This window comes from Cornus florida, unplaced genomic scaffold, assembly GCF_030987335.1.
Source record: "Cornus florida cultivar Cherokee Brave unplaced genomic scaffold, ASM3098733v1 CherokeeBrave_3.0.0_Hap2_Chr10, whole genome shotgun sequence".
NCBI lineage: Eukaryota > Viridiplantae > Streptophyta > Magnoliopsida > Cornales > Cornaceae > Cornus > Cornus florida.
The window spans coordinates 68,354,761-68,498,939 of record NW_026775580.1 but is presented as its reverse complement, the minus strand read 5'-3'; the positions used below and the strand labels follow the sequence as shown (position 1 = coordinate 68,498,939).

The 144,179-nt window shown below is 35.4% G+C and overlaps 4 protein-coding genes, 1 non-coding gene and 1 pseudogene across 9 annotated transcripts; 3 read left to right on the top strand and 3 right to left on the bottom strand.

Moving 5' to 3' along the window:
* Window positions 1-52,750: 52,750 nt before the first annotated feature.
* On the bottom strand, window positions 52,751-52,838 carry LOC132280672 (small nucleolar RNA SNOR75). The gene has a single exon (XR_009471674.1). It is a non-coding gene; the product is annotated as a small nucleolar RNA SNOR75 (small nucleolar RNA).
* A 206-nt stretch (window positions 52,839-53,044) lies between these two features.
* On the top strand, window positions 53,045-64,161 carry LOC132276693 (octanoyltransferase LIP2p, chloroplastic-like). 5 transcript variants are annotated; one of them, XR_009470914.1, is made up of 7 exons: window positions 53,062-53,416; window positions 53,491-53,755; window positions 54,237-54,304; window positions 54,422-54,510; window positions 55,574-56,727; window positions 56,802-56,902; window positions 62,133-64,161. XR_009470914.1 is itself a non-coding variant. In XM_059778259.1 (6 exons), the coding sequence occupies exons 1-5, from the start codon at window positions 53,268-53,270 to the stop codon at window positions 56,888-56,890; spliced, it is 660 nt and encodes a 219-aa protein (XP_059634242.1). In that variant the 5' UTR covers window positions 53,045-53,267; the 3' UTR covers window positions 56,891-56,902; window positions 62,133-64,161. The 5 variants fall into 5 exon arrangements, 3 of the variants coding, with proteins under 3 accessions (XP_059634242.1, XP_059634244.1, XP_059634243.1); XM_059778259.1 differs by lacking the exon at window positions 55,574-56,727 and having other exon boundaries at window positions 53,045-53,416; XR_009470915.1 differs by lacking the exon at window positions 54,237-54,304 and having other exon boundaries at window positions 53,070-53,416; window positions 54,360-54,510.
* A 2,591-nt stretch (window positions 64,162-66,752) lies between these two features.
* Window positions 66,753-67,475, top strand: LOC132277790 (uncharacterized). Its single transcript, XM_059779636.1, has 2 exons — window positions 66,753-66,990; window positions 67,108-67,475. Exons 1-2 carry the CDS (start codon window positions 66,753-66,755, stop codon window positions 67,473-67,475), a joined length of 606 nt encoding a protein of 201 aa, XP_059635619.1.
* A 5,314-nt stretch (window positions 67,476-72,789) lies between these two features.
* Window positions 72,790-88,003, bottom strand: LOC132279072 (uncharacterized; annotated as a pseudogene).
* A 1,585-nt stretch (window positions 88,004-89,588) lies between these two features.
* Window positions 89,589-97,331, bottom strand: LOC132278654 (sialyltransferase-like protein 1). Its single transcript, XM_059780498.1, has 11 exons — window positions 97,146-97,331; window positions 96,826-96,902; window positions 94,101-94,187; window positions 93,933-94,010; window positions 93,765-93,856; window positions 93,428-93,629; window positions 92,994-93,084; window positions 92,159-92,217; window positions 90,831-90,979; window positions 90,611-90,692; window positions 89,589-90,486 (listed from the first exon to the last, which is right to left on the bottom strand). Exons 1-11 carry the CDS (start codon window positions 97,258-97,260, stop codon window positions 90,094-90,096), a joined length of 1,425 nt encoding a protein of 474 aa, XP_059636481.1. The 5' UTR covers window positions 97,261-97,331; the 3' UTR covers window positions 89,589-90,093.
* Window positions 97,332-141,048: 43,717 nt separating this feature from the next.
* LOC132277788 (uncharacterized) lies at window positions 141,049-142,379 on the top strand. Its single transcript, XM_059779635.1, has 2 exons — window positions 141,049-141,087; window positions 141,498-142,379. The coding sequence occupies exons 1-2, from the start codon at window positions 141,049-141,051 to the stop codon at window positions 142,377-142,379; spliced, it is 921 nt and encodes a 306-aa protein (XP_059635618.1).
* The last annotated feature ends 1,800 nt before the right edge of the window (window positions 142,380-144,179 follow it).

Here is a 144,179-nt window from a genome sequence, read left to right as displayed (position 1 = left end):
ATGCCTCCACAAACCCACCATCCAACACCATGCAACACTACCATCTTTCGGTTTCCACCCACAACCTCCATGCATGCATGCAAGCCCCATGCATGCATGCAACCTCAAACTTCCTTCACCAACTCTCTATCTCTCCACCACACAACCAAACCCAACCCTCTCCACCAACTCACTGCTGAGTGCTCGAGCACTCTCAAGCACCCCCACCTTCAAGCCCACAATGCATGAATCACCATGCATCCAACCGAGCCTCACCCATCAACCAAACCCCCTCTCATGCATGCATCCTCCCAACACCCTCCCAACCTCATCACCTTCCCTCTCTCTCTCTCAGCAACTCCCATGCATGAACCCAAAACCAACCAACCTCCACATTTTCTCTCTCTTCAACAACCCACTTCCTCACTCATGCATGCCCATCAACTTCCACCACCTCAACCCACAAACTAACCTCTCAGCAACCCCTCATCATCCTCAACCATGCTTGCCCTCCACGGCCATCTTCCCAACACAATCCCAACCATTCACATCAACACCATGCAACCACCATGCATGCCACCATCTTGCTCTCGGCATCTCCAACACAACACCATCCCCAACCCCTCCTCAACCATGCATGCACCCAAACACACCGCAGCCAACCATACCTCTCACAACCCTATCCAACCATCTTCCCTCATCTCCACCATCCAACACCACCTTGCATGCACCTCATCCACACCAACCCAAACCAAACCATCTCTGCCGGTTTCTAGAGCACTCGAAGCCAAGCTTCGAGTGCTCGCCATTGCCCAAGCTCTCTCACCCAAGCCAACCGAGCCCACTGCCCCATTCTAAAGCACTTGAAGTCCAACTTCGAGTGCTCGAACCAAGCTTACCCCCCCTCCTCTTTTAAAAAACCAACTCTCCCCAACCACAACCAACCTCTCGGCACCCAACCTTCCCTTATCTATCACAAATCACCCCCATCACTTCACATCTCATCTTCCCAACATCCCACCACCCTTCACACTCAACCAACTCCACACCATCATCCTCACCATCCCAACCTCACCCCCTCATGCACACCATCACCTCTCTCATTCACCAATCAACCCTCACCCCAACCCAACCACCTCTCGGCCTTCCTCTTCCATCACCATGCAACCAACTTTCTCTCTCTACCCCAACCAACCAACCTCACCTTCCTCTTCACCTCTAGGCAAATTTAACCCATCCCCACCACTTAATCCGACTGCCATAGGGCCTGTGGATCTCCATTGTTAGGTGAGTTTCTTCCTTTTCTTCCTCTTTCACATTTTTGGTATAAATGGAGGATGGGCTTGCATGTAATGGAGATTTGTGATTGTTTGGGAGTAGTTATTGCAGTTGCAGGGCCAAAAATTTTTGGGTTTCATCATCCATCCCACTCATTTTCACCTTCTCCTTTTTGTGGTGCACGCCAGGTGTTCGCTGAAAGTCCTCAACCAAGTCCACCTCTTTAAATGTCTCGTGCCGATCCTTCTCGCCCTCCTAGACCCTCTGCAGGTGCCGTGCTGTCAATCGTGAGCGACCACGTGATCCTTGGGATCGCAAATAACTCAACTACGAGCTTTCTTTTCCGCTCATGGATGCCTTTGACATTCTACCCAGTACTTCGTGGGCTGTAGCCGAATTGACTAACCGCGTCTGCAACACATTTGCGCGCCCCTTGCCAGGGTTGCCTACCCTGGTGTAGTGTGCCTCTTCTACCAGAATCTCCAATGCCATAAAGAGCCACCCATTTCTCTCACTACATCCATTGATGGCACCACCTATGCTTTCACTATGACTGACATCATTCAGGTTTCTGGTTGCCCCATTGAGTGCCCCGATGACATTGTCAATCGTGAGAATCTCCCTTTATATGAGGAGCCGGATACATTAACTGTGGAGCAGATTGTCGCTGCCATTTGCAATATTGACGATCCTAATAGGCCCCGGTCTTTTATCCGCAAAACCAATCTTCCGGAATGCCTCTGGTTCATTGACACTGTTTTCAAGCACAATGTCTGCCCTTTGGTGCATAGCACCGAGCGTAGGGGCCTCCTTTTGCAAGCCTTATATGCCATGGACCAAGGCCAATGGTTCTCCATCCCGGAGCTCATTTAGACCACATTTATGAAGTTTTGGCATGACGCTCATAATGCACGGGTTCCGCGAGTTAAAAATCGGAAATTGCCTTTGCCGTTTTTCATCACTCGGCTCCTTCAGCACAAGGGTTTCATTGTTCCTCCCCATGAACCAAAAGGCGAAAAGATTAAAAATTTTACCAAGCGCCGGTGGATCAATGTTCTTAGCCATTCTAGTACCCCTCAGCCTGCTGCCCCCCTGTTCATCCAAGCTCCACCTCCCCCTCCTTCTGAGGATGCTTCCACAGCAGCAGCCGCTGCAAGGGTAGAGCCTCCGGTCGACTCTCAGCAGGACAAGGCTTTCATCTGGGCTAGCATTGCCGGTATTCATGAGCGGATGGATCGTTTTGAGAATTCTTTGTCCGCGTACACTCAGACTATGTGTGAGACTTCTTCACGTGCCGAAGAAGATCGTCGTCTTGCTGCTGAAGACCGCCGTGCTGCAGCTGAGAAACGTCGTTTGGCTTCCGCCGAACGGCGTAAGACTCAATCTCTCCTCCATTCCATCCTCGCCTATTTACCCTCTGGCCCGTAGCTTGTTGCGAGTGTTGGACCTTATCTTTTTGTTTCATATGTAAATATTTCTCTTGTATCTTTTGTTTTCCTTTTGAACTTTGAGAATTTGCTATGTATAGGTTGCTCTAGTAGACATGATCTATGTACAGCTCTTTTGTAATTATGTAAAAATTCCTTTTGAATGCCAATTCTCTCTTTTCTGTTAACTTTTTGTTCATTATTATTATTATTTTTTTGTATTTATGCTTGTGCTTTTAATGCTTTTTGTAGTTGTCTCTCTCTGTTTTTCATGATGCTCTCCAGGTTGCGCAGTCCAATTCAAGTTTGGGGGTTCTTCTCACCCTGCCGTTTCCTCCCCCTGGGTATTTTTGTTCCTTTTTATTTTTCTGTCATTTTTTGTCGTTAACTTACATCCATGTCCCACATTGAGGACACTGTGTCGTTCAAGTTTGGGGGTGCATCAAAGCATTCTTGGCATAGTTTTGGTATCATATTTTTGTAAAGCAATGATAGTATAGCTTGAAACTTGTCGGAGACAAAGCATATGTTTAATACCTTGTGTATAGAAGCAATTGAGAAATTTTTGAAAATAAAGAAATTTGAATTTGAAGTGATCCTGCAAATACAATGTAGTCTGTATAATTGCCTCAATTAGATTCTTGCTGGATTTACACTCTTATAAGCTTCACAATGCACAGATGCACATTGGAAACTTAACTGTGAGGCATGCAACTTGACTGACCTTGACCTAGTTAATCTGATTTGATGAACCTGATAGATGAATATCTTTGGCATGATATTTTAAGTTGAAAAAAAATAATAATAAATAAAATAAAATGAAATAAAGATGAGAAAGAAAGAAAATAATGACCAGTTGAAGTTCGTAGCCTTTCCAACTCGAACTATTAAGCCCTATGGAGTGTCTCTACACTTAACACCCTAAAGCCGTCTGGTTTAGGAGTTGTTGGACTAACGCTTGCTACATGGGTTGGTTAGAAAGCTTAAAGGACTTAAACATTGCACAGTCATTCAAAAAAAATGTGTATAATAAACATGGTTTGTTGGAATTTGTAGCCTTTCCAACTTAAGCTATTAAGCCCTATTAGTGTCTTTACACTTAGCACCCTAAAGCCGTCTGGTTTGGGAGTTGTTGGCCTAACGCTCGCTACATGGGTTGGTTAGAAAGCTTAAAGGATTTCAACACTGCATAACCATTTTATGTTTCACTTTTGAGTTATAATAAATTCTTAACAGGCAACAAAAGTTGTCTTGAAAATAAAATCATGCCTTAAGGACTTCATGTAAAGGGGAATTCATTGATTTGAAAACTTGTGCCTTGGAATTGGAAAAGAAAGTAAAAGCCGCATGTTGAGAATTCAATTCACTTTCACTGGAGTTTGAGTTATTTCCATTTAAGAGATGACAATTGAGTTATTTATATGGACTATGATGTTGATGCATGCATGTTGAAATGGTTTTTGCCAATTTTTGTATCAATGCCTCATATATGCAAGGTAGTCTTCCCAATGATCTCGTCTCCAGCTCTTTTTCTGTTTCAAGTTGTACTTGAGCTATGTTTATTTTTATTTTTTCCATGGTTGATATTTTTGTTATAGCATTCCCATGTTTTTCATTCCATTGAGCTTTGCATTTTGGTTTTGCTAAGGGACTAGCAAAATGTAAGTTTGGGGGTGTGATAAGCGCCGAATACTGTATATTCAAGCGCCCTAAATTACATTAACAAAGTCCATTAATTGATTATTTTATGTAGATTATCTCCATTTGCATGTTTTTGTACATTTTCAGGTTAAATTGCAAAAAGGAAGCAAAAATGATGCCTTGTGGAATTTTGAACAAAAAGGGTGCCAATTCTGAATTTCTGGCAGCAATAGAACCTGACTTTTGTCACCATTTTCGACCTAGGAAACTCAAGAACTGGACTTCCATCATAACATGAAAGATTTAGATCTCTGAATCAGCTTTCCAAATCTTCAAGCAGTTTGTCATTCGGAGTTTGGAGCAGAAAGTTATGATCTTCTTAACAAAGGTGCGCAGAACTGCCTGGCAGCACTGAAGTACTGCCTTTCTCCCCATTTTCGACCAACCAGACTTCAGAATTGGGTCTTCATCAAAACATGAAGTTTTTAAAACACTGAATCAGCTCTCCAAATCTTCAAACAGATCGTCATTCATAGTTCAGAGCACAAAGTTATTACCATTTTACCAAAGTAGGTCAGTGCTGAGCAAGAAGAGCATGTTGCACATTACACTAATTTAGAGTGCTTGAGACCACCCTTCGAGTGCTCGAACTTCTGGCAGATTGCACTCAGAAATGGCTCAATTTCAGCCACTTGCACATTGGTTTCCTCAATGCCATCTTCCTTCTTTATGAAGTGGTTGGAGGTGTTCCTTGGAGGAGAGAGAGCCTTGACTTGAGCTTGATAAGAGAGAGGGAGGACCACACAAGATCATTATCCTATATTCTAGCAAGATAGAGGAGAGAGAAGAGGGCAAAGAGGGGAGTTCTTCAAGCAAAGGAAGGAGCACGAAAATGGAGTCTTGGATGGAGCTTCTTCCCTCTTCTAGCTTAGCAATGGGTAACTAACTCTTTCTCTAGGGAGGTGATGAAGTCCCTCCCTTGTAAGCATGTCCTAGGATAGTCTATTTTGGGGATTTTCCATGTATATTTTATGGTCTTTTCATAACCAAGAGCACCTCATTTGTTGTAATGAATGTTGATACATGTATGGATGATTTCTTTAAGTTGATTATCTTGTTTTAGATGATGTCTTAGAGTAATCATATTGCTTGAGTTTTCATGGTGAGAGTGGAAGCAAGGTTATGAAATGGTTTCATGGCATGTTGATAGGTGACTTTGATTGACCATTGCTTAGGAAATCCTTTGATGGTGTATGCTTAATCTCTAACTCCATGTACTTTATCATTTTGTCAAGAACTTGATAGTCTCTCATTTAAATAAATGTGTATAAGCTACACCTTAGTTAGGTAGTCTAAGCATGTTTATCTTTTGATGGATTATACTTGTTTGAGACCTAATGTACCTTTTGATTACTTATATGGCAACCATGTGTTACTATGTAAGTCTTGACCATCATACATTGTTTTTCCCCTAATTTAGGTCTAATCTAGCATATGTATATGGATGGAGGCGGATTCACTTCCCTAGTCTCCTCTTCTTAATCTTTTCATCCTAAATTCCTTGTAAATTAGTGTTTTATGCACTTTGAATTCCTAATTTAAGTGACAACAAACAAAACCTCTATGAACACCCCTTCATCATCCTAAGAATGACTCTAGACACTTAGGTTGCCTTAGACTAGTGCAGTCCCAGTGGTTCGACTTACCCGACCAATAGCCCTATTTTACAATGATTCGTGCTATTGCGAAGGTTGATGTTAATTGACCAACCGATCTGTAGTGCAACTGCTGTGGTGCCTGTCCCTGAGTCTGCGGCGGTGCCGGTAAAGCCAGATGTGTCTGTCCCTGAATCCGTGGAACCTGTGGAGCTGGTAGAGGTATTGGTGCCCTCTGCCCCTGCTGCACATACTATCCCTGTCCTTGCCCTTGTCCCTGACCTGCCTTAGGACATTGTCCGGAGGTATAACCATACTCTCCATAAGTGTAGCAACTTCCCTGAAAAGTACCAAATGGCCTCCTCTGCCGGTTAGCCGATGGCTGACCCTGTTCTGCCTGTGGTCCCCCATTCTGCTGCCTCTGAATAGGCATCCCATTCCTATGAGTATCTGGACCACCCTTGTGCTTCTTCCAAGGTTGTTGTCCCTGGAACTCGCCCTTGTCATCCTGCCGATGTCCATTGTCATTCCCTTTTCCAACTGGCTGATTAGCAGAGTCTTTATCTCCCCGCTTCTCACCACGAGTCTATCTGAAATCCACGGTCAACTGATACTGCTGCAAAGCGGCGTCCACCACCTGAGCATAGGTAGTGTAGGCTGGACTTCCTATGATAGCTCGCTTAATGGACCACATCAGTCCCTTGACAAAACTATTTCATTTCTTTTCCTCTGTATCCACCTCCTCCGGTGCAAAGAGTGATAAATGCGTGAACTGCTGCTCATACTCTGCCATTGTCATATTCCCCTGTTCCAAATTGAGAAATTCGGTCTTCATAGCCACCCTAACTGCATATGGAAAATATTTCTCATCAAATCGAGTACTGAATTGCTCATAAGTCAAAGTCATCCTCTCCTCTGGGGTGGTAACTGACTCCCACCATTGCAGTGCATCCCCAACTAACTTGAAGGTAGCAAACATCTGCTTCTGAACCTCCGTGCACTGAACCAAACGAAGATGACGCTCAATGTCCTGTTTCCACTGATGAGCTGCCTTCGCATCGGTGGATCCCGAAAACACCAGTGGACTCCCTTTTGTAAAGGAACTCTTAGCCCTTTCCCAAGTATTAATCGGAACCACTGGTGCCGGTACAGGTGCCGACTGTACCTGAGGCTGATCCCGAAGTGCAGCTGTTACCCCAGCTTCTATAGCCCGAGCAACAAGGTCATTGAGGTGAGGAGGAATCTCTAGATCCTTGCCCAGATCTGGAGTCTGCTGAACCTCCTCCCGCTCCTCCTGAAACTCAGGCAACTGCTGTTCCTTCTCCATCTGCTGACGCCGTAGGAGATGCTGTTGCCTACGTGCTGCTCTCCTTTCCTTTCGAGTTCCTTGTACAGTCTGTCCTCTGTTATCCATCTGTTCACACAGAAAGATAGACATCAGTACAAGTCACTAGGACCGAAAAGAATATAACGAATCCTAACCAAAAATTCTAATCAAGAGAAAACGCTACGCGGAAGACTTAATACGAAACCCCTAGAGACACTTGAACCTGGAGTGCTCTGATACCAACTGTGATACCCCTCGATTCTAGAGCCACGGGAGATCAAGTCCGAGCACAGAACCAAGGAGTACCAAACAATTAAAGTATTTTAAACGAACACAGATTACAAAAATGATTTAAGAAATAAAAGAATAAGCGGAAAGAAACTATAAAAGAAATCCTTAATATAAAAACCTTAAAATATTAATAATTTAAAATCTTACAATCCAAAATCTCCAATCTTTTAACAACTCGGGAATCCATCTCTAGTGGACCCCTAATATAAAAATCCCAAACTGAATCAAAGTAAAACTGAAGATAAAATCCAAGTCGAACATCTGGAAAGAGATCCTACATCGTCGGAAGAATGAGTGACCATCTCTGCTCAGCATGAACAAGCTCAAGCATGGAACTGACGTACACCTGAAAAATAGGAGTGGGTCAGGCCCACGAACAAGTTCTATTCTACTGCAATCCAAGCAGAGACTCGATACGCATGTACATACTAAATAGTTCAACAATAGCTAATAGTCCATACATAAATATATATCCACACTACGGGACTCTCGCTAGACTATGAAGAGGGTCTCAACCTGAATATAAGGCATCACACAAATCGCACCTGAGTGGGTATGAGTACCTAAACCTAAACAGGGTATACCTCAATCCCCACAGTCAGCTACACATCTAACTGCATATATGCATCCTAACCGTTGACTCTGAGACTCAAGCTCATGTCACGGTACCATAAAAATATATTTAAACTCCAATTCCATCCATCCACAAGAAATCCATTAAGTCGTTCGGCGTAGTCAACCGCACCAACTTACATACATATAAGGAGGATTTATTTAATAACCCGTACCCTCATTCCAAATAGGTAGGACTTAGCAACTTATGCTGTCCAAACCTAGTATGTCACCGTCCCATACCGGTACATACAATCCAATCCATCCAACAGTTGATACCAAACATAAACAATGCACATAGCAACTGAGCCGTAATAAGCATAAATAGAGATATAGACTAACATGTTTACTCCAGTAATTGATAACCCAAAATCATAAGACATATCAATTAATACCATGACGAATATAAAATAAATATATAGGTTATCATATTCATCCCATATCTCCATTATAAATTATCATATTTCTGAGCATGCAGCTAATTCATCATTCTCGTCCACGAATCCATGACAAGTACAATAAACTTAACTATATTAATTATCATGCTTGTCACTATTAATAGCATCATAATAATCCATTTTCCATCCACAGAGAAAATGGAATATTTAAACAGGAAGTACAAAGAGAATTCACCAAATTCATACATCTCTGTAAGACACACAGAAATACTTCCACAGACTTTTAACATTTAATGCTCTGAGTTCAATTCTGTATTATTCTGTTATTGGAGACTTTAATCCTACTCTAAACCATTGCTAAATCATCCATTACAATCATAATTCTACTTAGAAAAAACTTAGAAAATCAACCCCCAAGAAGCCACTTCACTGAAAACTGAAGACACCACAAACAGAACGTAGTAAAAACTGGAAAATAAAAGTAGAGCCGGCTCCCCAAATATTGGAGCCGCCTCCAATAGCCTTGGAGCCGGATCCAATTGCCTAGGAGCCGCCTCCACCTCAAGGAGAGCCGGCTCCAATCAAGGGAGAGCCGGCTCTCCCCCTCCTCTGCCTAGTGTTCTCTTTTCCGGCTACGTTTAACCCTTCTACAGATCACCGTTTTGATTTCCAGAAATTTCTAAGTAATTCCCAATAAATTCTAATGTTGGTTTAAGCCTTGATTATACTTACTAATATGGATTTAACCAAGCACAATGCAAGATCAGTTCCAAGCTTTAACAGTTTATCAAACCAAACCTAGGACTAACAGTTTGCGTCCTAGTAACAGATAGCCTATCTATTTTTGTTTTAGAATCATATAATAAACCTGGAACCAATTTAATATGCAAAGAACACGAGTATAAGGGAGAGAGTAAGGTTAGAACTTGCCTTTGAGATCTTTGTTCAAAATCTCTACGCCGTCTCTAAAGCTTTCCGACGATTCCCACTGCAAAAGTACTCTGTTGCTTCTCTATCTCTAAAGACGTGAATAGGGTTTTGTTTGTTTTCTAAAACCCTATACAGACATCTCACATATATTTATAGGGTTTTACTAGACCCTAGATTAATTCCAACCCTCCTAAAAACCCTCACCGACCCAAAGAAACCTAATAAAACCTTACGTCGGCAACAACTGACTTTTAAAACAAAACCCTATTTAAAAATACAATTAAATTAAAATAATTACCACTTAAATTAAATTAATCAAACCATTTTATTAAATTAGGTTAAATCAATTAAACAGTTAAATTAAATCAAGTAAAGCATTTAATCCTAATTAAAAAAAATAACTAAATGCAATCAAGACACAACCATGAAAACAATTAAACTAAAACAAGGTATAAACATAAAACCCAATAAACTCATTATGAAATTTAAATAAATTTTCAATTAAAACAAACCAATTCATACTTAAATAAATAAAAATATAATTTAAACAATAAAATAAATTCCAAACCTATCCTTTTTAAATTAGGGGTATTACATGAACCACTATTAAAGGTTACATATATTGTAACCATAATTTAAACAATAAAATAAATTCCAAACCTATCCTTTTTAAATTAGGGGTATTACATGAACCACTATTAAAGGTTACATATATATGGTATCTGAACCATAATTAATATTGGAGACAAATATTGCATTTCTTGTTCTTATGATTATTTGGATTCGTATTTTGTAAATAAAAAATTTGGTTCCTTTTAATTTAATTCTGAACCTTAATTAATGTTGGAAATAAATATTGCATTTATCATTGTACTAATTCTTTAGGATTGTTTTTTGAAGAAAAATTTTCAGTCCGTTTTAAGGTAGGAAACAAATATTGCATAATTATTGTTCTTATGATTAATTGGGTTCATATTTAATATTGCATATTGTAAAATTTTCGAACTATAATTAATGTTGGAAACAAATATTGCATTTACTGTTCTTATGATTAATTGGGTTCATATTTTGAAAAATAATTCTTAACCTTTTTTTATGACACGTGAACCTTAATTAATGTTAGAGAGGATTTATAATTTTAAGTATCAGTATATAGTTGATAATTAATAAATGGATGAGAAATTGTTCAAATTTAACTGCTAATACATACTATAAAAGAGTTGGGATGTACTTTGTTATACAGAATGGACCATATGTTTTTGTTTGATATTTTTGTAATGGTAATTGAGAATTATGAGTGGTCGTAATAATTAGTAGTAACTTAACATAGTTTTAATATTTAAGAAAATACTAGCCCACTACAAGAAATTTGGTTTTTAGTGACAGTCAAATCTGTCCCTAAAAGCCCTAAGACCGTCCCTAATGATCGAATTTGACCGTCCCTAATAGTTGCGTCACAAAAAAATTTTAGAGACGGTAAAAATTGTCCGTCCCTAAAAAAATCAACCTTTAGGGACGGACTTACTGTCCTAAACAGGACCATCCCCCCTTTGATTTATTAGGGATGGATTTACCGTCCCAAAAAAAACCGTCCCCCCTTAAATTTATTTACGGTATTTATTGTCCTTAATAGGTGATATATTAGAGACGGCTTTGTTGTCCGTTTCTAATACAATACTTATTAGGCACAATTTGTAGTGTCCCTAATATGATCTTTTTAATTGTTATTATTAAATTTGTGACAGTTATAAACTGTCCCTAATACTTGATTATTAATTTATTAATTTATTTATTATTATTATTTTTTTTTTTTTGCTCTGCTGGATTTGTGTTCTAGGAAAACTATTAAATCACATCCACCTTATATATCAAAACATCATAACTAAAAAGTACGTACATCTACAATATCATTCTAGAAAGAAAAAAAAGAAAAAGATTATCACCACAATATGGTGCCAACAAACGAGCTCTTAATCTCATGATACTACAAATTCTCCAGTTTTGTAAACAAGACCTAAAAGTATCTACTATCTGCTTTAACATCAAATGGTTCCAAACATCCTCAAAAAGTATCTACTAGTTGTTGCTGCTCAAGTAGCTTCTGAATTGTATCCAACTTCTCCTCCAAATTTTTAACTTTCTCCATAAGTTGTGCAATTTTTTTCTTCAACATTTTTCGACTTCTCTTTTATTTCATCTTGAAATTAAGATTAATATAGTGTTAACATCAGTAGCTGAATAAAAAATTGACTATAAACTAAGTCAAGATGAATTTTTTTTTTACTGGACATCTTATTTGACAATCCAAAAGTAAATAGTTTGTCCATTATTTAATATTCTATAAAAATGGTGTTAAATAATATATGTTCTAATGAGTCAAATCCATAGAAAGAAGTAAAACTTAGAACATCAGAGAAAGAGTTGCAACCAAAAAAACAGCCTCATGAACAACAAATCTAAGAACTCAGAAAAACTAGAATCTGGAAAAGGGAGCAGGCAAAGGAAAAGCAAAGGATCAGACTTCCCAGGTGGAAAGGAATTGATGTGAGTTTGGGGTATTAGTATATACTCCATTCACAACAAAGAACATTATGTCTAAATTAAAAATAAAACAAAAAATTAGTACAAATTTTAAACTAATCTTCTTTTAATTCCAATTTTAAATCACCGATTTTGCATCAACAATGATCACAATGAACCAATAGAAGAATTGTAACTAACCAACATTATTTCTCTGCAGTCTCTCCCTTCAAGAATCATTTATTTTTCATGTGCAAATTAAAATAAAAATTATGTGATATGTGTGTCAGTGTGTGTGATCAATGTAGAGCCTAAATTCACTCTTTCTCTCAGTGGTAGTTTCAGCCAAGTCTCTAGCTACCACCTCTGAAGTGATGAGAAGAAGAGCAGCAAATGCAAGACCAAGCAAATGAAATGACTTGGAAGCCATTTTCATATACTTTTTCAAACTGAAGAAGGATGAGAAAGCTAGTCAGTTACTCGTCTCTATTTATAGGCTAGCTGAAAGAGTGAGAGAGACTGTGAAAAGCCATTAAAGGGTTTAATATATAATATATATTTATCTAGGTCATTGTATAGTTGGGTGTTGAAGGGTTAGCTTTTAATTCATAAAAGTCAAATCTTATCTTATTAATTAAATTCAATCAACGTGACAAAGAATTTGTATTAGACCACAAGCGTGCTCACACCTTCATCTATTCGATTGTGTATTATCACAAAATAGCAGTGAATGAAACCAGGTCCACTTGATCTAGTAGTTAGCCATTTGAGAGAGAAAAATAAGGCTTCTTCTCAATCTGAAGAGGAAAATTAACGGATGGGTCATTTTGGCATTTATTAAAATGCAAGTTAGTGAATATGAATTATAAATTGAAAGACATATCAGCAACTCAATATATATTAGGGACATTAAAAATATGGTATATGTTAGGCTGGCTCAACATATAACTCAATGTAGGCAATTCTAACCTTGCTTAACTTCTTATTACACCTACAAATTAAAGTTTTCCATTGATAAATTGTTAGATGAAATTAAGTTCAATAAATGTGGTCTATCATCTTAAACCCCTACCTACTTTAGTGGAACAATCCCAATCTTATTTGATTTCATGGCATGGCATGGGATGGCATGACATTAAGCTCAATAATTTGAAGAAGCAACTCCTTACTTAATTGTGCTCAATTTACTACAACCTATAAATGAATTTGGGGATTCATGTAACTAAATATTTGCAAACTGATATATTTCCCTACTCAAGGAAAAAATTTTAAAAAATCTATCAAGAGTGTTTTCTATGTTTGACACATATTCCGTGCATGTAGTTGGAGGTAATCAAACTGTTTTTTTTTTTTTTTTTTTTTGGAGTATTTTATAAATTGTTTCAATTCAATGATATTAATAAATGGAGAGCACATGAAAAAATTCGCTTCTTAATAGTATTACTTGTATCTTATTATGTAATTTTCAAATTTAGCTTCACATTTGTTTAGAATTTGGATTCAAAATACATGATTCCAAATAATTGATGTTCAAGTGACGGAGGATGATGACCCTTAGTAGATTGTGTGGATTGGTTCAAAATCTTATTCCCTTTTCGGCTAAAAGATGAAGGATAAAAAGAGTAAGTGGGAAGACTTGAAACACACTATAAGAAATAAATCATTATCAGTATTATTATTAGTAATTTTTTTGATTTTTCTTCTCACTCTACTACTCATGTCTATATACATATAGACCAATATTGGTAGGTAGACATGATATTTTTGTCAATGAAATAAAAGACAGGCTGGACCAACAAATAAACTGTACCCATTTTAATCCATATTAACAACTTTAATATTAACAACTTCATTATTATACCAATATGCTAGTTTTAACTAAATTTGACAAAACTTCTGACTTCTCTACCATAGGACTTGTAGAGTGATGAAAACAAATCAACGGTTCACCTTTCTCTTCAAAACCATCCACATCCACAAATCAATTCTACTGATATGTTTTCCCTCCTCTCTTTTTGCTCTTAATTATCCAAACAGATTGTATTATATAAAAATAAAAAATAAAAAAATTACTTACTTACGAAGGAAGAAAAAATTGTACAAATTAATTAACCTAAAGCGAATACTAACAAGTGTTGCATTCTATAACATGTTGGTTACTTTTCAAATTGTGAAGAAAAAGAAAATACTTAACAAGTGTTGCATTCTATAATATGTTGGTTACCATGTAGTACAAAATTTTGAGCTAGTACAAAACTTACAAATCCATTGTGTCATACAAGTAGCGTTATGCTTGCTAAATATTGTAATAGTCATGTGATATTGGGTTGTATTTGGCCTGATTATGAAACAAAATGGGTTGCTCAGAGAACCTAATCCATTTTTTAAAATGAATTTGTTAATAAACAAATATAGAACCACACAAGTATTTAGTTATTTTTATATGGATTGCATAAACTTTTACCACAATTGCAACTCATACAGATGGTCTACGGTTGCATTTGTCGAGTAGCAAAAAACAGTTCATTGAAAGCAAAAACTGGTCACTTGTTACCTGTAGGCAATGCATCTCAATGACAAAGTTCAACAGGACCACTCTGACCGGAAATAATATGAGCAACCAAAGGAACCAACACTCTGTGACTAACCAGGATAAACATTTATTAGGCAAATCAGAGATCTTAAAAAGGGCACCAATACACCAAATGCACATAAAACAGATGACTTGTGGTAAAATATGAACAATTATGATAGGATTTTTAAATTTTTATTTTTCCTGAAAGGTTATGATAGAAAATTTTCAACAAAGAGGTGCAAATTGCAAATTGATGACCAGAAACTCAGTTTCAATTGTGTGTGTGTGTGTGTGTATATATATATATTTCTGGTCTATACTTGCATTCCTGTCTATTGTCATGTTAGTTCAAATGACAAATTAAGCATTTGAACTTGAGCATACAATGTAGAAAATTGAAATCAGATTGAAAAATAGAGAGAGACACCAAAAAATATATAAAATTCCAGTAATGATGATCATATAATGGGTAGAAAAATGAAGCAAATGCCAACAAACCCAGATTGGAGAGAGCGATATAAAATGGGCAAAAATCAAAATTTCATGAGATCAAATCATATTTTTCGACGAATCAAAGATTTAAAAACAGGCTTGCTTACTGTGCTAAGACCAGATCTTGAAGCTATAAATGGAATCTGATCACTGTCTTCACCAAATTCATTCCTAAAAATAATACACACACTCAGAAATCGTAAAACCCCATAACTCTGTAATTGTTCAAAACTCTGTTTGTATCTCGGATTTGGCTTTACAGTCCCTTCATGAGAAGAAGAATCTCTCTGATTTTGGATGTGTTTGGTGGGAGAACTAAAAATTACTAGAAAATTATAAAATAAAAATGGTTTGATTGACAGGTTTGAAATTTGTTTTTATGAAAACTCAATTAAGAAAGTCCTAAAGTTTTTAGAAAAATGATCTTTTATAATTTTAAATTCTATTTTCTGTTTTGAAAAAAAACAAAAAAAAACAAAAACAAAAACAAACTTTTATATGGTTAAAGTAGAAGAATTGGTAAAATAGAAAAATGCTTTCCTAACCAAGTAATATTGCTAAAATAAATAGAATATTAGATGCCATATATCAATAAAAGAGTAATTCCCAAAACGGACTGTGATCAATGAGATGGACCAAAATACTTAGGACTTCCAACTTCTTAACCCAATAAATTTTCTAAAGAATCATCTGATACTGGACACTCTCAAACTAGAAAACCATGGGATACATGATCAGCAATGATTCAACTACCAAGGTTCCAACTTTCATGAAATTTTCAAGCTCAATCAATTAACATTACATCCATACATCCACCAACAGAATATGTACTAACCAAAAAAAAGTCAATCTTTCATTTTCACATAGCATCAAAAAGACAAACAATATTCACTAATATAAATGTTTGAATAAGCAATTGAAATCAAATTCTGCAACTATAATTTTACTTATCAATAAAAAAAAAAAACCTGAACCTATATTTATGAGATCTAAGATATAAATAAATATATATGTTTATAAAGCCATGCCACCTATATAATCAACACTAACAATAAAACCATATTCCCAATATCAAAATCTAAAAGAAAAGAAAAAATTACAATAAATCGTTAAATGGAAACGATAAAAAATTAAAATATGTAGAGATGTTCAGATCGATAGTGTAAGAATAAGATGAGATGTGTGGTCCAAAATATAGGTATGTATAAGATATATATAGACAGAAATTAGAGGACCTGAACGAGATAAAGAGCGGTGGTAGTGGCAGCGACGCCCCACAAGGCGTTTCCGGCTGCTGTTGTTGGGGGGCTCTTCAAGACCTCTATGTTGATACCCATCTTGAGAAAGATAAAATCTAGGGCTATAACTTTAATTGAAAAGAAAGAGATCGATATTGGGGAAGACCAAACCAGTTTTTCACCACGAGATGTCATGTAACGAGTGGAGGGATCATCATTGTTTGAGAGAGAGGACGGAGGAGAAGAGCTAGAGCAAGAATGGTAGAGAGCAGATCCAATAAGAAATTGAGCAACATCTGCAACTGTGATCCCTGGTGGATTAACTCTGTACATACTTAATTGACCAAAACTACATCGTTTTGAAAGGGTACTTTTGTAAAATTACTTAGTAGGTAATTAAGGACGATAAGTTCACCGTCCCAAAAGGCTATTTCTGATAAATTTTTTTATTAAAATAAAATAAAATTTCAGTAAATGTGGAGCTAAATTTTGCCGCCACCAAATTCAACCGGGGTTTTAATTTTTTTTTTTTTTTTTTTTGGTCTTTTAGGGACGAAAAGGTTAGATTGTCTTTAAAAGTGGCCTATTAGGGACGGAACGATTAGGACTGTCCCCAAAAGGGGTGTCTTTAGGGACTGTTTTTTACTGTCCCTAAAGGACTGTCACCAATATCTTTAACTCTTGTAGTGGCCCCAAAAATGATTTGAAAATCATGTCTCAGTTGAAAAAAGTAAAATAAAAAAATTAAACTGTCACAGTATTATATGAAATTAAATATATTCATTACTTAATTTTTTCTATTGTCTTATCCTAATGTTATAGAAAATGGATTGGCTTTGGTTTGAATTTGATTACAATTGAGGGTTTTGGATTCTTGATACATTGAGTTTGTTTAATAATCTTAATGGGTTACAAAACTGTAGTTGTAAATTTGCTGAGATGAATATAATTTATAGTTGTGGTAAAGGCAAAATTGGGGAGCAACAAAAGCACTGACAAAATCCCCAATAGCCTCAATTGTAAAGATACATGTAAATGAAAATGTAAGAGGTTGAAACCAACCATGGAGCTAAAGATTCACAATAAGATGAACTCAACGAAAGGAACGGTTCAGGTTGAGGTATTTTTCTCCCCTTACCATTTTCCATGTAGTTTCATAAGTAATACCATTTATCTATTAAATTATTCACACGTTATAAATCTCATTATTATGTTACAGAATTTCACTGAAGCCCTTGTATCCGGAGAGGCAGGTGGCAGTCAAAGTTAAACAATCCCCTACTACATGTTCGTTAATGTCAGTATTATTGCAACTATAAGAATTTTCATATGTGATGCCACCACCACGTGCAATGTTAATGGTGGTGGACTCAATTCTCCATTAACTAACCAGGCAAGTGTGCTATTAAGGTGGAACATGCATTTAAGAACAACTCCAGATGTAAATTGGATTGCATTTAGTCCCATCATCATATTCAAAGAAACTAGATGTAAACAATTGCCAATCGACTGGCACGCCAACGTCCCACATGCCAATTTTGAAGATAGGCCGACCAATTCAGCAACGACTCTTTGATTCTTGACAGTCATTCCAATATGTATTTGACTTTAATTTTAAGATGTTGTTCATTTACGTCTGCGTACTTGTAGCCTTTTGGAATTTGCGCAAGCTGTTTTATATGGTATGTACATTTTGATATATCTGGAAATGTAGTGGTTGACCGACTTTTGATAATTTTGTGTATTATGTATGTATTGAAATTAGATATTTTCTTTTGATTATCAAATGCAGGTGACTGACCTATTTAAAATGAGGCAATGCATTAACGTATTAACACAATGCATTTGGCATATAATACCGTTTATTGCTCCTAATTTTAATGATTCATTTTAAGTCAACTCATCAATTCAAGTAAAATTGTTTTACAACATAACTTTTTAAACTTATATAGGATTAGGGATGGTAACGGGGGCGGGTTTGGGCGGGTGTACCCTCCCCCACCCCCGCAACTGTTTAAAAATCCCGCCCTCGTCCCAACCCAAAACCGCAAAAACGGGGGAACTTTCTACCCCATCCCCATAACCATTTAACATTTTTATCCCACGGGTACCCACCCCGCCTCGTTTAAGACCATAATTTAATTATTATTGAAATGGATTTGCTCTTTTTTTTTTTTTTTTTTTTTTTACCCTCATCTTCAATTCTTCACCATTGCAACTTTCCTCTTAATAAAATTCATTTGTTACTTTAATATTGTTATATGGGGTAATTAATATATAATGGGAAATATATATATTAATGAAATAAGGATACTTAAGTAATTTGCCTATCTAAACGGGGCGGGGTGGTGCGGTGCAGAACGACCTTCCCCCTCCCCCGCACAAAACCCGCGTGGGTTTTTATTGCATCAAACCATCCCCACTCAAATAAGCAAAACGGTCCCCCAAAACTGCCAAAAATGGGGCCGGATGGGGTGGGTTAAATTGCCATCCCTATATAGGTTGATACAAATATATTTGTACAAATCATCCAAACCTGTAATTTGATAGTTGCATGCCTAAGTTATGCATAACATCCCAATAAATTTGTAGCGAATAGAGTAGTTGCATCCACACTACAAAAATAATTCAAGTGTTTTCTAAACATTGTTTAAGACAATAATTTAATTATTGTTGAAATGGATTTGCTCTTTTTTTTTTTTTTTTTTTTTTTTTTTTTTTACCCTTATCTTCAATTCTTCACCATTGCAACTTTCCTCTTAATAAAATTCATTTGTTACTCTAATATTGTTATATGGGGCAATTAATATATAGTGGAAAATATATATATAAATGAAATAAGGGTACTTAAGTAATTTGCCTATCTAAACGGGGCGGGGCGGGGCGGAGCGACCTCCCCCCGCCCCTGCACCAAACCCGCGCTGGTTTTTATTGCATCAAACTATCCTCACCTAAATAAGCAAAACGGTCCCCCAAAACTGCCAAAAATGAGGCAGGGTGGAGTGGGTTAAATTGCCATCCCTCCCCCCCCCCCCCCCTCCCCCCCCCCCCCCCTATATAAGATGATACAAATATATTTGTACAAATCATCCAAACGTATAATTTAATAGTTGCATACCTAAGTTATGCATAACATCCCAATAAATTTGTACCGAATAGAGTAGTTGCATCTACACTACAAAAATAATTCAAGTATTTTCTAAACATTATTCCAATTTTTCTTGGACTTATATCTTTTTGCAAATATATTTATACAAATCATCCCAACCTTTACTTAAATAGTTTCATTCATAAGTTATAAATAACATCCCAATATATTCGTACAGAACATAGTAGTTACATACATTACTTCAAAAATAATTCAAATACATTTGTGCAAATCAGCCTAACCTTTATTTAAATAGTTTTATTCATAAGTTATAAATAACATCCTAATATATTTGTACCGAACATAACAGTTGCATACACTACTTCAAAACTAATTCAAATAAATTTGTCCAAATTATCACAACCTTTATTTAAATAGTTTCATTCATAGGTTATAAATAACATTCCAATATATTTGTACCAAACATAGTAGTTGCATACACTACTTCAAAAATAGTTCAAATACGTTTGTACAAATCATCTCAACCTTTATTTAAATAGTTTCATTCATAAGTTACAAATAACATCCCAGTATATTTGTACCAAACATAACAGTTGCATACACTACTTCAAAAATAATTCAAATATATTTGTACAAATCATTCCAACCTTTATTTAAATACTTTCATTCATAAGTTATAAATAACATCCCAATATATTCGTACGGAATATAGCAGTTGTATACATTACTTCAAAAATATTTCAAATACATTTGTAAAAATCATCCTAACCTTTATTTAGATAGTTTCATTCATAAGGTATAAATAACATCCCAATATATTTGTACATAACATAGCAGTTGCATACACTTTTTCAAAAATAATTCAAATACATTTGTACAAATCATCTCAGCCTTTATTTAGATAGTTTCAGTCATAAGTTATAAATAACATCCTAATATATTTGTACCAAACATAGCAGTTGCATATACTACTTCAAAAATAATTCAAATACATTTGTACAAATCATCCCAACCTTTATTTAGATAGTTTCATTCATAAGTTATAAATAACATTCCAATATATTTGTACCAAACATAGCAGTTGCATACACTACTTCAAAAATAATTCAAATACATTTCTACAAATCATCCCAACCTTTATTTAGATAGTTTCATTCATAAGTTATAAAAAACATCCCAATATATTTTTACCAAACATAGTAGTTGCATACACTACTTCAAATATAATTCAAATACATTTGTACAAATCATCTTAACCTTTATTTAAATAGTTTCATTTATAAGTTATTAAAAATATCCCAATATATTTGTACTAAACATAGCAGTTGCATACACTACTTCAAAAATAATTCAAATACATTTGTATAAATCATCATAACCTTTATTTAAATAGTTTCATTCATAAATTATAAAAAATATCCCAATATATTTGTACTAAACATATCAGTTGCATACACTCCTTCAAAAATAATTGAAATACATTTGTACAAATCAGCCCAACCTTTACTTATGCATACTTTGTACTCATGTATTTTGCTTCTGCCCACTCATGTACTCAGCAACTGAACTTAACCTTTTGTCTTGGAAAATCTCAGTCTTTGTTTTGGATGTGTGCATACTTTGTACTCATATATTTTACTTCTGCCCACTCATTGTACTCAGCTACTTAACCTTTTGTATTAGAAAATCTCAATTTCTGATTTGGATGTGTGTATACTTTGTACTCATGTGTTTTGCTTCTGCCCATTCATGTATTCAGCTACTCAACTTATGTGATACCCCTTAATTTCGAAGACATGGATTGATCAAGTCTACGCTCACAAAACCAGGGAATATTAAAACAATTAATATTTAGCAAGCACAAAATACAAAGATGAATAATAAAAAATAAATAAAATGCCGAAAAAAACTAATAAATAATAATTTCATTAAATATTAAATCTCCAAAGGTTACAACTCGGGAATCCCATAATTCAGGGACCCCTTAACCAACATCCATTATCCTTAAATTCATAAATAAAACTAAAGTCAAATGACATAATTAATATCCTACTTTGAAATAAAAGAGTAGATGATAGATAAGCCTTCAAGCTGCGGATCCTCAACCTTGAGACTTGAACTTCTACGAACCTGAAAAATAAAATAAGGTAGGTCAAAACCTACGAACAAGTTCCCTCTAACAAGCCCCTGAAAACCAATGAATAATACATTTCTAACCACAACAATCCTAATTTCAATTTTAGCCTTTATTATATAGTGATAAATAATAATACATAACATCACTAATAATAATTAATACCTCCATAATCCTAAACCATGGATTAATAAATATATATATAGATTTATATATATATACACACGACCATCCTTAACATAAACCGTTTCCATCACATGGAACTTCACTTTCCCAAAATTAATCCAAATGGTTAATTAACCATTAATAATCCCATGCTCAATCCTAGGAGCATTTTATTTCCTCCTATTCACATATCCATCACCATAGATGTTTATTTAAACATCTAATTCATATAGCATTTTATTCATACTTTGGCAACTCATTCATGCCTCCACAAGTATAATATTTATCTATACTTAATCAATTGACATTCCAATTATATCCTGGCAATTAATCCATGCCTCCAGTAGTATGTTGTTGTTCATTCTTAGTAAATGACAATTTATTTGTATCTCTGGCTAATAATACATGCCTCCTGAAGTATGTTTTCTATATATATAATTAATAACAATATATTTATACCTTGACAAATAATTCATGCCTCCAAATCAACCATATTCCATAAGCATAAATTAAAAGTACAATAAAACATACAATAAGTAACATAGGTACAATACAATATACACAATTTAAAATAAGCTTTCCATTCCAAATACAGCATGTCAACATATGATAAATATCATAGGACAATTTAATAAATTGTTTAAACATGCTTCCAGAACAAATAGCCATATAAGCATCCAAACTTTCCCTTAAATTAATTTAATCATTTCTTTGTCAATCCATTTAGCGTTCTTATTATTTATACGTATTCCAGTATTTAATTAGGTCAATAGAAACCCTAAAACTCCATTAAAACACCCGTGGATCAATACTGGACAACCAAAACTCGAAACCAAGTAGCAGGGCAATTGAGTCGGCTTAGTTACCAACTAAGTCGGCTCTCTGCCCAACCGAGTCGGCTCAGTTACAACTGAGTCGGCTCGGTTGAGCCTTGGTGGTCTTCTTCCTCGCGACAGCAGCTTCTGACCTCTATAACATGTCTGTTTTGCCTCCGATTCATTCCCAAACGATCCTAATTACTCCTATATAATTATCTAGCATATTTTCATGCATCAATCCACTCCAATCGATGACAAAACATCAATCATATACAAATAATACATTATATAAATATATACATATACATATACATATACATGCAATTACAATCTAGATTATGATACCTAAGGTATAAAACTCATGGGTTCTAAGAGGAGAGGTAGAGAAGAACTTGCCTGAAGTTTCAAAACAAAACATACGCCACAAGCTTCTCTATTCTGATCTGCAACTCCGACTTCTCTCTGTGTCACCGTCGTCTCCTTCCTTGGTCCTGCCTTCCATCTAGTTCAGCTTTCCCTTCCTCCTTCTCTCCTTCTCTTTCTTTTTCTCGGCAAATTCTCTCACTGCCTCCTTCTTTCTCACGTAATAACCCTCTTCAAGGGTTATATAATAGGTATATATATATATAGACATATACCCAGCCTCCTAATAATAATTCACTTTACAAATAATTTGTTCTAACAAACCAAAAGTAATCTAAAAAAAGTCCAATGACCACTCCAAAACACATAAAAATTTATGTCCAAATCTGTGCAACCATATTGAAAGAATAATTTGTACAAGGTTTATGTTATGTGCAACTATCCCTATTTAGTTACTTTAATTCTGCCATATCTACCAACAAAATGAGCAATTGATGAAAAGCTCATGGACTTTGCTTCTGCTTCTCAAGGTACTAATTCAGAATACTTCACATCACTACAAAATTACTTATCATCTCCCCTGGGCCTCTGCAAAATAATGTGTTCTATTCTAACCCACCAAAAGTCATATAAAAAAAGTAATGTAAAAAAAATCCAATGACCAAAATTCATGTCCAAATAAGTTACATCATTCATCTCCTTCTTCAACATTGGCAAGCTTGTACAAATCAGCTCATTTTGCATTCCTCGGATCATCCAATAGTTGCAAAATGAGGGCAGAACGCAGGGCCTTAGATTCTTGTTGGAAAAGATGTAAATGATACAAATTATTACACTTGTTCATTATACACTTTAAACATAATGTGTCATTCAAAATAATATAACAATACTTACATAAAATCATGTAACTAATTTACTGCCATTCCAATACTCGATGTACCTCATCACGAACAAGCCATATGTATGTCTAATATGCAAACCAAAGCTAAACTTAGTACAAAAATGTTTAGTACACAATAGATTTAATACTTATGATAAAGTGATAAAAGTAAACATACGCCTCCTCCTAAAACGGTAATTTATGAATTTTATTTGTCTCGTAAGCTGCCCACTTTTCATAAGGCAATCTCAACAAACTCTTTCTACAATAATGAGAACCATTACACAATAATAATAAATTATTACAAGACATTAATCAATACTGCAAGCATCTAAACTAAATAAGGACTTGCAATGTCAACTCCCAATAATTACAAGGACCATTCCCAATGACCACTCATCTCTTTATGTTTTAACTTATAGGATTATGCAAATAAGTTGAATATTGCAATAATGGATAATGATAATTAATACTAAATAAAATTCATATATATAACATGACAATTTGTAAATATATACATAAATAAAAATATGACACAGTCGTATTTTAGAATAGCATATATAAAAATAAGTATCATATTTGCCCAAACAAAATTATAAGTTGGCAATTAAATATAAATATTGTACATCTAAAATTTTCTGTGCAACCTTACCTACCTACCAACCAACTTTAACAGTTCAAATATTGTACTCCATCCCTACCAACATTATTAAGAATTGAAGAATTGGGAAAATTGACAACACTTTTACACCATATCATAAAAATAGTTCCAACCCAAAAAACACTCATGTCAAACAACTCCAATGAGATGATCACTCACAATTAATGCCAATAATTAGACCATTTACATCAATTATCTCCTTCTTCAACATTGGTAAGCCTGTACAAATCCCCTCGGACCTTGTTCTTGGGATCGTCCAATAGTTGCAAAAGGATCTCCAAACGCATTGGCTTTGACTCTAGCTAAAAAAATTAAAAGATTTTAAAAATACAATACTAAAATGTGTAATAATTGATCTATTTTACACATTGTAATAGCTTATTTATTTAATATAAATTTACATACAAATTATATTGTCACAGTTTTAATATTTCCAAACCATATCATATCAATAAAAATAGGGATTAATAGTAAACAATCAATTTCATTTTATTTCATAACATAATATGTTTGATGTAAAACATGCAGTTGCTCAATATGAACCTAAATATGAATGTGACTATGAATGTGAAGGTATACTTACTTAAACATAAGGTAGACTCTTCCTGCACGACGCAGAACTTTAGCATTGCTATTTCATGATGTAATAGTGTTTGCCTCAGGATCATCCCCTACACCTGACTCAGGATCATAATCGCCATCACCTAGATCAACATCATAATCGTCGTCACCTAACTCACTATCAAAATCCTCTGCAACTGATTGAGGAACATAATCCTCATCAAATGACTTACTATCAAAATCCTCTACATGTTTTTTTACCCTTCACCTACTTCTTCAAAGATTGGAGAGTTGGAGAAGGAGGAGGATCACCGATATTCTTCTACTTCGGACAGGTAAAACAATTTTTTCCCCTTTCCTTTATTCTTTCGAGCTATCATATTTTTAGCCACTTAAAACCCTAAAACACCACAACACCACAACAAACTTCTGCAATTTATACCAAATTTACCCAAAAAATGGAGTCAATGTAACCAAACAAGCAAGGCTTTCAATAGAGAGAAGAAGATTGTTGTGTATTTAAAAGGACACAAAATTCAAGTGCTTCAATATGTACCAACCACCCTACAACAATAAACCTACAATAATTCATATGAACACCCAAAAGGATCACCAAATTATCTAGAAATACAGTACAAGAATTGAAAGCATAGAACACAAGATTAAAAATTGAAACAATTTATGCGACCAGACCTATAATATGCACCAACAACCTCTGCATCAATTATGAACAAAATTTTAAATATAAATACCAAAAACGAACACAAATTTAACTGGAAATAAACTACAATACCTTTGCACCAACCACCTCCGCAACAATAAAATAAATCAAATTAACTACAACAATTGAAAGGATAGAAAAGAAGAACAAAAATAGAAACAAATAATACGACCAATCCTCTAATATGCACCAACAACCTCTGTATCAATTATCAACAAAATTTGAAGTATAAACACAAAAAGCAAACAAAAAATTAACTGGAAATAAATTACAACAAGCGAAATAATATCAGATAAAAAGAAGAAGGAGACCAATTTTATCTGATTTTGGGGAGTGACGATCCGACCAGATGAACACCCAAAGAAAGACCAAGTTGATTTGATCAACCTAAAATTTCTAGTATAAACACCCAATCAAACGAATAAAGACCAAGTTCACAACAAATCATCCAACTACATCATGCAACTACCAAAGATTCAATTCTTTTCTTTTCTGATTCTCCTGCCTTCCCCACTTCCATGTCTAGATTTTTCACCTGCCTTCCCCACTTCCACTTCCACTTTCACGACCTAAAAAATTTGGAAAGGAAAATGATAAGGGCATTTTAGACTTTTTGAAACATAAAATAAGGATATTTTGGTAAATTTTTTTATTCAGATAATTATAAAGTATTTCAAAAATTACATTAAATATATATATACACTATTCTCTCACACACGGTTAAACTTTTGTTACTGTGTTTGTTTTAATTGACGTGGCCCAATCTGGGCCACACATCCAAACGGGGGGAACAGGCATGTCCATGTTTGGCTAGTGTTTTTTACTTTTGCTAGTGTACTGTAGCACGAACCATGTTTGGTAATATTTAATGTGCTTTTGAATTATACTTCCATGGAATTAAGAAACTACTACGGAATTAGAAGTACGATACTTCCACATCATATGTACTTCTTAGGCAAAATGCTTCAGTAACACGTGGATATATGGTGTACGGTCTCCATCTGGTGCATGGATTTGACTGACTGTCTTTAGCATTCCTATCTCCTTGTGATTGATTTTTTTTTCTTTTTTTTATATGCAATTTTTGCTGGCCTCTCACGTGTTTACTTAATGGGGAGTGGACGCATATCTACATCAAACATTTCTATCTTCAAGTATATAAGCCTAGACCCAACACTTAGACAACACAGTCAAACTGTATGAGATATGACATGACAAGTTTTTGTTTTGCATACATTTTTTATTTTTTGGTAAAAATTCGTAAATTCATAAATTCACTATATTTAACTCATTTCTCTACCATTTATCAGTCTTAATTCATTTTTACAGTGATTTTACCAGCTTATCCTGTTGATAAAAAAATTACTTGGTTCTCCCCCTTTGTTGGTAGTCTCCTGTGAATCTCTCCTACATTACCAGACTACAAAATTATAGTAACTATTTGAAGTACAAACGTAAAACTACACATATCATTTTTCGATAGGAAAGTTGTTAGTGGCCATTGTAGTATTTAAATCAACAAGGGAGGTTCATGTAATTATGTTATTCCTGAATGAAGCTAATGTAATTTGTTTTTTATATTGTTGTTTTGCATTTTTTGTATTGTACCTTGCATTATTTGAAAAATTGCTCTTCATGTGAAATACTATTCTAATATGAAGATATGGAAACTCCAAGACAATAAGAACGATCAAATGATCTGAGAGGCTGGTGGTTCTTATTTGATAATAGAAATAAGAGTGAAATTGCTCTTTTCTTTGAAAGTCAATTCGGTGGATACTTTATTCTTTCTTTGTTGTTGTTGTTGGTTTTTTTGTTTTTGTTTTTGGTACAGCTTTCGGTGTGCCATTCTATGTAGGATGACCGTAATGGGTTTTGCAGTCCCAACTAAATTTGCACTTGGTTGCAGTTCTATGAAAAAATGTACAGTTTCAAAATTTACCAGTGTTTATTTTAGTTATAAGGTAAGCATATATTAAGAAAGAAAAGAATAGAATGTACAGGATACCCCCAAGTAGGGGGAGTGAATAGCAAAAAAACCAAACATGAACAAGCAAAAACATCACCAAACAGTAGTATACATCAACACTAACTTGGACTGAACATCCCTAAGACCTATAAAACGTACAACCTCCAGAATTGGTTAATCATATGAAAGAAGCCATGTGTAGCAGCCAGCCAAATGCACAACCATCGAGGAACATCTTCTGCAGATCCTCCATTGAATGCTTTTGGTTTAGCTTAGCCTCCTTCTTCAAAGCCAGTGATAATAGTCTTGTTCTGATGCAACTTTTGATGAGCTGAATGATGTGTTGAGCACTGGAAGCCTTATTTCTGAAGGCCCTGGCATTCCTTTCAAACCAGATAAAGTAGACAACAGCCAAGAGTAAGATTTTATACAGTGTGAAGTGATTCATTTGCCAGTCGAATGAACACCAGGAAATGAGATCAGTCCAACAATTAGGCCTAATGTAGAACCCAACAACATTCTGTATAAATTCCCAAATTGAGCTACTGAATGTGCACTTGAAGAATAGGTGATCCAATGACTCCCAACCAGACATACAAAGGTAGCATCTATTGGTGTAGTGTTTATGTCACATAGGTTTTGAATCAAGAGTGTAAAGTCTCTCTTTAACAGCCATCCAGAAAATATGAATGTGTTTGGGAATGTTGTGCTTGAACCAAACAAGTTTGTGCCAACTAAATGACAGTGAGGGAGGGCAGAAGTAATCCTTTGTGGACCTCTGTGAAAATCCAGTGGTTAAACTTGGTAACCATTCAATCAAGTCAGGTGATGCCGAGGGGGAATGCAAGCTATGTAACTGAGAATTGAATGAGTTGGAATTAAAGAAAGGAATCTGTTGAAGAGAGGCTGGAATTGACCACTGAGAGTTGGAAATTATGCTATCAACTTTGACATTAGTGTCAAGTTGAAGAATTTCCACCTCAGATAGCCCTAGCTGAGAATAAAGTGGACCATTTGGTAGCTAAAAATCAATCCACATCATAGTATCAAGACCTGTTCCAATCCTATACCTGATTACCCCTCTAGCCATTTCCCTTTGCTTCAGTAATTTCCTCCAAAACCCAGAACTAAGTGAAGTTGGTTTAACAGTCCAAAAGCTCTTGTTCTTGATGAGATACTTGTAAGTCCAATCCACCCAAAGACTATTCTTCTTTGCACATAATTTCCAAATATGATTGAGATCTACAACTCTATTAGCTAAATCAACACAATCAAAACCCAAACCACCATTGTATTTAGGCCTACAAATGGCAGCCCAGGCAACCTTAGCACCACTTTTCCTCAATTCAACTCTAGACCAGTAGAATCTTCTCAAGATCTGGTTAACTTGTTCAATGACTTTCAGAGGTAAAATGAATGTTTGAGACCAATAAGTTTGGATAGAGTGAGGATGGATTTGATCAGTATAGCACTACCTACTTATGAGAGGAATCTTGAAGTCTAAGAGCAAATTCTAGCTGTGATCTTTTAAACTAGGGATTGGCAATCAGTTGCACTAATTGCAGATGAAGTCAAAGGTAAACCAAGGTAAGTTATTGGCAAGACACCAGCATCAAATTACAGGAGGTTGAGTACAGCTGTTTTGGTTTGGTTATCTACCCCAGAGAAGAAAACATGGCTCTTTGAACTATTAATTGAGAGACCAGACCATTGTAGGAACCTGGTTAATGCATTGTGCAACACATTGACAGATGCAAGATTACCGAATAAGAAAAGTAACAAGTCATCAGCAAAGGTAAGGTGTGTAATGGAAAGCTTACTGCACCTCCAATGAAACTTAAAACTTGGGTTGTTTGAAACTGCATTGCCAAAGGATAAGGAAAGTACCTCCATAGCAAGAACAAACAGCATAGAGGAGATGGGGTCCCCTTGTCTAACGCCCCTTTTCCCTTGAAAAAATCAAAAATTTCTCCATTTAGTGATATGGAGCAAGAAGGTGTTGAGATACATTGGGCAATCCATTGTATAAACTGTGGAGGGAAACCAAATAGATGGACTGTATCAAGAATGAATTGCTAATGTAATGTATCAGAGGTCTTCCTAAGGTCAATCTTCATTGTACAACATGGTGAATGGTTGGATCTATGGTAACCATTTTGGAGTTCATTGGCGAGTAATATGTTATCAGTGATCTGTCTATCCTTTACAAATGCATTATGTGCAGGGTTGATAATTGATGGAAGTACAAGGCTGAGCTTGTTAGCAAAAAGCTTAGAAATGCATTTGTAAATGAGGTTACAACAAGAGATAGGCTTAAAGTCACTTATTATGGAAGGATTTGGGATTTTTGGTAAAAGGGCTATATAGGAGCAGTTGATTTCAGAAAGCATTCTTCCTAATGAAAAGAAATTGTTAATTGCATCAATGATATCTTGACCAATGATTGGCCAAGCATGAATGAAGAAATGAGAGTTAAAGCCATCAGGTCTAGGGCTTTTATAAGGATTGAAGGAAAGAATACATTTTTGGATTTCTAAGTCTAATGGAATAGTAGTGAGCATAGGCAAGAGGTAAGGTGGGACAGACTTAGAAATCAAGTTAGAGTAAGATGACATACCTGGGTAGTTTGTGTAGCTCTGGCCAAGAAGATGCTAAAAGTGATTTAGGAATCCATTTCTAAGATCAGGTCCCTGGATAGTATTACCCAATGAGTCTTTCACTGAAACCACCTTCCTTCTATTGGCCTTGGAGGAGAAAGATTTCATGAAGAAAGATGTGTTTTGGTCACCAACTTTTTAGCCAGTGAATTTGAGCTTTCTATTTGAAGAAGATCTCCTCAACCAAACATAGCTCAATGTACTTAGCTGCAAGTTCCCTCTCTCTGTGTCTCAGCGATCATTAGTAGGATTCACATCCAAGTTGGTTTGGCACTGTAATAAATCAACCTTACAATTTGCAACCTTTTGGGAAATAGAACCAAAGACTTCTTTATTCAGGAGCTTCAGTGGATACTTTAGTGATCTCATTTTCCGGACAACACAAAACATTTTTGTGCCATGAACCTCCCTTTGCCATCCATGAAACACAATGTCTAAGAACTTGTCATTCAAAGTCCAAAAGTTAAAAAATCTTAAAGGTACATTTCTCTTGGGTGCAATGTCTCCCAAATTGACAACCATAGGTGAATGGTCAGAAATACCATGAAGGAGAAATTCACAAGCAGCCTATGGAAATTTTAACATCCAAACCTGATTCACCAAAACCCTATCTAGCTTCCTCGAAATGTTGGCACAGCCAAAGCTGTTATTAGACCATGTAAACTGAATACCAGAGAATATCAAGTCATCCAATTCATTTCTATGAACATATTTATTGAAATCCATCATGCCTTGAGTCTATCTACTGGCTCCCCCAAAGGATTCATTAATATGCCTTAGGACATTGAAATCCCCCATTAGAATCCATGGCACTCCTGAGACATTAAGATGGTTAATATTCCTCCAGAGTGATTCCCTATCCCCAGCTGTATTAGCATTATAGACAAAAGAAGCAAAGCATTTTGCACTCAAAGAAGGAATCCACACATTACAATTAATCACTTGACCATTCATAGAAAAGAAGTAACAGAGAGCTGAGTGGGATTCCAAAGAGACTGAGAACTGATAATTGCATAAGATACTCCAAGTGGGGGCAATGGTTCTATGAATCTCAGCAACATTGCTATGATTAACTTTGGTTTCCATCAAAGCCATTAGGCATAAACCATGTTCCTTGATTAACTTTCTAACTTCCACTTGTTTGAGGGGGGAATTCAACCCTCTGATATTCTAAGCTCCCCAAATCATTGGGAAGAGCTTGTTAACTTACATAACCCCAAACCCCTTAAGGGTTGCAACATTGTTCAAACATGGCTTGGAAATTTTAACCTTCTCACTTATCTTAGAGTGCTTACCATGGTTTGGCTTCCTAGGTTTAAGGGCTTTGTTGAGTATGGGGGAATAAGAGGGATCATATTGGTCATTATTTGGAACACAAGTTGCTGAGTCTTTATCTTCAGAGGCAGTCAGCACCTCAGGCTCATATGCAAGCTCCAAGGATCCAAATGAATTGGCAATTGGGACTGGCTGGGATGAGACAGTACAGCCATCCGATACAACCATCTTATGGGAGGAGAGGTCAATTACAAAATCTAATGCTTTGAATTTGTTGGATAAGAAGGGGTGTAATATGCTCAGGAACAGGCTCAATTTTAGTACTGGTGGGGGACAAAGGTAACTCCTTAACTTCTTTGGGAGTAGAAATAGATTGATCCAACATAGTTACACCTTGCATGGACAAACTAGTTGTAGGGATTAATGCCTGTTCATAGGAAACAGATGTAGAGGCCTCATTCTCTAGGGTGAAGTTGGTTTGCTTGGAGAATGGATTTTAAATGGGATGACTTTGGGAGGATGAACCTTTTTCTTGTAGTGATAAGATGCCACAACTCATCCAATAAAGCTTTATCAAGACTAGGCTTGGGAACACAATTTTTCTCCTTTCTGTTACATTGGTTAGAGATATGCCTAAATAATTCACAAATTGCACAAACTTCAGGCTTCCAAGGATATTGGGCATTGATTTCAACCAAATTGCCTCCTTTGTTTCTGACATGGAAAGAGGAGGGGAGGGGGGATGCTGGGGTGATCTCAACACAAATCAGAGCATAGTCAACCCTGCTAATATCTTGGGTTATGGCATCTGCAAAAAGAGGCCTGCCAATGGCACTAGCTTGCCACATAACTCAATCCTTTGGGGACCAATAATGCAAGGGCACATTAAAAAGTTTGACCCAAATGGATAAGGATTTGGGAGATTCATTGGGAGTAGGAGGTGGATCAACGTGCCAATGACTGAGAGTAATAGGCTTACCTACGAAGGTCCACTGTCTACCTACAAGGACACTCCTACATAGCTCTGGAGAAGAAAATTTACCAGTGTTGCTTCTGAAATTTAAGTTGCATTTAAATAAATGCTTGCTATATTTTTAAATGTGGAACATTTTTTGAATTGACTAGAAATTTTGGTGCTCTTTTGATTGTATTATTTGAAAGCTGTTTATAGTTACTCATAAAGAACCATGTGCTGGAGAAAAACAATTTTATAAAATATTTTGTTTTTAGAAATGTTTTTAAACTCTATTTTTGCTCTCTCTCTCTCTCTCTCTGTGCGTGCTTGTGTTTCTGATTTAAAACAGACTTCTAATTTCTTTTGGGTTTCCTTTGATGATAACACGAGAGTATAAAGGTAGGAAATAGCTTTGAGGACAATCCTTCTACTAAACTGCAGGATTTTTATTTTTTATTTATTTTTTTAATTTTTTTTTGTAAACCCTAAACTGCAGGCTTCCCTTTGGAAATCCAACAAGCTTTTTTGTTTTTGTTTTTTTTTTGACAGACAAACAAGTAAACCAATCATGTGGTACTTCATTGTTATATATATGGATACATATGAACTCAACCTCTATAGATATCATTGTCAACATTTGGAAAGCCGCGTGTTGTGGAGGTAGCTTGTACATTTTGGTGGAATGAATTCCAATTATTTCCTAATTCAACTAAATTTTTCTCAAGATGCTATCTGGATTTGGTAGGCTAGAAATAAGGTAGGCAAAGTTCTCTTTACATTACCATGTTCCTTTGAGTGTTTATATATATATATATATATATATATATATATATATATATATAAAATTGGTTGACTCAGACATTATATATTTAATGTAGTAGTCATTGTTACATTAATATTGGAGAGTTTTGTAGATGCATTATCATTCCACATGGGAGTATGATCAGCTTGTGAGAGAATCTGCTATCCATTTTATTCTTCTTTCAGAGCTGGCTCTTTGCCTTTTGGTGTTTGCTGGGGGCGGTTTTGAATTTTCTGTTTGTTGAATTCTTGACTCAGTCCCTTGCACTTTTGTTTTTGAACTAGAAACTTCTGCATGACAGACTTCCACTTCATGTTTTATCATCTATCAAATTAGGCCATTGCAGCTCATGAGTGGTAGTTTTTGTTTTTTGTGTGTGCAATTGGGTGTAGTACTCATTGACGAGAAAATTAGAGAGAGTAGACTCAGATGTTTTGGACACATACATAGGAGACCTAGAGACATGCCGGTTAAGCGAGGAAGATTGATTGTAATTGAAGGCAAGAGATGGAGAGGGCGACTAAAAATAACACGGGACAAGGTTATCAAAAATGATTTTAAGAAATTAAATATAGTAGGTAAAATGACATGTTATAAAAAAGATTGGAGTGACAGAATTCATTTGGCCGACCTCATTCAGATAATGATAATGGATGCATGTGTATTTTTCTTGAGTTTGTGACAATTTAACATATATCTGGGTCAACTAAAACTGAAACAGTAATATGCTAGAGATGCTTTTGCTTGAATATTTAAATCTTTCAACTTGGGTTGGACCAAAAGAAAACCACACATAGGGACGTGTTGAAAGATTTAAATATTTTTAGTTAAAGCATCTCTAACATATTAACATTTTTAGAGGAGATGATTCTAACAGATTAACATTTTTAGAGGAGATTATTCTATAACATTTATGAAATCTTTTGTGTGTATTTCTTTCTAATACCCTCCACCCTAATCCAAAAGACTCCCTCAATCTCTGCTTGATTAATTTTTATCTCTTTTGGTCAATCATGGGCCACTACGAACCTGGTATTAATGCGAACACTGATTATTTATTTTTTACTTAAGAGTGTCACTAATATTATGTAGTGCTCATTTATTGTATAAATATTGATTTAATTGCAGACCCCTCTCAGATTATTGGTCCAATTCTCAGGATCAAATCCCATACCAAGATATTTAATGTTCTTAGTTGTATACACATGCACTATATCCTCCGAGTTCACACCCCTCCCCGCCAGTTCCGCCACCATCCGTTATCCCACAAAAGAAGCTCATGGGTATACATTTAAGTAGGGGTGATGACGTACGTCTGTCTGTCTATTATCTATGTATCTATCTTTATATCAATCATGAGATTTTTGACTACTCACTTTGCATTCTTCAAACACTGCAAAACACACACCAAACGCACACACCATTGGCTGCAAAACAACCATCTATGTCCACATAAATCTTTGCATGTTTTTCTTTAAACATCTGCCTCATGATCTTTTTGTGATCATGGTGTTCAATCTTATGTTTTCACAAATAAATGTCTTTCTATGAATTCTAACTATGCTTTTTTTTTTTTCTTTTTTTCTAGTTGTTTATGTTGGGTTTAAATAATAAATAACATATAGAAATCAAAATTAATCATAAATTAAAGCGAGGGTTTTGATATCATACCTGATTAGAAGGTTAAACTTTAGATACCTTTGAGAATTCTTGAGTGCCTTTTAAGAGATCTGAAAAATTAAAGCGTTTTACCCCCTTCTGAAAGTTGTCGATACGATAGGATCCGAATAAGAGTTTTAATAAACCCTAAAAACCCTTATATATAACAACAATAGGGGGGGACGGCTTCTCTATAAACAAGCATACCTAAGTCTCCCTTCTTATCATGGAAACTTACACATTAATGGTTAGAATTAAATCACACCAAATAAGTTAGAAAACCACAATCCAACGGTATAAAAACCATACTCTCAATTAGACCACCAAATTAGAAAGTACAACCCAATCATCAAGTATCAATAATTACATTGCAATCCTACTTTAAAAAACGTAGTGCATAGGACCATAAAATAATTTTTATTATTTAAATATATATATATATATAAATTCCAACAATCTCCCACTTGGTCCATGCATTCTAAGTTTTATAAAATGACACTATGGATTGCAACACACTCTATAAACACAGTTATTGAAATTGATGGATTAAAACTTTAGAACGCTCTCCTCCATAAATTTCCTCAATAGTGGATCATGAGTGCGTAGACAAGTAATATATTAGTCTAAACAGTTCCATGGTCTCAAAACTAATTCCATCTAGGATTCAAGCAAATATAGTGGTTTTTACTATATTTCATGAGATGTGTAAACTGCATGTGGTCTAAATGCACACCTCACTATCCGTCCTGCTTCATACCATTGCGGTATGTCACCTGGACATATTACAACAAACCGCCAACCTTCTGTTCAGTGTGAGGGTTTACCGATATGGAGTCAATCCCATATCTAGCCCAAGCTATCCTCATGGAGTGTGAAATACTCCCACACACAAACTTTAATATTTATGTTTGGATTTACCAATGTGGTGTCAATCTCACATCTAGTCCAAACAACCTCATGAGTGAAATATCACTCCCAGATAAATTTTATATTTGGATTTACCGATATGATGTCAATATCATATCTAGCCCAAACAACTGTATAAGTGAAATATCACTCTCATACAACCTTTAATAATTATTTTTAACTTATCGGTGTGGTGCCAATTTCACATCTAACCCAAACAACTTCATAAGTGAAATACCACTCCCAGGCAAACATAATAGCACGTGCATAAACCATATATATCATAATAATAATGATACATCATAACTTTATTTTGGATGTAAATAACTGTCACCATAAGGTGTAAACTAGAGGAAAATAATTGTCACTACAAGGCGTAAAGAAACTAACTGCAATGTAGCATATACAAAAGAAATACCAGACATCATAACATAATAACTCTCGAACACCTATCCGAATCACGTGTTCTTTAAATACTTTATTATCTTCAACTGAAGACTTTAGTAAAAGGATTTGCAACAATCTTTCTGTAATCATATAGTGAAATTTTAATAGTACTTAAACCTTAACCTTTTCACGCTTAAAAATGTACTTTATGTCAATGGGCTTACTACGTTCGGTCACCCTTAAATTGTTTCCATATACTTAATTAATATAAACCTTTAGAGAAAGTCCAAGTATTCCAGTAGCGTGATCTCTATGGATCCTAATGCCAAGGACATACTTTGCTTACCCATGTCATTCATGTCAAAACTTTAAATAAAATTCTTAATGTCATCTATCACATGAATGTTATTGTTACCTAGCAAAATATTATCAACATATAGGACAATGAAAGCAAAATAACTCCCACTGAACTTGAGGTATATGCATTTATCCATAACATTCTCTTTGAACCTACAATTAGTAACCACTACTATAAAACTTGCTTAAACCATAAATGAGTGATAATGAAAGAATGACTCTTAAAGAATCCTTTAATGAAACTGGAGAAAAATCTCAAAACAAAAAAAAATAAATAAATAAATAAAATAAAATTAACACTTAACTTTTGCTTAAACACTTGGCCATCAATTTTTGTCTTATATCCATCAGACACCTCAAAATCACCAACTACAACATACTTTCAAGCTTTAGAAGATTTCCTAAGCTAAACATGCGTAGGAACTAGATTGGAAACTGAAAAAAAAAAAAAAAAAAAAAAAAAAAAAAAAAAAAAAAAAAAAAAAAACTGCAAAATGAGAAATAACTAAATAAGTGGGAATAGCTGAAAGAGTGGGAATATGAACTATAAATAAAACCACTAAAGAAAGTGGAATGAAATCTAAAATAAATGGAATAGATACTAAAAGTTATTCCTCTGCAAAAAGAAACTATAGTATTCTAAACTCCCACTGGATTCGCCACTCTCATCAAATTTGTATAATATATAACAAGAATCTCTATAGGTATACTTGACATTAAAAAACTTTATTCCTTTAATCTTTCAAGATACCTAATAAAATAATCATTGATAGGGTGAGTATCAAGCTCCTTGATATCTGCATTATATAACTCTGTCTCTATAAGACATTCCTACACTTTCTATTTTCTCCAACTTTATTCTGTTCAGGAAAACTAGGAGTGGTGTACTGTAGCATAATGCACTGCTCTTTAAGTATGTACTGAAAGTACTACAATTTACACCCTCCTTACTATCCTCCCATTAAAACTCACCACCTTAGTCCGATCTTAAAACCATAATCTTTATACCAATTACTTTCAACTTTAGTTTAGTAGATTTTACACACATCAAGTGCTTCGGACTTTTGGTGGATTAAGTACACAATTATACCTTGAGAACCCATCAATGAAAATAATGAAATACCTTTGCCGTAAACGAGCTACAATAAGAAATGAACCACAAATGTCGGTATAAATATAGTCCAAATGACCGACTAGCTTCAAAATTGCGTTTCTTAGCATCTGTCATTTGACACAACCAACGCATAAAATTTGTGGCCCAATAATCTCATCCTTGACCAAGCGTTCAAATCTGAGAGACATTTCCCAATATCCTGTGGATAAATAGATGAATCATCTCTAACCAAAATACAATTTTATTCAGACGGTATCGAGTCTATTGAAAAATAAGAAGCAAGTAGGATCACATCTGGATCCATTTACTATGTCTATACCTATACTTTTACCAAGTTTGGCTCAAATATTAACATAGCAATTTTCTTTCATGCTTTGTTTTTCTTTTCACCACAATAACTTTTTCTTTTGATATCATTTTATTTCCATAGAACCAACAATTATCATTCCATGATCAATGTCTTTTAACGTATTGTTCTGCATTTCTTTATTCTTTTATACACTCTCTTGCCGCCTAGTTTTTTCTTGAAACTATTCTTGCTATCACCGCAAGATAAACTGACTCAGTTTTAACACCCTTGAGTCGCTCCCCTTCAATTACACAAAGTGCTAACAGTTGGTTAATGCCACATTTAACTTCTTATGAATTATAATTTACCTTGAAAAGATGAAAACCTAAGTAGAGAATAGATTACCAAGTGGACAAATAACTTATCATCAAATATGATTCCCTACTAGCTCAGATCATTAACCAACTTGCACATCTTATAGATGTACTCCCTCACTGAACCATTGACATCATATCTGACTAACATAAACCATGTCAGATAATAGTATTGTAGTTGCTTCTTAATATCCATTAACTCTTTCTTGATCAAATCAAGAAGCTCCTTGGCAATATCAAAACCAGAATATCACTATGAATAATATCACCAATAGAAGCATAAATTAATCTAATGGCATAGTAGTACCTTTAGTCCACTTAAAAATGCAATAATTTTTCTACCTAAGAAGACTCCGCACTGGGCATATGAATTTCTTCCTCAAAAAATAGACTCATGGTCTAAGAAACCCAATATAATATCAAAACCTATCTTCTAGGTAATATAATTTTAACCATTAAATGGTTCAATCCCTATGAGCTATCTTTAAATTGCGGAAGCGTCTATTACCTGAATAAATGTTATGTTGAATAACACCACATAAACAACATGTAAAATAATATGTCACAGCTTTAGGAATTATTATTTTAATTCGTGCTTGGGGTTTTAAGCTGAATTTCTCAGGGTGTTTTACTATGTGCAAAACCATCCACCCTACGGAAATAAATAAAATGTCATCTAAAAATCACCTTTTGGCAGAATTTTAGATTTTACTTTACTCCCAAATCTGTGATAAAATCGCACATAGACCTATTTGATTATACTTGAATTATTGCTAAACACTTCCACTACATTTTAGCAAGATGGTTATTTAGTTATAATTCAAGCATTCTCAAATATTCTACTCATTTATCCCACACTAAGACATTGATCACCTTTTGGCAGAACAAATACCCTCATGGAAGTAAGTGTACTGTGAGACCTCAATAAGACCAATGCCTTAAATATATATATATATATATATATATATATATATATATATATATATATATATTTAAAATAATAACCTCTGTGAGCGTGTCACCTTTTGGTAGGCATCACTCACTTTGGTTGCCACCTTTGAAATGATCACTTTACCGGTCTTCCTAAATCCCAAGGAAAGACCTAAACTGTAGATGTTTCATTTTATTTATGTTCATATTTATTTATCTATTTAGTGCACATAAGCCAAACCCAAAATTATGGAATATTTAATTTCATTGTAACATAGATGGCTCTAACACAAACAAAATAAAGACTCTTCATAAATATTAAGAAATTACAGTGAACAATATAATAATAACATACACATCAATCAAGATTTAAAAAATCTCAATTCTTTGTATAATTTAATTAAAAAAAAATCTTAAAACATGATGCATGCATATTATATTTTCAATAAATAATTTAAAAATACTTAAATCTTTAAACCAATTATGACACATCCCAACCACACCTATTACAGGCGGTGGAATAACTTCTAGAAAAAATTTATCACACATATTATCTGCCTATATATCAGTACTTGTGCAAGTACCTTGATGAGGTGCTGAACCAAACATATCTATATTTTAGTGCTTGACACTTGTTCTACTAATTCAAATCATAATAGATGCCAAAAGAAACTTGAATATATATATATATATATATATATATATATATATATATATATATATATATTATTTATTTGAATATATTATGGAGATAAGTCTTTTGAAAGTGTCCAACACTATCTTGCAAAGTTCAGTCACAATTACCTGTACACACACTTCATGGTAACAAACCAACCACACAAACCTTCTTTACATACCCATCTCGTTCGGCGTGCACAAGAATTTGCATACAAACTTTGCATACAAACTGATTGCATACAAACAAAAAATACTAGAAACTTTCCATATAGAATTTGCTATTTAAGGACATAGAGTGCTAGAAAGCAAGTCATAAATATTTAATCACAAGTTCACACCACTGACACTATTTCCGGAGTGGGAATTCCAGTATTCATATCATGAATTGTGACAGTAATTTCGTGACCAAATCTCAACACTAAATAGGCTAAAATATAGGTAAAATAATGCACAAAAAAACTCATTAAAGTAAAACAAGTATTACATATAGTTGTCCGTATTCGGGCCATTAACCGCCAGCAAGCACGAACAGCATGAATTGCAGCATGCAGATTGAGTGACAAGATCGTATGTGACCTATATTCATAGTTATGAATAATGTTCGCAATCTTGTGGCTACCAAGGATGGTCTCATATCTGATTAGGTATGATGATGCCAAAATATAAACTGATTTGCATACAAACTGAATCTCACGGAAGTCATAATACTCACCTTTAAATTAATTATGTGATCAATTTATGTGGTTAAATTAAATGGATATCCCAAAAGCCGTAACTGATTAATCAAACACCATTATTGATTGCACTAATATTTTTCACAGAGATTTAGACCATGTGATTAATTGCTAATCACCCACGAAAATCATGAACACAAAAGGTAATCAATGCGATATTAAATACACCAATTTAAGTATATTACATCATAAATCAATCTTTACTATTTTGATTTCTATAAACCCTAACTTTGCTCTGATACCAATTGTTGGTTTTAAATAATAAACAACATGTAGAAATCAAAATTAATCATGAATTAAAGCGAGGGTTTTGATATCATACCTAATTAGAAAGTTAAACTTTAGATACCTTTAAGAATTCTTTAGTGCCCTTTGAGAGATCTGAAAAATTAAAGCGCTTTACACTCAAAAGTTGTCGATACGATAGGATCTGAATAAGGGTTTTAAAAAACCCTAAAAACCTTTATATATAACAATAATAGAGGGGACGGCTTCTCTACAAACAAGCATACCTAAATCTCCCTTCCTATCATAGAAACTTAGATATTAATGGTTAGAATTAATTCACACCAAATAAGTTGGAAAACTACAATCCAACGGTATAAAAACCATACTCCCAATTAAACCACCAAATTGAAAAGTACAACCCAATCATCAAGTATCAATAATTACATTGCAATCATACTTTAGAAAACGTAGTGCATAGGACCATAAAATAATTTTTATTATTTAAATATATATATATAAATTCCAACAGTTTAAAGTTAGTTGGGTGAATGGGTACTAATGGGTCTTGAGTGATGATGGGTCCTGTAATAAAAAGAGGAGGCCGATAGAGAAGAATGTCGAACAAAATGCTTCTGGTTCTTGGTATTCTGAGGAGGACTCTATGGATTGATGGATTTCTTTCAGACTGTTTCATTGTCTAATCAAAAGATAGAAATTAAAATATAGACTCCAACATTTGTTCGGAAAGTCACCAAACACTAATGTGTTGTTTAATAACCCATTTAAGCACTTAATTCTGAACAGATCCAGATTTAAATAAATGCGTTTGATAACGCTACATACCACTTAAAGTAGAGTATAATTTCAAGTGATGTAGACTTTATTTATAAACGAACGCTTAGAATTCAAAAAAAATCAAAACAATTCTTAAGTAGAGAATAATTTAAGTGATGGAGACTTTATAAATAACCGAACACTTTTAATTCAAAAAATTATCAAAAAATTCTTATTTATAGCTAGCACATAAACTCCAGTTATTATATATATGATAAATCTAGTTCTTATAATTTTCAATACCTAATTTTCAATTTTATCCAATTTGTTCTAATTTTCACAATTAGGATTGCTATACTAGAGTTAAGGAAATTATACAATTTTTTATTTTTATTTTTATTTTTTTATTTATACTTTACATTTTTTAAAATTTATGAAAAAAACCCAATTGAAATTATAAAAATGGTCTCGTTATATAAGTTTGCCCCCCAAATTAAAAGTCCGCTCCGTAGCCCAAAAGGTGAAACCATTCTGTCACCTTGACCGGGTTCACATGGTACAGTTTTGTTCCTGCTCGTTATCCTAAAACACGTACCATGGAGAGTACTAATATATCCTACATACATAGGACTTTCTTTTTTCATACTCAGGCAAGTGGGATCATGCACATGTAGCCTGCCATGGTCTTGCACTCGCCTATACACATCCACCCACAAGGTTGCTACATTATCTTTCAAATTTACACACATTTTTCCTGGTTCCATGTTTCAATTTAGTAAGCTACATATAACTTGTATTTTTTTTTTTTCGTCGGTTCAAGGACAAATTGTCTTTCGCTCTTTAGACCAAGAAGCACATGTTAACAATTAATTAGTTCAATGCGTGTTTAGTTCTAGTTATAAAGCATGAAAGAAATGGGTTTGAGTTTGTACTAAACACTACATTTGTAGTTCTTCTACTGTAAATTTTATTTTTTTGGATTTAATGGTGTGGTATGAAAAGCATGCACGATAAATCAAAACAGAAGAGTTTAGAGTTGAGGATCGCATTGGAGAAAGTAACAATAGACAATTGCCACTAATCCACTTATATATTATACCAAATAAAATGAGCTGACCGGTAGTAGGGCTTATCAAACAAATATATATATATATATATATATATATATAACAATAATGTACGATCATGTTGCACTATCATGCATGTTTTGAAAAAATAATTGAATAGGAGTTTATGAAAAACAAAGAGAAAAATAAATGACAAGAATATAAAATAGCGCACACACAGACGACACAAAGATTTACGTGGTTGGGCTATACTTAAGTCTACGGGGAGAAGACAGATCAATATTTTATTATGGAAAAAAATACATATATAAGGCAAAGTGGCTCACACTCAAAACTCAATTACTCCCAAACTCTCTCACTTACTAACTGATATTACAAACTCACTCTAAATTGATGATTTTGGCTGATAAAACACCATGGAGGGCAGGCTATTTATAGCCAAGAAATCATCAATACATTTGCTGAACTTGGTGACCACGCATACACAGCTTGTTGATTACACTCCTTGGCTACCAAGGTGCTAAGGTAAGTGGTGATGAAAAATATATACTTGCTAATCACACAAATTGGTGGTCCCCAACTGCAGCCTCAATTTGAGCCATGTGTTGAACAAATCTCCACCTTGGCAAAAATTCAAATGAGTCATTGCATCTCTGTCAAATAATCTGTCTTCTCCACAAAATAAATTAATTAAGAATTTTAGTTAAGTTTGAGTCATCCTCAAACTTAACCATCGGGCTCTCATTCTTCAACCCATGCATGTCTTGCGCAGCCACAAGCATACCTCCAGTATTTGTATCAAATTATAAATGCTTACCAAAAGCAACCTCAGAAATTCCAAGTTTGACATCTCCTTCAGCAACCTTCTCCAACCACCCACAAACCACCGGCTGGTAATGAAAAGTCATCTTCTCACCCTTGTGGAGAATAAGACATCCTTGACTTTTCCTCGCATCTCTATTGTGACCAACTACTTGCCTCCTACACATCTTAATAGCACTCGAATGGACCATCTCATTGCCACCAAGATTATTGCAAGTCAATATCACACATGTCCTCATAGGTCTGCCTCCCTATAAAGACTGTTGTAATTTCGGTTACCATCTAAAAACGGATTTCATTCTCCCACCACGTTGTGTAGTCCCCTCACAACCCTTTTGAGAAATAGGATCGTCACTCCTCTTTCTAACTCTTCCTTTGCCAAGACCTGAATGTAAATTTCTGTGAACTGTAGAAAATCTTGTAGTAGCTCCACCTATTACCATATTCCCTTGGAAAAGATACAAAATTTTTACCTTTGTGCCCTATATCAACACAAGAGAATCCATCATGACCATCATTACTCCACCCTTTATTACAACCTTGTAACCTTTGGAGTCTAGCACACCTACTAAAATAAGATTCATCTTCAGATTTGGACATATCGTACATCTGACAATGTTCTCACCAACCCATTATGCTTCTTGATCTTAACTGTTCCAATTCTCAAAATTTTGAAGTCTTTCCTGTCCGCCGTCAAAATCGAACCATCTTTTACTTCTTTATAAGAAGAGAAAGAATCCCTACTGGGACATATATGAATGGAACAACCAGAACCAATAATCCAACTATTATTAAATGACATACCTGAACACAAGGTTGTTATGAGAACATATTCATCACTTTCAGAATCACTTGTTGTAGCAGTTGCCACAGAAGCTACTTCTTGAACCTTCACTTTGTCATTCCCATTCTTTCCCTTTAGTTTAGGACAATGCTTGATGATATGCCCTATCTTGTGACAGTAGTAACATTTCACATTTTTATGAGATCTAGATTGCCCCTATTACCAGAACTCTTTGTTTCACTTTTGCCTCTTACAAATAGACCCTTGGCTTGTTTATCTCCAATATTCCCAGATACCTTTTTTCTCAACTCCTGAGAGTTCAATGAGGATTTAATATCCTTCATACTAATAGTGCCTTTTCCATAGAGCAATGTGGTAACAAAATGCTCATAGGAAGGAGGTAAAGAACACAACAAAATAAGGGCTTGATCCTCGTCATTAATTTTAATATCAGTATTTTTCAAATCCATAATAATAGAATTGAAATTATCATTATGCCCCTTAAGAGGCATACATTCCTTCATACGAAAGGTGTAGAGTCTCTATTTCAGGTAGAGTCTGTTGGTGAGAGACTTCGTCATATATATACTCTCCAATTTTAACCATGACTTTGCCGCCGTGTCTTCATTAATAACTTCATGCAGTAGTGCCTCATCAGCTAGATTCAAAAGAATCACACTGCGCCCTTTTTTATCGACCTCATCCTTGTCTTCATTGGACATAGTTGTTGGTAACTTGTCCTTCCCGAGCAACACCTTCTTTAAACCTTGCTGAGTCAGCAGGGCTTGCATCTCAATGTGCCAAAGACTGAAGCTAATCTTGCCATCAAATTTCTTAATCTCGTATCTGGTTGACATCTCAAAAAAAAATAATAATAATAAAATAAAATAAATAATAAAAATAACTCCCCAAAATATTTCTCGGTGAATAATATCATATTTGTGAACAATACTCGAATAGTATTTGTGAACAGTACCGTATGTATGAACAATATTTGTACATAATACACGAACCCAAGCTTTGATACTAGTTTGTTATGAAAAAAAGGATCGAATAGGAGTTTATGAGAAGAAAGAGAAAAATAAATGACAAGAATATAAAATAGCACACACACAAACAAAATAAGGATTTATGTAGTTCGGCTATGCCTACGTCCGCGAGGAGAAGACCGATTAATATTTTACTAAAAAAAAAAAAAAACATACAAGACAAAGTGGCTCACACCCAAAGCCCAATTACACCCAAACTCTCTCACTCACTAACTGATATTATAAACTCACTCTGAATTGATGATTTTAGATGATAAAATTATTAGGAAACGTGTTAGTTTTAAAAACTTTTCGAGGGATTTTAATTCATAAATCTTGATTCATCACATAGAGACAAATTTTATGCAAAAATAAAATATGATGTATCATTCAATTAACAAATTGAATACTTACATCAAAGGTTTGAGTAAACATTTAAATCTTTCATCTAAAGTGAATGTTCTCACTTATTGTAAATCCCTTAGCAAGATGTCTTCTCCTTGGATCTCCATCTTCTTGGTAATTGTTTTGCCTTTAGGAATCACTCATAAGCGTCCATGAACGACCTTGGAAAAATAGGCTTGTGGGAGCCTCCATTAGATGTGAACACTAACCCTAATTCTCTAGAGAGAGAAAATATATTCCTTTTCCTTCTTCCAAAAAATCACCCCTAAAATATACATAGACCATGTATATATATATAGGCAACATAAAGATAAAGAAAAGGAAACAATAAATCCTTCTCAATCTCTAATTCACATGTCTCAAATGTAATAGGATTCCAATATCAAGTTGGGCTATGAGTGAGAATCATTTGGGCTTATTATTTTATTGGCTACAATGAATTAATAATTAGCCCGGTACATGGACCCAATTCAATTAATTCATAAATTAATTTCTACTCCACTAAAAGAAATTAATTGAACTCCAATTAAATAATAAATAACCTCTAAGTCAATGTTGCACTTTGACCCCTCTATGCATAATTAGTTATCGGATAAATATAGCAATCAATCCGACTACTTAATTAATATATTTATTTTGATACATTTGATTATTTCTGACTGGATCATAATAAAACATTTGTTTGACAAAAATAATAATTTAAATAAATAAATATATAATAAATCATTTTGTCTAAAAACACACGAAGGCCTTCGAATTTACTTTGTGATCAACCATAATCAATACAAAATAAAGTACAAGTAGCAATGATGCAAATATCGAAAATATAACCCTCTAACTATTAATTACATAACTACCCAAAGTGTCGGTCTAAGGATCCCGAAGAATCCGTCGAACAAATCAAAGTAATTATTAATTAATAAAAGGGTCTATACTTCTCTCATACTTAAGAGTCAAATGCCATGACGGTGATAGGGAGTAATTGCATACGACGGCTCTCGCAATATATCTCAACCTAAAGCGGATCCAGTTCAAGTCTTAATTAATTATGAGTCCATCCATAAGTACTGACTATGAATAATTTATGATTACTATTTATATTTATGTATTGATTGCCATCACATACATATATAAATATCTCTTGTAATCAAATGGACACTATCAATTCCATAATAAATTGATACATAATACATTGAATTCACCAATTATATAAATCATAAATATTTCAGATATTTCAAGGAACACACACACACACACACACACACACACACATATATATATATATATATATATATATATATATATATAATTATGAAATAGTTTGATTATTCCTATAATACAATTTTATCACTATTGATAATGTTGATTGTTCCTATAATACAATTTTATCAAGAAAATACAAGTACATCAAAGGATAATGAACTAAATTTGAAATCTATGTACTAAAAAATTACAAAACCTCCAATAGGATTGACGATGAATAGAAGAAATTAAAGAGTCTAAAAATAAAGTTAATGCCTTTGTTAATTTGAGAATAGTATTTACTCTCCAAGAATTATATAGTTTTGTTATATATATCCATATTGATACTAGAAAATTTCAGTGGTGAAATGATTATTGCTGAAGAATGTGATAAAAAAAAAATTATCGAAAAAAAAAAAGAATGTGATAAAAAAGAAAAAAGAAAAAAAAAATGTTTCCACTGGTTTTGTATTATAAATAATAAGAGAGAAGAGATCCATTCACATGGGATGTAATTGGCACAGGAGATTCTGATGTAAAGAGCCTACAATCTTTAATTATTAAGATTATTTCATTGTTTAGCACATTGACCCGAATTCTAACTCGAGGAATTGCAAGTCCAAGTTAAAAAAAATTAAGAATGGATTGACCTCGGTTCATTAAGTCGAGTTTAGGGTCGGATTCGATTGGGGCTCAGATTGATAATTTTATACCTCGAGTTGAGTCTCCAACAAGTGCGTGTTATAGTCCTACTTAACCATATGATTATAGTCAAGAGTATTATCAAATTGGATTCAATGTAATACAGAAGATCAAGTTGATAAAGATACTAAATTTTTTTATCTAAAACATCTTATTTTTCCACATTATGACATCAGAAATTGACAAACCATTTTGACAGTTATTATTAGCATTTTTTCCATTTGGTTATATGGAAGTAGCAATAAAAGAAATGAAAAGAAATGAAAAATGAAAAAATAAATTGAAAGAAAAGAAAATTAATTTTTTAGCATGCATCTTGTTAGGATAAAAATTTGTTCAAAAAAATTGTAGGAAAGTATCATATTATAGTTTAGATACCTAAATTGCTCTTATTTTATAAAATAAACAGTAAAATAAAAGAATTAATTAGTAGCTAGTGATGTATATAAAATTAATAATGAAAATTTCAACTAATTTAGACCTTACAAACTACTATTTATTTCATTTTCATATATGAGAGAAAACAATTAGTTATTGAAGTTAAGTTAATTCAAACTCTTTTGATGATAAAATTATTGCTTAATTGTAATTCTTTCAATCGAGTAAAAAAAAACGTATTGTTGATCTCAAATATTGACGAAATTGTTGAGTAAAAAAATATCAATGAAGTTGGTTAAAATAAGAAAACAAAATAATGAGACACTGCTTTCACGTTTATTTTTATTAATGAAGTTGCTTTCAAGTTGAGTTGGACGAAGTTTAGTTCAAAATCCGACCATCAAAAAATATCAATGAAGTTGCTTTCAAATTGGAGGAAGTTTAGTTTAAAATTTGTACTTAATTTTTTCCAATCCCAAATTCAATGTGTCGATTCGTTACAGTCAAACATAACATGAGCGAGTAATGGACTCAGCTCGGATTTCCTCCATTTTCGGCAGATGAAGTCCTATTTTATGTCTTTGAAAACCAAGTATTTGACTGACCAAATACTAGCAATTTGAATGACACAATTTTCTATTTGGGCAAATTTTTGTAGTTTCTGTTGAAAATCTGACCATCAAAAATTGCTACCCACAATAAGATCATAACATATAGAAATTACAAATGTAGAGTTGTGAATTGAGATTCTAAGTAATGTTCAAATAATAAATAAAATAACAATCATAATGTTTTATGTACAATAGTGCGGTGTCCTTACTCACATACTAATAATATACATATTAATAATGTCATAATATTTATTCATTAACAAACAGTAAATGATCACTTTTTTTATTTTTTCTTTTCCTTCCATATTTTATTATCTTTTGTTTTCTATTATTGTTTTTTAATCATTGTTTTTTATTCTCTTTTGACATTAATTTTTATTTTTTTATTTTTTTTAATAAAAAATAAAAATACACTATTATCGGATCGAATTATTGGATCGAATATCTATTTATTAACAAATTGGATGTGAATTCACTAACAAAAAATCCGTCAAATTATCGGATCGAAGAAAATGCTAATCTAATTCGGATCGATCAGGTCCCGTCTGATCCGAATTGAACCCATTAACAGGTCTACCTGGGTTGCTCCTAGTGTCCATGACCTCATGTCCAAGAGATAGGGATAAAATTTAATACTGTTGATTCAAACACCAAACATTTCAACCTACAGCATTTCACGCTCATTAACATTTGCCAGCGAAAAGCCTATCTAGGTCGACGAATATTCGGTTTGGTTGTCTGTAAAGAGAACTAAGGATCTCTTCTGTAATCTGTGTACTACATCCTTCATCAACTTGACATCACCTTGAAAGCACTGTTGAATCATCAAGAGGATTGTCACAAGAAGTTCGACTTGAAGTGTGGTGTTTGCCATATGCATTTTACGGCATGCCAATGAAACATACCTATTTTCTTTTTCCCTAATCCACTCATTCCCATCAACTCTCTTCTTTTATAAAAGAGACCTATATTATTAGGACAAAAGAGAAAAAGTTTTAAAAACATTAATAAACTTGTGAAACATATATTCTGAAATTGAAAACTAAACTTTCAAATCTTTAATTCTCATTAATAAATTGTTCGAGCATTACATCATAACAATATTATATATATGTATATAGAAACAAAACAAAAAATCAATATGTAAAACATGAATAAATAAACGTTATCAATAGCTAAAAATGCCAATTAAAATTTTAGAAAAAGTAAGAGTTTGTTACCTGATGACTGATGACGAATGCTTCTTAAACCTTGTTCTTACTAAATGTTAAGGCCGATGCTAACCCTAAAAATAAGAAAACACTCAAGTTGTGAGGAAGAGATTTCACAATCTCACTCACAACAATTAAAACACTACCATCTAAGTACTATATGTATCATGTATCAACCCAACCCAACTATGCTTTCAGTCAAAATGTTGGACACCTATCCGTATAAATAGGTGTGATTAGCACATATTATACTCAGCTCTTATATTAAATTAATCCAATAACAAGGTACAATGCATCAATTTAAGACTAATCTTCAAAATTAACAAATCAATATCCTGATATTCTGCATTCTAATAACAATAGAAAATCAAAAACCAAAATTCGAAAATAAAAATATGGCAAAAAGATTGAATATATCCATAGTGCATTACACAGATTGTATTTCTATGTGAAACAAAACATCCAGGATTTCTCAATGGGGTGGGCTAAATCAAAATATATCAACCAAAATCAACTGTTGTTTAATCCAATTTTAGCTAACTAACAATGTTTCTTTAGACAATTGACTGAATAAGGCATAGAAAATCCTATTTGGGTAATTAATAAAAAAAAATTACCAATTTATTTCTGAACAATTCACCACTCAGTACCCTATCTGTTCTTTTGACCAATTTACTAATCCTATTTGAGAATCTACTAGTGGAAGCAGAGTGTGAGGTAGTTCATGGCAAGCCCCTTCCAACACTATGGAATTCACTCAAAAGCACGCTTTTTGTAAGTATTTTAATTTTCAAGAAGTAACATTAGAGCTTTACCCTATATTAACTACTTTCGCTTGTCAAAGTTCTTGTTATGATTTTTTTTTTTTTTTTTTTGTTCTAAAAAGATTTCCATCTTCAAAAAGGTTGGCATGTTGATAAAAATTGTTTAAGATTCAATCTCTGCAGATTTCTAATCCAATTCAAATTCTTTTTATTTTTTTTTTTTCTTTTTTTTGCATGCCCAGATTCAAATTTTTTGTAGACATAATTGACCAAAAAAAAAAAAAATAGAAGTTATAGAAATAAAAATATATATATTTGTGTTGCTGAAATAAAATGTAAATTACGGTGATTACTTCAAAATGCAATGCAATGATTACCTTCTATAAAAATATATATATTTGTTTTGCTGAAATAAAATGTAAATTACGGTGATTACCTCAAAATGCAATGCAATGATTACCTCAAAATGCAATGCAAATTTTGTTACTTTATATTGTAAAAAAAAAAAAAAAATTATATAAAAAAGATCATAAAAAATTTCACCAAATAGGATTTAGTTTGCAAAACAAGAATTACAGATCTTCATTAGTTGAGAGAGAGGGGGGCAACTTGAGAGTTGAGAGACTCTCAAGTTCAGTTGAAGCTTGTGAACGGCAAACCCGAACTGGAAAGATATGGGCTTCGATATTTTGAACAATCTGAAATGATATGCCGATATGGGTTTTGAACTTTTGATTCTAGCAGACAGATAGATAAACTGAAATATATGGGTTTTGAACTTCTAATTCTTGTAGATTTTGTAGTTTGCAATTGGAGAGAGAGAGAGAGGGGCAAGTTCAGACTTGAGAACGAGAATAAAGATGGAGGCGATTGGGGAGGCTGAAATGATTTGCCCTAAAAATATTGATATATATATATGGACAGAAAGAACTAGTCAAATGGTCAAATCAACCAGTCAAAAAGCTAGTCAAATGGTCAAATCTATCGGTCAAAAAAAAGGTTTTGTACTGGAGTTGCAGGATTTGGCTGATTTGATTATGATATAGTGATAATGATAAATCCGTGTTTGGGGTTTTGACCATTTGACTGGTTAATTAAAATGATTTATCCTAAAAATATTTTGTTTTTTTGTTGACCTATAAATTTTGAGGCTGAGGCCGCTGATCGCCTTTGTCGACTTGGGTCAGAGCCAGACTTATTTGGCTCGGGCCTTTATTTTAGTATGGGCTGAGTTTATTTGGACTTGATTAAGCGAGCTAATTCTATTAATAATTTTTTATAATATGTTTTTTAGACTAGGCTAAAATATGAAGAGTTGATAAATCTTGCAGCATAACTAGTGAACGGATTCAAACCATACGTAATCACACCTCTTTATTTTAGTATGGGCTGAGTTTATTTGGATTTGATTGGGGGAGCTATTTCTATTAATAATTTTTTAGACTGGGTTAAAATATGGAAAGTTGATAAATCTTGTAGCATAATTATACAAATGAATGGTTCGATGTAAAGTGAACTAAACAGCAGGGGATTGACTGTGGACTAACCCAACATCAGTCAGCACACTAATTCAACTGCTTGGTTCACTTTTGAAATGATTTTTCAAAAACAAAACTTAATTTAATAAATAATACTAGTATATTAAAAAATAAAAAATAAAAAACATCTATCAAGAATCAAGCGAAGAGAAAATCAACATCACATCCATAGCAAAACAGATCAAATATACTTATATAAATGTTTTTTAAAAAAGAGCAAAACAGATAAAATGTGTTCATATGGAATTACATGCATGTGTGTGTTTTATATATGCACATAGATGTATGTATAACCAAGGGAAAAGAATAAAAAGTTAAATAAACCATATTAGGGTTTCTCTCAGACAAATGCCTCGATTTGTCGTCAGGTTTAATGGAATGGATATAGATCGGACTCGTCATCATTTTGAATCATCACTGAGAAACCCCGTTAGTATTATACATTGTTCCAACAAAAATGAAAAAATGGAGCTCAGAAAATATTACCAACCAAGTGAGCAACACAGAGAGAGATCTGGATGCGAAACTTACCTCAGACAAAGAGCAATGAGATGAAGGCGACACTGCTATTTGCTCGTTTTATAGCCCAAACAGTATGGTAGGGTTTATTCCATCGCGGAGCTGGAATGGTGAATACCAAAAGTGGCCTTATATTTTCCGAGAAAATTACGATAAGATCAAAATGTCTGAATTACCCCTTTCACCGCTATGATATTACGTTGCTCTGTAATTTCCTCTCCTACTTTTGTAACCCTGATTCAATCTCCATTGAAATTGACTCGTTTCTCCACCAATTCTGCGATAATTGGCTTCTCGAACTATATATAATTATAAATCATATATATACATGATATGATTGTTGTGGCGAGTTTCAAATTGGGGCCAATCCCAACATGTCTATCTCAAAAGCATTCAAAGAGATCAAATTGTTCTCCGTCAAACTCTGTCTTGTCGAAATTGATTCCAGAGGCCAACTCCATATCCCACAAAGGAAAAAGATGGTAAAAATGGGTATGTCATGCTTTTTAACAAACATCTTCTGTGCACTGTAATGCTTGATCAGCTCTTGTTGCAGGTGTGAGTGGTTTGATCTGTATAATGAGCTAATTCCATATGGGGATGCGTGGTCTCGGCAAAAATCCATTGTCAAAGAGAGGAAAGCATTGATTGAAAGGAACGAAGACTGGTCTGACACTTTGATCATTCTACAACACCAACCTTTTTATACATTGGGTACCGGTAGTTCAGAAGAGTTATTGAATTTTGACATAAAGGATGCTCCTTTCGATGTTTATCGAAACAAACTGGGCGGGGAAGTGACATATCATGGACCAGGGCAGGTTATTGTTCTGCTTTTTTGAACACATTTCATTAATTTTCTTTTGATTTGTAGAATTTCAATAGTTGATATGGATATTAATGTCATCATTTTTTGTTTTACCTTGTAATCAGTTTAATGGGTTTTAAAGGATGATGATTTAGAAACATTAGCGTTTGCTTTTATACTCTAAAGCATCTTCTACAAAGCCACATTAATAGGTGGCAAATAGAAGGAATGAAATTGTTTTGGTGTAGAGAGTTAAATGGAATTTTGCACACCCTAAAGCACTATCTACATGAGATGTAAAATTCATGGCCTTAATATGAATGGTGATTAATGCTAATGAAATTAGTATATAAGCTTTACCAAAAGAAAAATGTGATATGAATGCATGATAAAGATCAAAATTTAGAAGAGCTTATCTTCATAGAATCCAGTCTAAGTTAACGCGGTACTTAGAATCCAGTCTAAGTTAACATTTTCTATGTGTTGATTTATAGTCTCATTTCGTGGGTATGCTGGATTATACTAAAAGATTGGTTGAGTATGTGAAGCAATTGACTATGAGGTCAGCCGACTTTATTGTATTTTCTAACTTTTCGTCCACGTGTATTGCTCTGTAGCTAGTTATGTACCCTATTATCAATCTGCGTTATCACAAGATGGATCTCCATTGGTACCTCAGGGCGCTTGAGGAGGTGGTCATTCTTGCTCTTTCCTCAGCATTTTCTATCAAAGCTTCCCGGCTTGAAGGTTTAACTGGTGTTTGGGTTGGTATGTTTTATAAATCCTTGTATCTATGGTTTTTTCAGTTTGTATAATTTATCTTATTGCTTGTTATGCTAAGTTTACATGAGCTTCAGAGGTGATATTATTTGACTTCTAAAGGAATGTATAGTATCTGAGAATCGTAATACTATTGAACTTTTTGCCTTTTTGTACATCTATGTTTTTTAACACCATAAATATTTATTGGCTCATCTTTATCATTCACCATTTTCTGTGAATTGGTCAAAGATAAGATTAATGTAGCGAGCATTATACTATTTGCTCTTCTCTTGAGTAAATGCATGTGAAATGGAACAGTTTCTAGATTACACACTTCCACTGATCATGAATGAATACTAACTCAGCACTTGAATGGTTCTCTGTACTTGCACTCCTTTTAGGCCTTTTTGAAGCCTGTGGATCCAAAATTCTTATTCACTCTATAAGAGTGGAATCTTCTTCTATATTAACAAGAAACGTAAATGATGATATGTAAAATTTTATAAATTGTAGTTTATTCTTTTCTTTTAGTAACTTGGAGGACAAAAATAATGCATGGTAGAAGTTACATTGTCAACTTGACATTTGATTATTTTGATTTATGCCTCATCAATTTGAATTGTGTGGTTCAATGATCTAATGGTCCCAGTTGGTGCCAAAATGCACACATTGTTTGCATATATATGGTTATACATCTACTTGGAATTTGGTCAGCACCAGACTGGTGCCACAAGCGTGTACATCTAAGAAATGACTCCAGCAAATGCCTATTACTTTAAGTGCATACTTATTTAACAATCAATGATCCTGCAGGATGTCTAAAGATGATCTTATTTGTTAATTTCTTGTTTCCATGCAAGTTGTTTCGACAAGTCAGATGGGCTGCATATTTCATCTTTGTTATGAATATCTTTGATAATAATAGCATATTGTCCTTATTACTCTAATAGTACTTTGTGTTAAACATTTTCTTTTTCCTGAACTGTATTCAACATAATTGATTTCTTCTTTTCCTGTTTTTATTTTGCTAAGAAAAACAATAGCAGCCTAAAAGATTGAATTGCTTCAGGAGATCAGAAATTAGCTGCTATTGGGATACGAGTATCACAGTGGGTAGCATATCATGGCTTATTCAATGCTATTGGCTTAGCATTGAATATCACCGCAGATCTAACTCCTTTTCAAAGAATAGTTCCATGTGGGATAAGGAATCGTCGTGTTAGAAGCATAAAGGGATTATTGATGGAATCTTTGTCACTTGATGGATGCAGAAGAATGGACATACAATGTCATGATGATTACCAACTAATTTATATTACTCACAAATCATTAGTAAGAGCATTTTGTGAAGTTTTCCAAGTTGACCTCCTCCAAAAATCTATCCCGCCTCAGAATTATGAAAGGGGAAACTGCCAACATACCTTACTGGGAACCTAATCTAACTGAGAGATTAAAAAGAGCTTGTTTGAATCATCTCAACCAGTCAATGTATCTGTTGTAGAATACTATTGAAAATCTTTATGGTCTTCTCTATCTATAAATTGGGACCTCATCTACCTAAATGAAACAACTCTGCAGCAGGCTTGTGTTCTTGAAATATTTAGATACCTTGTATTCTATTTTTTTTATCTGTGATGAATATTTCTGGATACTTATTATAGTTCTAAATTTCTTCAACTTTACTCTCAATACCTGTATAGTTCCTTGCAGCATTTCATTTAAACAAAAGACTTACACAGTTAGGTTCAACGAAGCATTTCATTTAAGTAAAATACCTAAGGGTATTGCTTGGCAGGACCGTTTTGGAGCTTTGGAATTGGGTTGGATGCTCCAATTCCAAATTCTGTGCTTGGATACTATAACTAACATGGGTATGGAATTACATTACAATCCCAAACACCCCAAATCAACAATTTCAATACCACGATCGAACCACATATTTGAAATCCCAAAACCAACCCAACACAACACCTCTCTATCTCTCTCTCCCTAGCGCTCACTCGACCCCAACCTCTCGATCTCTCTCGACCCCCAACCTCTCGATATCTCTCTATGGCTCGCTCCACTCCATCATTCCATCTCAATCCAGCTCCCTAGATTGTCCATCTCTAACCCTAGCTTTTCCATCTCGATCAGCCTTCAAAGCCTAGCTCATTGATCATTATTTTAGAACCCTAGTTCAATCGTTCAGTTGAAGATGAAGATCATGACTAGTAGCAAAGTGTATGTTAATTTCTCTCTCTACTGATTTTTTCCCTTCTTCTTTAAACCCTAACTATGCATTTGTTGCTTTGCAGAGAATCATCAGTATCTCACCTTTGCTCTTCAGTTACTCTTTAACTGTGAAGGTCCCCTTCGTCATTTTTGTTATCCAAAACTGTTCTAGTGTTGTTTTGAGGTTAGTATTTACATATCTATCATTTTTCATGATGAAATTATAATTGATTTTCTGTTTATACGCTTTTGCTGGTTTGATTGCTTGCAATGATTTTTATGTTGTGTTTTTTTGTGCTTTTTAGAGGGAGTGATTTCTGTTCTTCTTCTTTGTTGTTCGGTGCATTTGAACTTGGACTTGTGTTACTCTCTAATTGCCTAGGCTTTTGCCTCTAATAATTGCATAGTTGCAGACATGTTAATATGGAACATGGTTTAATTTTGGACACAGAAAATACTTCATTGTGTTTTGCTTCAAATTCTGGTTGTGAGAATATAATTTTGTGCATGACAAAATCTCTGATAGGCTTGAGTGGGTGCATATAGGCATTGCCTTGTATGTTACTGCACTAATGTCGTTGTAGATTTGCTTGTTACATCTATGTTTTAAAATAAAATTTGTCATAGAAGCTGTGTTAGGCATTTCCTATAAAAATGGGGAAATTTTGGATCCTATGGAGATTTCTTAACCAAGTGAAATTTTTTGACATGGGAGGGCCTATTGACCCTCATGAGATTATAGTAAATAACCATTTGACCCTTAAAGTGACAACCAGAACCTCTCTTTCAGGGCTGCTTTAATAAACTATTGTCCTATAAATAATTGGTTTGGTTCTGGTGGCTGGTAGGAAGTTAATTGCAATTCACAATTTCATACCCTTAAAAGAACTGCAGCTTCTTCTTTTTTCAATTTTTTTTTATCCGCAATTTTTATTCTGACTTTTTATTTTATTTCATTTATATATTATTATTATTAGAGAGAAGAATCTACCATAACCTTGTCCCTTTCTTTTGAATGTCCTGCCAGAACTTTTTTACTGTGCTACAATAACTTTGATATTATTCTCTTTAATCATATTGATTATATTTGTGTATTAAAATGATGCTTTGATGATGGTTTTATGTATTAGAAGTGAATTCTTTTGAAGGTCTTTCCCTTTTCTTCTTCCTCATTTTTTCTGTTATCCCTTCTTGGCAATATTACCTTCAAACTAACACCAGGTCGCACCTCCACACTGACAACATCATTAATAGCACATATGAACATCCTTGTTCTTTTGATGAATTTGGGTCACTTTTAACATTTGATACAAGAATTCTTCATCTTAAATGAAATCATTCTTAGCATTTATAGTGATGAATAATTGAAAGAGTCACATCTAAAGAAAATCCAAGAATGATTCTATACCATCAGTTATGCTGATAACTCCCAATAGTATTTGTCTTCTTTCTTTCATTTTAGGGTAATTTGCACTCACACCCCCTGAGGTTTGGGTCAATATCACTCAGCGGACGGTTAACGCACTAGTTTACATTGACATCCCCTAAGGTTTCAAAAGTTTACATACACACCCCCTCTATCCGAGAAAATGACTATTTTAACCTTTGACTTAGTCAACAAATACATAAAAAATATATATTACTAATATAATCCTGTAAACTAAATTTTAAAGGACCAAAATACCCTTCATTTTACACTCTCTCTCTCTAACCCACCAACCCTCTGTGCCTCTTACATACCACTTGATACCCACTACATACCCTCTATATCTCTATCTCTATCCTCTCATACACTCTCTGTCCTAAAACCACCCACCACCATCGCTGCCCCCTTCATGAGAAACCCACCATGCCACCGTCGTCGCCACCAACAATCAGAAGCAACCACCACCGCTTGCGAATCAGAAGCGACGAGATCAAAGGCAAAAGCCACCACCGCTCGCGAATCAGAGAAACCCACCACTGCCATCACCACCAACAATCAAAACCACCACCACCGAATTAGAGGCAAAAGCCCTCTGCGAATTAAAGGCATTATCGACGTTTGCAGTGGCAAACAAAGATCTGCTCAGTAATGCCAACAGTTTTGACAATTGCAACGGTGAACACAAATCTTCTCTTCACCGCTGGTAATTTCGCCGTGGGTAGGGTTAAGATCGGGCTCGGTGGTCCAATAACTTGCTCAAGTAGTGTATGGGTGTGTGGTTGTGGTGGGGTGTGTGTGGGTTTGACCCAGAGGCTGTGTGTGTGTGGCGGCGGCTACGGTGGTTGTGGCGTGCGGTGGTTATGGCGGTGGGTGTGTTGTGTTTGATGTGGCGGTGCTGTGTGGTTGTGGCGGTGTGCAGTGGTTGTGGCGTGTTTGATGTGGTAGTGTGCTGGGGTTGTGTTTGTTGCGGCGGCGGTCGGCGGTGGGTGTGTTGTGTTTGATGTTGTGTTTGTTGTGGCAGTGTGCGGCGATTGCGGCATGGGTTACAGTGGCGTGGCAGTGTATGGGTGTGGCGGTGGTGGGTGAGGGGAATACAGAATATTGATTAGGGTTATTTTTGTCAATTAACAAGTTCAGGGGTAAATATGACTTTTGAAACCTCAGGGGGTGTCAATGTAAACTAGTGCATTGACCCAAACCTCATTTTAATATAGCTGAGGACAACAAACCTTAACAATAGGAAAACAGATTGATTACACAAGGATTCCGTACTAAAAAAAATTGTCTCCCATTATAGAAATTAATGAAGGTATTCATAGTTATAAATTTGGATTCAATGCTTTAAGACAATAAGACTATTCAAATTTAGTGAGATGCTGAAGCACACACTAAATTAATTTCACCTGGAAAATTTTAGTTAAGCACCTGAAGTAAAGTGCAGTCATTTTTCCCCCCCACTATAAGACATCGTTCTGTTAATATTTTCCACAAAAAGTACAAGTTTAAGGTGAAAAGGAACAAAACGGAAAAGTCAAAAATGAATCAAGATTGATATTTTCAGAGGGATAAGCATATGGTTTCCTTTTTACATTTCATCTTTTTAGCATCATGAGTAAATAGATTTTAATCTGTTATTACAAGTTAGCTTTGAAAGTAATTTTAAGGTCTACATTCTTGACTTAACATCCTTAATTCTGGCTATCTCTCTTATTATGCATACACACACACACACACACACACACACACACACACACACATATATATATATATATTATTTCCTTGGTTCATGCTCACCTATGTCTCAAACAGATCTCCCAGGACTTTCCGTGCGCAGCCTATAATTGAACTAAATGAGTTTTCAAATTGAACTAAATTGAAAATTGACTTGTTAGGCCAACAGTTTAACTATGAGAGTGTTCTATAATGCACCTTCACAGGGTAAACTAGCTCAGTTCACCTAACTGTAGGAAATGAGCCGTTCAAGTAATTGTGTTCATTGTTTGACTAAAAATGGGGATACTGACATCATAAATAACTTATGAAAATTAACAAAAAAGTTTGTAATTTGACACTAGGGATTTTTTTTTTTTTCCTAGTTGATACTCACACACACTGCCTCTACTGAGGTTCGAACCCCTAACCTCCCTTTAGAAAGTAGGAGCCTTGTACCGCTAGGCCACACGCCTGTTGGTATGACACAAGGGATTTGAAATCATCTCAAAGATATGACAATAAATAAGTCCACCATTGTAAAAAGCTTGATCAAAACTTTTCTTTAACCAATCAACAACTTACTCACTGTTGAAGTGTCTTGAAATGGAAGAGTTTTTTTCAACCCTCTTCGAAGTGTCTTGAAATGTATAAATGAATTGTGATGATATCTGCTTGCCAAAGGAGTGAGCCCTTGGTATTTGATTAGCATCCTTTAATAATTATTGAAGTGGGCAAAGTGTATTAAAAAGGATTGTTAATGCACTTACTCACTGTTGCGAGGGTAAAGAGGATAAATTAATAATACAAGTTTATTAATTTAAACTTGTATTAAAATATAGTTGGCATTAATCTAGGACCCCTCAGTGATTAAGTTGACTTTCCTATTAGTAACCCTGTAACAGTACTGATGACGAGATAGATTGACACTCATATCATTATCATCATTATCTATCTATCACTCTCAGTTGAGTAATTAGTTGATACTGCTTTGTTCATTATTCATTTTTCAATTTAATTCTTTTTCGTATCCTAACTTCTTATCCTACCTTCTTAATAAGATTCTTGTTTCTATATCTTTATTAGGATGGGTTATTTTTTTTTTTTTTTACTTTTTTAATTGTGACAAATTACTTTCACAATATTTTAGAGAAATTTCGACCCTCTTTTACTTTGAAACTTAAATTATTGTCTGCATATCTTTTACTTTGGGCTGAATTACACACACACACACACGCATATGCTCAGAATCTGTTTTGCTTAGTCATCATTTCTGTTATAGTTTTAGCTATTTGTAGTGGCAAGTAGTATTTCTGTTCATACTTCAGTTTCGAGAAGCCTGATTACTGATAGTAAAGCTAGGATGTTATGTTTTCCATTACTTATCAATACAGCAAAACGAAAATAAAATAAAAGAATGAGTATTTGATGATTGCTATCCAAAAAGTTTTTACATGATAATTTATTTTGCGAATGCTTCTATTTTTGTTTGAGTTTGCATCTGTTTCTGTGGAGCACCTTTTCTAACAAGTGGTTATCTGTGAAGGGATTTATTCCAACTTCCGATAACTAATATGCTTCTGGTGCGGTGCTATTCATTAAGATGGTTAGCGCCTAATTAAAATAACTGAATATTTCTGAAGTTCAATCTTAATATGCATGAAGATTGACGTGGAACACTAGAATGTTAAAATTTTCATTTTGATTGGGGAATGAAGTTTGAGAACCACTCCTTTGGATGTTGTGATTACAAAAGTGAATGCTAAGAGGAAGATTTACCCAGTGAAGGAATCTTGGGCTGTTTTGAGAACTCCTATCATTTATAGGAGTATGGGTTGTGTCAGAGTCGTATATTTAGTAGCCATCTTCCTCCAATTGACTTTTTCTGACTTCTGAAGTGTGAACCTTCAACATTTGTTGGGGACTCACCATTGAAAACATTACCTTGTGTTCTTCTTACTGAACATTCACTTTTAATCCTTTGTAATTGTAACAACACTCCTTGTGACATTTGAAAATAATTTGGTGGATAAAATGTCTCAATTACTCAATTAAGGTTTATATCTTTGTCAGTGTGATTCTCAGGACGAGTCCCATAAGCTGTAATTAATGTTCTTAAATCCTGGCAACTATTCTACTGCTAGGAATGTTAGGCTTGTCATGTAACTTATTATTAATTACTTTAAGCATTCATGAGAAAAACCAGTATTCGTAGTTGAGTGCGTATGCTTATTGTACAATAATACTACATTGTTAACGTATTGAAGTAATTTGCTAGGCATGGAAATCAGAGAGGGCAGTGAGAAAGGGAAGTCAGCAAAATACTTTACATGGACTGTTGAGATGGATCGTATATTGTCTGCTGTGTTAATGGAGCAGCTGAACTTGGGAAACCAACTTGACGGCAAATTGGCGAGGAAATAGGTTGCTTGGACTGTTGCTATCAGTGCTCTGAAAGAGCAGCTCGGTATTGGTGTCATAAAGCAAAACATTCAATCCCGTCTAAGAAACTTGGGACAAACATTATACAATCACACGTGACATGCTCTCCAAATCATGTCTTTTTTTTTTTTTTTTCTCTCTTCTTTGTTGGTACTCACACACACGTGTCTCCACTGAGACTCGAACACCTGACCTCTCTTTGAGAAGTAGGAGTCCGGTACCGCTAGGCTACTGGCCTATTGGTCTCTCCAAATCATGTTTACTTTGGGAAATTCTGGTGAAGAAATATGCAAATGAGCAGTTGCCAGTTTGGTGTAGTGACTGTGATCCACATTAATATCTGCTTATTTGGTGTTTGATGATTGCATATATGTTGCCCTTGTTGAACAATTAGTACTAGTGTTGTGTTGCTGATGAGCCTCACGATATGTTTTTTGTTTCATTTCGTTGCATTTTGTAGTAACATTTTTTGAAAACTTTTCCTTTTCTGATATTTTTATCACAGTATGTCATATAAAACGGCCCTTATCAATGCTACCTAGAACGGATAGAAATCTGTCCATATTTAGCATATGAAGTTTTGAAATTATGGTATAAATTGATATAAATTTATGGCTGCATAAGGTGCTCAGCCGTATTCTGTGAAGCCAATACTGACCTCTCCCTGGAAAGTTCCCACCATTCTCTCCCTTTCTAAAAATCTCTCACACTATATTCAGCTCTGTAGATTTCTCCCTATAAAACATCTCTCTAGATATTTCTATATCTCCATAGAAAGAGATGAGACTAGCGAAAATATTTTACCTGTAATATAGATTGAAATAAAGGAAATAGATGGATTAAAACGAATAACATATACCATACGGTGTCAGAAAAAAAAAAAAAAAAAAAAAAAAAACCGAATAATATAATATTATATGGTGCCAAAAAAACAAAAAAAAAAAAAGGCCACGTGTAATATCGCAAGGCATTGATGCTTGCCATTATACAAAGGTCCCCCATTGAAACGAATGCAGTGCAAGGCATTGATGCTTGCCATTATACAAAGGTCTCCCATTGAAACGAATGCAGTGCAACAGAGCGTATATTTATTTTTTGAGAGGGAAAATAAATAAAAAAATACTAATTTGGCAAGTCGCGTAATGCCACGTAATAATTATAAATGTTCTCTCTTGTTTGCACGCCCTCCTGTCGCCGTTCATTTGAAATCATTGATAGAGATCCATCTCATGTTCCCGTTCCAAAGCAATTAGGGATATAAAACTAAACATTCTTAGTCTTCTTCACCTTATCAAGGCCTTGGTATCTCCAACTCCACCTCACCTGCCGGTGATCTCTCCGGCGAGTACTCAATGTTTTCTCCAACACCATTGTCTCGCCCTAATCCTCGCCGTCGAATTCGACACAAGCCGTAGCCCAAGCAATCACATCAAAATCAACTTGAACAACATCGAATCAAAGGCGATTTTTGAATTAAATCTGGGTAATACATGCCTGGATCGAATTTGAGATCATTGATCATATATGCCCCATTTTTTTTATTTTAGAATTAGCTATTTGTGTGGTATAGAGAATTATTTAATTTCAATTTTAGTTTTATGCATAGCAACTTTTGGGGATGTTGAATCTAACGACTTGATGAATATACAGACTATTAGAGTTTGTTGGGGTTGGAAGTGAGATGAATAGATGATGCATGATTGCTTTGGTGGGGAGATAAAAAAAAAAAAAAAAAGAAAAGAAAAGAAAGAAAAGGAACAGCTGGCCCACTCTTTTTCAGAGATATTGCAGCCCAAACGAGAGAGAGAGAAAGCAAGAAAGCTACAAAGAGAGAGTAGAAGAACAAGGGGAGGAGTAGGAAAGGAGAGAAACTCGAGAAGGAAAAGGAAAGAAAAATTGGGAAGAACGCAAAAGGTAGGTTTTACTAAACTTTACCAAACTTTTGAAATTGTTGTTTTTATTTGTTAAAAATTAGAGATTCTACACAAATGTTCTCTTCATGTGAAATATGGAATTATATTGTCAAAATATTTTTTTGGATATGAAATCAGTTGAAGGACTTGTAAAAGTTTGAAATGAACCCTTGTGGGAAAGATTGAACTGAACAGTATGGTTTTAGGCCTGAAATTCCTATATTTTTGAATTGTTATTTTTAAAATTAAATTATGGTTCCCGAAAGTACAATTGTTAATTAGTTTACAGTTTTTAATTTTTATTTGACTCAAAATGGTTAGGTTGTGAATTTGTTATGTAATTTTTAAAGTTGGATAAAATCTGCTGCAGAAATGGAGTTCTAGAACAGAAATTCCTTTACTGTTATTTCCAATTACTGACCTGATTTGTAAGCTACTTATAAAAGTAATTTAATAATAATCAAGCATGGTCAGTTAGCATTCCATTGGCTTTGGTTTTATGCAATTTGGGTTAAAATGCTATGTTTGGTGAATTTTTAAAGTTGATGTGCTTTTGCTGAAATTTTTTATGAGTTTGGAAAACAGTTCTTTTGATTAATTTTATTTCATATCTATGATTGGATTTTGAAGATGAAAATTTGAGAAGTGAAATTAGCCACGGTGATGTCTCTCAATAATTTTATTTCTATTAAAAAAATATATGAAAGGTTTGATTTTTAGTGAATTCTTGAACATTAGTTGTTGCTCTGGAGAAAACAGCTTGGATATGAAAATTGAATGTTGTTTCCATAATTTGGAATTGGATTTGGAAACCCAAGCTTTAATGGTTTGAATAACTGAGGGTCAGGGCCATGCCAAATGTGAAACGTTGGCCGGTGGGTTTCTCTCGGACAACCACCATTTGCTTGGGTAAATGACCCAAAACCACGTGGTATACCCCTTGTGTGGGTAATTGAGGGATGGGGCCACGCCGGTGCAAAAGGTTGGCTGGTGGTATGACCACCAATTGATTGGATTGATGATTGAGGGTTCGGATCACACCTGTGTGAAAGGTTGGGTGGTGGATTCCGTGGAGGACCACCATTGGTTGATAAATACATTCATCCCGATGATCATGAAAATTTTGGGTTCATTTTATGAACTATTGCGGTTTTAAGAAAATGATGTTATAACTTATGATGGATTGAAATTGAAAATGAAGTTTGGAGAATATGCTAATTGAGGTACTATTATTTATTTAAATATGTTATGCTGTCTAATTCCAATTGTTCGGTTCATTTTCTGAATTTGTTCTGCAATTGTTAAAGGAAGTTTGTCTTCTGCATTTTAAAGAACTTATCTGTTTTTCTACGAACGTAGGAAACCTACTGGGCTCTTTGAGCTCACCCTTTTCTTTTACAAAAAATATTTTCGAGTCCTAACATGGGGAGCAAGGCACCGAGAAGAAATGAAGTTGCTATGGAGTGTTGGGTTCCGAAGTTGCTTGGCTTGTATTGGGTTATTTCTATTTTGAGGGTGCTATCACTACTATGAGACTGGTGTATATTATCTTACAATTTAATATGGACTTTGAATCATGTACATAAAATCTGGCTATGGGCTGTATGGATTTTGGGTATTATAGAGATTTTAGACTCTTAAGAGTCGAGACAATTTGGTGCCTTATTGTTTTCACTGGTTTAAAATAGTCTTCTTAGAGATGTTTTTGTCACTTTATTAGTTTATTATTATTTCACGTATTCGAGAAGTGGGGCGTGAGAGTGGTATCAGAGCACAGGTAGTAGATTCTTTGGGAGTTTAGGTGTATTGGAGATATGATATGAGGTATATTCGAGGAAAAAATGGATGAATTCCTTAAGCACACTGTAGGATTATGTATTAAAAATTGATGACCTATTTTTGTAATTTTAGAATGCAATAAAAATTCCATGTTCAATGAAGTTAGAAAAAAATTGCGCAATTATTTAATTTGAGGCTAGGTGTCACACCTTAATCATTCTCAAAGGAATTTGACAAGTATGCAATTAGGAAAATGGAGCAAATGTTAAATCGAAATAGTTGAGTAACGATCTGTTCTAGATTCTTAGGTTGTGAATCTATTGCAATGTTTAAATATACCGGAGCTTGGGGATCAAGCTTGACTAGAATTTAAGAAGTTTGTAGATAACCTTAATGATGAGCTTGTTGGAAATATAAGTGCATAATCATAACTACAGAACGAAATCTGCCTATTGATTACAGTTGGCTGAAGATAGATGAACACCAATTTGGAGTTCCGGCCTATCAATTCTTAATTGATGGATCTGACTTATCCAAATGTATAGTCGGGAGATGTATTTAACCAGGGTAAAGAATGATTTTTTAAACTTCCGATCCTTCTGGTTAAGATGTTCGATTAACTTTTTTATTGGGTGTTTACGGTAAAAGAATCCTTCAGCTTAGTCCTAATTAATCCGTTCTCTGGTGCTACCATTGAGCTTCCTCCGATTATGGACCGCTCAAAATAGAGACCTCATCAGCCTCCTGAGGTTGAGTTTGAAATTATGAAGGCTACATTGTCTGCTAACCCTGTTTCATTTCCTAATGACTGTATTATCAGCGCAATATATGGTGGTAACAAAAGGCTGACATTCATTCAACCAGGAGACAAAGCTTGGACTTACATAGATAGAGAGAGATATACACTCATCTTTGATGTAATATATTATAAAGGTCAAATTTTTGCAGTTGATTATTGGAATGGAATCATAATGGTTGATCTTAACACAAGGGTTGGGGAGAGTATGGCTCCCCAAGTGAAGGAAATTGCACCGCGGATATCACAGATTGATGTCTTTGATCGGGCATATCTTGTCGAATCATCTAGCGGAGATTTACTTCTTGTGTAAAGGTTTGTAGATTATGACGACGATGATTTCCAACATAAAACTGATGATTGTCTAGTTTTCAAGGTGATTTTACAAAAAATTAATGAAGAGGGTTGGCCGGAGCAGGTTGAAGTGAAGAGCTTAGATGGAGACACCTTGTTTTTGGGAGATAACCATTCAGTATGTGTTTCAGCTTCCAAATGGCCCGGGTGCCAACCCAATTCCATATACTACACAGATGATTATATTGATGTTAAATCTCATCTCCCACATGGGCGTCGTGATATTGGCATCTTCAACGTAGAGAATGATAGCTTTGGGACGCATTACATTCTTGATCCTTCACATAAGCATATGCCGCCCTCAATTTGGATTGTGCCAATCATAAATGGAAATTGATTACAGAAGTAATTTCTCGAGTATCTGTTGGTGTAATTTAATTTGTTTAGTTCTTTTTCTTTGAAACGAATTTACATTAAAATGTAAGATCATGTTTTTGAGACTTATAAATAAACATAACATATATCACCTGAGATCAAATTCATTATTTTTTATTTTTTATTTTTTATTTTTTATTTTTTATTTTTTAATTATGACCATAATATAATTCATTATTTTTTATTTTTTATTTGTTATTTTTTATTTTTTATTTTTGTAAAGAGGAAGTGATTGTCTTTTTCCTCATTTAGAATCATGAATAATATTCCTTAAAAAATGGTTGGAGACACTTGAACAATGCTTTGATTATTAGATCTAATAATTTCAGTGCAGAACTTACCATTTTTTATGTCTTTTTGTTAATGACGAAAAGTGCAGAGACCAAGACCTTACCACTTAAATATTATAAATCTAATTTAGGTGAAGCAATCTTAATTAAAACTTCGTTCTTAAAACAAGCAAATTTCCTGCCATCCTCTGCATGAAGTTCTTGTTTGAACCAGCCTCTCATTCATTGTGTGTCCTAAATTTTTCTATTTTGTCTTTTCCAAAAACTTATTCATGCATATGATTAAGTTTGAAAGAATTGTTGAGCAGAAATAAAGTATCTTGCGGTGAGATAATTAATGACCAAACTCATTGGAGATTTCACTACAATGTGTACTCAAGTCATTGAAACTCTTAAATATGAGAATTTAATTTTTTGTGGCTTGTACGGCACTCATCGCTAATTCTTCAATAACTTTCTGTTTGGCACAATTCTTCAATAATTGGTCTCTCGAATAATAAGTGGGGGAAAGAATGTTAAGTGATTTTTAGTGAATTCTCAAACATGAGTTGTTGCTGTGGAGAAATTAGCCTGGATATGAAAACTGAAGTCCAGGGTTTAGGGGAGATGAAACCCTGGACTCATTGTTGTATTAGGAAATAGCCTTCTGATTAGGAAAGAATTGTCACTATTCATGTAATATATATAGGTCACTAGGGCATCAGAATAACTCATCACTTTGTTTTGATTTGATTCTCTTTGCTTTTGCTCTATTGGTTTACATCGTCAAAGCTTAATAAGGACTCTCGGGGTGAGTTGTATTTCTATCATGTTTTGTTAAACTAATTTTGCTGCCTATGCGTATTAGTGAGATGGAATTATTTCCTTCTCAATTACTATGCAGTTTAGACATAATTAATGCAAAAACGTAAAATATATATATATATATATATTTCTTTCTATTTTTCTATTTTTCGTTTTCTTTTAAGGGTATCTTTTCCCTTTGCCATTTAATTATTAGTCTTCAAACCCTTATTTATTTATTTATTTTTGTGTTTTTTTCTTCTTCTTTTTTTTTATTATTTTTTGACAGATGAGCGGATAAGAATTAATGAATTGGTGGAGACTGCAACTTATATATTGGTTTTCAAAAACTTGTACTATTGCAGAGAAAAATATACCATATTGCTTGTTCTGTTTGGATTGTTTCTGTTTTTTTAGATTGGATTTTATTGTTTTAATGGTTGCCAACGTGTCTTAAATAAATATCAATACTGTATAATAAGTAAAATAAGTAAGTAATAATAATACTATAATAAGAATGAAATAAAAAGAAAGAAAAGAAAATATCCCAACTATCACCTTTTTCTCTTTTATTACCCCTTCAAGTATACAAAGAGGCAATATGTGTCTCACGAGTTAGATCAACACATAAATTATACACATGGCTGGACTTTGGTGATGTTTAGCATTCTTGTTTGGTGATGATTTAGCATTTCTCAAATAGATAACAATAGATTTAAGTTGCTATAGCTCTCAATTTGTGTTTTCTTTTGTGTGTACTGATTTTTTTTTTTAAAAAAATCATTAGGTTAAGATTATGAATTCTGTTCAATTTTTTTTTTTTTTTTTTTTTTTTTTTTTTTTCAATTAATTGATTATTTCGATTCTTTGATTTGTTTACACTGTAGTGGTATTGCTTATGAATATGGGCTCACTGTTGGAGTCCAAGTCTGATTGGGCGTGGCTTTCGAAGCACTTATTGAATATGATTCTGTACAATTTGGTTTCGCTTTCTGACTATGTTTGCACTGGTGCTGTTTGCAAACCATGGTACTCTCTGGCAATGGAGAAGAAAGTTGAATTTTTTGAAAATAATTGTTGCAGACAAGTTCCATTCTTGATGGTCATAGCCTCTACAGCATCACTCATAATAAATTATATGATTTCAGTTACAAGTACCTTCCAAAAAGAGGCTTTCTGGTTCCTTGCATGGTTTGATTTTTACGGTAAAAGAATCCTTTAGCTTAATCCTAATTAACCCGTTCTCTGGCGCCACCACTGAGCTTTCTCCGATTATAGACTGCTCAAAATACGGACCTAATCTGCCTCTTGAGGTTGAGTTTGAAATTATGAAGACTACATTGTCTGCTAACCCGATTTCGTCTCCTAATGACTATATTATTAGCGCAATATGTGGTGATAACAAAAGGCTGACATTCATTCAACCAGGAGACAAAGCTTGGACTTACATAGATAAAGAGAGATTTAAACTCTCTTTGATGTAATATATTACAAAGGTCAGATTTTTGCAATTGATTCTTGGAGTGGAATCATAATGGTTGATCTTAATACAAGGGTTGGGGAGAGTATGGCTCCCCAAGTGATGGAAATTGCACCGCGGATAGTGAGGCTTTATAACGTCTCTGATCGGACGTATCTTGTCGAATCATTGTGCAGGGATTTACTTCTTGTGCAAAGGTTTATATATTCTGATGAAGACGATGATTTCCAGCCTGAAACTGATGATTTTGTGGTTTTCAAGGTGCTTTTATAGAAAATTAATGAAAAGGGTTGGCCTGAGTAGGTTGAAGTGACGAGCTTAGGTGGAGACACCTTGTTTTTGGGAGATAACCATTCAATATGTGTTCCAGCTTTCAAATGGCCCGGGTGCCAACCCAATTCCATATACTACACGGATGATTATATTGATATTAAATTACATCCTCCACATGGGCGCCGTGACATTGGTTTCTTCGACTTAGAGAATGAAAGCTTTGAGACGCATTACATTCTTGATCCTTCACATAAGCATATGCCGACCTCAATTTGGATTGGGCCAACCATAAATGGAAATTGAGTAAAGAAGTAATTTCGGTAGTGTCTTTTGGTCGAATTTAATTTGTTTAGTTCTTTTTCTTTGAAGTAAATTTACATTAAAATGTAAGATAACGTTTTTGAGACTTATAAATAAATATTATTTGTGGTTAGTTCTCATAATCTATTTATGGCCATAATATATGACCTGAGATCAAATTCATTATTTATTTATTTTATTTTTTATTTTTGTAAAAAGGAAGTGGTGGTCTTTTTCCTCATTTAGCATCATGAATAATATTCCTTAAAAAAATGGTTGGAAACACTTGAACAATGGTTTGATTATTAGATCTAATAATTTCAGTGCAGAACTTACCATTTTTTTATATCTTTTTGTTAATGATGAAAAGTGCAGAGACCAAGACCTTACAAGTTAAATATTATAAATCTAACTTAGGTGAAGCAATCTTAATTACTAAAACTTTGTTCTTAAATCTAGCAAATTTACAACTTATTCTTGCATATGAAAGATGGCCTTGTGCATGTATGGTTGGTAGTTTGGTAATTTTCACAACCGTCTCCGACTCTCCGATGGACTTTAGGTTAATTTACACAAGTTGAAATGTAAAGACAAGTGAATTGTGTAAGATGATAGGAGGAAATGCAAACACAAAATGTTCAGAGATTACTATACCTGGTGACGACTCTGTTACTTCGAAGGATTTCTCTATAGCCTGTAAAAGTGTAAGTGGTAAATGCAAACACAAAATTGTATTTCTTATTCTTTTTCCTTTCTTAAATTCTCTTTACATTATGTTTCTTGGGACTTGTTAGGCCGGAGAAATTATTGTATCCCTCATCAATCAAAGGATGACATATTAAAAAAAAAAAAAAAATGAAATAAAATTGACGTAATTACTTATTTGTCACTGTGTGATTGGCTGGGATTAATGATTCTGAAACCATGTAATAATTTTTTCACGTACCTATTTAGTTATCAACATATAATCCAAACATTACTTTTTTTACCACCTAACCCCTCTATAAATAAGGTGCTAGGAAGAAGGGGTTCTTGACCGTGCAACATTACTTTAAATCCAATCTAAATTAGAATAGGTTTCTTCACAAATTGTTTGTTAATACATGACTATTCCTAAATTGCATATTCACCAATACATAAACATTATTTCAGAATTCACTACCAATTGTTTATTGCAACAAGCCTAGTATTCTAAAATTCACATTCAATATGTAGATAAATGATGCACAGCTTTATGTATGACAGAGGAGGGGCTTGTGATGTTTGTAGTAATGAGACCTCTATTTATATGATGGCATGCTTTGACGTTAAGAAAATGTTCATGTCTCAACCTAATAAAATGTCACTAATTTGAATCTTCTATATGCTGAATAATTGGACAAGTCAGGAGATTGAAGTTTCATTAGAAGATATTTTGAACACCATTTTTTTTTTTTTTTTTTTTTTTTTCTGTGAGACTTTCATCTAGGCTGCAAGTTGAGCAGGCCCAATCTAGCCCGGTCCCAGTCTGATCTCAACCCCAAGTCGGGTTGGGTTGGGCCAGCCCAATGTCCAAAAAAGTTGGGCTCTAACCCAAACCTTAATGTGTTCGGGCCGTACAAGCTGACCCGTTCACGCCCGTTTTTCTTTTTTTTGAGATGTGAAAATGTTGAAATCATTTCTGATTTGATGGACGAGGGTTCTGAGCTCAAAACAGCCGGCTTCGTACCACTGTCAGGTTGCATGACATTTTTTCAGAGGCAATTGTCCAATGAATTTGAGTTGGTCCGCACCGTTCCAACAACTGAGATGCTCAGTTTTTCTCACCGAATAGTGGCTTTCACTGTTCCAGGTATTGAAAAACATGGTATCCCAGAAGGCTCGTTGCGCTTGGAACCCGATGCATTGCCTCTCAAATTTGGAATGCAATTTTAACTCTAAAGTTTTAAAGGAAAGTTCTTATTGGGGTTCGAGTGAGTGAGTGCAACTACTTGAAAAAGGATAAGGATATTTCTTTTTCATGAATTATATAATAAGAACTTAACCCATGGCTGTGTTGTAGCTAATGATCTGAAATGGTGGAATTCCCTTGCTACATAAGTTCCTGTAGTTTCGCATCAACCATGACCATATTTTGGCACCATGGTCTTCGCGGCAATAAGAAATGGATGAGTACAGTATGCTTCTCTTCTTTAACTTGATGAAAAAAAAAATAACAAAAATAGGCACCCCCCATAAGTGTACTTATTGGCCCATTACTTTATAAACAGCTCAGTTACAAATAGGAAAAGAGTAAACGGTCAAACAGGCTCCATTCAAGGGGGTTCGACCTGAAGTTTTCAGTAGCGCCGACCACCAGCCGTTGACAGGAGTACTCGACTTGATTTTTTCCCCTTCTTTCCAACCTCATTCATCTTTGATACATTCCTACAAATACACATTCCAGTAAACGAAACAAAAATCAAGCGACTTACAGAGAAAAATGAATGCATACTCATTTCAATCTCAAGCAGTAAAGAAGAATAAATGATGGCACAAGAGACTACTGGTTACATTAGAAGCATCACTTGCACCACGAATTATAGGAAGTAAATGAGCTTCCTCAACTTTCAAAGCTGGAGAATCATGCCCGGCAGCGAAACCAAGCCTTGCAATGTTTGAGAACAGTTTCCTTTCTCCAACAGTTGGAGGACTTCTTGATGTTACAGGACAACTTCCCAAAGCTTAAAATGTGCAAAGAAAAAATATAATAATCTATTAATGAATTAATACAAATAAAAATTGCCAACTTATATAGTCAGCGGTTTGAGTAACATGTAAAGAAACAAAGAGTAGAAGGCATTTTGAGTTTTCAACAGTCCCCTGGGTTGAACTTATGTTGTGTTTGGTGTGCAGAATGAAATGGAATGCAAGTGAGAATGGAATGGAATGGTCATTCTCATTTTATTGTTTGGTTTTCTATATGAAATCTATATGAATGGACTAATGTAAAATTTTGAAAATAATGAATTTCAAATTGAATTATCCAAAATACCCCTGGTAGTGACAAATAATTTTAATTAACAAAATAACATTAAGAAATGGTGGTAATGGTTGATGGTGGTGGTTATGGTAGTGGAGGTGGAAAACAATAGTGGTGTGGGTGATAGTGTTGGAAGGCAGAAAGCAACAGGGCGTTGGCCATAGGCAGTAGTAGTGGCGATGGTGGAAGGCATCAGTGGTGTAGGTTATGATAGTGGAAGGTAGTGGCGATGGCATAGTGGTGATGGGATACGACAGTGGTGTGGGTTGGTGGTGGAAGGCAGTGGAGGTGATGGTGGTGATGTTGGAAGACGGCAGTGGATGTGGCGGCGGTGGGAGGTGGTGGTGTTGATGGAAGTCGGTGGCGGAAGGTGGTGGTAGTGATGGAAGTCGGTGGCAGTGGCAGTGAAGGTGGCGATAGTGATGGAAGTGGAGGTAGAGGTGGCGGTGGTGATGGAAGTTGGTGGCAGTAGAGGTAGAGGTGGTGGTGATGGAAGTCGGTGGCAGTGGCAGTGAAGGTGGCGATAGTGATGGAGGTGGAGGTAGAGGTGGTGGTGGTGATGGAAGTTGGTGGCAGTAGAGGTGGAGGTGGTGGTGATGGAAGTCGGTGGCAGTGGCAGTGAAGGTGGCGATAGTGATGGAGGTGGAGGTAGAGGTGGTGGTGGTGATGGAAGTTGGTGGCAGTAGAGGTGGAGGTGGAGGCGGTGGCGGTGGCGGTGGCGGTGGCGGTGGTGATGGAAGTCTGAGGCGATGGCAGCGACGGTGGTGGTGGTGATGGTGCCGGTGGAGGTGCTGAAAGTGCTGGAGGTGGAGGTGGAGGTGCTGGTGGTGATGGAGGTCGGTGGCGGTGGTGGTAGAGGTGTCGGTGGAAGGCAGTGGAGGCGGCAGCGGTGTGATGGTGGTGGAAGACAGCTACGATGGTGGCGGTGGCAGTGACGATGGTGGAAATGGTGGACGGTGGCGGTGATGGTGAAGGCAGCGACAATGGTGTGGTAATGGTAACGGTGGTGGTGGTGGTGGCAATGACAGTGGTGGAAGACAGTGGAGGTGGCGGCGGTGCGTTGGTTGAAGGTGGCAACAATGGTGGTGGTGGCAATGACGGCGATGGAAGGCAATGAAGGTGATGGTGATGGTGATGGTCGGCAGTGGTTGTGGTGGAAGGTGGTTTTTGGACTTAAAGCATGATGGTTTTTTGGGAACTTGAATTTTAAAAAAAATATTATTTAGGAATGAAATGGCCATTCCATAGGTTTAGTTGTGGAATGGATTTTCGTTCCAATGGAATGGCCATTCCCACTTTAAATTGATACCAAACAAAGGAATGGTTGAAATGAGCATTCCATTCCATTTCATTCCTTCACACCAAACGTAGCATTAGTTCAATTTAGGAACCATTAACACCCAATACACTAAAATTTGACAATTTGATCACATCAGCATCATTTAGATGCTCGTCTTTACAAATTAGAATTACTTCCTGATAAATTCAACATAATGAAACCACCAGACATAGAATAGAACTAATCCCTACACGCCATGCAAAACTTCATGTTCAGTACAAGTTCTAAATTCAATTTATTTCCTCTTTAAGAAGTACAATTAAAAGTGTAAAACTCCTTCGATTTGAACATTATTAACATCAAAAGTTACTCCGAATATAATCCTTAAAGTTCATGCAGTTACACTCGACCAACATCCAGGAGAAGCATAACATTACCTTCAAAGTCATCCACGGAGAAAGTTCAGGGATCATCATGAGAGGACTGTGCAAAATTAAATGGTACCGGGACACAATGTGTGGCAGCAACTTCAGCCTTGATCTTCTCCTCCCGTTCCTGGAAATAAAATCTAAACAGTTCCTTAACATAAATGCATTAGTTGCACACCCTTACACGAAAAACTGAAAGAAAATTTGCAATATAGAACACACTTTCCAAGTATCAAGAAATGCCAAGCACAATTATATTTATACAGTTTGAAGTTAAAAGACAACTTCTGTAAATATCAATAGCAGTACCGTAATGATGAATATGAATAAACGACTTAAGTAATCCATATAACCATTTTAAGACTGTTTTGTGTGTGTGCGTGTGTGTGTGTGTGTGTGTGTGTGAGAGAGAGAGAGAGAGAGAGAGAGAGTAAAACGATTCTCAACATGGTCAAAGCTTCATCAATGGCTTGGTAATTGTGAGCAATTAGAAAGTGTTTTGAGTGTCCATGCACATAAAACTTATTGCCCGATCTGAAGTGTTTCATTCACAATGAATTACAGAAGGGACGAGGATAATCTTAATGTGAACACTACATTTAAAAATTGAAATAATTTTGATGAGAACATAGACCTTTTTTTATTTTTATTTTTTTCATCACAGTAAGCAAATTTATACATAGTACACCTGCAGCAAAAGGCATACATTGTGTCTGATAATAACAAGACTGCACGTGGTGAGCAAGCAGTTGTGTCCCATACATTGTGTCGACATAGGCACTCGAGTGTCATGTAAAACAAGTCTTAAACACTAGATAAGCTACAATGGAGTTCAGGCAACTGAAGGATAGTGGTATTACAATTGTTTTGCATGTAGATCGTGTTGTACCATACATAAAATCTAGTGTGGCACAAATACCTATAAGTGACCAATATCAATTCCCCACTTTATGCGAACTAAGCATGTGGTAAAATCTGAAGCCAAGAGGTCCGTAAATATTTCAGCATGAAAAGGAACTTGATTTGGCAGAAAGTAGAAATGCATTTCCAAATCCAATATACATGTCCAATGGCATGCTACCAGTACAAGGAGCAGTTCTTGCACAACCGTGAAGGTTTAATGCATAAACCAGTGTCCTAAAGAAAGAAAGAAAAAAAATGCTGCTAAGGAGTCAAATGTGATATCCAATCTCAGAAGATGTCTAAAGACATGAACTACCAAACTTTTGTAACCACAATGTCTTAGGAGCTCTTGATATATTTTTGGCCATTAAACACCTACAATCTACCCATAAAACATAAATATTTTAACAAGTATTCCTAGCACATCCCAACCAATCATTAATTAGAATTTGAACGACCAAGAAGCAAAGCAGAAATAAAGAAAAGAAGAAGCATGTTTTTTTCTCTACCTCTGCAATATGAATTTAAACTAATAGAACAAAAAAAAAAAAAGAAGACAAAATATAAATAACATACCTTTCTGGCAATCCGCTTCCTCTGCTTTTCCAGATTTTTTATTTCATCCATAAATGGAGAAAAGGCATCGGGCGGCAATATCTCGCTGAGACCAATTTCCCAAAGCTGAAGAATATGGTAATAAGTGATCAGATATAATGAAGACACCACACCAGATTCCACAGGTTCCCATATAGAACAGGTACCTGAAATGTTGCTGTCAAAGAAAAATGGCTTAGGTAACGATAGCACCTCCGCATGGCCTCTGACTGAGTCACTGTCTCCAACTGTAAAATCTTTCCACTAATTCTGCATTTCATGGACAGTAGTTAATATGGAGGGAGATGATGGTTATTGTAGAAAATAACAAAGAAATGTTTCTTCAAAAAAATATCCAACAAAACAAGAAATTGTTTTGCAACCAAAACACGCACACTCCTATTTCAAGAGTAATGGAAATACCATGCAAAAGCCAACATGCTATGGTAACTTTATTGGTTTCTAAAATGGCATAAAAGTCCAATATGCTATAAACAAGCATAACAATTAACAAGAGCACTACATAACAAGGAGATAACATTTTCCCAAAAAAAAAAAAAAAAAACAAGGAGATAACTCGTCTAAAACTTTTCCATGGACAGTATCTTAATCAATAGGAGAAGTGACATGGACAATATCTCCTACAAGGAAGATTACAAGTAAATTCATAAAAATCAAAGAAAGAGATATGCATAGGCAAAAGCTCAATGCATTTGAATAACTGTGCACTTACAAACTTTGTATGCCCACTCTCAGTAGATCACAGCAATCAACAGTTAGATTAAAAAACCTAGTAGTTCTATAAAGAAATCAGCAAGGTATCAAATTCAAAATGAGCCAAATAAATCAGACACAAAACTTAATTGGAGTAACTCATAGATAATATAAACAGATAGTAAGAAGTAGGAGGTAAAGGGTCGAATCAGACGGACCTAGCAAGGGCCCAGTGGGGGCAGTCGCCCCCACTGATTTTTTTTATTTACAAAATTACCTATAATTTTTGTTTAAATCTAAAAAATGTTCCCACTCAATTTTTGATAATACCCACTATATATTCTTCTTGTTCAAGTCCGCCCCCTCTCATACAATTTTTTGGGTCCATCACGGAGTGGGAGAAGTGGAAAGCAGCAAAATCCATGTTGATGATCAATGTCAGCCATAGCCAAGCAACTCCGCTCTGATTGTTGAAGTTTCAATATAACATAATTTAGGCAGGGGCAAGACATAAACAAATTTGACAACTTTCCATTAATCATTTAAGCAACCAGCAAATATAACTAAGACAGTGAGGGGGGAAAACGTGGATGAAATCCATGCCTACTTCCAAGACATCTCTGCTTCAGTCATTGAAGCATCTGTGAAACATAGTACAGACAAGCAAGAGAGAGATCTGACGCGTATGTGGAATCCATTGACTGCTGCTTCTCTCCCACTCCTCAAACTACAATCAAGCCTCTTTTCTTGTGACATCTCTGTGCAGATGTGATAAAAACTCTTCTATTGCTCAGTAACTGCAACTCAACTTCTTCCCTTTCTATATAATAGTAATTCAAAATCAAAAGATCTACATCTAAAACACAATTTAACAAAACCCTTCTGGCAACAGGTGTTCAACCCTTCCTTTCTTTTATTGTATTTTTCTATAAAAAAAAACCTCATAATAATTGATTCTTTGCAACAATCACTTAAAACAAAACAAAAAAATAAACATTTTACTACTATAACTTACTAATTTTCTATACAATTCAAATCTTTTACAGGTGCGCACATAGAATGTTTTGTGTGTTTTGTTGCTACCATGTCCAACACCTCGTACGTGTGCTACATTCCAACAGTCTACATAATAAAAATAATCACAAAATAAGGGGAATGCCAAGCAAAACTCTGCATAAATATACTATCCTTTAACACAAATAACAATCTACCAATTCCATTTATGCCCTGTATAACAATTAATAAAATTCTACATCGTACAAGACAAAGCATCTGCAAACAGGCAAAGCTCTAATTATTCTATTAAGAGTATATATTGTGTTAAACATTTAGTTTGTCTCAAACCTCTGTGGAAGCATCTCATAGCTCCCATAATGGCGTAGAAAACACTTCATGTTCAACGGATGAAGGATGAGGTGCTGACCATCAACTGCCTGAAATAGCCAAATAAATAGAGCATAAATAACTCGATTGTACCATACATAAACTATAGGATGAGAATATTGACGCTTCTAGAGGGTATCCACAGGACATAAACAACTACCAGCTCAAGATAATTCACATAACTAAAACAATAATCCATAACAACTTATGGTGAATGGCTGAATGTCGGTCACCAATACTATCCAAAAGGCTTCTGTCTCTCATTACCACCAGTGAAATGGTGTTCATGAATTCAACAAATTGCAAGTGAGCAATCTCATTTTGATAATTAACAAAGCATGTCACAGTTGTCGAAGTATCTTATTTATCCTAACTAATAATCCAATGCCTTCGCAAGTGGAAGAGTCCATTTATGTAATGAATTTCTTAAACTTGAATACTTGCGCCATTTGCTGTATATTTTGCTTTCTTTTATTTTCAAACTTCGTTCCATGACTGAATTGTCTTGGGCTCCCAATCATGACACGGATGTGACAAGGATGCTTTTAAATTAACTGGACCATTACAGTCACCTCCCAGTCATGCCATTGCCTAGTTCAATGGAAAATTAGTGCCATTTATGTGGGTTCGAGCCTTTGAGCAGTCACTTTGTAAAACTCCAAACTCTAGGTCTGTCTCAAGTCCTACCTTCCCAGGGCCTTGTTGTATTCGTACCAGAACTAAGTAATGTTCCTTTACCACAATCACCTTATTCTCGGGAAAAGACCAACAAAAAAAAAAAAAGGGACAAATATGACTAGAGACTTTAGTCAAGAGTCCTGATGTATATAAATTGCTTTTATTTTTTGGTTGCAAATCTAATTAATGGCGCCACATCCCTATCAAGCAAAGGAATGAATACAAAACAAAGATACAACACAACAAAAACATGCTGTCACAGTAAATCTAAAGCACAGGGCACAGAAATGACAAAAAATAAGACAAATGAAGATGTAATTTTTTATTTGGCATTATACTGCAAAAGACAAGCTTTACAACGAGAGCGAGTAACTCTGTTTCAATAGTCGGCCCATGATCAATATACAATGACACAACGAAGGCACTGCATATGTGTGTTTGTGTGTACCTATGTATATAGATACCTACATCTATATGATGTATACACAAGTGGTGCCTCCTTCCTCCTTCCATGGTCACTTTTTAATTAAACCTTCTTGCACCTCCAACAAATTTTGCTCTTTACAATTTAAACATGATAAGACTTCTTCATAAACTATATACAAACCTTTTAATTTAGTTTTATTTATAATTATACTTTCATCCATACCAAAAAAAAATAAAAGGATATATTCTAACATCCAAGTCTCTCATCACATATTGACTAGTCTCAAGAAGAGTTGAGCACCTGTCCACAATGAAGAATTTCATTTTTAAATTATTGGGAGCACTGGTATCAATGTACTTTTAAGAAGTGTTGTATTCTTTGGAACCAAAACAACATGCGTGTAAATAAATTTTATAAAAAAGCAAGGTCTCACAGGATACCATTTAGGTACACATACAATGACCTATAACTTGAAAAAGTTTTTCATCTGACTGATAGTTCCTAAATTTATAACATCCCTTTCTTCCACAGCTGAATCCATTAGAAAAATACTAGAAGAGGTAAAAAAAAAAAAAAAAAAAAAAAAAAAAGAAAAAAAACAACAACAACAACAACAAACAAACGACTATCTCAAATTCAATTACCTGGTAGAAATTGTATGAATCTCTGTCCGTTCTATCCCTGAAACCACTGGAATTGCTTTGCATATTCTTGCTATCATCGTATGAAGAAGATAACACTCCATCCTGGTCGTCTGATGCTTCAACAACATATGCAGTTTTATCCAAAGAAACCACTCCATCTAACTTATTTGTAATTGGGCTCCCTAACCACTTTGATTTGTCATTGACATTAGTAGATAGTGTTCCCCAAAGGAAGTCAGGCGCTTCATGATCAGCATTAGTAGCATTTGTGGATGGTTGATATACATGAGATCTTGTCTGATAATCACCATATTTACACTCCTTATTGCCATTACCAACACCATGCTCATTCCAATACTTCTTCCGCTGCTCTAATTGTTCCATTGCAGCACAACATATGGAAGTTTCTCTAGGTCATCCACAAGCCCTGAATCCGCTCTAGCTAACCAACTATCAAGGTCTGATATGTCTTTTTCTAACTGACAGGTCTACACCGGTTGTAAAAGTAAACTTGGAATAGGAATCATTAATTTCCTCATTGGCATCCATCTCTTGTTTATTTTTCAAAGATAACGTAAATGAATCTTTTTGGCAGGTTAAAAGCATAAAGTCTACATCACCACCTATGCAATGCTGTTTAACATTCTCAATGTAGATGGTGTACAGATCCTTTGAAGATATCATCATAAATCACAAGGGACACTTTTTCCAGCCTTCAAGTTTACGATCCTCTTCGCCCATTAAAAAGTACTGGAGAATACATGGGAAGCAAAAAATGTGACCACATGAGGTTATCTGTGGACAAAGTGGATCTTCCAAACATATTGGACATTGTACCGGAAACGGGGTGGAATACTTGACACATACAATATCCTCCCACTGTAGTGTTTTATCTGGATCCATTGAATCAGGTGCATAGTTTCCAGAATCCAACATAACAATTTTATAATTTGCTTGAAGGAACAAATCTTTGTTGTAAGGCTTTCTCTTCTGCTGTCTTCTTGGAGGAGGAGCCCTCAGTTGTGGACGAGAAATAGGGTCATAACGAAAATTAAGCAAATGATTACCGTTCACAATCTGTGTCTTTCTGCCAGCTGAATGCATAGTGCGCCCTTGACAACAGCATAGTGCATACTATTATTTCTCTCAGTTGATGGGTTACAAACTTGCAAGACAGGAGGGATGCTCAAATAAACATGAAGATACAAAGACATTTTGTCGTGTGCATGTTACATTGCAACAGCAAACCGAGATTTCCTGTTTCAGGAACCAAACATTTTGATATGATCCAAGTCAATAAAGAAGGTGCGGATTTCCATCGGGGCAAGTTCAACCACCATTTTTGCAGGATCAACCGGTCCTACCCTCGATACCTTGGGTTCTTCTGAAGAGCCTTCTACTTTCCAAATTAGTCTCTTCTTCTCCATTTCGGCTTTCTCTTGGTTAGCTGATAAATTCATCTCTGTCACCTTGCGGATCTGAAAAGTATTTGACAATAAAACAAATCCCATACGTGGCTGTCAATGAGGAGAGCATCTAGGAATTTTTATATATAGTTTTTACCTCCTTGTCTGGAAACAGCTTTTTCAGCTCCACACTTGTCATTACAGAGTACTCTTTGTCCTCTCCAATCTTTGCCACATATGAAACACCCATAATAAGAGCGTGAAATTAGATTAATGGTATCATTATGAAAGATGTGAAACTAAAAAAGAATCAAAGCTGATAAAGTAGTAACATGAAACATGAAAACTCATTAGCAATGGATAAGGAACACCACCATCTGACGGCATCCAACTAGATGCATAAAATAACTTCAAACAGATGTTACAAGTTCCATTTAAAGGTTTTGAGGCAGGAGTTGGACAGTTCATCAAAGCTGTTCATGAACAGCTCAATTCGGGCTTGTTCGTTAAGTAAACGAACCGAGCTTGAACAGGTTCAAGTTTAGTCCAGGTCCCTTATAATTCAAACACCAAATTAATATTTTAATGGTAAAAAATCCATCTGACTTTATATATATATATATATAAAGTCTTCTAACTGAGCCCATTAGCCCAACTCATAGTCATACTTAATCTCAGCCATTAGATTAAGTTCTTACATAGGTACATCTAAGTCCAGACAGCTGCAACACCACCACCCCATTCATTATGCTTGGCAACCAATTTGAACTCCGACAACAAATTTCACAGCCGCTGCAACAACACCCTTCCTTAGGCAACTACTCTGCAATGGAAATCCCTAAACTCCATCTGCAACATGTTATTTTTCTCGCTCTCTCTACTCTGATTGCTAATGGGATTGGTGATTGATGGTTCTGGTTGAGATTTGAAGCTGGCAAAAGGAAGGATGAAGGTCATAGATCAATGGGTGATCGGAAGCTGCGATTGAAGGAGAAGGTGCAAATTTTTACCTCCCAACTAGGTTAGATACAGTCAGTGTATGTCTAATACACACACACTCACACACATATATATAAACACAAAAACGAGCCGAGCTGAGATCGAGCTTGTCCAAAAAGTGCCGAGACAAGCTCGAGATTGGCTAGACGAAGCTTGCCCGAGCACTTCTTTCATCTAGGCAAGCTGAGCCCTAGCAACCTAAAGCTCGGCTCGGCTTATTTGCAGCCCTATCTACAGCATGGATTAGCAGTGGACTTCCACCATTTTCAAGCTTGCATAATTATTTCAAAATTTACTGCCTCCATAATAATTTGTAAAGGAAATCTATGAAAACTTTATACTAGAGAAATCATGAACTTCTTTTCGGGTTGAGAAGTAAACAAAAAATTTTAAGAATATGAGACACTGAATGTAATTAGCAAAAGTAAGAGAGAGACTGAACGAAAAACCGAAAAAGAAAATAAGCAAGCACACAAAACTGGTTATTCTCTACAAACATTGGATTCTTCAAGAAGAAAAGCGAGATCACTAATAATTAAGGTCTAGAAAATGTCAATTACTTCATCACAATATGCATTTCTTTTAGAAATTATTATTTTCCTAGGGAATTGGTACTTTAGATTACCATACTACAAAATTCCAAGAACTACTCAGTCAATAATGCACTCAAACAAGACCTGCACTTTTTGAATAGAAAATACACAAAGAAAGAAAGAAGTTGATACCTCGTATAGCTGAGCCAACCGAAGGAGTACTTTTCCACTTTCAAGTTCCTGCAATATTTTTTTCATCCGGAGTAGTAAACTAAGTTAGAACAAATCTACCAGCCATCTGCATGGAGCTCTATCTACGCCCAGTACAGGAATTTAATCTGAAAAATGGCTTGTAGCGTTCCCCAGGGGCAGAACTGTTAAGAGATCGGACGCCATGGCTTTCCCCAAAAAAATTAAAATCCTATTTTATATGTCAGCTTACAGGTAAATAGTTTAAACATAATTACAACATGGTCCCCCAAAATAGATACTATAAAGCATGGTCCAGGGCAGAATAATGAGCTAAAATTTTTCAAAACCGTATTTTATAGTAGGTGTACTTATAGGTACTTAGTTTCAACTTTTAAGAAAATTGTAACATAGTCCTCCAAAAAAATATATCTTTTTAAAGCATGGGCACTTCTCAAAATTTCTAAACATTGTATGGGTACCAACATGTAAGATGACTTGTAATATAAAAGAAAGAAAGAAATTCCAGGTGGCCTACCCAATTCATATCAGATTAAGGCAAGGATGATGATAATGATGATGAATATAGGGAAATCTAAAATCAAGACAATGAAATGATTTGAACTTACCCCATTCATATGGGATTTTTTTTTTTAAGGCAAAGATAATTATTATGATGATGATGATGGTGATGAAATCATTCATATGCTTATGCTCAGTCTTGAGGGTATTGTATAATCATGTTCGTTGTTTATTTAAGGTGTCATCAAATGTTCAAGTTAAGTTGATGAATGACTAGGGCTTCTCCATAAGTGTTTGTTTAAATCTATAAAACCTCATTGCTATGAGCATGTTAACATTTATATGACTTGGATGTTCTCTACTTGATGCATATTATGTTATGTTCTTGATTTACATTAGTCGTGATTAACGTTGAATTGTAAGTTCACTTCTAAAAAGTGTTTTGGAGATTAAGATTGTTGAATGAATGATTAGACTAATAGATGGGGACCATGATTGCTAAATTGAAATTGGAAGTTGAAAATTTTTCTTATTACATGATTGGCTATACTTGCTGTATTTGACTGATTAATGAACTGCAGGGATAATATGACTTGAAAACAGGCTTGAATGAATATACTGTGCAATTAAGGCACTGCTTTGAGAAGTTTGTGGGTATTTTCACTGGAAACCCTCACGAGACTATAACTCGTCCACTAGGGGTAACCTAGGGGTTTAAAGGGTTATTGCATAGGCTAAATGCAACCGTGATTCCCATGAAAGCGGCTTTTTAGTTCTGTATTACTAAGGGACTAGCAATATGTAAGTTTGGGGGTATGATGAGCGCTGAATATTTGATATTCGAGCCCCTAAATATACGTACGTTAAGGCCTAAATGATACTTCTATCCATTATTAGACTGATTTATGTTTAATGTTTGTTTATAGGTAATTTCCCAGAGAAATAGTTAAAACCGGGACTTTATGATGATATCAAAGCTTATAGAGTCATTATCGGTCATTCAGAGCAAGCCGAGAGCTTAGATGGTGAAGTTTGGAAGAATTCAGAATTCAAAGCTCGAGCCCAAGTCTTGAGGCTCGAGCCTTACAAGTCAAAGAAGAAAAGTCAACAAGGCATTGAAGCTCGAGTCTTATACCTTCAAGCTCGAGCCCCAACTATTGGTGCTCGAGCCTAACTAAGGGTGCTCGAGCCTTGACCTCCAAGCTTGAGTACAAGCCGTCGGAATTTGAAGAGTTGATTTCCAAGCTCCCAGACCTCGTGCCTAACCTCAAGGATCGAGCACCATTACACAAAGCTCGAGCCTTGAGTCCCTAAAGCTCGAGCCTGGTACCTAGTGCTCGAGCCCATGAAGCTTGGATCGAGCAATGTTGAAAGAGATGAAGCCCGAGAATATTATAAGTGTTGAAGAAAAAGACGCTTCCTAAAATAATTAAAGAAATTTGGCTAAGTATCAAAGTGAAGATCGAGCGCCAATCCTTGAGGCTCGAGCACCAATTCAAAGAAGCTCGAGCCTGAACCTTAAAGCTCGAGCCTTTGTTCCTAAAGCTCGAGCCTTCCATGACATGTCAGATTTAAGTTACAGGAATGTTCTCTTTTCAAGCAGTATCTCATTCTAGATGGGCCAGAAGACCTAAAAGCCCACCAAACCTTTATTTTCTTCTATAAAAGAAGGCATAAGCCTTGATAGAAGAGGTCCCTTTTTTCTCGTATTGTTTTAGAAGGTTGATACTGTGGTGGGGGCTTTTAGGGTTTCCACAACCTTAGAAGGTGAAGATCCTGAGAAGAGAAGTGCCATCTGTGACGATGGAGACAACTCCAACACAGATGACATCCGGCATCGTCATGAATAGCTAATTCCTCTCTTAGGGCACTGATGTAACCCAATCTAGTATTATGGTTTGATTGTTATTAACTCTAGGATATTTTTAATGTATGTTATGTTTTTGATTATATGACTATGAACAATTGAGACAACTTAATTGGATTTAATATTTTAAATAGATTTCAAATTGTTATTACCTTGTCTTAGATATAACAGTTTGTTTTCTATTCTCAACCTATCTTGCTGGACGGTATCTAGCGGAGCCCTGTCGGACATAAGAATAGAGGTCATATAATGGTGTTCCAACGTTTTTGTAAAAGAATGTTTTCGTAGTCTATGCTTAGGAAAGATGAATTATTTGCAAAGTAGTTAAAGTAGGTAGAGTAGGTAGGTGGATAGTTCATGCTAACCGTAGATAGGTTATACTTAACTAAATTTTATAGAACATCTTTTTTTAAAACCCGAATTGAACGAATGTTATTGAGTTCAATTCATTTAAAACATAATTTTTTAAATCCCAGAGTTGAAACAATTAACCATAATATGATGATTGTAGTAAAGTCAAAGTCCTAAAACCTTTCTCTCTCTGATAACTTAGTTTAATTTAGCTTAATTTTAGTTTAATTTTAGTTTTTGATCATGACAATCAATCAAACAATTTCACTAGTTACTTGTAAATCATTGAATTAATTAAAAGCCAAATATAAATACTCATCTCCCTGTGGGTTCGACCCTCTCTAGGTAATGCTATCCTACAAGGATTCGTTCTATTGGGAGTGGATAAATAAATAAAACAACACTACCCTCTCCGCCCTTCGTTCTATCGAGTGTGTAACAGAACAAAAGATCAGCAAAATTCAAGGTCAAACCTCGAACCCTGTTCAAAGCAAGTTGAAAGATAATTTTTCAAGATGTTTGTTTTGATAATAGATAATTCTTATTCTTTAAAAGAAAATTTTGATTGGAGATACTTGATCACTTTTTTACTCTAATTTTACACACATTTACATTATACTGACTAGACATAAAGCAAATTTGTTATTATTGTCCATTCTATGCATATCTATGACATAAATGGCTAGATTTTGCATGAATTTAATGGGGCAATGAAATACTGTTTATAAATAATCTTATATTAGATCTTCTTATATGTTAATTATATATACTACGGCTTTAGTTAAAGGATAAATATGCCACTGTTTATTACAATTTTTTTTTTTTTTGAAAAAATAAAATAAAATAAAATAAAATTCATGCTATTAACTTACCTGGAGGGTTAAAATTGCAATGTTGTCGGGTAAACTATAGGCAGGATCAATCCCTGAAAATATTGGCACGTGGAAATTCATCCAATTATTTTCATCCTGCGAAAAAGAATGCTAAAAGAAGTGGAGAATATATCTCTTGGCCGAGTGTGCGACGCCACTTGGCACCTTCACTTGGAGGATCGATTCGGAGATAATATTTTCCTTAGACCTGCAAATATTTGAAAACATACAGAGAAAAATGTTGCACCGCTTCATAAGCAAATTAAAATCACATGGGGGCTTCCCACGTCAAAATAGAAAGTACCTTTTTTCCACACTCCCGGGAAAGCATAGTATAATAGAATGTACCTTTTTTCACACTTCCAGGAAAGCATACTATATGAAGTTGTAATATTTTAAAGTGTTAAATACACACCTCCGTTGAGGTTTGCCCTAATTTGATGTTAGATCACTTGTTACAAATACCTCTCTCCGTCCAAAAAACCGTTAGTTCCATCCAAAATTTGGCATGTACAGAACAAAACGCCCATTGACCAATTTGAGAAGGCGCTATTAACCTTGTGATGCTATTATATTACACCTCCAACCCCCCCCCCCCCCCCCCCCAAAAAAAAAAAAAGAAAGAACTACCCTTCTCTCTCTCCACCCGCCACTGCCACCCACTCTCTCTCTCTCCACCCACCACCACCAACTCCATTGCCATGAGGCCTGTTAATATATATAGATAGATATAGGTACTTAGCAATTTCATACATATATACATATGCCTGGGAAATGGACTTTTTAGAAAACTTTTAGAGGGTTTTTCATGTTTGGACCTTGATTCATGTCTAGAAGCAATTTTAATGCAAGAAGAAGATGATACTCTTTGCACAAAGTGATAGAAAACTTACAGAGAGGTTTGAGTAAAACTCACAATTCTCCTCAAAAGCGAATGTTCTCACTTATAAAAACTTGATCTCCACTCCTTAGGTCACCTTCTTCCTTGTAGGTGGACTTGCCTTTAGGAATCACCAATATGCCTCCAATGAATGACCTCGGATGCATAGCTTGTGGGAGCTCCTAGAAGATGAGTACACTCAAACCCTAATTGTAGAGAGAGAAAGTATTTGGTTTCACACTCTAATGGTGCCCAAAAGGCTTACTAATAACACATGGCATGCATGTATTTATAGACACATGGAGTGGAAATAACAATTCTCAATCTCTACAAATAAAAGTGATAACTCCAATCTCATGTGCCTCCAATATCAAGTTGGGCTATTGGTGAGAATCCTTTGGGCTTACGATTTTCTTGGCTCCAATGAATTAATAATTGACCCGTCTAACTACAATAATTTTTAGTTGGGTGAGCGTACATACCAGGATTTTTGCCGAATCCAAGAAAGACCAAATAATATTCCAGATATTGTTTTGGCAGAGTTGATAACCACCCTTCGAAAGGTTCTTTTTTGCGTTTTTCAAAGACTTTAAATTGTGAAAATGGTGGAAGAAGGAATTAACTAAAGAAAGAAAACAATAAAGGAATTAAAATACTGAATTTAAAGGAACCTGAAGAAAGATAAATTTTCATTAATCCAGGAATTGAAATACATGTGTTGGAAGAAAACTAGGCTACATGTTGAAAATCAAATGCTACACTATAAATTAAAAGTGCAAGATTACACTAAGAAATGTAAAGTCATGACATGAAAGAAATGTAAAGTCATGACATGAAATGAAAAAGATAAATAAAGTAACGATGTTGATGTATTGTCCGGAGAGGAGAGGTTCAAATTCCTTCACTTCTATTATTTATAGCGGTTTAAATGAGCAGTTTCTTTTACATAGCCAATAAATGGGCCATATTACCATTTTCTCCAACTTCCCACTTCTAAAGTTTATAACCTCACAACCTCCTGCCTAGGACCTCCAATTTGAAAGGGCCCCAAATTTAAGATTATAGTGTAAATATAATAGTATATTTGTGACATTCAGCCCATAATTTTCATAATTAAAAGACAATACATACTTATATATATATATATAAGAATGATGAGCGCCTGCAGTGGCTTGTAATTGCAAGGAACCCAGTTGCAATCACCTGGCAATATTCATACAAGAGTAAGCCATATCCTAATACTACTAGTTAGTCTAGGAAGTATCTTGAAAAGAGTAGATTTGCATTCAGCTACCACACCTGAAAATGGTGATAGAGGTCGAGGTAGATACACGTCAATATAAATTGACCAACATACAATCATGTTTAAACATGTACTAGGATACATTTCAAAAGAATTAATTTTGGCCAAGTATAGTATATGCTAAATTAGAGTTCACCCTAAATACTCACCATTGTTGATTGCAGTAACATATATTCTAATTCCAACAAAAAATTCAAACACAACTACAATGGCTTTCTCCAAATTTCCATTGCCTTCATCTTCTAACCACCCACATAGAAATCTTACACAGAATTCCCTGCCGCTTTTACTGTTTGGGTTGAATGCAAACAGGCCACTGCCACTAGTGCAATACATACCTGGCCCACGTCACATCCCTGTGTATGCTTCAAAGGTAAAAGGAGTGGCAGCACTAACAGAAGTTAACATCTATCCATCCTGATTGTGTGATCTCAACCAATTGACATGTTCCTAAACCGAAAAGCGCCAACATGCATTTTGCTTATACCATGGATTTTGAGGAATGTCTCACGCATACCAGATCATCCAATTTATTGCCATCCATTTTGTACAGATTGACACCTTCCATCTGAATAGAGTGATCCTGTGCTTCCCCTCTAAGACTCTCAAAGGGAGTGATTTCCCACTTGCTGTAATTTGAAGACTTCCTGACATCACTCATGTCTGGAGATCCAGAGATTGGACCACTGCCATTGGGACCCACATTGCCCCACACGTTACAGCTACCGAACTGTCCCAACCCACCAACTTGACCAGTTTGACTCCTCTTCAAGCGCAATGCTGCTGCATGAGCTCTGCTTATCATTTCTCGACTTGGCACATCCGACCAATCTTGCTTCCTCTTAGCTCTCATCGGAGAATGAATCCTGATAACCTAAAAGGTACAACACTTAGATTAGACATAAGGCCATGTATTTGGCAAATATAATTCATGATATTACGTTGTGAACACAAACTTCTAAAAACCAAATATATGTCAATATGTGTATAATACATACACCAAGGCATTCAAGGAGTTGGTAATATGCCCTTCCTTGAAGTGGGTTGTGCCCCTTCCTCGGTGTGGAGAAGTATCGGGTCCTAGAGAAAGTCACGACAACAGTTAGCGCATGTGGGCCGCACAGAGAGAGATAGAGAGAGAGAGAGAAAGAGAGTATCAAAGTCCTGAACATAGATAAGGTGCCTATGGATAAAAATTCTATTCAGAATTGAACTGACCATTCAGTATAGCCAGGATCTACAGTGAAACCGTATATGTCAACAATGTCACACATAGAAAGTGCCAGTTCTATGGATTTCATTCCAGTTCCTTTAGCACCTCGGCGTAGCACAATACCTTGGAAGAGGTAAACCGGATTCGGGATACTCTGCAATATAGATACAAGATGTTAGTGATGCCTTCAAAAAGTTTGATTCGATGCTTCGTGCAACAAATTCAACCACCAAAAGGCACCATTTGGCATTTAGAAGTAGACAATGCTGGAATCATATTCAAAAGCCCCCAATTACTGTTGTTTTTTGCGGCACAAGAGTACTATGTTAATAACTAATCTGCACTTTCAAAAAATGATGGAAAATGGCATCCTTTTCAGCTTCTTTTTCCTTTTTATTTAATTACTTCATTTGTTTTTGGGTTCCATTTTCTGAGATGCAGGATTACAAGAAGCTTCATTCAGCTCACACCTCAAAAGTATGTATATTTTTCAACAAGAGAGAACTCTTCTTTTAGATTTAGTGATTTTATTCTCTACATGAACGAAGTACCCAGAAAAGCATGCAAACCTGAAGAATGGGTCATGCAGGTATCATCAGTATCATAATCCTTGCCCTTATCCCATATAGATAGGTCGGCTACATGAATTCTCTCTTCCATTCTTTTCTACTATATACCATGTCTTCTCTTAAATCGTATCATTTTTAATTACTTCTTCCCATGTAAGTTTTGGTCAACCTCTCTGTCGCTTACCTTCTAGACAAACCATTCTTCCTCTTCTAACTGGTGCATCATCGGGCTACGATGAATATGACCATACCATTACCACCTAAGTCTACTTTCTCTAATTTTATCATTTATAGGCACTACAATTGGTGTTTCCCCCACACGTTCATTATTAATCTTATCTTTTGATTCTTTTTGAGTTACTCCTATCATCCAACGTAACATTCTCGTTTCCGCTACATGGACGCACTCGTATCTTTTTCAACGTCCTATAGGGCATTACAGGTATCAAATATATTAATATATTGGAAGAATAATGTTGCACCCAAGTACAACCATATGTAAAATAAATACAGAATATAGAAAATGCCCTAGGTCTTGCATTTTTTTTTTTAATATATATTTATTTTTGTTGGAAAATAACTCACGCACCCACTGTGCTATGCTCCTATGGCAAATACCTAATGACCGTAACAATCTGGTTCTGGTCTCCATGTTTCAGATAGGCCATCATTATGGCTTAATTTATCTTGGAAACCTTCACTTGATTATCTAGTGAAAACAAATAAGTGCATTGCCTCCGAGATGCAATCTCTTACAGTTTTACCTTTATCATTGCATTAAAATCTCTGTGGGTTACACTTTTGATAATAAGCACCTCATCAGCTGCACGAGAAAACATATAGTAAGTATTGATACATATGAATCTGTCTCATGACAATAAAATAAATTAAAAAAATATAAATAAAAAACTTTTATCTTAATTAGAGGACATGAGAAATGAAAGAAAATTTCTTTTAGAGGGAGGTGAAAAATAGAGCTAGAACATAATATAGCAAATACTAAGTAACTGCGCCCCCCGCCATCTCCTCCCACAGCCAACTGTGATCCCTCAGAATAACACAAAGGGCTTGGACTCATTGAAGGCACTAACAGCACCTTTATACATAATAATCTGCTCCCACACAATAGAATGGGTATAATAAAAGTGAAGGTATTTTGGTCATTCTGCATTCCTGTTAATGGAGATTTTAGATTTTGTCCTGATTTACAACATTTTGATAGTTCAGCGGGTTTTTTGGCCTATCATCAACTGAGTAAACTCGGGCCATAGTCTCCTTACTAAGATCTAGTCTTGCAAAAGGTCTCCTTACTAAGATGTAGTCTTGCAAAAGGCTCTAGTAAAAATTCTTCTAAATAAAAATGGAGAGCCACAATGAAGAAACTGATTAGGACACTGCCAAAGGAGTATAATGCTCACATTTGATTGCTATGGATAATTAGCCATAAAGCATCTCATATCCTCCCATGATAGTATTGAACTCATACATAGATGCACCTAAGCTCTTTATCAGTGAAATGTAATAAAGATAAAATGGCAAAAATAATTTTTAGAAAAAGAGGGGGGGGGGGGGGGGGGGGGGGGGGGGGGTGTTACTTACACGATCCATTGAGAATGGTAACCATTTTACGTGCAGCACCCCTTACTACAAGGCGGAAATCTCTCTTCAGCCCAACATACTTGGCATATTTCTAAAAGGCACTCCAAACAGCAAAATAAATTAGTGGTTTACAATCATCTCCTAAATAAAGCAAGCACACAATGTCAATACTCATAATCACTCTGATGAAGTAAGAAAAATGAAGAGAAAATTAGTATGACCATTACTTGCTAGATGTAAGATCATCATTATAATTGATAGAAAAATTACTGTGTTACTGGACAATGGACACCAATTACAATAATTTTTTTTGCTTGGCAGGCAGATTAACTGGGTTAATTCATCCCCAAAATAACAATAAAAGTTCTAGCAAAGATGCAAAAAATAAAAAAAATAAAGAACGACAATCAAGAAGTAAGGTACCGCTACTTTACCTCAGTAACGGGCGCCTCATTATCTCGTATAACTGCATCATGACCATCGATCTCTTTTCCAAACTCTGTCTTTAGAAGGTCACCTGAATTCCCAACAACAGCACATGTCTTAAACTGACGAGGGTGGAAGGGTGGCTTTGCTGGTAAAATTAAATTAAGGTGCTCCTCGCAAAGAGACCGATTGTAGCATTTGTCTGCACCCCTACAACCATGAAAGGAATAAATAATGAAGTGAGGAAAACTTGGTATTTAGTACTCTCCTCACTAAATTTGAACTCAAACTAAGTAAGAAATGCCATGACCAGGTTAAGAAATGCAGGATGTCCGAAGATCATACAATTGTGCTATCCTTTTGGCTGCATAGTCTAACCATCCATCTGGCCGAGCATCTAGATATTCTCTCGTCAATACTGTAGTCATGTTACGATACTGCATTTCAAGAAATCTTAGTTTAAATTATGTCCTTGAATAGCAACTAGTGAAAGGCACGACCATTATAACCAACCTGTTCCCACAATAGAATTGCCTCGCAAACATCATACTTGTACTCTAAAGGTTCATAGATCTTAAACTGCTCATTGTACTACAAGTGAAGACAAAACAATCAAATATCAGATTAAAATGCATCCAGAAGAGAGGGGGGAGAGAGAGAGAATAAAACGAAGAGGCAGACCCAGGTGCTGTTAGTGGCTCCAGGGAACTTAAGAATCAATTTGCAGTGATCGATAATATGTGCAGTGAGTCCAAGCCCTCTGCTTGCCTACATACATTTTCAAGGTTCAAGGTTAGTAAGGACTAAAGAAGACCAAACCCATACCTACATATAATATATATACACACACACACATATATGTGGTAGGAATTATGTCTCAAATTCTAGTTTAATTAGGAGTGTATTTAAGAGGTGTGTTTTATTAGGTAATTTCTTGGTAGACATTCCTTGTCCAACAAGGAATTAGGTTTTGACTCTATAAATAGATACCTAGGTTGAGGGTTGAGAGTTATGAGTGGAGAGACATGTAAAACCCGTAAGGGCAGCCTCGTGAGGGAGTTGTGAGTGAGTTGATGGGTGGAGGATTAGGCTTAATTTGAAGATCCAAAAAACACAATGCATCTCAACAGGTATTGCACGGGTTTCAGTGGCAGGTGGAGTCAATCAATCAACTTGTTTGATCACGATAGTTAGAAAATCATGATGGTTACATTACATGGCATGGAGCTCCAGTAGTCAAGATGGAGCCTTTGAGGTTTGACTCATCGAGTAGCGTACAATGGGGGCAATCAGAGTTTTGCAAGAGGATCATGACATCCAGACATGCATTCTGAAGAGCAAAGAGGAACTAAGTCCTTGGTGAAAAACCTTAAATCAGATTGGGTTGTAGGAACAGTGGTAATCCGGTTTATGTGCAAGATTGAAGCTGCAACAAATTGTCTCGATCAACGCTGTGGGAAGCACTGATTGGCATGATAGAATTTGAGCCAAGCTGGAAATTGTTAGTAATTATGTTTCAAGTGCCAATTTAATTAGTTTTCAATTCTAAAGGTGTGTTTTATTAGGTCATTTCTTGATAAAGAAGTCTTGTGCTTCAAAGAATTGTAATCCTTATCCAATAAGGAATTGAGTATTGTCTCTATAAATGCCCAATGTTATTAAAGGCTCAAGGCGCTTGAGATCCATTGGAGCCTAGGTGCGAGGCGCACGACGAGGCTCACACCCAAGTGAAGTGAGGCGCACAATTGAAATTTTAAACTATCATAAAAACATCCATATCTCATAAGTCGTATCAATATTCTAAAAATTAATATCAAATATAAAAAATTAAATCCATCAACCATATAAGCATTCAAGAACCATAAAACATAGCACAAATTTGTTTTCTTGAAAGGCAAAACAAAATTTGTTTTTTTGAAAGGCAAAACAGAGAGCAAAAAGAAATAAATCTATTAACCACAAAAAAAAAAATCAGAGTCAAAAAAAAAAAAGACGTAAAGACAAAAGAAGTATATGAAGATAGAGAAGTAGATAAGAAGAGAGAGAAAGTGTTAAAGAAGAAAAAACAGAGCCCAAAAAGAATAAATAAAATAAAATAAAATAAAATAAAATAAAAGGACAGAGAGAGAAGAGAACTAGATGAAGAGAGAAGTAAACAACTATGAAAAGAGATGAGAAAGGAGAGAAGAAGAAAAAGGAACTGACATGCCTTCATCGTTTGTCTCTGCAACTAGGGCTTCATCGTTGGTCTCACGGTCTCACTCTTTCTATGTTCGGTTGACACTTTAAATCTTTGGCTTTCTTATTTGTTTATTCTTTTGAACAAAAGTTCCTTCTCTCATACGCTTAGGCTTTCTTATTTGGTTATTAAGTTGCCAAAAGTACCCTCTTTGGCTTAAGAAACAAAATAATCAATTTTTAAAAAAAGTGAGGCGCGCCTAACAAATAGGACAAGGCGCAACCAAGGCGTGCACCTAGTAAAAATCAGTAAGCCTGGGATGACAACAGGCGTTAGACCTGCACCTCGAGCCTAGGCGCGCCTTTAACAACACTGTAAATACCTAGGTTGAGGATTGAGAGTTATTAGTGGAGAGACATGTAGCCCATAAGGGCAGGTTCATGAGGAAATTGTGCGTGAGTTGATGATGGGTGGAGAGAGTTAGGTTTGGTAGAGTGAACACTAAAGGCAAGAGGGTGTCTCGCGACGAGAGAGTGTCTTGCAGTATATGGTGTAAGACTCAAGTATCTCTGCCCTGGGAGCCAGATTACATAGAGAAAACTCTAGATGAGAGTGAGTGTGCATGTTGTTCCGGTGTTGGTAATTCTCTACAAATTGTAATATCACCTCATCATTATAATAGAATCTCCTCATCTGTGGATGTAGCCCAGAGTTTGAGTGAATCACTTATATCATGTATTTTGTTATATGATAATGTATGTTCTTTGTTCGCGTCTACTGCCACCCAACAAATATATGTTATATCAAAATTCATTAAAAGTGCACTCCCATATATGACTAGAAGTCACTATGCAAAATCCTGAAACATGCATTAATCTGCAGTGTACATTTTAGTATGCTAGAATCAATGATCTAATTATAATTGTTAACAAACTGTTGATTCTAAAAAGTCAACTAAGTCCAAAAGTAAATGACCTCATATTGTAGCTTCTAAACTAAACTACGCTTAAATGTAACCCGTGCTTTGATTTAAGATCAGATGGGAGCAAGTCATGGTTAACATTTCTAAACAACCAAACAAAGTAAAACAAAAATAAGCTACCGCAACTCCATTGCATAACATTTCTACTACAGAAATCAATACAATTTTTTTTTATAAAAAAATTTATGATCCATATCTATGTATGTAATGTATTGAGAGATTAGGGAGAGGGCGGAAAAGCTAACCAGGCATTGCTGAACGGTTGATTGAAAATAAGATAAGATCCGAACTTCCCCCCTGTTGTTATCGAGTTTCTGGTTACCTGCAATTATACACACACATGAAGATATATATATATATATATATATATATATATATATATATTCTGGTTACCTGCAATTATACACACACACGAAGATATATACGTAGTATATATACATAATTCAAAAATAGGTCGCGTATTGAGTGAGAGTGGAAGCACAAATTAAAAGAGTAAATGAGAAATAGGGTTTTGGAAATGGGTGGGGGAGAAGTAGAAGAAACAGGCGACAACTAAGTAACTAACCGGTGAAGAGAGAGGACTGGATAGCGAAAACGATGAGAGAGAAAATGGCGGCAGCGCAGAGTAGGTGAAGCAGTGCTGGTCTCTTGGTTGATGATGCCTTCAGAGCTCTCCTCATCTTCCTCTGGTCTGATCCGCTGGGCGGATCCAGGATTTCTCAAGGGGGTGGGCTAAAAAACAGAAATAGAAGTTATAGAAATAAAAAAAATTTATTTGTTTTGCTGAATTAAAATGTAGATTACGGTGATTACCTCAAAATGCAATGCCATTTTTGTTACTTTGTATTGTAAAAAAAAAAAAAATTATATAAAAAAGATCATTAAAAATTTCACCAAATAGGATTTAGTTTGCAAAACAAGAAATACAGACCTTGATTAGTTGATTTAGAAAAAAAAAAAAAATTAAAACAAAACCCATACATACAGGTTAGCAGTTGGAGAGAGAGAGAGGGGGGCAAGCTTGAGAGTTGAGAGAAAGCGGGCCAGCGCCTGAATCTTGCGAACGGCGAACCCGAACTGGAACAGCGGTCGATGGAAACTGAAAGATATTGATTTTGATTTTTTGAACAATCTGAAATGATATGCCGATATGGGTTTTGAAATTCTAATTCTTATAGATTTTTTGGGGTGGGTTATTTGGCTTGAGCCTTTATTTAAGTATGTTTTTTTTTTTTGGCTGGGCTGAAAAGAAAAAAATATAAATATAAAAAATAAATAAATAAATAAAATTTTGTAGGCTCAAGCCTACCTAGGCCCTTCCTTCAATATAAGTTTTCAATCTAATAATGAATGATTATCATCATCTTTTTCTTTTTCTTTTTCTTTTCTCTTTTTTCATAAAACTTGTTCTATATTATGAATTAAGATTCATGTTCGAAAATCCCTCAAAAAGTTTTAAAATTTTAATTCTTCCAACAACTAAGAGATATTATGCACTTGGCATTTTCCAAACAGGCCTTTTTTTTTTTAATTATTTTAAAATAACTACTGAGGGAGGACTTGTTATCATGAGATTCATTAATCATAAGTTAATTGAGCTACCTCTTTGCAATCATGTTCCGCTGATTGACATATTTGAACATAACATTAATTAAACTCGTGAATCTAGCTGAAGATTTTAACAAAAGACCAATAACGATGGAGGATTCGAAAACCTGTTCGAAATGAAGGAGCCGAAGATGCTTATATAATCAATGCATTGCATTTACCTGGGAAATAGTGGAATAATTTGAGACAAACTTAGACTAAAATGCGTGATAAGTGGATAATAGTTGGGAATTTTAATATCCTTACAAAAAATGAGGGAGGTAAAAGCAAATTTGGAGTTTAGAGAGTCGAGACAATTGTTGGACGGATGTGATTTTCAAGATTTGGAATATGGGGCTTCATTTATATGGAATAACATCTTATTCCATTTTAATTTTTGTGTTTATATAGCATCTATGCCTATATTTCTTGGAAGAGAATTTTATCATGTGTCACAGGACTTCTTGCATGGACTGGGATCCTCTGCTGTAAACGGGTCTGTATGTTGATTTTTCCTTTTTAATTTTCACGCTATTTTGGAAAGAAAACTCGGTTCTTCCGTATAAATCTCTTGTTTGAGAAACCAAATTTTAGGTTATTCTAATCTAAATTTAATTTCCTCCCATATATCAATTTACAATGTATAATATTCATACTGAAAATAAAGTAAATATAGATAATTGATAATCCATAAAGTAAATTAATATGTGGAATGTGAATAATTTATATTTAAGTACAACAACTTTATATTATATATATGACCAACGATCATTCACAAATCATGACGACTCTATTTAGATTCTCATTTATTTATTTATTTTTATTTCAATTATATATATATATATATATATATATATATATATATATATATTAGTTGTCATACGTTTATCATCGTTATGTTTTATGCAATTGCAGTGACAAAACTCATGCAATTAAGTGTAATGAGAATTAGAGAAATTAGGTAATTAACAATTAGCACTTATACTTGCGCAGATTTGTCCTAATATCATAGAACTAGAGATTAAACAAAACTAAAATTAAAATTAACCTTCAGTTTGATTGCTGGTAAAACGTGGGGAGAGAAAACAAAATCAAAATCTGAATCAATTGGAATTTCATTATTTAATACCTTTCAGAATTAACATATCTTAATTCACACTTCTAGCTTGAATTAAGTGAAGTTATTCAAATACTGGTTAACCAATCGACATCAGAATGAAATTTTTAATTCCTTTTCCCCTCCATTTTCTCGACAAACAAACGTAGTAAAAGTATCCAGTTATAGATTAGTCTAAATTATTAAAGAACACAACACATAACTTAAAAAAAAACTCGTACCTTCACCAAAAATGAAGTTCCATAAATTTCTAATTGGCTCGATTATTTCCGTCAAATTCAAATACTGGAAAAGGCAAATAATTTGAAATAAAAATTCAACATATAAATTTTGTATGCTAATTTTTCCTTTTTAATTTTCACGCTATTTCGGAAAAGAAAACTCGGTTCTTCCATATAAACCTCTTTTTTGTTGTCGAGAAGGCAGAGGAGAAGGATTGGAAACCAAAATTTGGGTTCTTCTTAGATCCATTTACTTACACTCCCTATAATACACTTAGGCAGATTGAACACCTTTAATAAAAGGTAGTTGATGAAGTGGGGTTCTGTAGCTGAAAAGAATTCAATGTTTGATTATGGCTAACAATATAGTCAAGGCAAGTTATTTAAATTTTTAGCTAGCATTTAAAAATTGTAATTGTATCGTATCATTTAAGAACACAATTGAATTTTTTGATTGTGTTATTAATTATGACCTGAAAGAGCTTTGAATTGAAACAAAGTTTTGGTATCCTAATAGTTTTAGGATTTGAATGTCATAATTTGAACTTTAAAGGTAAGATAGTTCTTATCATTTGTGCTTTTTTTTTCTTTTTCTTTTTTTTTTTCTTCAATTTTCAAATGGATAGTTGTTACAGGGTTAAATTACACCACAAATTTTTGCCTCTGTAATGGCACTCGGGGCCACCAAGTCTCAGCCAACACCACAACACAATACACATAGTATAGAAATGTAAAAAAGGCACACATAGTTTACAGGGACAAGCCCCAACCTTTGCTCATATTAAACATATTACAAAGGAACATGAGTTCGTACAAGGAACAACCAAGGCTCACACCCTCCTCTCTGTTCCCTCTACAAAGCCCACTTTAGCATTATATAGGCCACTCTCAAAACCGCCCATAACTGCCCACTAAGATGATGGATGACACACCCATCCACCTAGGGTCGTGCTGGCACCCTCTAGATGTGCCAGCACTATAATGCAGTTGACAAGCCCAACTGCTAGACTTGTTGGCATGTTCTACTCATGCCACACAACCACAAGAAGTTACATTCTGCATAGTGGAAGAAACCACCCTTAACCACCTGTGTGTTGGTCCTCTCAGAATTGTGCCACATGCTTCGGAGGTTATTCAGCACTCCCCCACTTCCCATGATGAGTGGGAAGTGCTAGTAACTTCCCCCAACCGATCGAGCCCACTAAGCCACCACCTCTTGTAATCGCAAGCCATGACTTTGTATTGTCTATGCTTTAGCCACATCTGAGTCAACCTTGTGAACCTAGCCCAAGCCAAGTCCACCAATCTGCACCCACATATATATGTCTCTGAGTGCACGGCGTGCCAAGCCATGCACGCCCGTGCGCACGCTCGGGTGCACGCCAATGTGCACGCCGGCGCACACACTAGTGCCTTTCTACGCGCGCCATGTTTGAACCCTCATGCGCCCGTGGCTGTACACCCGCCTGGATGCCCATGCGCACGCCGAGCTAGACGCTCGCGCACACTAGGTTGGACGCCTGCCCGCACGCCCACCTGCACGCCCGCACGCGCGCCGTTGCACATCAACGCGCGTGTCGGTGCCCACTTGTTTGCCCTTCAATATCTTGGATGCTCCCCACTTGTGCAACCATCTTAGAGTGGTGCAACACGTGCCCATGCACGTTGGCTAAGCCCTCTAAGCAAGCCATGCCATAGCCCAACCGATGTGCTCAACAGACCCCTCCCTAGTATAGTCTTAAGGAAATCTAGCACTCTGACAGGAGTAGATATCACCCATGCTTGAGGAGTCATAATGGCCTTTCAGGCCTTTCCCAACATCCAAATTAAGTGCCATCTGCGCCAACCAACTTCTATGGACTCAAGGTACCTCCCATAGAGATTCCGAATCAAAACTCCAAGTTTCACTTTTCACCATATTTACGAAAGTGCCACTGGGCACCCCCAATGCACGCTGAGCATCCTTTGAAGCATCTTGTGTGCACGCTGAGCATCTTGTGTACGCTGATAACCCACTGAGCATCCTCATGGCTGTCTAACCAAAGCCAAAGTATTCCCAAGACATGGCATGGCCTTGAAATGCCCATGTCTTCCCTTGGACAAGCGTTAAGGGGCTAACAAACCACCCCCACCAGAAGAAGTCGACGCCCTCGTCGACTTGTCCAAGTACTCCCTTACCTATTTATCAAACTGCCATAATGTCACATCCCTTTCCCAACTCGCCTCTGCTTCACTGCATCCTTTCCATTGCACCAAGTAATCAGTTCTGCGATTTTTCTTACTCTGACCCTGGGTCCGGTGAGACAAAATCTTCTCCACCTCCTTATTAAACTGCAACCGAATAACAGGTGGGGCTCTCTTAGCCTGCTGTCTTGATGTATCTGCAGTGTCCTCATGAAAAGGCTTGAGGAAACTCACATGAAAAGTAAGATGGACCTTCAGTCTCTCAGGTAACTGTAATCTATAAGCAACATTCCCCACTTTCTTCACAACTACAAATGGACCATCATACTTCTGAATCAGCCCTCTGTGAACAGTCTTGCTGCTTATCTTCTTCCAAATCTGTGGAGTCAACTTTAACAGAACCTTGTCTCCCACTTGAAACTCTAATGGCCTTCTCCCTTTATCTGCATACTTTTTCATCCTTCTCGCAGCCTTAGCAAGGCTATCCTGTGCCTCCTCCACCATCTCTTGCATGGAACGGGCATATCGGTATGCTGCAGGGCATCTTCCACCAGTCCTTTGCACTGCCACCTCCTGTGGTGTGCGAGGTTGTTGCCCTATCTCCAACTCAAAGGGACTCATTCCTATTGCTGAAGACCTGTGCAAATTATAAGAGAATTGTGCAGTGTCTAGCAACTCCAGCCAATTTTTCTGACTTGCAGTGACATAGTGCCTCAGATATTCTTCCAATAACTGGTTCATCCTTTCAGTCTGTCCGTCAGTCTGAGGATGGTTTGCTGTGGAGAACTTCAGTTCAGAACCCATCAAGCCAAATAGCACTGTCCAGAACCTTCCCGTAAATCTGGTGTCACGATCACTAACAATATCTTCGGGCAAGCCAAAATATTTCACCACAAACTTATGAAATAAACCAGCAGCAACTTCCGCTGGGCATGCATGTGGTGCAGCAATAAAAATTGCATACTTAGAGAATCTATCTACAACCACAAAAATAGATCTCATACCTTCCACCTTAGGAAAACCAGAAATGAAGTCCATTGAAACTGACTGCCATGGACGCTCTGGTATAGGCAAGGGTTGCAATAGCCCTGCCTCCTTCTTCCTCTCATGCTTGTCTTTCTGACAGACTAAGCAAGTCTTGACATATAACTCTATGTCATCCTCCATCTTGGGCCAGTAATATGATCTGGATATCAACGCCAGCATTCTATCCACCCCTGGATGTCCAGCCCACTGAGGATCATGCATTTCCCGCATTAGTTCCCGTCTCAAACCTCCAATAGGAACATATAATCTACCTCCTCTGGCGTAGAGTAGATTATCTTCAATCCAGTACTTTCTGACTTCACCATCAGCAACATGTTGCTTAATTTTCTGATAGGCATTGTCGGACTGAGATTGTTCTTTGATTCTGTCAAGGAAATTAGTATACACCATTGTCAACGATGCCACATACTCTTGCACTTCTTTCCTACTCAAGGCATCAACAACCTGATTCCGCTTTCCAGGTCTGTGAACCCACACAAAATTGAACTCCCCAAGAAACTCTTGCCAACGAGCTTGCTTTGGAGTAAGCTTTTTCTGTGTCTTGAAGTAGGTATTGGCCACATTATCAGTCACCACTGTAAACTTGGTACCCAACAGATAGTGCTTCCATGCGTCAAGACAATGTATCACTGCAGTTATCTCCTTCTCGTGAGTTGTATACCTCTGTTCAGCATCCTTAAGCTTCCTGCTTTCAAAGGCACATGGGTGTCCTTCTTGGACTAGGACCCCACCAATTGTTCTGTCAGAGGCATCAGTATGCACTTCAAATGGCAAACCAAAGTCAGGTAGTCTCAAGACTGGTTCTGTAGACACTGCCTGCTTAAGCATCTCAAAAGCTTTCTGGCACTCCTCAGACCAAACCCACTGTTTGTCCTTCTTTAGCAAGTCCGTTAAAGGACTGACCTTCTTGGAATACCCCTTTATAAACTTTCTATAGTAGTTTGCCAACCCTAGAAAAGATCTCAACTCTGTCACTTTGGTAGGTGCAGACCAATCAAGAATAGCTTTCACCTTTCTCTCATCCATTCTGACATGGCCCTTACTGATCCAATGCCCCAAAAACATCACTTCTTGGCGACAAAACTCACACTTCTCCTTTTTGACATATAACTGAAACTCCTTCAGTTTTGAGAAAACCAATCTCAAATGTTTTAAGTGATATTTCAATGACTCACTATAGACTAAAATGTCATCCAAATAAACAACAACAAAGCGATTGATGTAGTCATAAAACACATTATTCATTAAGTTGCAGAAGGTTGTCGGGGCATTAGTTAGCCCAAACGGCATTACAAGAAATTCATAAGACCCATAACGAGTTACACATGCAGTTTTGGGTTCATCTCCTTCTGCTATACGCACCTGCCAGTAGCTTGCACGTAAATCCAGCTTAGTAAAGTAGGATGCCCTTGACAACCTGTTAAATAAATCTGCGGCATTGGGCACTGGATACTTGTTCTTCACAGTCACCTTATTCAGAGCCCTATAGTCCACACACATCCTCATTGAGCCATCCCGCTTCTTCTGGAACAACACTAGCGCGCCATACAGTGCCTTGGATGGTTGAATATAGCCAGACTCCAGCAACTCATCCAACTGTCTACGCAGTTCAGCCAGTTCTGAAGGCGCCATCCGGTATGGGGCCTGAGCAGGAGCCCTTGCACCCGGCTCTAACTCTATCTTGTGATCAACAGCACGTCGAGGGGGCAATTGCTTGAGTAGTTCTGGTGGCATCACTTCTGCAAATTCCTCTAGAATTTCAGCAACAGAGTCCGAAACTTCAACAAACTGGTCCGGTTTGATCTCTATCATAGCTGCAAGAAAGGTAGAGTCTCCCCTCTTCAAACCTATTTTCACTTGCAATGCAGAGATTATTTCGATGCAGCCACATTTACGATCTTCATTCTTTTGGTGCCCATAAAGAGCCACTGATGGAATAAAACATGGACAACTCCTGTCCCAAATAAAAACTCCTCCCAAATATGGCACAACTACCACTCTGGCTTTCGTAAGGAACTCAATTCCAAGAATTAGATCAAAATCATCTAAGGGTACAGCCATAAGACTAACTACGCCCTCCTAACAACCAACTTTCATAGAAGTGGTGGCCATGCCTAAGACAGGCTTGGCTTCAGAATTCACAGCTTTCATCTTATTAGCATGTGGAATTAACTTTAAATTAAAGTTACTTACTTCCTTCTACGTAATGAAGTTATGAGTGGGCCCCGTGTCCACCATTGCCAAAACTTCCTTGCCGTTTAACGTCACCTGAATGAACATGAGCCCTTTCAACTCCATGGACTGTTCTTCAGTAAAAGCATTTAGCATTTGCAGAGGATTGACTCGGGTTGGACCACATTCCGAGTCTGAGTCTCCTTTTGAATCAGCGACAATAGCACTGAGCTTCTCCCTCTTGGGGCAGTCCCTAACACGATGGGGACCACTGCAGATGAAACAACCGTAGTTGGGCTTAGTCCCATTACTACTCCCTTTGTTATTGTAATCTGCCTTGGCCTTGACAAAGCCACCGTCTTTATCTTTCTTTTGATTCTTGTTCTTCTTCTTGTCCTTGAACCTGAAGGACTGGCCTTTGTCTTTCTTCCCCTCCTTGGACTTCTTCTTGTCTTGTGCAATAGACCTAGTCATCTTGAAATCTACAAGATAATCTGTCGCTGTCATGGCAGTAGGAAGGTCCCTCACACCTTGCCTCCGGAGTTCTGCCTGAGCCCATGGTTGCAATCCGGACATGAAATTGAACAGCTTGTCCTCCTCTGACATATTTCAAATGTCCAGCATCAAGCAACTAAAGTCCTTCACATAGTCACGAACGATGCCTGTGTGCTTCAATTTCTTCAGAGATTCCCTTACAATCCATGCAGTGTTCTAAGGCAAGAACTGGTCCTTCAATTCCTTCTTAAGTGTCTCCCAAACTTCAATCCGAGGCCTACCCGCAAAAGCATCGTCTTCTGTCCGTGTGCGCCACCATAGTTTTGCATCACTAGACAGATACATGCTTGTAATGGTCACCTTCTCACCATCGGGGATCCGAGCAGCCTTGAAGTACTGCTCCATGTCCCATAGGAAATTCTCCAACTCTTTGGCATTTCGGGTACCACTGAAAGACTTAGGATCCGGCACCTTAATCTTCTGTGAAAGAGGATCACCACCGCCTCTGGAACTCCCATGAATGGCCCTCTTCACCAAGGACACTTCATCTTCAAGGTTTTTCAGGTTCTTCTTGAAGACGTCAGTCAATGACTCAACATCTTCAGAGATACGGGTCAATTACTCTTTGGTGGCCTGCATGAAGTCACCAAACCCATCAGGATCAGTCTTCAAGAACTCCACTTCAGAAGCCAAGTTTTCAATTCGAACAACAAGGCTCTCTGCACCATCTTGTACCTCTATTTCTGTAGGAAAACCCACAAACCCTTCCAAACGAGAAACTCTCTCATGAGTATTACCTCCAGCCATCGTAGAACGGGGCTCTGACACCAATTGTTACAGGGTTAAATTACACCACGAATTTTTGCCTCTGTAATGGCACTTGGGGCCACCAAGTCTCAGCCAACACAACAACACAATACACACAGTATAGAAATGTAAAGAAGGCACACACAGTTTACAGGGACAAGCCCCAACCTTTGCTCATATTAAACATATTACAAAGGAACATGAGTTCGTACAAGGAACAACCAAGGCTCACACCCTCCTCTCTGTTCCCTCTACAAAGCCCACCTTAGCATTATATAGGCCACTCTTAAAATCCCCCATAACTGCCCACTAAGATGATTGATGACACCCCCATCCACCTAGGGTCGTGTTGGCACCCTCTAAATGTGCCAGCACTATAATGCAGTTGACAAGCCCAACTGCTAGACTTGTTGCATGTTCTACTCATGCCACACAACCACAAGAAGTTACATTCTGCATAGTGGAAGAAACCACCCTTAACCACCTGTGTGTTGGTCCTCTTAGAATTGTGCCACATGCTTGGGAGGTTACTCAGCACTCCCCTACTTCCCATGATGAGTGGGAAGTGCTAGTAACTTCCCCCAACCGATCGAGCCCACTAAGCCACCACCTCTTGTAACCGCAAGCCATGACTTTGTGTTGTCTATGCTCTAGCCACATCTGAGTCAACCTTGTGAACCTAGCCCAAGCCAAGTCCACCAATCTGCACCCACATATATATGTCTCTGAGTGCACAGTGTGCCAAGCCATGCACGCCTGTGCGCACGCTCAGGTGCACGCCAAAGTGCACGCCGGCGCACACACTATTGCCCTTCTACGCGCGCGATGTTTGAACCCTCATGCGCCCGTGGCTGTACGCCCGCCTGGATGCCCATGCGCACGCTGAGCTAGACGCTCGCGCACACTAGGTTGGACGCCTGCCCGCGCGCCCACCTGCATGCCCACACGCGCGCCGCTGCACACCAGCGCGCGTGTCCGTGCCCACTTGTTTGCCCTTCAATATCTTGGATGCTCCCCACTTGTGCAACCATCTTGGAGTGGTTCAACACGTGCCCATGCACGTTGGCTAAGCCCTCTAAGTAAGCCATGCCATAGCCTAACCGATGTGCTCAACAGACCCCTCCCTAGTATAGTCTTAAGGAAATCCAGCACTCTGACAGGAGTAGACATCACCCATTCTTGAGGAGTCATAATGGCCTTTCCCGACATCCAAATTAAGTGCCGTCTGCGCCAACTAGCTTCTATGGACTCAAGGTACCTCCCATAAAGATCCCGAATCAAAACTCCAAGTTTCACTTTTCGCCATATTTACAAAAGTGCCACTGGGCACCCCCAGTGCATGCCGAGTATCCTTTTAAGCATCTTGTGTGCATGCTGAGCATCTTGTGCACGCTGATAACCCACTGAACATCCTCATGGCTGTCTAACCAAAGCCAAAGTATTTCCAAGACATGGCATGGCCTTGAAATGCCCATGTCTTCCCTTGGACAACCGTCAAGGGGCTAACAACAGTCCATTAGGTGAAGGTGGCCATAAACCCCTTTGTTGTATTTTGCTTGGGATAGTGTAATGAAAGTTTGAGATTTCTTCATATATGTGTGTTTTTGTAAACAATAAACAGACACACAAACAAATAGACACGTAAACAAGAGGTTTCATGCATTCTCTAAGATACTTTGTTATCTTATTATAATCATAATTGGCTATTTATTGATGGTAATACATATTTTATTTTTATTTATTGTGTTTTTTTTAAATGCAGCCCTTTGATCTAAACTCTTGAAGTTGTAGTTGAGAAGACATATATGGCGTTGTTTTTGTATCTGCCAGGCCTTTGCTCACCCCTCCATAATTTTGTAGATGAAGTAGATGGTACAGTGGCTAAGTGAAATAAAAATGCTCTCTCTTCATTTTTATAAAGAATTCTCTGTCATAATTTTTACTTTATTTTTTTCATCTTAGGCACAGAATGCTAACAACCAATTCTGTCCTATTGCTTCAGCAAGTGTCTTATATATTGAAACTGTTGAAATGGGACTGGATTACTTGTTGCTACCGACATTTGTATTTCTAATTCCAGGGATACTAAAAATATAATATCTGTTTACCTGCAACTTCACCTTTGGGATAAGCTCTAAAACGATAAAAGATTTTTGCTTCATGACTATTTTTGCTCTAAGGATTTTTTTTTTTTTTTTTTTTAATCTGTATTTCTGATTTATGCTAAGAAAATTTATTTAATTTTTTGTATTGATTTGCATGTTTTTGATATCATTCCTTCGTTGATTGGACGTTTTGGAATTGAGATCTGTGCTTGGACTTCTATTGGATGACCTGCTGCTGTTCTCCTCATTTTCTTAGTATTGCACTCATTACTATTAATGGTTGCAAAATTTCAATGTGATGAATTTTCAGTTTTTAGTTCATTTGAATGTGTTACTTTTGATAGAATGGGAACTAACTGATGTAACTGAATATTGATATTGTATGGAAGCACTTTCAATGTGACGAATTTTTAGTTTTTAGTTCATTTGAATGTGTTACTTTTGATGGAATCTTTGCCCAATGTAAAGAGTAATCAAGGCAGTTTTGGCAAGTCTTAAAATATGTGAGAAATTTAAAATTCATAAAGCCATATACATACAATTAATTGTCTAATATACCTTTTAATTTTGTTATCAACACTTTTTAATCGCTAACTCAATACCTTTTAATCTTGTTCTCAATACCTTATAATCTTGTTCTCAACACTTTTAATCTCTAGCTCAACACTTTTTAATCTCTAACTCAACACCTTTTAATTTTATTCTCAACACATTTTAATCTTATTCTCAACACTTTTTAATCTTTTTTTTCAACACCTTTAATCTTGTTCTCAACATTTTTTAATCTTTTTTCCTCAACACTTTTAATCTTTTTTTCTCTAACACATTTAATCTTATTCTCAACATTTTTAATCGTTTTATCAATACCTTTAATTTAATATTACTCTCAATAAATTTGATCTTATTCTCAACACTTATTAATTTTTTTCTCAACACTTTAAATCTTATTCTCAACACTTTTTAATCTTGTTCTTCACACTTTTTAATCTTTTAACACTTTTTAATCTTGTTCTTCACACTTTTTAATATTTTTATCAACACCTTTAATTTAATTTTATTCCCAACACCTTTCATTTTATTCTCAACACTTTTTAATCTTTTTCTCAACGCTTTTTAATTTATAACTCAACATCTTTTAATTTTATTCTCAACACTTTTTAATCTTGTTTTCAACACTTTTTAATCTCTAACTCAACACCATTTAATATTATTCTCAACAATTTTTAATCTTGTTCTCAACACCTTAAATCTTTTTTCTCAACACTTTTTAATCTCTAACTTAACACCTCTTAATATTATTCAACACCTTTTAATTTTGTTATTAACATTTTTTAATCTTTAGCTCATCTTTTAATCTTGTTCTCAACAACTTATAATCTTATTCTTAACACTTTAAATCTTATTCTCAACACTTTTAATCTTTAACTTAACACTTTTTAATCTCTAAGTCAACACCTTTTAATCTTATTCTCAACACCTTTTAATCTTATTCGTAACACTTTTTAGTCTTTTTTCTCAACACCTTTGATCTTGTTATCAACATTTTTTAATCTTTTTTCTCAACACCTTTAATCTTTTTTTCTCAACACATTTAATCTTTTTTCTCAACACTTTTTAATCGTTTTATCAACACCTTTAATTTAATAATACTCTCAACACATTTGATCTTGTTCTCAATACTTTTTAATTTTTTTCTCAACACTTTAAATCTTGTTCTCAATACTTTTTAATCTTGTTCTTCACACTTTTTAATCTTTTTATCAACACCTTTAATTTAATCTTATTCTTAACACCTTTGATCTTATTCTCAACACTTTTTAATCTTATTTTTCAACACTTTTTAATCTCTAACTCAACACCTTTTAATCTTATTCTCAACACTTTTTAATCTTATTTTTCAACACTTTTTTAATCTCTAACTCAACACATTTTAATCTTATTCTCGACACTTTTTAGTCTTGTTTTTCAACACTTTTTAATCTCTCACTCAATAGCATTTAATTTTATTCTCAACACCTTTTAATCGTATTCTCAACACCTTAAATCTTATTCTCAATACTTTTTAATCTTGTTTTCAACAACTTTTAATCTCTAGCTCAAAACCTTTTAATATTATTTTCAACACTTTTAATCTTGTTCTCAATACTTTTAATCTTGTTTTCAACACTTTTTAATATTATTTTTAACAACTTTTAATCTTGTTCTTAACACTTTTTAATCTTGTTCTCAACAACTTTTAATATTATTCTCAACACTTTTAATCTTTTTCTCAACACTTTTTAATCTTTAGCTCAACACTTTTTAATCTTATTCTCAACACCTTATAATCTTATTCTCAACACTTTTAATCTCTAACTCAACACTTTTTAATGTCTAACTCAACACTTTTTAATCTTATTCTCAACACCTTTTAATCTTGTTCTCAACACTTTTTAATCTTTTTCTCAACAATTTAAATCTTATTCTCAACACTTTTAATCTCGTTCTCAACACTTTTTAATCTTGTTCTTAACAATTTTTAATCTTACTGTTAACACTTTTAATCTTGTTCTCAACACTTTTTAATTTCTAACTCAAAACTTTTTAATTCTTATTCTCAACAATTTAAATCTTATTCTCAACACTTTTAGTTTCGTTCTCAACACTTTTTAATTTTGTTCTCAACAACTTTTAATCTTATTTTCAACACTTTTAATCTTGTTCTCAATACTTTTTAATTTCTAGCTCAAAACTTTTTAATTCTTATTCTCAACACCTTAAATCTTATCCTCAACACTTTTAATCTTATTCTCAACACTTTTTAATCTTTTTCTCAATACTTTAAATCTTATTCTCAACACATTTAATCTTGTTTTCAACATTTTTTAATCTTGTTCTCAACAACTTTTAATCTTATTCTCAATACTTTTAATCTTTTCTCAACACTTTTTAATCTTATTCTCAACACTTTTTAATGTCGTTCTCAACAATTTTTAGTCTTATTCTCAACACTTTTAATCTTATATATTCTCATCACTTTTTAATCACTAACTCAACATTTTTTAATCTTTTTGTCAACATTGTTTAATCTTGTTCTCAACACTTTTTAATGTTGTTCTTAACAACTTTTAATCTTATTTTCAGCACTTTTAATCTTTTTCTGAACACTTTTAAATCTTGTTCTCAACACTTTTTAATGTTATTCTCAATAACTTTTAATCTTATTCTCTACACTTTTAATCTTGTTCTCAACACTTTCTAATCTTTAACTCAACACTTTTTAATCTTTTTCGCAACACTTTTAATCTTGTTCTCAACACTTTTTAATGTTGTTCTCAACAACTTTTAATTTTATTCTTAATACTTTTAATCTTGTTCTCAACACTTTTTAATCTTTTTCTCAACACTTTTTAATGTTGTTCTCAACACTTTTTAATGTTGTTCTAAAAAACTTTTAATCTTTTTCTTAACACTTTTAATCTTGTTCTTAACACTTTTTAATTTTGTTCTCAACACTTTTAATTTTTAGCTCAACACTTTTTAATCTTGTTATCAACACTTTTTAATCTTTAGCTCAATACTTTTTAATCTTATTCTCAACACTTTTAATCTTGTTCTCAACACTTTTTAATCTCTAACTCAACACTTTTTAATCTTATTTTCAATAATTTAATCTTATTCTCAGCACTTTTAATCTTGTTCTCAACACTTTTTATTCTTGTTGTGAACACCTTAAATCTTATTTTTAACACTTTTAATCTTATTGTTAACACTAGTAATAATGTCATATCAATGGTTGGTGAGTGTGCATGATCTCTCTTTTCCTGGAGAGGATCCTTATCCTATATATATAACATATAGAATTAAATTCTTGTTCAAAAAGTAATTTCATAACTTCAGATCAAATACGATTCTTTTAATCAAGAATGGTGTGTGTACAAATCTAATCATACTGGCATCTGCTTTAGTTTGATGAAATATTTAACAAGTTTCATTCTTGTGTAGACAAGAATGCAATATGATACATTCACCACTGAACAAATCAATAAAAAGATTAACTTTGTTAATTTTAAGGTTTATAATTTTTTTTTTCTTTAAAGAAGATAAAGCAAAGGGAACAAATCAATCAAAAGATGAACTTTGTTTAATTCACTTATAACAAAGGAAACAATATTTCTTGATGTATTTCTAATTAATTTGCTTAATTCAATCAAATTTAAAAAATAAACTTATAAGTCAACTAGATAAAACCAATGGATAATCAAATGTACACGTTGCAACACTATCTTATTTGAAAAATCATTTACATATCTTTTGCATAATATCCCTCAACTTTTGAATGTGTTTGTTATCTTTATCTAAAAGTAGCTCCAATCCAAGCTTGCATCTCATTTCATATGGGTCTACCTGCAAACAAGAGCTACCACACCGAATTACATTTAGACATATGGATTTTGAAATTTATAAGATGAAGCCACTACGGATATGAAATTTTTTAACATACTGTGTCGAACTTGAGTTCCAATTCGCCATTAAAAAGTTGCATGTACCTCATCATGAACACTCCACAACTATCCCTAATATACAATAACATGGACAAAAATTTTATGACAAACTGAGATCTCAAATAACATTTTAACATAATAAAAAAATTTCATAATAAAATTAGTTAATTTTCTTTAAAAAAATAAAAAAATAAATTAAAAAAATAAACTTATACCCATCGGATTGTTTTGGGACTTTCACATCAACAGTTTTGAATTTTTTGAATTTTTTGTTAAATAAAACTTCCATGAATTCCAGCTGCAATTATAAATGATATTCATATACGTTAGTTAATAGCATTGAAACTTCAAAACTAACATAAAAAAAACACATTGAAACTTTTAATCAGGAGTTCATTAAAACCTCATTACTAATAAGTAAGCATATTTTCTTCTAATCTTGTTGTCAAGGGAGTCCAGGTAATAAATTGTTAATTTGTCAATATCAACAACGTAGAGGAGCAAATGGTTGTCATTTGACGCAGGGAAAAAGAACTGGAATACATTATAATTATAAATATAAAAAATAGAACACGGAAAATGAAATGAAACATGAATAGTTAAATGAATCATACATACCTATCTACATTTTAAAATTTCATCTTCATTTAATTTAAACAACATCAAGCTATTTCTCCATACATCTTTCAAGAAACCTCTCCGCGTACTACCAACAAGCTCATGAGCCTTTAAAATTGATGACTACACACGTACAAAGCAACATCAACAACAAATGCCTGAATCATTGATAAAACAACATTTTATACAAAAGACTTACCCTAATAGAAGAACAAAAGAATAAGTATCTCTTTTGATAAAACAACATTTTATACAAAAGACTTACCCCAAATTTTGGTTTCCTATCCTTTTCCTCTGCCTTCTCGACAACAAAAAAGAGGTTTATACGGAAGAACTGAGTTTTCTTTCCGAAATAGCGTGAAAATTACAAAGAAAAAATCAGCATACAAAATTTATATGTTGAATTTTTTATTCTAAATGATTTGCCTTTTCCAGTATTTGAACTTGACAGGAATAATCGAGCTAATTAGAAATTTATGGAACTTCATTTTTGAGCTAATTAGAAATTTATGTGTTGTGTTCTTTAATAATTTAGACTAATCTATAACTGAATACTTTTACTACGTTTGTTTGTCAAGAAAATAGAGGGGAAAATGAATTAAAAATTCATTCTGATGTCGATTGGGTAACCAGTATTTGAATAACTTTACTTAATTCAAGCTAGAAGCGTGAATTAAGATATGTTAATTCTGGAAGGTATTAAACAATGAAATTCCAATTGATTCAGATTTTGATTTTGTTTTCTCTTCCCATGTTTTACCAGTAATCAAACTGAAGGTTAATTCTAATTTTAGTTTTGTTTAATCTCTAGTTCTATGATATTAGGACAAATCTTCGCAAGTACAAGTGCTAATTGTTAATTACCTAATTTCTCTAATTCTCACTACACTCAAGTTGCATGAGTTTTGTCATTACAATTGCATGAAACATAACGATGATAAACGTATGACAACTAAAATATATATATATATATATATATATATATATATATATAAATCGAAATAAAAATAAATAAATAAATGAAAATCTAAATGGAGTCCTTATGATTTGTGAATGATCGTTGGTCATATATATAATATAAAGTTGTCTTACTTAAATATAAATTATTCATATTCCACATATTAATTTACTTTATGGATCATCAATTATCTATATTAAATTGATATATGGGTGGAAATTAAATTTAGATTAGAATAACCAAAATTTGGTTTCCTATCCTTCTCCTTTTGCGTTCTCGACAATAAAAAAAAAAAAAAAGAGGTTTATACGGAATCGAGTTTTCTTTCCAAAATAGCGTGAAAATTAAAAAGGAAAAATCAGCATACAAAATTTATATGTGGAATTTTTGATTCTAAATGATTTGTCTTTTCCAGTAAAATGATATACTGTGCAGAAATAAGTGTGATTTTTAGAGAGAGAGAGTTAGGGTTTATGAAGAAGAAAAGAGAAAGAAATGGTGAGTACCTATAAATACAGCCGCAAAACAGGGACAAATTGATGCCTGAAAAACCCAATACCTAGTATGCTATTTTGAGATACACCGTAACAAGAGAGGGAGATGGCATACGATGACGAGGGAGGGAGGCTCTGAAGTTTGTTTGTTTGTTTGTTTTTTTTTTTTTTTTTTTTTTTTTTTTTTTTTTTGGTAGGGATGCAGCAGAAAGGATATTTTATTTTCCTTTTTTCCTTTTTCTTTTTTACTTTCTATTTTTTTTTAACGTCGTTCCTTTCTCCGTTGGACTCTACAATTACCAATTTAAAAATAATTTCTATTTTCACTACAACATGGGTACAACACGACCCGTTTACAGCAGAGGATCCCAGTCCCTTGCGCATAACAAATCATTTCATGTCAATCCCACTTCACATGGAGTGATTTCACCCTCCCTTTGTGCACATGATATCATGTGGTAGGGAGTCATAAATTTGTTGTATAAGGGATAACCATTAATAATAATATGATAATAAATTAATAACAAATGAGAGGTATTTATAAAAAAAATAAAAATAAAAAATTAAACAACAGATGAGAGGTCTTTTTTGAATTTTGATTCTTAAAAAATTTACGTGATGAATTCAAAAAATAAATGGGTTTTTACTGAATTTTAAAAATTTTATACCATGGGGATTTTTACTGAATTTTAAAAATTTTATACCACGGGGATGTATATTTTCTTTTCATTTTTTGGGGGGGTCTAGATACATGAGTTAAAAAATTTATTGTTAGAACAACTTACATCTTATGCTATTATAATGTCTGGATGGTGTTTAAATAATACCAATTTTTTGTTTACTTAAGGTGTTGATTATTTATTTTTTGAATGCCTGAGTGCCATTTATTGATGGAAGTATTATATGAAGTCGTGATATTGGTGGACCTCAACTTATATTCATATATTCCATGCCTGATTGCCATTTGTTGAGGACATTTGTAGTGTGGTTTTGTCCAGTTTTGTATTGCTAGGCCAGCTAATTGTATTTGTGTTATATTTTATTATTATTATTATTATCATTATTATTATTTTATCATTTTTAGGTCCTAGAGACAGTATATTTAGGTTCAATGACATCTTATTTGAAAAAAAAAATAAAATAAATTGTGCATAATACAATGGCTCTGTCAAAGACTAGTTTGCATTACATTCTAGAAGTGAAATGTGCTATAGACCAATGTCTAAGCTCTTTTGGTTCAAATATATGTTGGAAATGGGGGCATTAAAAATATAAACTTTGGATGAGATTTTGAATAGATTCCGCTAAGAATTTTTTACGGATCTATAGACGAGCGCGTTCCTCTCCACAAAGAGATGAACATGGTATATTTAATTTCTCAAATCCGTTTCCGGGTGAATGAGAAATTAGCTCCAAAGTAAGGTATTTGATAAGCCTAAATGGGTTTGCAAAATGTGAGAAATGTTTGTCCCACATCAAAAAAATATTAAAACCTAAAGGCACCATGAGGCCTATATAAACCCCCCTTGGGTTCATTCCAAAGTTCTCCAATTCAGAATCCTTTTCTCTAATTTTGAATTCCCTCCTTCCTCTTCTTCTATAAGTGTCTGTGGGTACGAGCCCTTGTCTTTGGGTTCGAGCCTTAGTCGATCACTCCTAGTCCAAGTTTAGTCGGTCACTCCAAGTTCGAGTCAGAGAGTACTACACCGAGCCGGTTCGCCTATTCCTTTAGTTTGCAGTGCTACTACCGAAGGAAGTAAAAGTTGTTGTATCCTGAGAGATAGACGCCACTGAGTCCGTTAGCACCATAGCTGGGCGAATCTGTCTTAAGGACATAGAATCAAATTCTAACCTCGACTTATTTCCATGTTTTTTTATTTTGTTTTATTTTATTTTATAAGATATTATATATATAGATTATTATTTTATAATAATAATCATATATATATATACACACATTATATTTATGCATAATATTTAAATTGTAATACTATGGTGTATGGTATACTTAGACCATATTTTTGGACTACAATCTTAAGACAGATTCGCTTTTACTATAGTTTAATTATTTGAATATTGTTGTTATTTTATTTTTGTAAATTTAACTGTGGTCTGTATATTTAATATATATCAGACGAATGGTAAGTACAAGTACTACTATGTCTAATGTTCCCGTCAGTCATAGGGATAAGCTCGAAAAATTTAATGGGGAGGAGTTTAAAAGGTGGCAACAGAAAATTATCTACCTTATAACTCTAAATCTAAGCAAGTATCTAGCTGAAACTACCACAGTGCTAGAAGAGGGAGAAACTGACATTACAAAGCTATGAGCTGTTGATGCATGGAAGCATGGAGACTTCCTATACAGGAACTACATCCTCAATGGATTGGACAACATTCTATATAATGTGTACAGTCTAATAAACACTGCTAAAGAGCTATGGGAGTCACTAGACAAGAAATATAAAACTGAGGATGCTGGCTTGAAGAAATTCATGGTCGGATGATTTCTGGACTTCAAAATGATAGACTCCAAGAAAGTCATGAGCCAAGTGCAGGAGTTCGACCTGATCCTACATGAGTTACAAGCTAAGAAGATTACTTTAAGTGAATTTTTTTAAGTAGCTTCAATCATTGAAAAGTTAATGCTTCTTCTGCTTATATGATTGAGTCATATGATATGTGGCATGGTAGGTTAGGACATGTTAATTATGATATGATTCATAGATTAATTAACATGGATTCTATACCTAAATTTAATATTGATTTAAATAAAAAATGTCAAACATGTGTGAAGCAAAATTGACTAGAACCTCTAACATTAATTCACAGTGATATCTGTAACTTTAAATCTGTGCCAACCAGAGATGGGAAAAAGTATTTCATTACTTTTATTGATGATTGCACAAGATAATGTTATGTATACTTGTTAAGAAGCAAAGATGAAGCCTTGGAAATGTTTAAACATTACAAGAATGAGGTTGAGAATCAACTTGGCAAGAAGATAAAGGTGTTTAAAAGTGATAGAGGTGGTGAATACGAAGCACTATTCGCTGACATTTGCTCAGAACATGGTATTATTCACCAAAATACCGTTCCTTATTCACCTTAATAGAACGGTGTTGCTGAACACAAAAATCGTACCTTAAAAGAAATGATGAATGCTATGTTGATAAGTTTTGGTTTAACCTAGAATTTATGGGGGGAAGATTTGTTTTCTGCTAATTATGTTTTCAACAAAATACCTCAAAAGAAAACAAATGTGACACCTTATGAATTATGGAAAGGTCAAAAACCTTCCTATAAATTCCTAAAAGTGTGGGGGCGTCTAGGTAAGGTTGCAATTCCTAATCCTAAGAAAGTTAAGATAGGAATGATTGTTTCTTTGAGGATATATTTCCTTATAAAAATCCTCTTAAAAGAAATCATGATATTACTAATAGTAATATACAAGAGAATATAGACCAAGAATCTATAGGTGATGAAAATAAGGAAGAACCTAGACATAGCAAAAGAGCTAAAATGTTTAAGTCATTTGGTCCTGATTTTTTGACATATATATTGAGAATGAGCCACAAAGATATAAGGAAACTATGTCTTCTCTTGAAACTCCTTTATGGAAAGAAGCCATAAATAGTGAAGTTGAATCCATCATGCAAAATCATACTTGGGAGTTGGTGGATCTTCCTTCTGGTACTAAACCTTTAGGGTATAAGTGGATTTTTAAGAGGAAGATGAAGCCTAATGGTTCAATAGATAAATACAAAGCTAGGCTTGTTGCTAAGGGATACAGGCAAGAAGAAGGCTTGGATTATTTTGATATATATTCACCAGTCACAGAATAACATCCATTAGATTGTTACTAGCTATTGCAGCATTACAAAATCTAGAAATACATCAAATGGATGTTAAGACTGCATTATTGAATGGTGAATTAGAGGAGGAAATCTATATGGAACAACCTGAAGGTTTTGTTGTTCCAGAAAAAGAAAAGAAGGTATGCAAACTTGTAAAATCCTTATATAGATTAAAATAAGCTCCTAAACAATGGCATGAAAATTTTAATAAAGTGATGTTGTCAAATGGTTTTAGAATTAATGAATGTGATAAATGTGTTTATGTGAAAAACACTCAAAATGGATATGTCATTGTGTGCCTATATGTAGATGATATGCTAATAATGGGTAGTAATGATGTTATAATCAAAATTACTAAAAAAATGTTGACCAAAAATTTTGTTACGAAAGATTTATGCATAGCTGATGTCATACTAGGAATCAAGATTTCTAGAATATCAAATGGTCTAGTATTTTCTTAATCTCACTATATTGAGAAAATATTAGAAAAGTTTAATAAAGAAGATAGTAGTCATGTAAAAACTCATGTTGATGTAAATCTTCATTTATCGAAAAATACTGGTCCTAGCATATCACAACTTGAATATTCTCGCAATATAGGAAGCTTAATGTATTTGACGAATTGCACACGACCAGACATAGCATACTCAGTTAATAAATTGAGTAGATATACAAGTAATCCAGGAAAGAACCATTGGACTGCAATAATCAGGATTTTAAGATATTTAAGATATACCATAAGTTATGGATTACATTATTCTAGATATCCAATAGTACTTGAAGGATATAGTGATGCTAATTGGACATCAGATACGAAGGATTCTAAATCCACCAGTGGCTATGTCTTTACTATTGAAGGAGGTGCCATATCTTGGAAATCTTCAAAACAGATTTGTATTACCAGATCCACTATGGAATCTGAATTTATTGCTTTGGATAAAACTGTTGAAGAAGCTGAGTGGCTTCATAATTTCTTAGAAGATATTCCAAATTAGCCTAAACATATGCCTTCTATATGTATACATTGCGATAATCAATCAGTAATTGGAAGGGCACAAAGTAATATGTATAACGGTAAGTCTCGATATATACGTCGACGATATAATACCGTAAGACAATTGCTCTCAAGTGGGATAATCTCAATAGATTATATCAGGTTAAAATATAATTTAGCGGATCCGTTTACAAAAGGTTTGACAAGAGAGCAAGTGTATAGTTCATCGAGGGGTATGGGATTAAAGCCAAAAGCTAACGAGTCATCTTAATGGAAACCCAACCTAGTTGGCTGGAGATCCCAAGATCTAGGTTCAAATGGATAAAAGAAATTCTGAATGGCTTACCAGAAGTATTATGAAGATTTAATCTTCACCCATTTCTATGATGAGACAGTGCTACTTACAAAGATGATTAGGATAAGCTATACTTTTAATGACTCTTATACCTTAAAAATTCAAGTGAGGTATAATAAGATACTCTTAATAAGAAGTCACCTATATGAGTGTGAAGTGGGGTCGCTTCTATTAGAACTTCTAAGGCTAAGTTTTTTAGAGCACTCATGAAATACTAGGAGTTGTTCAGGTCCATATAAACAAACCATGAGAACCGACTTTGTGCGGGAAGGAACTGTGTGTTTGCTATTGTCTTAGTTTACATCAATGGATGAACAGTTCAAGACATCATATTCACTGGTTAGCTAGTAAATTCGATAGTAATACACTTGGGAAGGTTCCAGGCCAAAAGCTACCTATCCCGATGCAGTTACTTTCCAAAAGTACTCTCTCTAGTGTCTGTATCTTCTTTATCTTCTTCTTTTGTAATTTATGCAAATTTCCATTCATGTGGGGGATTGTTGGAAACAAGAGCATTAAAAACATAAAATTTGGATGAGATTTTGAATAGATTCCACTAAGAAATTTTTGCAGATCTATAGACGAGCGCGTTCCTCTCCGCAAGGAGATGAACGTGGTATATTTACTTTCTCAAATCCGTTTCCGGGTGAATGAGAAATTAGCTCCAAAGTAAAGTATTTAATAAGCCTAAATGGGTTTGCAAAATGTGGGAAATGTTTGTCCCACATCGAAAAAATATTAAAACCTAAAGGCACCATGAGGATTATATAAACCCCCCATTGGGTTCATTCCAAAGTACTCCAATTTAGAATCATTTTCTCTAATTCTAAATTATCTCCTTCTATAAGTGTCTGTGGGTACAAACCCTTGTCTTTGGGTTTGAGCCTTAGTCAGTCACTCCTAGTCCAAGTTTAGTTGGTCACTCCGAGTCCGAGTTCGAGTCAGAGAGTACTACACCGAGTCGGTTCGCCTATTCCTTTGGTTTGCAGTGCTACTAACGAAAGAAGTAAAAGTTGTTGTATCCTAGGAGATAGATGCCATTGAGTCCGTTAACACCATAGAGGGGCAAATCTGTCTTAAGGACATAGAATCAAATTCTAGTCTCGACTTATTTGCAGGTTCTTTTATTTTATTTTATAAGATATTATATATATAAATTATTATTTTATAATAATAATTATATATATACACATTTTATTTATGCATAATATTTAAATAGTAATACTATAGTGTATGGTATACTTAGACCATATTTTTGGACTACAATATATCCAATGAATCTTTCCAATCACCAAAAACGTTTTGTCACATAAAACCAATCTAAGTAACCATTTACAGCTTAAAAACAAGAACATGGAATTTTTTTTTGAAGCATATCCAGCTACTCAATCTGGAGTATGGTGCTTGATCTGATTCCCTTAACGATGCGATAGGCTAAATTCATGCTCTTAGAGGCCAACAATTAGTGTAGAGTTCACAATTCCTCCAATTTGATGACTTCTTCTTGCTGATTAGTCTCCATTAACACGATCCTCCCACTTGTAAGACTACAAATCCAAAAGATACCACCATTTAAACCAAGTACCTAGCCATAGCTCCGTAATTAACACAAATAGGCCATTCCTACAAACAATATTCAATAGATTCAAGCATTAGAATAAAAAAAAAATCCTAACAAACAATTAAACCAGGTAATGATATGGCTCAATAAGCAACCAAGTTTAACAATGAACCAACAACATAAGTCTAACCAGAATGGCTAAGACACACAGATTCTTCTAATGACCTATGATGTAAAAACACAACATTAAGGCTATTAGAGCCCACTTGATAATGCATAATTAGCTTATAAATTAAATTAGAGTAACACAGGCGATACACATAACCAATGGCTCATTTTCTAGTCTAGCGAGTTTTCAGCATAAGGAACACTACAAATTAACAACAACTAGAGTGAGGACCTTTAGTGTGCCACAACCAGAACATTTGAAGATTCGAAGGTAATTACTACTGTGCTTTATATCTGGGTGAAATGTTTCTTATAGCCCTTAATTATTTCGAGTATTAAACTTCAACTTAACTAAAAGTTATCAAAGAAATTGGAAAATAAGAATATGATCTCAAAAGTTAAAAAATTAAGAAGTGAGCAAAACTCTGAATTCATACTAGTAATAACCTGCTCCTTACAGAAAAATGATTTGACTAATAAAAATATGATCTCAAGAGTTAAAAAATTGCACAAAAACAAAGAAATAGGAAGTTAAGAAAAGAAGACACTTTGTACTCAATCTCCATTTTTTCTCTCATTAAAGTTAAGAAAACAAAGACTTAATGACCAACAAATATTGTTCAATGTCATATTAGAAGTTCTGTGATATTAAACGACTAGGATTTCATAAGTGTTATTTGTGTTGTAAAGCACTGTCATAACATTGCATGTCCTCCTGTACAAATAAAAAATTCTTCCTGCTTGGTGTTGAGAAATGCATTAAAAAAAGAAAAATCTTATTGCACTGATTAATGTGAAGGTTAAATTTTTTTGCATCAATGTGATTTCTACTAAAGGAAGATCATTGATAATTTTACATGGCTGAATAAAGGGTGGGAATTGTCAAGGCATACATCAATTTTATAGGATTCCATTACATACAATTTTTGGGGATCATCAACACTAGTCCTTCGAATGTCAGGTTTTCAGAATAGATATTTTCCACACTTTCAGTTTCAACTTGTACTAAAATCCAATATATTTTCATCATTCCTCTTGAATAATTTTCAGTAGTTTATAGGTTTCAAACAATATTACATAATTCAAATAGTCACAAAAGAGAGCTAAGGTGTGGTAGAAAAACAAACCTGAATCACCTTGTAATTATGGGCCAAAAACGGTGCTCTCTCTGTGGAGTAGACAACATCCTTCCAAAACTCTAAGAGCTAGTGCACTTTTAACATCACTTGAAGGTATTTACATTGGTCTATATGATCCAAATTTGCGCTCTCTGATCCTCTGGCTCTTTTAATGAATGTTGAAAGAGAACTGGTACCACTGTTACAGATCAAAGCAACAAAACATTGCGCCCATTTATAGTTTAAGACCACACACATATAATTTCAAAATTCTGAAAAGTACATATTATTATAGCCAACAAGCTTCAACAACAAAAACCATTAAATTAACAATTCATATATTATAATTTACTAAAAAATATAAGAAATTGAAGATGTCGTGATCTTAATTCAAGATTTGTATTCCTATACCATAAATTTTAATAGTTTCAATCATATAGTTTTCTTTACCAGGAAATTGAATAGAACACCAGTAGTTAATTGAGCTTAATAAAAATATTTCTTTGATTGATTCAATTGAAACAGTTATGTAATGACCCAGTCATTTTCCATCTTTTCCTTTTTCTCAAATTTTACAGATAAATTTTTTTCATTTAATTTTCTTTTCCGAGTTCTGTTTCTCATAACTGGGTGTCGTCTCGAGTGCCTGGAAATGGTTTCCGAGACTCTTTTGTTTAGATTGACAATTTTCTTTAAGGACCGAGTCATTTCCATATTTTCACTTTTTGGACACTATTCATTTTTCATCCTTTTCCCTATTTTGTCTTTTCCCCGTTTGTCACTTTTTGGCACAACCTCACTTTTCGTGCTTGGAGTTGGTTTTTGACTTCACGTATCTTCATTCTATGTGGTTTCCAAGAAATACGTATCTTTACTTTTGTAGAAAAGTACTCTGGTTGCTCCCGGTGTCTATAGAGGCATGGATGCATAGTTCTTCAGAAACTTTTCCTTTTCTTATGGTATTTTTCATAAATATCTTTTGAAGATATTTTATTTCAGGGGTTTTTAAGAAAAAAATTTTGGAAGGTATTTTCATTCTAGGCCAGTTTTATAGTTAACCATTTTTGTAGGGGCCATTGTGCAATTAACGAAAGTTATTGCAAAATACTTCATTTTAAGCCTGGATCCTTGTACAGGATTCATTTTCACTTTTCGTCAAGTCATATACTCTTAGAATTTTCTCCCAGTCGTTTTCCCCAGTTTTAGGGATTTCTAACCCTAGTTGCCACCGAACTTGTTTGGAGCATATCTCTCTGCTCGGGACTCAATTTTTGACGCCATTTCTTTTGTTGTTCATCTTTTCTCATTTTGGTTCTTTTTTGTTTATGGAGTTTCACCGTTTGAGCGCGTCTACTTAAATTCCACTTTTTCGGACCCGGCGGGGCCCTTTCAGGGCACTTTTAGGGTTTTACTTTAAATAGAAAGTCTTAAAGTGAAAAATCACTTTTTCCATCATATTCCTCCCTCCTTCTTGTAACTTGACTTCATTAATGTGTTTAATGAACTAGCACAATTGTCTTGGAATGATTTAATTATCCATGTATTGCTTAGTAAATAATTAAATCATTAATCTTATACTTGTGGTATATTTACATCAATGGAATCCATATACTTTAAATCCTAGTGTGTAGTCTATGTAGATGCATACCATGATCTCTTGACATTTCACATGCCATCATAGTTGCGAATTTAAGGCATGACTTGTGTGTTTCCAAAATCTTGGTTGTGTATGAAACATGGTTAATGCATTACTTGTATCTTGATACTATCTTGATTTACACAACTTGTTAATTTTGGAACTTAGGATATCAATCAAGAATTGACTTAGCTAGGACTTGATTCTAGTACGGGAGATAGAGAACTCCCTATATTATAGTGCGCACTAGGGGAAGATACCCATGGGTTAGTAGCCCTAAAGTGATCCCGAGAGTACGATTTTAATCCGGGCGATATTCGAGTATCCACATTGTTTGATTTAAACACTTAGATTTCAAGTGTTGTCTCTTGAAGTTCTAAGATCTTGTTGTGTTTTATGGAATATTCCAACCTTGTTTCATTGCATAGATTTTATGCTTCATCTTTGATTCCATTCTTTAAATTTCAAGTGTTATATTCCTTGAGGATTTAAAACCTTTTCATGTTATATGGAATATTCTAACCTTGTTTAAATTACATAGATATCATGCTTTGCTCTTGATTTGCATCTTTAAGTTTCAAGTAGTATTTCTTGAAGATTTAAATCTTGTCGTGTTGTTTGGAATGTCCCAACCTTGTTCAATTTCACAAATATCTTGATTCATGTTGCTTCATGTTGATTCGACTTAGAAATGATCCTATGTAAGCATCTTGACTTAGATTCTAGGTGACATGAGCCCCTTTAATAAGTTTCACCTTAAGGTGATAATTTTGTAAAATGTTAGGTCTATGCATGCTCATTTCCTACGAGTAGCTTTATGTTACTCATCCCAAAGTTACCGGGGTATTTTTCATGTACGAAGACTTGGTTCATGATGCTCATCATTCGTTAGATGACTTGTAGCTTTTAAGTTTCCATTTCATGCAAATGTTAGCATGAAATGTTATTTTGTAGCCTTATATGTCAAAACTTGTATCTTTGATTCTATACATGTAATATGTACATAAGTACACCTTTTGTAATGTATTTGATATGTATAAGATGAGGCCAGAGGCCAATGACATGTATTTTATATCCTATGTAACTTTTAACTTCATGAAATATTATGAAAATATTGAAAAATCACAAATCATTGTTTCACCATGGTTGCATCGGGTGTGGGAATTTCGATTTTATTCTTTCATAGGGTCTAATTAATCATGTATGAAGTGTGGCCAAGGGTCAAACAGTAATTTGATACCATTTTATATTTTTGGTTTTCAAAATATAGATTCCAAGATCATTTTTGGCCGCCGGGGGGTCGAATTTTGAGTCGGGCCTTCTCGGGAGCCGCGGACCATTCCCGCGTGCTTCAAATCATTTATTACACTTATGTGCATATTCGTTTCAACCTAGAAATGCATTTAGGGTTAAATCCATACTTGGTGCAAAGTTGCATTTTCTGAGTTTTTAACTCTTTTCTGATCTAAGGGCATTTTGGCCATTTCACAGTGGGTTTTTTTTTTTTTTTTTTCATTTTCCTTCGCGTTACCGGGTAGAAAATTTGATTTTGGGAGGGGTTTATTTTTTGCGTTTTTCCAGAAAAATTCATCTACTAGCTCATTATTGCTCTCAGTTGTTGACAGATTCAGAAATTCCATAAGGCATCAAGTTTTTTTTTTTTTTTTTTTTTTGCCCTTTTCTAATCTAGGGGCGTTCTGGGTATTTCACAATGTGTTTATTTCATTTTTTTTTTTTTTTCACGTGGCTGGGTAGAAAACTCGATTTTAGGGGAGATTTATTCTTCGTGTTTTCCCAAAAAAATTCGTTTGATAGCCCGTTTCTGCTCTCAGATGTGGACAGTTACTATAGCAGCTTTTGGCCCTCTTGACCTCTTCTGATCTAGGGACATTTTAAGTACTTCGCAGTGGGTTTTTTTTCATTTCCTTTCACGTGGTCGGGTAGAAAACTTGATTTTAGTGGGGTTTCTTCTTCGTGTTTTTTCAGAAAAATTAGTTTCGGACCTCGTTTCGGCTCTCAGTTCTGGCAGAACTTTTTTTTTTCCCCTAACATGTCATGGTGCATGTCAGGATGCTTGTGGGGTACTCATGGGGTGCTCGTCTCGACGTTGTGATGTCAACTTTTGTTTTCGCTTGTTCTCCTTTGTCCGGACTCCAAATCGAGTGAACTTTTTTTTAACCTTGACTAATTTTTCGCTATTTTTCCAACGGTGTGCTCGGTTACACCCAGATCTTTCTGGATAATTATCAATTTACCCTTTTAGCCTTAAGTGCTCGTTTTTCTTCGTCTTGCCGTTTCTCCTTCGTTCGGACTCCGAATCATGTGATTCTTGAGTCCATCTTAATTAGTTTTTCATTGTATTTCCAGCGGTGTGCTTGGTGGCACCCGAATCCATATTTTAAAAAATAATTATTTTGCCCTTGGGGCTATTTTTGTTTGATTTTCTTGCTTTTCGCTACTTTCTTTTGAGTTCCGTGACTTTATGGGAAGTCACGGATGTGTTTTAGGAATGATATACATTCTAGGGACGTCATTTCTATGTAAAATGACTATTTTGTCCCTGGGGGCGTAATTGTTATTTTTTTGATCTTTTGCTTCCGCATTAGTTCTCATTGAGTTCTACGACCTTATGGAAGGTCATCAAGGTGTCTTAGAGATGTGTTATGCCTTGAGAGACCGTTGTTTTGTTTCTTGCTTCCGCATCTGGATCCGCTATCGGGTCAATTTTTGGTTCATCACAAGACGCACTGGCTTGAAAAACCAGGGCCGTCACATGTGGTATCAGAGCGTCTAGGTTCGAATACCTTGGACGACGGGTTTTGGGTGCATATCATGCTCATTTTGTTTTGCTTTGATATGCCATTTGTATCTTGATAACATGTCTTGTATGATAACATGTTCATATGCTCAGGTGTTTTGAGATATCTATTATTTGTTAAGTATGCTTTATGTGTATATATGTTTATTGATAACATAATCTGGGTTACTATCATGTCTTGGTGTGATATCATGTTTGCGTGCTTATGTTAGCATGACCGTATGCAACGTATGTCGGCATACCTTACGCTTTTTCATTCACGTGTATTGTCGTTCCATGTACTTATGTGCTATTTGATAACATGTTTTGATTTGATAACATGTCTATTTGCTTATATGGCAACTTATTTAGAAGTTTACCTTAGCTGTCTTAGCATATGTTATATACTTATTTACCTTAGCACATGGTACCTGCTTGTTATTTTAGCATGTGGTATATGCTTATCTGCCTGAGTACATTATATACGCTTGTTCATTTTAACATGATTATATACAACATATCGTCATGCTTTACGTTCTTCTCCTGTATACAGTGACATGTCTTACGTGATTTTTACTACTTGTGTGAGTAGATAGTCCGTGTTATGTTGTATGCTAGCTGTTTACTTTCATGTCTGGTTTTGACGTTGTCTCTTAGGGTTTGTCGTATCCCTTGGGTGCATTCTTGTTTTACGAAGTTCTTCCTTGGATAAGATAAATTCATTCTGTAAGGACCCATGTTGGGAACCTGCTTGTCTATTTTATTGGTTGGATGTTTCGAGACCTTAGTCTGATGGTTGATGTGAGTAAAGCTCATGTGAGCGTAGAATCACAGTCCTTGTTTTGTGGAGTGAGATGCGGGCCAGGGAGGCACCGTTTCATTTCCTTTTCCTTCGTGGCTTCACGATATGGTCGTGGAGTGTCAAGGGTGTTTTGCAACGTAGGAGCTGCTGGCTCTACTTGCATTGAGGATTTAAGGCCTTAAGCGTAGCGGTGCCTATGACATTGTTATCAGAGTTTTGGGATTAGCTACCCCAACTCTCGCAGATGCCTGGTTCCCGTAGTGCTTTTGGTAATGATCATTTTCGACATTGATGTCTTCGTATCAATAGATTTTCCAAGTTGACCTGGTTAGGGCAGGTTATGAACTAGTGCCTTATACTGTCACGCTATTGTGCCAAATTGTATGTTTTAGGCAAGTGCTAGTCGCCGTCGATGCTACCTTACTGACGAGTAAGTGTGGGCGGACTCTAGGCACTGTCATTGCTACCACGCATTTGAGTACGCTGTGGGCAGGTTCTGGTCACTGTATGTACTGCCTGGTCACTCTCTTCTTCTATCGTGTTTCAATGTTTCGTTGTCTTGGGATTCTTTCAGTAGTCAATGTTGAGTTGACAGGCCGATTCGTATGAGGTGTTGTCTCGGTTCGTGGTTTCGCGTTCTTTCAGTTGATCTTAAGACTTCTGGAGTTGTCTTTTAATGTTTTATGAGTTGTCCTTTGGTTTAATCTTTGTTCGGTCCTTGCTCTGTTCTTTATCCTGTATGTTCCTAATTTCGGTGACGAAATTCCTTTGAGGAGGATTGGTTGTAATGACCCAATCATTTTCCCTCATTTCTTTTTTTTTTTCAAATTTTACGGATAAATTTTTTTCATTTAATTTTCTTTTCAGAGTTCTGTTTCTCGTCACTGGGTGTCATCTCGAGTGATTAGAAATGGTTTTCAAGAATCTTTCGTTTGGATTGACAACTCCCTTTAAGGAACGAGTCATTTCCACATTTTCACTTTTTGGACACTATTCATTTTTCGTCCTTTTTCCTATTTTGTCTTTTCCCCGTTTGTCACTTTTTGGCACAACCTCACCTTTCATGCTCGAAGTTGGTTTTTGACTTTACATATCTTCATTCTATGTGGTTTCCACGAAATACGCATCTTTACTTTTGTAGAAAAGTACTCTGGTTGCTCCTGGTGTCCATAGGAGCATGGATGCATAGTTTTTCAGAAACTTTTTCTATTCTTGGGGTGTTTTTCATAAATATCTTTTGAAGATATTTTATTTCAGGGGTTTTAAGAAAAAAATTTTGGAAGATATTTTCATTCTGGGCCATTTTTATAGTTAACCCTTTTTGTAGGGGCTATTGTGCAATTAACGAAAGTTATTGCAAAATACCTCGTTTTGAGCCTGGATCCTCGTACGGGATTCATTTTCACATTTCATCGAGTCTTGTACTCTTAGAATTTCCTCCCAGTCATTTTCCCCAGTTTTATGGATTTCTGACCCAATTGCCGCTGAACTTGTTTGGGGTATATCTTTCTACTTAGGACTCAATTTTCAACACTGTTTCTTCTGTTGTTAATCTTTTCTCATTTTAGTTCTTTTTTGTTCATAGATTTTCGCTGTTTGAGCGCGTCTGCTCAAATTCCACTTTTCTGGACCCGGCGGGGCCCTTTCAGGGCACTTTTAGGGTTTTACTTTAAATGGAAATTCTTAAAGTGAAAAATCACTTTTTCCATCATCTTCCTCCCTCCTTGGCCGGTAGCCATGGAAACTCCTTGGGTTGCCACCTTTTCTTCTTATCCTCCACTTGATTTCCTTTGTAAAAAGTCTTCCGCCTTAACGTTTATCGTAGGACTCGTCGTGCTTTACCTTTCTCCTTTATTAGAATCCATTACCGACCATTTTTGAGTTCGGGTTTCAAGTTCGAGTTTGAATTTTCATGGTAACTCAAAGGTTAAAGTTGTTCCTCTCGTTGTCCCCGACATAACCCTGCGGTATCGTTGGATTCAGAGCACTTTTCTTTCGGTGGGGAATTGAGATTTTTATCTCAGATTGAGGTAGGGGGTATGTATTACATGCTGTTGATGCTTATACAACTCAATTATATGTCTTTGTATTAAATCTAGAGATTTTATTATTCATTTTTCTTGTGTGAGATTTGATTTTCCTGATTGGTTATAGCTTGGTTTAAACATGTGGCATGACATTAAATTACCCCTTTATATGTTCATTGACATATCAAGTATTGAAGTTTTTATTTAATATTTTTCTTGAATAAAAATTTAATTCATGTGGCCTTATCTAGCTTAAAATCAAAATGTAATTTCATATTATATTAGGCCCATAGTATACTCTTCAACATATGTGAATTTGAGAGCACTCGAAGATGTTTTAAAATGTAGAGATAATTAATTAATTTGATTAAGTTAATTTATTCCAAGTGCACTATTCACTCCATTGGATTTCCGACTTGATATTATTGATGTGCATGCCATATACCTTCACATATATTAAATCAGAAATATTTGATTAGGTTTTGAAACCTTTCATTTATTATTTTTCTTGTATGAAGGTTTAATTATCATGGTTGTAGCTTACATGGAAATTACTTGTATCATGCTATTAAATCAAGTCTTGGCATGTTTTATAACATACTTTAATTTGAGAGCATTTGGATGAGTTTTGAAATCCATTGATTTTAATTAAAAGAATTCATTAAAACCTACTCAATGGTTCCATGAGTTTGAGGTTTTGAAGCACATGTTATTTTGAGCTTTCATTTCAAGGAATCATCAAAATGAAATGACATGAAGAGGCGAAGGATGCAACCAGAGCTAAAGAAAGGATTCTGTGCCAGAGTAGCAAGCTTGGCGTCCGAACGCAAGAATTGGCTTCCAGACGCCACCTTCTATAAGCTCGCGTCCGGACGCGTGCTATGGCGTCCGGACACCACATCATCAGGGGCTCTCGTCCGGACGCCGGTCCTCTCGTCCGGACGCAAGACCACAGGCCCCCATGTTATTTTAATTTGATTTTGTCTATCTTAAGTGAGGGATTTGAATTTTAAACGTGGGATTTTGTATTTTGAACTCACGGGAGGATAAAGAGGGGGAAAGGCTGAAGGAGTCTGGGTCTTGTTTTTGTTTTGAAAATGATACAGAGAGAGAAGAGAATTTTTAGGGTTCTTGGAGGCTAAGCTTGCAACAATGGTGAGAGAGGGGATTCAATTCTCTTCATCAATCCTGGAGGTTGTTGCCATATTCATGAGAGGCTAAATCCCTTTTCTAGAGAGTTGATGTAACCTAGACCAAGTAGATATGGTTTGATTTGTATTTTAATTTGGGGATTTTTACTGTATATATTTAGTTTCATAAATTAGAAGTATTTACATTGACTTGATGTTCTTTACATTGAATTAATGCATGTGTTTATCAGATGAATATATATATGTGTTGATTTGTTATCTTATCTTAGAAATCATATTGATACAAGTATTACACTTAATTTCCTATAGTGACAATGGGAAAGAATTTACGGAATGGTTATATTGGCATGAAGTTGAGCATTTATATAGGTTATACCTAAGAAAGATGGACCATGCTATATCCTTATATTAATGTAGTTAGGTAGATAGTTTATACCAACTAAAGATAATCTATGATATTTAATTGATTTCATGTGCTGCAACATACTATTGAAGGACCTTGATAGGCTATGCCTAGGGAAAATGGTTCATACCACAATCTAGTTTAGGTGGATGAACCATGCTAACCAAAGATGGGTTATGGTTAGTCTTGAATGTGTGATCTTCTTGACGATGTTGTGGTAGTTTTATGCCCTTACACATCATTTTATATATATAATTGTTAATCCCCAAGTTGAGTGCAAGTTCTACATGTTTATGAGGTTAAGGTGAAGTTAATTCCCTATCATTCTCTTTATAAGTTCAATCCATCCTATTCACATTATTTACTGTTTTCTGAAAGTTAAATTCATAGGTTAAGTGACAAAACAATTGATTTATCATTTCTTTTATCAAATGGAGGAAGTAGTTGTATAATTCTGTTTGCCATAAACTAGCAAGCCTTGTGGTTCGACAACCCCCTACTCTAGCATTAATCTGCAATGATGAATGTGCTATTGTTATAAGTGGTATTTTTAAGTGGTACACATTTGTGCGCATCAACTTTTTGGCGCCGTTGTTAAGGATTGCATACGGTTTTGTAATCAGAATTTAAAAATTACTTCATTGTTTGATTGTATATATATTTTCATGTTTTTGATGTGTTTATGTTGCTAGGGACTAAAGACTTACCAGGAGATTTTATTGCGAAATTTGAAGTCTTAAGGACTTTGGGTGAGTTTTTGAAGTTCCTAGTTATACTTTGTTGGGCCCTTGTCGAGGCTATTGCAAATTTCTTATTTTATTCAAAGCATATGTCCTTGTCATGGCCAATTTAATTTAATTTCATTATTGTTGAATTGAGGGGAAATGGATCAATATATGTGGATGTATTGGTGAAAGGGTTGTTATGATTGTTGTGTTTGATAGTTGATGGTAGGTCGTAGATCATCGTTTTGACCACATCTTGAGGAACCAATTGATATCGCTTTACTTGAAAGAACTTTTAGGCAGCAAAGAAGGAACCTTAGGGATCCTGAAATTCTAAGAGAGCTTGAAATTGAAGTAGATAAAATGGTTAATGAACATAATAATCTCGAAAATCCTAATGCTGAAAATGAATTGCCATGCCCAATGTTGAGGCTCATCATTATGAGATCAAATCTACTACAATTCAAATGCTTCCAACATATCATGGGTTTGATAATGAGGATCCTTATAAACATCTTGATGAGTTTTTGGAAATCTGCTCTACCATCAAGATGAGGGATTTCCCCCAAGATGCATTTCATATGATTCTCTTCCCATTCTCTTTGAAAGATAGAGCAAAATATTGGTTGAACTCTCTTGTTGCTAATTCCATCACTTCATGGGTTCAATTACAACAAGAATTTCTTAAAAAGTACTATCTTGTGAGTTAGACCAATCAAATGCATCGTTCCATTCTTAGTTTTTCCCTAATTGATGGGGAAATATTCTATGAGACGTGGGAGAGACTTCAAGATTTTCTGAGGAAGTGTCCGCACTACCAAATTCCAAAGTGGCAATTGGTGCAAGCCTTCTATGATGGTTTAATAGAACCACATAGGCAATTAATTGATTCTTCATGTGGGGGTATGTTTATGTCCAAAAATTCGGATGATGCATGGATTTTCCTTGAGAACATAAGCAAAAATTCTATGCAACATAGTTCTCATAGAGCTTCTACATCTAATATGGTTAAACCCTCAAATCTATGTCACCCACGGACTTTAAGGGAAGAATTGTGACGGCCCAAGTTTTTGTAAACCCGGTGCGTCAGTGATGACCAAAAGATGACCCGATAATGGATCCAAAATGCAGAAGCGAAAGGTGAAACAACGGTTTCTAGAGATACAATGCATCTCTAAGACACCAATGTGACCCTCAATGAGGTCACGGAACCCAAATGAAACAAATGCAGAAGTGTCGTTTCAAAAACGGACAAAAAGAACCTAGGGGCAAAATGGTCATTTTGTAAAAAGTGGATTCAGGTGCTATTGGGCACACCACTGGAAAGACAATGACAAATTAGTCAAGTTCAAAATTTTTTTTACTCAATTTGGAGTCCGGACGGGGGAGAAAGGTTAAAAACAAAAATGATGTCGTGGCGGCCCGACGAGGACAACCCACCACTGCTGCAACTTTGAGTAAAAACGGGCATCTAAAAGGACTTTTTAGGAAAAACTCTACCAAACGGGCATCTTCCATCTGTTAAACGCATCAATAACTCTGCTAAACGGGCATCTTCCATCTGTGAATGGAAATGCTAGCAAGAGTACCCAGTGACTTCCTACTCAATGCATCAGCCACCACGTTGGCCTTCCCCAGATGATACTACAACACAAAGTCATAGTCCTCCATGAACTTAACCCATCTGCACTGTCTCAAATTCAAATCCTTCTAAGAGAAGAGATATTTGAGACTCTTGTGATCGGAGAAAACTTCGAACTTCTCCCTATACAAATAATGTCTCCACCCCTTCAGGGCAATTATAACCGCTGCCAACTCCAAATCATGTGTTGGATAGTTTAACTCGTAAGTCTTCAACTATCGAGACCCATAAGCAACTACCCATTCTGTCTGTATCAAGACATAACCCAAACCTTCTTGCGAAGCAACACAATAGACCACGTAACCCAAACCACGTTCAGGTATGATCAAAACTGGAACTGATGTCAACCTGACCTTCAACTCCTTAAAAGCAAAATTACAAGCCTCATTCCATATGAACTTGACCCCTTTGCGAGTAAGTCGAGTCATAGGTGCCGCTAAACGAGAGAAATCCCAAACAAATCTCCTGTAATAGCCGGCTAGGCCAAGAAAACTCCGAACTTCAAACACTATCTTCGGATGCTCCCAATCCATCACAGACTCAATCTTCGACGGATCCACTGCAACACCACCCCCTGACACAACGTGTCCAAGGAACTTCACCTTTGGTAGCCAAAATTTGCATTTATCGAACTTGGTATACAATTGGTTATCCCTAAGGATCTGTAAAACTGCTCTCAGGTGATACTCATGCTCCTCTCTTGAAGCTGAGTATACGAAAATGTCATCAACAAACACCACCACAAATTTGTCAAGATAGTCACTAAATACACGGTTCATCAAATCCATAAAAGCTACTGGAGCATTGGTCAAACCAAATGGCATCACCAGAAACTCATAATGGCCATACCGTATACGAAAAGCGGTCTTGGATATATCCTCATCCTTAACCCTCAACTGATAGTAACATGATCTCAAATCAATCTTCGAAAAACATGTTGCTCCCGTCAACTGATCAAACAAGTCATCAATCCTAGGCAAATGATACCTGTTCTTGATCGTAGCTTGATTTAACTTGCGATAATCGATGTAAAGTCTCAAAGAGCCATCCTTCTTCTTCGCAAAAAGAACTGGTGCTCCCCATGGTGAAGCACTAGGACGAATAAAGCCCTTAGCTTTCAAATCATCCAGCTGGCCTTTCAACTCATCAAGCTCTGCCGGTGCCATACGGTACGGTGCCATAGAGATGGGTGCCGGGCGGGGAATGACATCGATGGCAAAAACAACTTCCCTTAAAGGAGGTAACTCCGTTAGCTCCTCTGGAAAGACATCAACAAAATCCTCAACAACTGCTGGAAAAACACGGCCTAAACTGCTATCCTCATCAACTAGCAAACTAGCCAAATAGGATCTATGGCGACTCCAGTCACCAATGCTGAAAACCATAGCCGGGTACGAATCACTCCGTTCTCCCACAAAATGGAAACAATCTCCCTTGGGAGTACAAATGGTCACCCTCCCGCGGAAGCAATCGATCGTAGCCCGAAAGAATGACAACCAATCTATCCCAAGAATGACATCAAAACCTGTCATGTCGAGAACAACGAAATCGAACTCCAAAGTTCATCCAGCTATCTCAATAGCACAACCCCGACAAACACGATCCAAAGACACTGGACCCCCTACTGGTGTGTCAACACAGAGAAAACTGTCCCGAAGTGTGACCTCCAGACCCAATAAATGTGTAAATGATGTAGAAATGAAAAAGTGTGATGCACCTATGTCAACAAGAACTCGTGCCCAAGAACTGAAAACTAGAAAGATACCTCAAACTGAAGCGGTGCCTGTGGAAGCATCCGCCTGTGGAAGAGCGTAGGCTCGTTCCTGAGTCCCTGAGCCTTGTTGTGAATTTCCATGATAGCCTGACTGATGTGTAGAAACAGTAGGTGTAGAACCCCTGGCTGGATAAGTGCCAACCGGCGCCACTGACTGTGGTGCCTGAGGAACTCTGAAACCAGACTGAACCCCTGCAGACTGTGCCGGTACCATCTGTGAATCTGTGCCACTACGTGGCTTATTCAACAAAATTGGACAATCCTTCTTGATATGACCTGGTTTCCTGCAATAGAAGTAAGCTCTCTGCCCTGTCTTGATAAAAACTGAAGTCTGACTGGCCTATGGATGAAGCTTGATGTGCCCCGGCTGCTGACAATGGTAACAAACCACTCCCTGGGCTGATCCCAAAGATACAGGAACTGTGGGTGCAAAACGATTCTGCTGTGATGCCCCCTGTAAGTGAGTATTGTTCCCTGCCCTAGCCTTCTTCCACTGACTCCCAGAAGATGATGGATTATCTCCACGAGGCTGATTGTGTGAACCCCTGATCTGTAACTAATCCCGTTTCTCTACTTCAGCTAGCATAGCCCTCTGAACCACTTCTCTATAAGTCCTCAAATCAAGAATTGAGACCCGTGGCCTAATATCAAAATGTAACCCATCCTGAAACTTTATTGCCCTGGCCTCGTCTGTCGCTACCATATCCTCGGCATAACGTGAGAGAGAAGTAAATCGTGTCTCATACTCAATGACACTCATAGTGCCCTGATAAAGACATGCGAACTGTGTCCTCATCTCCCGCCTTATAGCCCTAGGAAGAAGCGCTCGAAGAACAAATCTCTGAACTCGTTCCAAGTCATCAACTCAATGTTGTGGACATTGGTCATAGACCTCCACCAGATATCTGCATCCCCCATGAACAAAGAAGCAGTCAAGGAAATCCTCAACCTGTCCGTGGGTACCGCCATACTGTCTAACTTGCGAACCATAAGGTCCAACCAAGCTTCTGAGACTAGCAGATCTGAACTCCCCGCAAATGGATCAATCTTGACCCTCTGTAGTCGCATGAAGTACTCCAGTGCCTCATTGACTATCGGTGCCGGTGCTGGTGCCGGTGCCGGTACCGGTGCTGGAATCTGTACTCCTGCCACCTACCTACGTATCAACTCCTGTAGAGATTCAGCGATCCCCTGATTGATTTCTTGAGCCACTCGCTCCTCATAAGTCGGTGCCCGTGGTAGATTAGCATCCCCGCCACGAACTGGAATCCTGGGCCTTCCTGGACCCCGTGTGAACTCGGTGTCAGCCACCTGCTCCTTAGTGCCCTGACATGAAGACTTTCCACGTGTGACAACCATGGTGCTAAACGTGTAAAAAAAAGGAGGTCAACAATAACACAAGTTATTATGACCAAGTGCAACTCACACTATGAATGCACAAGACACGAAGCAAGACAAGATATGCAACATACTGTCATGCTAAAGCAATCAAAGAAAGCTCTTAAAATAGTTAAGCACTTAAAGCAAATAAGCATACATGTCAAACTAAAATGCTCTTAACCACATAGCCATATAAGCACAAAGGCATGTCATACTACCAAATGTGCAATCAAGAAACACTTAAACATGTTATAAAGACAAAACATGTTATCAAAAGCATGTGAATATGTCAAAGTAGATCAACAAAAGCATGATATGCACCCAAAACCCGTCGTCCTAAGGTGTTCAAACCTAGGAGCTCTGATAACACTTGTGATGGCCTAAGTTTTTGTAAACCCAGTGCGTCAGTGATGACCAAAAGATGACCCGATAATGGATCCGAAATTTGGAAGCGAAAGGTGAAACAACGGTCTATAGAGATATAATGCATCTCTAAGACACCAATGTGACCCTTAATGAGGTTACGGAACCCAAAGGAAACAAATGCAGAAGTGTCGTCTCAAAAACGGACAAAAAGAACCTAGGGGCAAAATGGTCATTTTGCAATAAGTAGATTCAGGTGCTATCGAGCACACCACTAGAAATACAATGACAAATTAGTCAAGTTTAAAATTTTTTTTACTCAATTTGGAGTCTGGACGGGGGAGAAAGGTCAAAAACAAAAATGATGTCGTGGCGGCCCAACGAGGACAACCCACCACTGCAGCAACTGAGAGTAAAAACAGGCATCTAAACGGACTTTTTTGGAAAAACTCAAAGATGAAACCCCCCCTAAAATCAAGTTTCCTACCCCAAGTGTGAACGGAAACAAAAAAAAAATGCATTTTAAAATGCCCAGAATGCCCCCAAGAAAATCAGGTCAAGAGGAAAAAAACGAATCTGAGCTACTGCCCAAGTTTTGGAAATAGGGCTTCGGGAAGTTTTTAAATTTCCTAAATTAAAAATGCATTCTTAAATACACCCACAAGACCTCTAGAAGTTTCGGATCGGTCGTGACGATTTTCAAAAAAAAGTCGATGAATAGTACCAACTACATTTGTACTAAAAATTTGTAAAACCTGGCAGCAAGGATTTTCTGGAAAAATATGGATTTTTGAGGGCCAAGATGATGTTTTCTGTAAAAACACAAAAAAGAAACCCCCCTCAAAATCAAGTTTTCTATGTGACTCATTTGGAAAAATGAAAAAAATTCATTGTAAAATACCCAAAATGCCCCTGTAACAGAATAGGGTCAAAACTCAAAAATATGCAACTTTAGGTTTTTGTTTCATCAAGGAAGGTATTGTTTTCCAAAGTGAGTATGCAAGTGCATGCAATATGATAAAATAGATTTACCAACATGGCCTAAATCCTTTGTACATTCCATTAACAAGTTTAGCATACAAAGCCTACTTTTCTCACAAATAAGCTACAATGGCAATACTTGAGTTTTAAAAAGAACATGCTTGTTATCTTTCATGTTAATGGCTCTTGGCCTCATGCTATACATACAAAACAAGCATCAAAAAGAGTACTTAGATACACATTACTTGAAGGAAGCCATCTTAGCTTCTAAAATACCATACATCCACGGTATACAAAAGTATTACATCCAAAAGATAAAACATGCTAAACAAGTGCATGCTAATATACAAAAATGCTTCAACTAGCTCAAAAGCTTCTAAGGATGATGAGCATCAATGAATATGGTCTCTTTACCTGAAAAACAACCCAAACCACTAGGGTGAGTAATCAAGTTACTCGTAGGAGAAGCATATGCGTATACCCTAAAGTTTCAATATCATTGCGAGATCAATATAGACGAATACAAGGGAGCGTTCCACTTAACTTCTATGTTCAAGGTGTGTTAAGGGATCATCTTAAGCTAACTTAAATGATTCTTAAACAACACATAACAATATCAATGTACTTAACAACTTCAATTCGCAATCAACCAAAAATTACAAGTTACAATTAAACATTGGTTGTCAACTTGAAATTTAATGCGAAATCACATAATGGAAAACTTGGACATCTCATCTTGGACTAAACCAAGATCAATATGGTTATTCCGGGCATTAACCCGCTAGGAAGACCAACCTAGTGCACACAATCTTAATTGGGGAGAACTTATACCTCCCGCACTAAAGCCAAACTTTAACCATGTCACTTGTAACACAATGTCCCAAGAGAATCCAAAATATATCAAGTTCAAAACTTATATATCATAATTTAAGGCATATAAACCACCTTCCATGCACAAGTATCTTTGAAACTACACAAACCATGTCTTAGGGTTCCAAATCTAGAATGGCATAATAAATGACAAGTTCTTAACATGATATAATGTGCAATATAATACCACAAACTCATCAATTTAAACCATGTCTCAACAATAAGCTTTATATACTAGATTACAACATTTATAGTATTAAGCTTCTAAAATAATTACAATCACCAATAGTAATCAACTTGAATGTAGAATTATCATCACAATAGTATAGTAATTCAAATTAATAAGAGTTATATACAATATCAATAATCCTACACAAGATACATACATAATATACATGCTTAGATCAAATAAACCCTAAGTCAATCATAAGGATTTCCTATAATATGCAAGACTATCATATTAGAAGCATGTACACAATATATATTAAACTCCAAAGGATTATAAAACACTTAAAATATAAACATACTACCACCCCTACCTCAATAGAGAATTGAATCTTTATAATCCAAGCAACCAAGCACTAATGGAAAATAAGCTTAGGGTTAATGAAGAGGAGAATGAGAGAAAACTTTTACTAGTTAAGGTTCTTAGTCTAAGATAAATGAAAGGGCACCAAAATTAAAGAAGAAAGCTATTAACCAAGCTTTTCTCCAATGGTGACTAGGTTAGAACTTTGAAGAACTAAGGAAAATGAAGAGGATAAGTGAAAAATGGTGAGTGGAAGGGTTAGAGATCCTCCACTCACTATGTGCTCTTACACTACCTTACACACACACACTTGCAAGACTAAATCTTGATCCTACACTTGTCACAAATCAAAGGCTCTATCCTTAGGCTTAATCTCAAGTCTACACTTGTCAATAATCAATGGTTACATGTGCACCAATCTAAGGCCAACACATGGATGAATCTCCACCCACCAAATGTCAAGAAGTCATGGTGCCAAGTCTCTTCACCTAAATGCCAACAAATGGCTCCATGAGAGTGTGACACTTGTCACACTTTCCAAAAATTACAAAATGGTCCTTTTTTAAAATATCCTCTAAAATAATTTGTAAAAAGGTCCCCAAAATGAAAAATAATTATTTTACATAATTACACTAAAACCCCAAAAGTTATAAATAATTACACTAAAGTATGCATTCATGCCCTTTACAAGAAAAGTACTAATCTAGCATGCTTTTCAAGAAAAGTAAAAATACTAATGTCATGGAAATCAAATATCATGAATGCATGTAAAATCGGAATCAAATCTGAGCATAACAAGTGAGGTTATGCACGGAAAAATGAAAAACGACTAAAAGACGAAATAAGGAAAAGACAAAATAGGAAAAAGACGAAAAAAGAAAATCGCCAAAAATGGAAAAGGAGGAAAAAGACCGGGTTATTACAAGAATCTACTCAAGTGGATGACATAGCCCACAAAGTTTTTCAGCTTGTGGCACCACATCTCTCATCTTCCCAGAATTCTTCATCAAGTGCTATATGTGCACATTGCATAAGTACTTTCCATAATGCAGAAGATTGCCCCACACCGGAGCAATTTTCTGAAGGTATGCCAGAACAGGTAAATGTCATGTTCTCTTGCCCTGGAAATAATCCCTACTCTAATATATACAATCCGGGTTGGAGGGATCATCCAAAGTTCTCGTGGAGGCAACAAGCCCCACAAAATTCATCATTCTAAGGTTATGGGCAATCAAATCAATCTAATTCTCAGTCCATGAACTGGCCATTACAAGCTTTTTCAAGCTATCGGCCTCTTTCCTATAATGTATATTTTTTCAATTAGAATCATGTTCCTTCGCAACAATCTTAATTGGATGAGTTAGTAATTTCCAATAAGCAGATAATGGCTACTCTTAGTGGTTTGCAATCAACTATGCAATTGGTTAATACTCACTCTCAATCAATAGCCAATATTAAAACCCAACTGGGATAAATGGCTAATTCAATAAATTAGCTGCACAAGAAAGACACAGGAAAACTTCCAGTTCAACCTGTGGTGAACCCGAAAGGTCAGTATATAATTGATGAGATCACTCCTCCAAGTGGATTAAATCTTGAGCAAGTTCAAGCAATCACCACACTTCAAAATGGAAGAGTTGTGGACAATAAGGTTGATGAAAAAGCTGAAATTCTTGCTCTCAAGAATTCAACTTCTTCATCTAAAAATCTGAAAGATAGTCCAGAAATTCCAAATCCGCCAATCCAAAATATTGAGACATCTTATGAGCCTAAGGCTCATTTTCCTCAATGCCTTATAAAGTCCACACATATTGGGAAAAAGGGCGATAAAATTCAGGATATGTTTGAAGTCTTTAAGCAAGTAAAGATCAACATTCCTCTCCTTGACGTCATTAAGAAAATTCCACCTTATGCAAAATTTCTTAAAGATTTGTGTACTCAAAAACACATTTCTAAGAGCAATATTCCAAAAAAGGTGAGTTTAACTAAGCAAGCAAGTGCTATCATTCAGCATAATACACCTCCAAAGTTTAAGGATCCGGTTGCCTCGACAATCTCGTGTGTCACTGGAGACAATAAGATAGAAAAGGCCCTTCTTGACTTAGGATCAAGTGTAAATCTGATTCCTTACTCAGTATACTTGCAACTTGGTTTAGGAGAACTCAAATCCACTTCGGTTGTCTTACAACTTGCGGATAGATACGTAAAGCAACCTCGTGGTATCATTGAAGATGTACTCATCAAGGTGGACAATTTCTACTTCCCGGTAGATTTTATGGTTCTAGATACTAAACCAGTTCATAATCCAATAAAACATATTCCTGTAATCTTTGGTCGGCCTTTCTTAGCTATAGCTAATGCTTCAATATATTGCTGATCCGGGGTGATGGATATTTCTTTTGGAAATATGAAGGTGAAGCTTAACATCTTTAGTGTTTCTCAACATCCTCAAGGGGAATATGATTGTTTCTCTCTTGACATCATTGATGAAATGGTTGAAGAATCTCTCCTATTTATTTTAAGTCAAGATCCTCTTGAAACTTTCGTAGCTCATTTTGACTTTGAAAATTATGATATTGATCAATCCATTTGTGAAGTCAACTTTTTACTTGAAGCTAATATAATCTCAGACTTTTCTTCTTGGAAAATGCCAAAGGAACCTCTTCTATTAATTTCCAGCACTCCTCCTGTCCCTTCATTGAAATCTCCACCTCAACTTGAGTTAAAGCCACTTCCAGTTAATCTCAAGTATGTATTTCTTGGTGTAAACAACACTCTTCTGGTCATTATTGCATCGGATCTTTCAAAAGATCAAGAAAACAGCCTTCTAGCAGTGCTACAAGAGCACAAAGAAGCTATTGGTTGGTCGGTGGCTGATTTATAAAGAATTGACCCTTTTATTTGCATGCACCACATTCTTTTAGAGGAAGAAGCTAAACCTTCCCGAGAAGTGCAGTGTCGGTTGAATCCTAACATGAAGGAGGTTGTCATGAAAGAGGTAATCAAGCTATTAGATGCGGGAATCATCTACCCCATCTTAGATAGTAAGTGGGTTAGTCCCACTTAAGTTATTCCAAAGAAGTCTGGCCTCACCGTTGCTAAAAATTCAGCGGGAGAACTTGTGCCACAACGTACTACCACTACTTGGCGTGTGTGCATTGATTACAGAAAACTAAACTCTGCAACTAGGAAAGATGATTTTCCACTCCTATTCATTGATCAAATCCTAGAAAGGTTAGCTAGTTAGAGATACTATTGTTTTCTTGATGGTTATTCCGGTTATAACCAAGTGGTTGTAGATCCTCAAGATCAAGAGAAGACCACCTTCACTTATCCTTTTAGAACTTTCGCTTATCATTGCATACCTTTTGGGTTGTGTAATGCACTGGCCATTTTTCAAAGATGCATGATGTCCATATTTTCTGATATAGTCAAAATTTTTCTTGAAGTATTCATGGATGATTTTTTTGTCTTTGGATCTTCTTTTGACTCTTGTCTCCATAATCTATCACTCGTCATTCAAAGATGTAAAGATACCAATCTGATTTTAAGTTGGGAAAAGAGTCACTTCATAGTGCAAGAAAGGATTGTCCTGGGACATATTATCTCTAAAAGAGGGATTGAGGTCGATAAGGCAAAAATTGAATTAATTCATATCCTTCCTCTTCCCTCTTCAATAAGACAAATTCGATCCTTTCTTGGTCATGCAGGCTTTTACCGCCGTTTTATCAAGGATTTTAGTAAGATATCTCGGCCTTTATGCTATCTTCTTGAAAAGGACACTAATTTCAACTTTGATGAAGTATGTTTGGAAGCTTTTAAAAAGCTCCGTTCACTATTCTCGTTTGCCCTAATCATGAAACCACATAATTGGTCTCTACCCTTTGAGATCATGTGTGATGCATCTGACTATACATTAGGTGCTGTTTTGGGCCAGCGTGTGGATATAACTCCTCATGCTATTTACTACGCTAGCAAGACTCTCTTAGATGCTCAAATGAATTACACAACAACTGAGAAAGAATTACTAGCGGTTGTCTATGCCTTGGATAAATTTCGTTCATATCTTCTTGGATCCAAGGTCATCATTTTCACGGATCATGCCACGTTAAGACATCTACTTACAAAGAAAAAGACCAAACCTCATCTTATTCATTTGATACTCTTACTCCAAGAA

Bases quoted from the DNA above. Each gene is read 5' to 3' on its own strand.
- LOC132278654 (XM_059780498.1), bottom strand. From the start codon at position 97,260: ATGAGGAGAGCTCTGAAGGCATCATCAACCAAGAGACCAGCACTGCTT. The intron at 93,630-93,764 runs GTATGATCTTCG...TCATGGTTGTAG, and splicing joins GCCAAAAGGATAGCACAATT to GGGTGCAGACAAATGCTACA. The intron at 90,487-90,610 runs GTATGTATTATA...TGTACCTTTTAG, and splicing joins AACTCCTTGAATGCCTTGGT to GTTATCAGGATTCATTCTCC.
- LOC132276693 (XM_059778259.1), top strand. From the start codon at position 53,268: ATGATTGTTGTGGCGAGTTTCAAATTGGGGCCAATCCCAACATGTCTA. The intron at 53,417-53,490 runs GTAAAAATGGGT...CTCTTGTTGCAG, and splicing joins TCCCACAAAGGAAAAAGATG to GTGTGAGTGGTTTGATCTGT. The intron at 54,511-56,801 runs GTATGTTTTATA...GTTGCTTTGCAG, and splicing joins TTTAACTGGTGTTTGGGTTG to AGAATCATCAGTATCTCACC.
- LOC132277790 (XM_059779636.1), top strand. From the start codon at position 66,753: ATGAAGGCTACATTGTCTGCTAACCCTGTTTCATTTCCTAATGACTGT. The intron at 66,991-67,107 runs GTATGGCTCCCC...AAAGGTTTGTAG, and splicing joins TAACACAAGGGTTGGGGAGA to ATTATGACGACGATGATTTC.
- LOC132277788 (XM_059779635.1), top strand. From the start codon at position 141,049: ATGCAGAAGATTGCCCCACACCGGAGCAATTTTCTGAAG. The intron at 141,088-141,497 runs GTATGCCAGAAC...TCAATAAATTAG, and splicing joins ACCGGAGCAATTTTCTGAAG to CTGCACAAGAAAGACACAGG.